The 144179-nt window shown below is 43.3% G+C and overlaps 2 long non-coding RNA genes across 4 annotated transcripts; both read right to left on the bottom strand.

Annotated features, from left to right (window-relative positions):
• Nucleotides 1-4998: 4998 nt before the first annotated feature.
• Nucleotides 4999-9337, bottom strand: LOC127685381 (uncharacterized). The gene is made up of 3 exons (XR_007977857.1): nucleotides 9240-9337; nucleotides 8981-9058; nucleotides 4999-5301 (listed from the first exon to the last, which is right to left on the bottom strand). It is a non-coding gene; the product is annotated as an uncharacterized LOC127685381 (long non-coding RNA).
• A 27018-nt stretch (nucleotides 9338-36355) lies between these two features.
• On the bottom strand, nucleotides 36356-141289 carry LOC127685382 (uncharacterized). Of its 3 annotated transcripts, XR_007977858.1 has the most exons (5): nucleotides 141084-141289; nucleotides 90274-90327; nucleotides 89280-89330; nucleotides 88009-88114; nucleotides 87245-87480 (listed from the first exon to the last, which is right to left on the bottom strand). It is a non-coding gene; the product is annotated as an uncharacterized LOC127685382 (long non-coding RNA). The 3 variants fall into 3 exon arrangements; XR_007977859.1 differs by lacking the exons at nucleotides 87245-87480; nucleotides 88009-88114 and adding an exon at nucleotides 36356-40616; XR_007977860.1 differs by lacking the exons at nucleotides 87245-87480; nucleotides 88009-88114 and adding an exon at nucleotides 80342-80417.
• Between the last annotated feature and the right edge of the window lie 2890 nt (nucleotides 141290-144179).

The raw sequence follows: 144179 nt of genomic DNA, 5'->3' as shown, positions 1-144179 counted from the left end.
TTATCTGTTGGTGACTGCTAGACTAGATAATACTGCTATCACTGTATTATCACACGATGATAAATATGAATGCGAAATATCCCTTTTATATGTTGATTTGGAGTCTTTCAGTTTTAGACTCAGAAATGGTATAGCTGGATCATAGGTTACATCAATTTTTAATTTCTGAAAAATTTGGATTCTGATTTTCATGGTAGCTGTACCACTTTACATCCCCACCCACAAGATAAAGGTTCCTTTTTTCCTACACCCTCACCAAATGTTATCATTTATTATTTTTGATGATAATCACTCTGACAAGTGTTGATGGGAGCTCCGATGTGGTTTTAATTTGCATTTCTTTGATAGCTGAGAATGTTGGCTATTTTTTTCGGATAATCATTGACATTTTTATTCCTTGTGTTGAGAACCATCCGTTCAATTCATCACTATACTTATTGATTAGATAATATGTGGGTTTGCTGTTTAATTTCTTTTGAGTTCTTTATAGAATTCAGATATCAATCATGAGTAGCAGAGTTTCTCCCATTTTGAAGGCTTTCTCTTCTTGCAGTTGTTTCCTTTGTTGTGTAGAAGTTTTTCATTTTGTGTGATTCCATTTTTCAAATCTTTCTGAAGCTGCTGGGTTCCTTTTCAAAAAGCCCTGCCCATGCCTGTTACTTGAAGTGTTCTGCCTGTGTTTCCTCTTCACGGCCTGAGTTTCAGTTCTTACATTTTATGACCCACTGGGTTTTCCACAGAGTGAGTGCACTTGGTTTCACGCTGCTGCTTTTCACGGGACCAATTTTTACAGTCTTTTCCCCAATGTATGTGTTGACAGCTTTGTCAGAGATTAAGGTTACTATGGTTGTGTGGGTCTATTTCTGGGTCCTCTACACTAATTCATTGGTGGACAAGTCTGGCTTTCTGCCAACCAGGCTTACTTTGTGGCACTATGGCTCTGTAGTATAACTAAAGATTGGTGATTGTAATACTTCCAGTATTGCTCTATTTAGAGATGCTTTGATTATTCAAGAACTTTCGCATTTCCATACAAATTATAGGGTTTTTGTTTTTCTACTTTGGGGAAGAGGGCCATCCAAATTTTGGTAATAAGTGCATTGAATTTGTAGATTGCCATCCTCACAATATTAATTCTGCTGATCTGTGAGCATGGGAACCTTGCCAGCTCCTGGTGTCTTCATTTCTTTCCTGGTATTTTAAAGTTTCCATTGTAGAGCGCCTTTACCTATTTGGTTAGGATTATTCTTAGAATTTGTTTGTTTTTTATGCTAATGTGAATGGATATTTTTCCTTTTTTAAATTAAATCTATATTCTTTTCTCATTCAGTTTACTGATTATAGTTTCCTCTTCCTCTGCTCCTCCCAATTCTTCTCCACCTCCACTCCCCTCTAGATTCACTCCCGTCTAGATCCACTGCCCTCTAGATCCACTCCCTCCTATCTCTCAACAGAAAAGAACAAGCTTCTAAGAGAAAACAACCAACATGACAAAATAAAGTATAATAAGAGCAAAGCTGAACATGGCAACCCAACAGGAGAAAAAGAGTCCCAAGTGCGGGCACAAAAGTCAGAGAAAAGTGCACCTAGTAGTTCTCACAGATAGTCATCCCATAAAAATACTAAACTAATAGCTGTCGTATATAAACACAGAGAACCCTGGTGTAGACCCGTGTAGACCCCAAGCTGGCTGCTTCAGCCTCTGTGAGCTCCTATGCACCTTGCTTAGTTGATTCAGAGGCCTTGTTCTCCAGCATCCTCTATCCCCTCTGATGCTTACAGTCTTTCAACTTTCCCTTCTGCAGGATTCCCTGAGCTCTGGTGGGGAGGGATTTGATGGAAACACACAAGCATGCCAACTATCCTGTACATACAGAAGAGAAGTAGGGAGCATTTGGGAGCTGGAGAACAAACTAGACCAATGGAACGGTCTTGGAGCTGTAGACCATGGATCTACAGGAACCACAGATGCAAAGCCTGCACAGCCAGGAGAGAAATGAGGAATATCAGGCGGGGGGAGGGGAAGGCTGGAGATGGTGAGAGGGCTCAGTGGTAAAAATACAACACAAGCAGGGAGCAAGTGGGACCAGAACACAGGGAACACAAGCATGAAAACACCATAACAAAACCATTGCTGTGTAATTATGTCCAAATAATATATGCCAATAAAAATAAATAGCCGAGAAGTGAAGGCTATGCTGTTTAAAAGGAGGGCCTGGTTTTACTGGTTGGACTCTTAAAGATTTTTAAATTATTTCACATCCGATTAAACTCAGATTTCTAAGGATCCCATTTCTAATTTTTGATATCCCACTCCCACCCTCCAAAAGCCAACAGATTTCAAACACCTGTTACTGTTCCTACGGGGGGGGGGGGGATTCTGCACTTTCCTATTTTCAGTGAAACCTGTCAAACCCATGTCATACTTTTGAGTAAAGAGCATGACTGAGGTTTAAAGTGAACGCCATCACCAAATCCATGCAACAAAGTGTTTCTCTTGCCACCAGCATGCATGTGAGAAAAGGCAGGTTTAAACTCATGCTGTGTTAGAAAAATGAACAAGTCAAGAGCTGCCTCTGGAATACACTCCAAGGTCAGGGGCTTTGGGCTGGCTTGTAGAAATAGGCATTGCCTGTTGGTTCTTAGTAAGAGAACCTCAACATCCCTGCATATGATTGTATGGAAGATGACTCTAAGGTGGGAAGATAAAACAGTTGCTTTTGGATGGTATGCAGTTCAGAATAAGTGGGTCAACATAAACCAATCTATGCCACCAACCAGAACTCTCAGGAGTGCATGAAACATTAACCATTGACTTACATACTTACCACCCAGACAGACCACAGAGACAGTGCCTCCTGAGTTTTCAGAGGAGAACAATACTTTTCATGGCTGTGTTTTAATACATATTGAAATTTCTTGGGACAACAAAGTCTACTTGTTCATAATACACAATGGCAAAGTTTTGTGAACTTTAGTGAAATCGTGATTAAGAAAAAGTGACACATCCTGATTCCTCATACTCTGCATTCCAGGTGGCAGGGAAAACAAATTACAATTTAAGAGCCCTGTTAGGGAGGCTCTAGGTGAAAACTGGGTCAAAAGAGAATACTTTCATTTACAAGGAAGGAACTTTTCCTAGCTCTCTTTCTGCTGTGACTTCAAACATAAAACTAGTAAAGAATTGACTTCCTAGCAATGTACACACCTTAGACTCCTTCCTAAAAACTCCTTTGTATAGAACTCCATTCCACTATAAAGTCCAATTCCAAATCTAAACAACACAGGAAAAAACAAAACAAAAACCATCAGGGCAGTGAGTCTCTGTGGTGTCTCTGATGGGGAGACAAGCTTCCCAAGTGTAAGTCAGAGGTTTAGCTGCCTGAAATGAAGTTGTGGGTGGAGTTTCCAAAAACAGTCGGAAAGTTGGCTGGGAAGTGCTGGATCCTTGCCAAGGGTGGCTATTAGGGAGTGGAAACTCTGAGCAAGCTCACACTGTGACAGTAGAGTAAGGAAAGTCGTTAAAATGTAATTCCAGCACTCAGAGAAATATAGACACTTCATTTGAGTGACAGTTACTCTTTGATCTCTATCCTGTCCACCCAGTAACAAAAGAAACAACATAAAACAGAATACCAGGCCCGTTCTTAGTTTGAAGCAATAATTTTGACATTCTTTGGGATATGGTTATTTGTACTTTAGACTTTTTTAGTTACAATGTAGCCTCTGAGACTTTGGAGGCAGATGGAACTGGTGTGTCCTTGTGTTTTGATGGGGGAGTAGCCTCGAAATGAAACAGTATCCTTTGTCTCCTCTACTCTCTGCAACCATGTGTCCTTGAAATCCAGGTCACAGCTGGCCCATGGACACAGCTGCTACTGGCAGCTGGTATCACTTGATCTGGCCATTGGCAGCTTGCACGGGAGCTGGTGGCTCTCCTTGATTCATGCAGCCCCATGCCATTTGTCTGACTGAACAGATTTCCCCCAAAGGTCTGTGACACTCATTTTTCTCAGCATCAAAATTCCCATGCTCACCAAACTTCAGGGGTCTTTCATTCTGAACACTCATCACTGGGGGGCCAAAAGCAGAACGGAAGAGCGGAGACAGTGGGAGGTCTATCTTATCTCTGCATAGCACCAGGCTACTTTGATGAAGACAACTGCATAGAACAAGATGAGAAATGATGATTCTCCTGAGTCCTCCCTGTAGAACCATCACTGTGCACCTTACATATCCAAGCTGCCTGAGTGTTACTAAAGCTACCCACTGCCCTTGAAGTTTGGCCTTGGGGTGGCGTAGGACGACAAAGTGTGTCTTCCTTTACTGCCTCTCTTTTACAGATCATACTGAACAAAAAAGGGGTGGGGCACTCCTTCCTTTCTCCTGATATATATCTATGAGTAAACCTTCTGATTTTACTATGCCGGATATGTCATCTCTGCACTCCAGGAGGCGCTCTGTCATCTGACCCCATCCATGTTAGTGTCTGCAAATCTAAAATGGATTTAGAAATCTCTCCCACTTGAGCCTTTTTCCATGTTCATTATCTCTCATAGGACAGGGTGTAACACGCCCCTACACCTTCATAGGGCCCTAGTCCTTAGCAAAACTGGGGCCAGGAGAGAAAGACCATTCAGCCCTTGGAACCTAGTCCATGGGCAGCTATACCTGCCACATTATGGGCAAATCCTTAAATGTACTAACCTTGCTGTCTTGGCTTCTATAGTTCTGATTCTGACTAACTGTTCTCACCAACTGAGGTGTGTGAAGCCAGGATGTGGCTTTTATGCTTAACTGCTGACCCTAAGAAAGGCTCAACACTGCACCGGGGTCAGGGACATCCAGTGTGGTCACTGGCAGATCACCGTCAGAACTTTCTATTGGCTTGAACCAGGTCTGAGTAGTCTCGTCTGGTGGATTCCTCACGCAAAGATATTTCATGGCTTAGGCTCAGAAGTAAAGGCTACAAAGAATATTCTTTGACAGGGAGACAAGACAGATTGGTTTAATATTTGCAAAATAGCCTCATTACAGTATAGAAAACAGAAAGTATATTTACAACAGGGAGGAGCTTGTCAGGAGAGGACAAGATACTAATCTATGTTGCGTGGTGTGGGCTGTGATTGACAGAGCACAAAATGCAACGCACATCCAGCCTGCTACAGCCATTTGACCGCAGGAGAGTGTCGCCAAGGCCTCCTCTTGGTGGTTTCTTTGACTTGTCCTCCATTGCCAGGCTTGTGTGTGTTCTTTCATTACTGGATTATCTTAAGTGCATTTCTTTTTCTTAAAGCCAAACTGTGAAAAGAAATGGAAACACTCAGCTCAGACTTACATTCCGTAATGGGCCCTTTGTGCACATGCACATAACTAATGCTTACTTCTTGTTCCTGTAATCCCACTCCAAACAATCTTTCACTCTACTGCAGTTCCCAGCTGCCACACCCCGAGGTTACTGCAGTGCCTTTAATCTTCCCCTCAAACCCGCCTCCACCACCGCATTCCTCTCCTGCTCCGATGCTCATTTCTCCTCCCCTAGCCTGTTCTTTGGGATTTCTGTCAATGAATACTCTGAGTAGGCCCTTTCTTAGAAATCTAACTTCTCTGCTTCTCTCAGCAGGCTTCAGCTCCAGGTAGGCTGACATCCGAGCTGACCTTTAAGCAGTGACCACAGTCCATGCCTTCACTTATGTTTCTGCTTGTGCTGAGATGGTTTGTACTGTGTCCACATTCTGATACTAGATCCAACTCACTCTTCCAAGTGTACCTCAAATCCTACACACTTTATGGTTCTCTAAATCACTCGTCACTCAAGGCCACCCCACACTACTTTAGAACTTACGGACACTCCAACTTTGAATCAAAGACAGCGTCAATGACTGATAGTTTTTGAAACCATCCCAGGGCCCAAGTGCTTGGCTGTGGTCACTAATTTGATCTTCATTTTATCTCTGCAAAGTGGGCTCCCCAAAGTACACTCTGGACATGAAGAATTTGAACTTCCAAAAGGTGTGTTTGTTTGGAATTTGAAAGATAGTTGATCATGGCAGGGAAAACAAAGCATCAGGTCAAATTGAAACCACTGGTCACATCACATCCATAGTCAGGAAGTAGAGAAGGATGAACGCTTGCCTTAGCCTTTTTCCTTTCTTTGTAGCTTAGAATTCCACCGTAGGGAATGGTGCCTCCCACAGTGGAAAGTTCTTCATGCCCCAGTCACAGATCCTGAGCAACAAAGGTTGCTGGGCTGTACATTTCAGATGGCACCAACTTCCCATGACTGCCAAAGCGCATGCTCTTTCAGAATGCACTAATGTTCACTTTCTTTATTACTATTATAATTATTAAAGATTTATTTGTTTATTTCAAAAAAAGAAAGAATTTGAACTTCCAAGTACTGACAACTTTGCTCAGAATTCATGGCGAGAAGCGAAATGCCCAGGAAATGTGGTACACTGTACCTTTCTACTATATTGGTTCTCAAACTTCCTAATAATGCAACCCTTTAAAACAGTTCCTCATGTTGCAGTGATAATACCCCAACCACACCAACTGTTTTTGTTGCTACTTCATAACTGTAATTTTGCAACTTGCTACTTCAACGAATCGTAATGTAATTATTTTTGAAGCTAGAGATTTGCCACAGGTTGAGAACTGCTGTTCTAGTGTCAAAGGTCTTCCCTTTACCTCCCGCCTGCATGGCAAAGCCATGCAGGGTGGGAGTTGGGACCTTTGTAGTTTCTGCATGCTCTTCTAGGAAAGCACACAGTCCTTGAATGATGCTCTCCTGCTCTAAATGGTCTTTTCTCACGGAATCATTCTGTGGTGGATTGAATGCACTTGGCCCGGGGGAAGTGACACTATTAGAACGAGTGGTCTTGTTAGAGTATGTTGCAAGATTTTCCATGTCCAATCACATTAGGACAGTGGAAAGCCTGTGATTGGACAGGAAAAGGGATGCAGGGTTAGGGAGGAGAACCAGGAGACTAGAGATGCCTTTGTGTGTGGACCTGTGTGGCATTTACTAGTCACAAATAGCTATGCTTTTATAAGGTTAGAAATATTGGAATAAAGCTTTTATCATTATCAATTGGGTCTAAAATTATTGTATTGACATCTTGTAAATTATGATATTATTTATACATAAATCTGATTGGTTAAGTAAGCATTAAGAGTCTTGATTCTCCAGGGTAATTAGGTGGTGAGGAGGCAGATAGTGAGGTGTGTGGGGCATAGCATGGTATGAGAAGAACTCGGGGTCCCCTGCCGGAGAGATGGTGGGCAGAGGGACCACCGAGTGAGGTGACCCAGTGGAGGTCCTATGGCCCTGTAGGGCCGGAGAGTTTGCAGTCCTAGAGACTGATGGCAGGAGTGCAGTTGAGTGGTCAGAACAAGCAGATAGTTGGCAGGTCGACTTTTTTAATATTTCCCGCAGCAGAGTAGGTGTGGCCTTATTGTAGGAAGTACATCACCATGGGGGTAGGCTTTAAAGCTCTGCTCAGTGTGGAAGAGACCCTCCTCCTAGTTGCCTGGAAGGCAGTCTTCTCCTGGCTGCCTTTTGTCAAGATGTCTCCTTTAGTCTCCTCCAGGCCCACATCTGCCTGGATGCTGCCATGCTTCCTGCCCGGACAATAATGCACTAAACCTCTAAAACTGTAAGCCAGCCCCAATGAAATGTCGTTCATTGTAAGAGCTGCATTGGTCATGGTGTCTGTTCACATCAATGGAAACCGTAACTAAGATATAATCTTAGGTCAGCTGTCCAGCACTGCAGGTCTGGCGGTTAAGTTTGCTTACTCAACAGCATTGGTGGCTGCCCTTGTCTTTCCTCCCAGGAATCTTCAGTAACTCTTGGGTGGCTAAGATGCCACCAGCCTGAGGCAGGAGGCATGAGAAGGCCTTCAGGGAAACCTGACATCTCACTCACTCTGCCCACCTGCAGCATTTGATTCTGATGTCCCACCTCACGACACCCTTTTCAAGGCTAGAGGTGCACAATGTTCCTAAATTCTCAGTCAAGACAGGATGTGGCCTGCTGGAGGCATTCTTGGGGCCAGCTATGGGAGAGCTAGGCTCTAGGGCAGTGTGGAAAAGAGAACCCCTAGATGCTCACTGAATGCACCTAGGCCCTGTGATTTATTCTGAGAGAAAACAGCTGTCCCCAACTAGAACAGAGGAAAGTGTAGAATGATAAATACTAGAGCTTATGGCTTCAAAGAGGATCTGCCCAAGGGGATTCCTCTCCTGGTTCCTAAATGACAAGCAATGAGCATTTATCCCGGCCATAAGAAATGGTGAGTTTGGGGAGGATGTCTGGGAGCTTCGCAGGCCTGTCAGGGAAGGTTCTGTAGGGCTTCTCTGCTATGAGGGACTTCTGGAAACCACTCCAGTGTGTCCACCTCCTCTCTTTTTCCCTTCCTTTCTGCTTTACCCTATTTTTCTAGGTAAGAAGAAAAGGACAGAGAACCTTCAAAATGGCCCCTGCATTGCTCACAGCTCAAACTTCCTGACATACCAAGGTCAGCTTGCAGAACCTGGAAGCCCCTTGGTCACTGTTGACATGACAGAGTCATTTAAGGATCCCCTGAAAAGCCCTGTGGATTCCTTGCCTCTTTGTGTACCTCTGCTGGTTCAGGAAACCTAACGAAAACACTGGGGAATCCCGTCTGATCTCCTTCACTGCTAAGTGGAGATCTTTCAAGATGGGGGAAGGTGGCTTTTGAGGTGGGGACAAATACCAGATATTTTCCATGCAAGACATGTCAAGGCGTACAACAGGTTATAATTAGCTCTCACGGAAAAATAAAGAAAGGCCATTCTGCCCTAGCTTGCTATGTCTTTACACTGCTCATGAGCCTCTCCTGCCTGGGTTCAGTGAGAAGATCTGTGCATGTCTATAGCTGTCATCAGGACAGGGCATTCCACAACCAGCAGTCAACTCTTCTTGCAAAGAGGGGAACCTATTCCCATGACTCACCCCCAGGACCAACTTCAAAGTGATCCCGGTCCTGGTGCCTTGTCTGACTGCTTCACGTTCCTCTAAGAAAGTTTGGTCCTGGAAATTCAGATATAAAGTGAGATTAAATCAAGGATTAGGTTGGCTTTTCATCTTTACTTGAGAAAAACACAAAGGATGCCTTAAAATAGAATCTCCTCTCCAAGGGCAGCTGAGAAGTAGCCTGATTCATAAGACTTTCACCCCCCAATCAATTTCTTGAGAGTCAGATCACACTCACCTTCAGTGGAGATGGCCGAGGGGCCCTTTTGCACATTTATGCGGTTCCAGGATGCTCCACTGGGCATGTAGTCATTCTCAGGACAGAAAAAGATTCACTAAGTGACTGACCATTCATATAATTAGTTCCCATTCAATCATAACTTCTCAAATATTGGCAAGAAGATCTTTGCTGGATCCTCCCGTTAGGTGATTAATACAATGCAAATCAGATGCAGATTGACTGAAACCAAGTGAAATTGCCTACCCTGCAATAGAGATGGGTTTTTATCTGAAAGGGGTATGGATATAATTTGACCTTCATAACAGAGTGCCTTAAATATCAAAGAATGAAAAGAGATCAGTAGAAAAATGAGGAGCAGAATTTTTTTTATATAACTTTTTCCTCCTGATGTCGATAGATCAAAGGTTAAAGGGTCTTTGCTAAAGTTGTTTGTGCCCTGTTCTAAGTTACTCCACTCCGTGTAAAATGGTGGCTCTCTAAGCAGTGTCTTATCACAAGACACTCCATTTGAGAAGCATCTTTGGCTCCATTTTGAGTGCAGACCTAGAGGCAGGATGACTGTGCCCCTTGGTGGGTGTATTAATAACAGCGTCTGTCCAGCACCGCCTGCAAGAACTGGGCTGGCATATAAACTATTCCTAAGAGTTAAAAGCAATAATGCCTTATAGAGAGCAGATAAAGTCCTGAGTAAATGTGTATTGTTGGTAGGAGCACAGCATGTCAAAGGCACACACACACACACACACACACACACACACACCACACTCATTCCTCAGACCCATGGAAATAGCAAGACCCATGCTAGGTTAGGCTTGGAAGAATACAAACGCCTTCCCTCTTGGGTAAACAGATCACTTTTAACTAAAACAAGTGTGTGCTGAAAATATCAGCTGCAGCTTTCTCCTTCAGGGTGACTGCAACCCAGTACTGCCTGCCTATAGAGACTTCCTACCTAGATTAGCTAAATTGCTTCCTCTTCCTCCTCCTCCTTCTCTTCCTCCTGCTCCTCATTTTCCTTATTTGTGTTGTATACAGCAAACTTGCTTTGTTTCTAGGTTGCTGCTAGTATATCTCTATCAGACTGCATGGCTTCTTCTGTCTGTCTGTCTGTCGTTTCTTGTTCTCATTCCTCATCCCCCCAGTTAAGCCACAAAGCACCACCCTATAAATTTAACAAAATAAACTGCAACTGTAGCAACATACGGCATATTAAAATCATACTGCAATAACCAGACCTGAGGACTTATTGACCATATCAGCTTAAAGTAAGGATACAGCACTCTCACCTCACAAAGAGAAAAACACCTAACACTGTGACAATGCCTGTCCCTTGCATCTGCTGTCTGAGCCGCTAACCCTTAGGGTCTTCAGTGCAGCCGGCTCAAGCGGTCATCTATTCATCCACCTGTTCCTCTGACAGGATTCAGGTCTGCTGTGCACCTCTCTGGACTTCACAGTCCCAGGCCCCAGGTTCTGCAGATCAACTGGAGCCTGAGACTTGATTCTCCAGGACCTCCATATCTTCCTGATCTTATTTCCACACAGACTCTTTTGCATCCAACCAGTATTCCTTCCTGCCTCTCCAGCCCCATTCTGTAGCAGGCACACACACACACACACACACACACCATTTGCCCATACATACACACACATACACAGGTTTACTTTGTGGTGTATAGTATATAGTCTGAGTGTTAATAATAGTAATTAGGATTGGAACCAAAGAAGCTGTGTCTGCCTCAACCAACTATCAGAACAAATTACTGCCAATGAAGCTGACATAGCTCGTGAATTTGTTGTCTCTCGATCAATTCTGACTGTGTGGAAAGACACATACATGTTCATATGTTTCTGACATATTTTTCTTGAAGACAGAATTTTGTTTCATTGCCCAGGATTACTTCAAAGTAAAGATCCTCCTGTCTCAGCCTTCGGAGTGAGAGACTTTCAGGCATGCGCAAGCACACCCAGCTCAACATTTTGCTTCTCGCTTTAAATGATTTCCTTTTTAGTTTTTAAGAGTGATTGCCCTTGGATAATGAGATCCACTTACAGCTCTCTCTCATTGTGGGCATACCTTATTAGCTCATTTGGTACTTAGGACCTGTGGGACTGGGTGGCTGGGTGGGGCACCACAAAGCAGGTAAGAGAACTGAGACCCTGGGAGGTGACTGAAGCACACTATCAAGTTAGTAACCGTTATTTAGTAAGCAAGTTAGTAAGTTAGCTTCAGTAGCATAGCCAACACAGACGCTCTCGTTTTATAAATAAGAAATTTAGTTGCTAAGTAATGTAGTGACTAACCCTTGGCCATATGTCTAAGTATATTAATTATACTTCAATACAGACTTTCTGATCCCCCTACATACACACACACACACACACACACACACACACACACACACACGCTAAGGTTTATACTACTGTATAGGCTGCTTCTTTACAGATAAAAATAGTAAATCATGATAAAGCCAATGTTCCCAGCACTAAAAATGTCTAAGGGAATTTCAAGAGTCAGGTTCTGTCGCAGCTTCCTTGGGAGGAGGGAGGGATAATGCCTGCTGAATGAAAGAATATTTTTGATTCGTTCTTGACTGGGTGGCATTGACCCATGAGTCCAGTAGGGTATGTATCTGTCTTCAGTGACCCCCGCTACCACAGTGTTCCACAGTGAGTAAGTGTACAGAGCCATATTGGGGTATCATGCCACTTGGTAGGAACTCGACATTGATCAAGGTGAACTTCCTCTCCCAGACTCTGTTGAGCAGGGATTCCTGTGATATTCAGGATCCTGCTTCACCTAGGGTGGAGTGCTCAGAGTGAAGGTAAAATTCTTCGTTCCTCCAGGTCTACGAATTCCTGAATTAAGCAGGCGACCCACCCAGCTGCCTGGGCAGTGGAGCCAACCACTTCCCTGGAGCTCACCCTGCGGGGAGGGGCTCGCCCAACTCTTAAATTGTCAGACTTCCATTAAACTGGGGCCTTGATCAGCAATTGGGTTGCCCTGGCCTCCGTCCTTTTCACACACACACCCCCCCCTATCCGGAGCTTCTCTCCAGGGACCCAGTTCACAGGAGCTGCTGGCAGCTACAATTAAGCAAATACAGACACAGGTAAGACCTGGTGGCAGTCAGATGTGGGAAGCCTCCACATCCCTAACAGCACAGTGAGGCCACTGCCCAGAGCGCCCGGCCGTGTACACTGTCTATTTTTATCAGTGTGTTTCTATTTCTGCCTTCTTTTTCCCCTCCTTGCCTTTGTATGGCGTATGCCTGGCAAGGTGTAGGCAGAAAAATTTAGATATTTATCCAGAAATTGGTTTTTTACTACTGACGAGCTGATACAAACAATATAACTAGGACCATTATAATGTTAAGTGAGTTTTGAACAAATAGAGTTAGAAATCCAATTATCTTTCCATAGGAAGCTTTTGTGTGTGGCTATTGTTAACTAAAGAAGGGAAGCCAGAGGAAGAGTTAGAACAGCAATTTCTCCTGCCTGTAAAGGAACATTGGAAAAATTTGCCCCGCACATACATTAATCCGCTCATAATGGCCACCCCTTGCTGTCAGCCAACAAAGACCATTTTTATCCTGCTATACGTTGGTAACTGGATGTTTCATTTGGGAGAGGAGCCGAAAGCCAGGAGCATACAACATGAAACATGAACATGAGACCAACACAGGCACTACATACAAAACTAACTTCCAGAACCAAGCTCCAGCAGCCCTCCCCTGGGACCCCAGGTTGGGACCCGCAGGGTTTACTAGAGATGAGAAAAGGCAGGAACTGATGCACTGGTCCCAGGTTGACTGACCTTGGACTGGCCTTAGATGGGTGTCTCTCAAAGTTTTAGAGGTGTCAAATTACTTCAGAATCTGGCTTAGAACTTCAAATTCCCATGCATGGATTTGCAGTGGGATCTGAGAGTCTACCTTTCTTAAAAGATAAGAAGAGGCAACCAAACTGTTAGTGCATGCGTGTGGAGTAGCAAGAGTCTCAACCTGTGCCTTGCTTGGTTTACCAAGTCCTCTACTTGGTTTTCAAGAACAGCCATTACCATTCCAGTCAGGAGGAAGAATAGAAATGTCCTGCCCTTTGAATAGCAAGCACTAGCAGTGTGACCTCTGTGGGGAAGGAACTTCCTTTCAAAGCTGGTCGTGAGGACTAAATGAAATCATGTTTACCTTGGTGCTGTGTCTTCATCATTTGCTGCATCAACGCTGAGTACAACTGTCTGGCTTCCTGCTTTCATTTAACAAACACGAAGTCACTGTGGGGTGAAGACTCCAACTCAGTGTGGTACAGTTCAGCTATAGTCCATGTTTAACCAGAAATCTGATCTCCTGAGAACCTGTAGGCCACTTACTTAGTTACACCATAGCCTGTTACTAACTGGGAAGCTGACCCTGGCATTCACCCAACCTCCTTTTCTGATCTAGCCTCTGAAACCCACAGGACACCAGTGGCTTAAACCATACAGCAAAATATTTTTGCTGCAGCTGGTTCTGACAGGTCAAGCCTTCTTCCATTAATTATGAAGATTACCCAGATAATTGATGTAATTGGGGAACACAGAGTATCTGAGTGAAACCAGCCAGAATGGATTAAATCTCCCTGGTACAGCCTGAGATTCTTGCAGTTCTCAAGGGGAAAACATTTCCTCCCCTGTGGAAAATTATGGATGGTCCAGTGGGACCTTCGATTTGGTTCACAAATAACACTAGGCATGATGACCTAGTCCCTAAGGACAAAGCTCCAGTCAAAATGTTACACACACAGCCATCCCTCCTTTTCTGTCATATTTTATAGAAACCCTCAATAGAGATTTTAATGTCCACATTTGACTGTGATATCTTTTGGGAGGTCAAGAGGCAGATTGAAAAAACAAAAAACAAAAAAACGCTCTCCCAAGATGCTTTTCAAATGGGCATTAGCCACAGGCTGTTCCAGCTCAAGGGTGAAAGAGAAAAACCAAACCCTTTCCTTTCTCTGCAGAATGAAATGACTTTTTTCTACAGCAGGCTAAGATATGAATAACTGAAGTGGAAAAAATATTAGCTGTCTGTCTACTGCTGTGCATAACACAGAATATATCATTCCAACATCTGCCCTGTGGAAACCTACACCAACGCTAGCAATGGCTGGCAGAGCATCTCTGCACTGGTACAGGCAGTCCTTAGTGATGCCATCAAAGTGGGGCTGTCCACGTAGCCCATCAAAATTGCTAGTGTTAGTGTGTACTCATTCTAAAGACACAAACCTTCTTAACAAGGCAGCCCCACATCCTTGTAGTAAAAATGGGGTATTTCTACACATACTGGGGCCATTTTGACAATCTGGTGGGTGAAAAGGCCCAGGAAGTGGGGCTGCCTGAGAAAAGCACAGAGAGCATGCACTAACAGTTTGGATGCCTCTGCTTGGGAATCTGAAAATAAGACGAGTCTGGAGACTGGAGATGGAACACAAGATGGAACACAAGATGGAACACAAGGCTGGAGATGGAACACAAGATGGAGATGGAACACAAGATGGAACACAAGATGGAACACAAGGCTGGAGATGGAACACAAGATGGAACACAAGATGGAACACAAGGCTGGCGATGGAACACAAGATGGAGATGGAACATAAGACTGGAGATGGAACACAAGATGGAGATGGAACACAAAACTGGAGATGGAACACAAGATGGAGATGGAACACAAGATGGAACACAAGATGGAACACAAGGCTGGAGATGGAACACAAGATGGAACACAAGGCTGGCGATGGAACACAAGATGGAACACAAGGCTGGCGATGGAACACAAGATAGAACACAAGGCTGGAGATGGAACACAAGGCTGGAGATGGAACACAAGACTGGAGATGGAACACAAGATGGAACACAAGACTGGAGATGGAACACAAGACTGGAGATGGAACACAAGACTGGAGATGGAACACAAGACTGGAGATGGAACACAAGACTGGAGATAGAACACAAGGCTGGAGATGGAACACAAGACTGGAGATGGAACACAAGGCTGGAGATGGAACACAGGACTGGAGATGGAACACAAGATGGAGATGGAACACAAGACTGGAGATGGAACACAAGATGGAGATGGAACACAAGATGGAGATGGAACACAAGATGGAGATGGAACACAAGATGGAACACAAGGCATTTTCCTTTTAAAGTAGCTGCTGACATTCTAATCTGAGTGGAGGCAAAAAAGGATCAAAGCAAGAGCATGTTTCTCCATGTGTGGGTGTGTTCCTGGACGCTTTAGCTTCATGTGGACTTTCAGCCATGTGAACCTGCAGTCCCAAGTCACAGCCACCTGAGAAGTTACTGGAACATGTTTTCAGTGCCCTCAACATGTGTTGGGATCCGGTATTTTCTAGTCTGTTGTTATAGATTCAATTATATCCCCAGCTCTCTGCCCCAATTGAAAGTGTAAAAGTCCTAGACCCCAAGTACCTCAGAATGTGACCTTGTTTGAAAACAGGACCACCAAATGGTAGCTACCTATCACATGTATGATCAACAGAGTGACACTGACGGATGGTGCTCTCTGCTTTTAATACAACTGAAGTCCTTATTGAAGGATGGACTTAGGAAGAGTGACATGCATGTGCAGAGGCCATCATGTAAACACAGGGATTAGGGACTGAAATGATGAGACTGTAAGCCAAGGGATTGCTGGTTATCACAGGAGCTAGGAGAGAAACGAGGAGCCTGGCTAGCTGGAGAGGAGGCTGCACTCCTACTATCTGGACTCCTCACCTTCACAACGGTGAGAGTGCACACTTAAGGGTTTTGATGCTACCCTGCTTGTGGTACATTTTTTAAAAAATAATATCCCTAGGGATGCTACGTCCACTTTATAAGGACCAACACATTTCTATTCTTTATGTCAGGTTGAAGCTGTCAGATATGAAAATGAATATGCCCAAATCACACAGGCCTCTTCTCCATGGAGAACAGACTTGCATCCCTGGCCAAGTTCAAAGACAAAGGCCCTCAAAGTTCAGGCTAAAGACTGAGTGCTTATGTTAAAGAAAATAAAGGAGCTTGAAAATGGGAAACATTCCCAGCCTTGGATAGACTTTAGACAGAGCCAATATTTTGCTGGAGATGTGCCACAGTTTTTACAGAACATACAGAAGACCTTGGGGTCTCCTTGACTGCCTATCTGGTACCTGTCAAGCATAAAGAAAAAAAAGTGTGAAATTCTGCCTGGGCCCTCTTAAACTATTCACTCTTCTTTCTTTCATTCTATGAATATTTATCTTCTGCCCAGGGACAGGACACTGGCATGTTGAGAACTCAAAAATAACTGGTCTTATCTTCCTTTGCCTTTCCCCAAGCATTTATATTCACAGTATCAGTGTCAAAAATCTATAGTTGATTGATTTTGAAGTTGTGCACTTCTCTGTGCCTTCCTTATACCCACACTTAAGAACAGAAAAGCTGGCAACACTTCTGCTCAGCCTTTACTTAAGATGCTACCTTGGCAATAGCTTATGCTGGAATGTAGCCTTTACCTGGCATGGCACATTTGAACAACTGCTTTTAGTGTCAAATAAGAACACCTCAGGGCACACCCATCTCATTCCTAGAGTGCTAAATCGTGGGGTGGAAATGTTTGGCATATATCATCAGTCAATGGATCAGTTACACTCCTCTGGTTTTAAGACACCCATAATACCCCTTACTTTTGTCCAGGTAGCTTCTAATGGGCCAGGCCAGAGCATAGGCTGTGCCCACTGATGTCTGAGGGATGACCCATCATGAGCCTATGGCCTGGGGAAGAGTCCTCTGATTGGAACCAGCACAACAGAGAAGGCTTGGATGCTGGTCAACAGCGAAAAATCAGAGTGACATCAAGGTCTTGATCTCCCTAAATTCAGGCCTTTAGTTTTACTATATCTCTATGTGTCTTCTATGTGCTGTCTCTGCAAATAGCAGTCTTCTGATAAATATTGACCAGACAGAGACATCACTAGGCAAACAGCCTTTCTCTGTATCTTCCCGTCACGTGTTCCTGATCACATATCAATACAGGGCCAGAAGAAGGGCCCCTGTGAAAGCCCTGGTGACTCCAGGCTTCCAATGGGCACAGTGTTAACTGGAGGTCTACCTCTGTGCAGAATGGAGTTTCCCAGGAGGAACAGAACAGTGCAGGGCTCTCTCCAGTGATCGCAATTTGAGATGTCCATCAGGAGGAGGGAAAAATCCTAAGTCTGGTTTGAACAGCTTTTCCTTAGAGAAAGCCAGAATTAGACAGTGCTCTGTGGCACAGGAACAGACAGGAGCCACTATCAGGTGTCCCAACTCTCATCCGTCACTGTGAACTTTTCCACTGGGTTTAGAAGCATTAGCCTTGTGATAAACCTCAGTTCTCTCTAGGAAGAAGAGGTCGTTTTCAATTCAGCTTCCAAATCTCTTCTTTGGGAGCCTTTGCCATTCAAAGCTTCTCCCGACTCTCAGGCCCTGGGCTTGTTTACACAATGCTGGTTTGGGAAGTACACACAGGCTCTCGCAGCAGCCAGCCGGGCTTCTTTGGATGCACTGACCCCTGTTGGACACTTTCCTTCTCTCTTGAAACAGCTGAGCTGAATGAAACCAGGATGTCCCTTGAGGTTGATGGAGAGGATGCTGGTTTCTGTGCTGGGACAACCTGCCCAAATCACACAGGCCTCTTCTCCATGGAGAACAGACTTGCATCCCTGGCCAAGTTCAAAGACAAAGGCCCTCAGAGTTCAGGCTAAAGACTGGAATGGGAGACCCTGGTCAAGCTTCTGCATTGCTATGTTGTATTTTCATCTTCCTTCTCGAAGGCACAGTGCAAGGATAGACTTGAAAACCATCCATTTCAACATCTTAACCTTATCCCAGTCACTGGGTCCCCTGGGCCAGGAACTGCTGCATGACAGGCTCTGTATTGGCTTGGGGCAAATCCTGGAGGAAGGAGAGGCAGCCCTTGTATTCTCCGCCTTTTCTACTTAAGTCACTGGCTACCCTTGGCTGCCTTCTGCAGCTCCTCCCGCGCTGCTATTCACAGGTTGGGGTAAAGCAAGAGATGGAATTGATTGGATCCTGGAGAAACTACATTTTGAAAGACAACCTCAGGGTGAGATTTATGCTAACATCCAGCGACTTCTCCTGAGTAGTGGCGTTTTATTCCCTTGAGCAGACTCAGGAGGAAGCAATTCCAGAAAGGGTGCTTCTGGGACCTCTTAGCTGGTACTGGATATACAGGGAAGCTGTCTGCAGGCAGCTTTTGTATGGAGCAAGTCTGCTCTTAACCAGGAAATTGCCCTTCGTGGGGGACATCGGCCAGACAGCCCACATCCACATGTCTCTCTTCCTCTCCCTATCTTCAGAAAAGAGGTGCTGTGCGACCGACGGGCTGCTTATTGAAGATCCATATACGGAATCTATAGCTCAGCATACCACATCTATCCCACCCATCCCATTGGGAGTCACATCAAAGGGCTGTGATTCATCCCAGCTTCCCCCCCCCCAGCCCCCGCCCCTGCCCCCGCCACGGGAAACCCTGCTAAGGGTAAGGAGAACAACGAGTGCTCTGGGGGGAAACAGCTGCAAATGTCAGAACATACTTGTCCTCACTGTGGCCAGGGATGAGAAGAGAGGCCTGGTTGGAATGGATAAGCTCTCCTCCTCCATACAGGTCAGGCCACCCTCGGAGGGTGAGCACCGTCACTTCCAGCAAGAAATACCAGTCTCACAGCGCCGCCCACCATCCTGGTATCCCCTTCCCTTCTCCACAATGCTTCAGGCCCGACTTTATGGAGAGCACTGAAATTTAAGTTCTAATCACCAGATGTTGCTTCGCCTTGCTGTTCTAAATGACCTCTGGCTTGCTGGAGGTAATTACAAAGCAGGCTACGTGAACGGAGGAATGGGAAGCTGGTGCGGGAAACACCGAAAAGCCTGTTAGGATAGGAGCTTGAAGTAGTAAGAACGGTCAGGAACCTACTACGGAATACTCACCCCCTGCTCGAACCCAGAGTCTCTCTGTGGCTCTTCATAAAGCAATGTGTGTTGTCTGTCCGATATAAAAGGCACTGATATCTGTAACTCAAAACTGGATGAGAATTTTCTCCACCAACCCAGCCTTCAAGGATTCTCAAATCCTGCTTTCCTGTGCTCGGTAAGCCACTTCTACATATAGCCACGTCTCTTCTGGGCATGCGCATCTTAGCACAGTCCCATGTTCCCTGGGATCTCACAGCCCCACCCGCAGCCCGTGAGTCACACCGTCTGCCACGCTTAGCCTCATCCTTGCATGACTCCTGCCGTGTCCCCCCTGCTAAAAAGAGGAAATCTCCCTCTTTCTCCAAGGACTGCTCTCAGTACCTGTCCTGTTCTGTGTCATGTAGTTCCTTAAACCATTGCTTATATTTTCACATCCTTTCTTTAAATGGAAGCATTTCCATCAACCACGGAACTCTAAGTTTAAGGAAGTTTAACTTTAGTGGTGGGCATTTGCTAGACTGCTCAAGATTCTCGGCTTGATTCCCACTACAGTGAAACTTCACCATAAGAACAGAGCCAGAGAGTCTTGGAGTGTCTGGGTGTCAGAAGTCATTGTTCTTACCATGGGGCTGTAAACCCCTTCAGCATCTCCGGATCACCCTCCAGATCCTCTGTTGGGGACCCCAAGCCCAGTCCAATAGTTGGTTGCTAGTTTCTGCCTCTGTATTTGTAGGGCTCTGGCCAGGCCCCTCTGGAGACAGCCATGGCATGCTCCTTTTGGTACACACTTCTTGTTATAGTGTCGGGGTTTGCTGACTATTTATAGGATGAATCCCCAGGTAGGACAGTCGCTGGGAGGCCTTTACTTCAGACACTGCTCCACACATTGCCTCCCTTATTGCTCCTGTGAGTATTATGTTCCCTTTCTCAGAGGAACCATAGCACCCTCACTTAAGTCCTCCTTCTTCTTGAGCTTCCTGTGCTGGGTGAATTGTAACTTGTTTATTTTGAGCTTTTGGACTCACATCCGCTTATTAGTGAGTGCATACCATGTGCATTCTTTTGTGATTGGGTTACCTCCCTCAGGATGACACTTTCTAGTTCCATCCATTTGCCTAAGAATTTCATGAATTCGTGGTTTTTAATAGCTGAATAGTACTCCATTGTGTGTGTGTGTGTGTGTGTATCACAGTTTCTGATATATATATATATATATATATATATATATATATATATATATATATATATTCACAGTTTCTGTATCCATTCCTCTGTTGAGGGACATCTGGTTTCTTTCCAGCTTCTGGTTATTATAAATAAGGCAGCTATGAACATAGTGGAACATGTGTCCTTATTACATGTAGGGGCATCATCTGGGTATATGCCCAGGAGTGGTATAGCTGGGCCCACAGGTAGTGCTATGTCTAATTTTCTGAGGAATCGCCAAACTGATTTCCAGGGTGGTTTTACCAGCTTGCAATCCCACCAACAATAGAGAAGTGTTCCTCTTTCCCCACATCCTCTCCAGCATTTGCTGTCCCCTGAGTTTTTCATCTTAGCCATTCTGACCAGTGTAAGGTGGAATCTCAGTGTTGTTTTGATTTGCATTTCCCTGATAACTAAGGATCCTGAACATTTCTTTAGGTGCTTTAGAGCCATTTGAGATTCCTCAGTTGAGAATTCCCTGTTTAGCTCTGTACCCCAATTTTTTTAATAGGGTTATTTGATTCTCTGGAGTCTAACTTCTTGAGTTCTTTGTATACATTGGATATTAGCCCTCTATCGGATGTAAGGTTAGTAAAGATCTTTTCCCAATTTGTTGGTTGCCATTTTGTCCTATTGACTATGTCCTTTGCCTTTCAGAAGCTTTGCAGTTTTATGAGGTCCCATTTGTCGATTCTTGTTCTTAGAGCATAAGCCATTGGTGTTCTATTCAGAAACTTTTCCCCTGTGCCCATGTGTTCAAGGTTTGTCCCCACTTCCTCCTCTATAAGCTTCAGTGTATCTGATTTTATGTGTAGATCTTTGATCCACTTGGACTTGAGCTTTGTACAAGGAGATAAGAATGGGTTGATTTGCATTTTTCTGCATGTAGACCTCCAGTTGATCCAGCACTATTTGTTAAAAATGCTGTCTTTTTTCCACTGGATGTTTTTAGCTCCTTTGTCAAATATCAAGTGGCCGAACATGTGTGGGTTCTTTTCTGGGTCTTCAATTCTATTCCATTGATCTCCCTGCCTCTCTGCATGCCAATACCAAACAGTTTTTATCACTATCGCTCTATAATAGAGCTTGAGGTCAGGGATGGTGATTCCCCCAGAATATCTTTTGTTGTGGAGAATAGTTTTTGCTATCCTGGGTTTTTTGTTCTTCCAGATGAATTGAAGACTCCCAGGGACTAAACCATTAACCAAGGGGTACACATGGTTCCATCCAATAATGTGGCAGAGGAATGCCTTGTTGGTCATCAGTGGGAGGAGTGGTCTTTGGTCAGGTAAAGTCTCAATGGAGGCCCCAACAAAGGGAAACGGACAGGGGTTTGGGTTGGGGGGAGGTTGGAGTGTGTCCGGTAGAGAGGCATATACATGGAGGCAGGGAGGAGGGGTAGGGAATATTTGGGGAGGGGGCTTTTGGGAGGGGGAAAATTAGGAAAGGTTTTACCATTGGCAATGTAAATGAAGAAGATACTCAATTAAAAAGAAAAAATAAGTTTATAAACTTCTAATATATATATATATATATATATATATATATATATATATATATATATATATATATGAGTAAAATTTAAAAAAAAAAAAGAACAGAGCCAGAGAGATAGCTCGGCAGGGAACAGCATCTCCCACCAAGTCTACTACACTGTGGAAGGAGAGAAACTACTCTGACCTCCACACTTCACACCATCACACCTGTACACACACACACACACACACACACACACACACACACACGAAGACAACAAAATGACCCAATCTCATGCCTCTTTTCTTCTGGGGGAAGGTAGGCCTGCGAAAGGTCAGCGCTTTGTCATGTGCCTATGAGTTTCAAAGCCACAGCTGTGTGAGCTGGCAGGGACCCCAGATGAGTTTCCTGAGTGTGGCTCACTCAGACCTTCCACAGACACCCCCACCACGCCATCCCCGCCAGCTCCAGGGCTGGCTGACTCAGTATTTCGTTTGTTCCTTTCTCGTTTCTCTACTCAGCCAAACAGTCAGCTTCTAGCTCTTACGTTACAAATTAGCATTGCCTTCCCCAAGCTAATGATTCTGTTGCCCTGTCCTATTTTACCATAGGTTCTATATAAGTCACCTTGCCGCCAGGGCTTCCCTGGCCACCATGTGGCTTCCAGTGTCTTTCTTAAGAAGTGCTGGAAGAGCCAGGCACTCGCCTCTAACTCCAGCACTTGAGAGGCAGAGGCAGAGGCAGGTGGGTCTCTGTGAGGCAAAAGCCACCAGCCTGGTCTGTGTAGAGAGCTCCAGAACTGCACACAACATGAACTGCTAGCGTGTGTGCCAGCGAAGGCGGCACCTTTGGCTGGTACAGCTGGAATTTGAGCATCTTCTACAAATTAGAGCCCATGTAAATGATCACTCCATTTAAAATGGTACCCACCAGAAAGATCAGGGGCCAAACTGAAGGGCTAAGTGTGTCAAAGCCACAGCCTTGCATCCGCACTGCATGCCTCTGCAGGACCTCCTACGGAAGAGCTCACTCAGCCAAGGTACTCCAGACACCCCGGCCGCCTCCCACATCTCTGGCCTGCTCCTAGGGCCTCATCACCTCCGAGGTTTTTTTGTTTTAATGGGCAAACTAAGAGGACAGAGTCCTCATGGCAAAGAGAAAAGCTACCAAGAAGTGATGTCTCCTCCCTGTACCCCTCCCTCCACGGGTCTCGAAATGCCTGGCACTGGAGACCAGGCTCCTTTGGTTCCTGACACTTCTCCTGCAGCCCCGTGCTTCTCAACCTAATAATGCTGAGACCCTAATAATGTAGCGACCACCAACCATATTATTTTCATTGATACTTCAGAACTGTAGTTTTGCTACTGTTAAGAATTGTAATGTTACTATCAGATCTGTGACCTTTGAAGGGGTAGAAGCCCACAGGTTACGAAGCTCTGCTGTAGCTGAATGAGCTGATTTCTCTCCCTTGCCCTCAGTTGACTTCTAACTCCCACATCTATAAACCTATTGTCTACAGCTAAGGCCGGGCAATGGCCTGGTTTCCCCTCTAAGTCTAAGAAAGTGGGCTCCCCATCCGGCCACGCTGCAGCAACCTTTTGTTTCTTTTTATTTGTGAATAAAATAACACTTTTCTGTATCGTTTATTTCATTTTATGATTTTACCATCCTTTTACTTTAGTACTGATAGACAGAAGACAGTCATCTCTGCAAGGAAACTCAAGGAACTCCTTCCGAAGGCTGGAGACCTCCTGCAAAGGCGTGGGGCTGGTTAGCACACAGGCGTTCTTATCTACCTCAGGAGTGGTGGAGTTCCTGAGAGGCCAGCACAGCCTTCTGTCCAGATTGCTAATGACTTTTTTTTAATGTTTTTAATGAATACTCTGCCTTGGCTAATTTACTGTCAATTTGACACAAGTTAGAGTCATTTGGGAGGAAGAACTCTCAGTTGAGAAAATGCTTCATAAGACTGCCTGTAAACAAGTCTGCAATGCATTTTCTTAATTAGCAATTGATGTAGGAGGACTCAGCTCACCGTGGCTGGAGCCACCCTGGCCTGAGGGTGCTGAGAAGACAGGTTGAGCAAGCCATGAGGAGCAAGCGGGTAAGCAGAACCCCTCCATGGCCTCTGCATCTGTTCCTGCCTCCAGTTCCCACACTGAATTCCTGCCTTAACTTCTCTGGATGACAGACTGTAAGCTGTAAGATGAAATAACTCCTTCCTGGGTTACTTTTGGTCATAGTATTATTATACCATAACAATGGAAAGTACCTAAAACATCCTTTTAGAACACCTCAGCCCCAGGCAAGACCAGGCTCTGGGCCTCTACTGAAGGCTTCATGGAGGCAAATGGAAAGGCATTGGTCCATTATTGCCATAATAGAACTGCTCTTCCCACACACGGGGAAAATTTATATGGGACCACACCTGGGCTTTCAATAAGGAAATCCTGATGCCTAAGGGTTCTCAGTCACCTCTACTGCCTGGAATCCTAATTGACTTATATGCTCAGACAGGAAGTTAGACGAATTCCTTCACTCCAGGAATCTGCCTGGATAAGCCGACCCTACAGAGTAATAACAACATTTTCTCAGCATCTTGGTTTGGATATTTTGTCTCCATAAAAGTTAAGGTCAATCAGACAGAGGGCTAATATCCAATATATACAAAGAACTCAAGAAGTTAGACCCCAGAAAACCAAGTAACCCTATTAAAAAAATGGGGTACAGAGTTAAAGAATTCTCACCTGAAGAACTTCGGATGGTGGAGAAACATCTTAAAAAATGCTCAACTTCACTAGTCATCAGGGAAATGCAAATCAAAACAACCCTGAGATTTCACTTTACACCAGTCAGAATGGCTAAGATTAACTCAGGAGACAGCAGGTGTTGGCAAGGATGTGGAGAAAGAGGAACACTCCTCCACTGCTGGTGGGGTTGCAAATTGGTACAACCACTCTGGAAATCAGTCTGGCGGTTCCTCAGAAAGCTGGGCACGTCACTTCTGAAAGATCCTGCTATACCACTCCTGGGCATATACCCAGAGGATTCCCCAGCATGTAATAAGTATATATGTTCCACTATGTTCATAGCAGCCCTATTTATAATAGCCAGAAGCTGGAAAGAACCCAGGTATCCCTCAACAGAAGAATGGATGCAAAAAATGTGGTATATATATACACAATGGAGTACTATTCAGTCATTAGAAACAATGAATTCATGAAATTCTTAGGCAAATGGATGGAGCTGAAGAACATCATACTAAGTGAGGTAACCCAGACTCAAAAGATCAATCATGGTATGCACTCACTAATAAGTAGATATTAGCCTAGAAAATTGGAATACCCAAAACATAATCCACACATCAAATGAGGTACAAGAAGAATGGAGGAGTGGCCCCTTGTTCTGGAAAGACTCAGTGTAGCAGTATAGGGCAAAACCAGAACAGGGGAGTGGAAAGGGATGGGTGGGAGAACAGGGGGAGGGAAGGGGGCTTATGTGACTTTCGGGGAGTGGGGGGCCAGAAAAGGGGAAATCATTTGAAATGTAAATAAAAAATATATCGAATAAAAAAAAAAGTTAAGGTCAAAACTTCATGCCAGATGGAAGATGTGGAATCCAGAGAGCTGCCTGCATCAATGATAGCCTTGGGAAATGACTTGATAGGAGATATTTGTCCTTTTGGTCCTTCTTGCTCATATCCTCCGGAGGACACAGCATTCAAGCAACTGCTAGGACTAGGACTTTCCTGGACAACCAAACACACTGACATACACAGCTTGGACTCTGAGTCTCCAAAAAAGGAAGAACCAAACTCCTCCTCTTTGTAAATGACCACCCTTCGGCATTCTGTTGTGGTAATATAGATGGACTAAACTTCCTAAATATGAGTGATTCCCAGTCAATAAATACAAAGGAAAGTTTTGATCACCTAAGCATATAAGCTGTAAGAAGTGTGGAAAGTATATACTCATAGTATTTAATTAATTGGTTAATTAATTATGCATTACATAACAATGTTTAATTAAGAATATTTTCTAGAATAATTTTATTTCTCTCAAAACATTATGTTGGCTTGGCTGGCTGTTGACTCATAGATCTGCCTGCCTCTGCCTTATGAATACCTCCAATGCCCCATCAAGCCCAGAATGATTTTGTTCGACCCTTAATTTCATTGTCTCATTATCTGGTAGTACACACACAAACAGGCAAAAGCACCTATACACATGTAAAATAAACACATATAAATTAAAATCTCAGTTCTATTAGTTACTTTCTGTAATAATTTGAAATTGTGCAATAATGTGTGAATAATTGCAGGGTAATAATAAACAAATATTAAATATATCATCCTCAAAGAGTATTTTGTGGGTCAGTAGTTTGTTTTGTGTTGCCGAATGCTTTTTTGGTATGGGAGGCTCATAAAACACAGGCTTGCCTCCAACTCCACACCTTGCCAAGTAACCTTGAACTTCTGGTGCCCCTGCTCCCACCTCTCAAGTACTGAGATGACAGGTATGCACCACCATACATGGTTTAGTTAAAAACAAACAAGCAAAACAAACTTGGGATGACCTAGAACTCTGAATAAGGTAACCGGTGGTTTGAATACACTTGGTCCAGGGAGTGGCACTATTAGGAGGTATGGCCTTGTTGGAGAAAGTGTCACTGTGGGGGTGGGCGTTAAAAGACCTTCCTTCTAGCTGTCTGGAAGCCAGTCTTCTCCTGTTTGCCTTCAGAACAAGATGTAGAACTCTCAGCACCTTCTCCAGCACCTTGCCTGCCTGGATGCTGCCATGCTTCCTGCCTTGATGATAATGGACTGAACCTCTGAACCTGTAAGCCAGCCCCAGTTCAATGTTCTTCATAAGAGTTGCCTTGATCATGGTGTCTTTTCACAGCAATGGAAACCCTAACTGAGACAGTTTTTTCATATCCAAAAACCCAAATACTGCATTTTCCCCTCTCTCTTTTTTATTGACTATTTGGGAATCTCACATCATGCACCTCAATGGCACTCACAACCCAGTCCTCCCCTGTCACCATCTATCCTCTACCCTCCCCTCCCCCATCTCAAAAGAAGAAGAAATTGGGAAAAAAGAAACAAAGGAATGCAAGTCCATTTTGTGTTCCCCATATACTCACTGGAGCACAGTCATATTTCTAGTGGCCAGGCCCCCACCTAGGGAGGATGAGTCTTTCTCCACCCGCACCCTTACCATAGTCTGAGGAAAGCCATGGGACCGCCATCTCCTGTGAGGGGTGGGGCCAGCTCCTCCACGTCGATGGACATCAACATGGCTTCTGGTGGCAACCAAGACCATGCACATCTGCTTGGGCTGCAATGGTAACATGGGCCACATACATCAGCATGGCCCTTGTCTTTATCAGGACCAGGAACACAGTCATGGCCCTCAGAGGCCACGTATACCACTCACATACGCCTCAAAACCCAAGGATATCACAGACTGCGTACATCCACTGTTGCTGAAGATGATGCTTTACTTGTAACATTGAAAATGGCGGAGCTGAGCTGGTGCCCACATAGAAGCTTCACCCCTACTGACAAGAATTCCTGAAGCTCAAAGCTATAGGACACAAAGGCTGTAGAAGTCATTGATGATGGATAACTCCATGCTCACAAGATTGACACACCTAGGAACTTACATAGACTGTGGCAGCACACACACATGACTTCACAGGTTCAAGACACATGTCGTCTCAGTACTGAGAGGAGTCTGAGTCCCACTCCTAATCAAAAAGTTACTGCGACTTATACCCACTGGCAAAGAGAAATCAGTTCACTCCAGTGGAGTTTTACTGGATAAATCTATCACATTCCAGGGCAGGGCCCTTCCCTAGGAGGAAAGAAAGAAAGAAAGAGAGGGAGAGAGAGAGAGAGAGAGAGAGAGAGAGAGAGAGAGAGAGAACAAAAGAAAGAAAGAAAGAAAGAAAGAAAGAAAGAAAGAAAGAGAGAGAGAGAACAAAAGAAAAAAAGAAAGAAAGAAAGAAAGAAAGAAAGAAAGAAAGAAAGAGAGAGAGAGAGAGAGAGAGGGAGGGAGGGAGGGAGGGAGGGAGGGAGGAAGGAAGGAAGGAAGGAAGGAAGGAAGGAAGGAAGGAAGGAAGGAAGGAAGGAAGGAAGAAAGAAAAGAACTGATGTTAGATGTTATCTCTATGAACTTTTTCCTTGTTTTGCATTTTTTGACTTATTGGTCTTTTGCTGATTTGTTTTAATTTTCATTTCTGTGTTATCTGTGTAATGGAAAATTTTTGCTTTTTGTTTTGTGTTTTTATTTGAAGACACGCACACACACACACACACAGAGAGAGAGAGAGAGAGAGAGAGAGAGAGAACATATAACATTGGGTAGCTAGGGAAGAAGGGAGGATCTAGAAGGAGTTGGGGGAGGGAAAATGATCACAATATATTATATGAAAATATTTTAACAAAATATTTTTTAAATCTTGGAATGACTTAGACTATACCAAACTTCCTGAACATTCACATACTATCTAATTATGACAATGTCTACCATCTATGTTGCCTTCTCTTCTGTGAAAAGCCTGGCCCGGTGTGTAAGTAGGTCCTAGCTTCCTGAAGTAGCTGTCATCTGCGGCCCTTCCTCTCACTCAGCGCTGTTAACGGTTGGACAGTAAATGTCATCGTCACTCTCAATGTACTTTGAGTCTCTGGCTATCTCAGAGGATGCTCACCAGGCCATCTTGTGAGTGTGATATTTAGTGTTGAAGGTGGGCTTGAGCGACGGTTCCGTGGTTGAGAGGACTGGCTGCCTCTCCGGAGGACTTGGGTTTAATTCCGAGCACCCACATGGGGGCTCACACCAGTTACAATGGATTCTGTGACCTCCATGGATAGTGCATACTATATAGTATGCATACTAGATATATATAGTGCACATATATACATGAGGCAGAACACTCACACACACAAAATAAATAAATACTAAAATAAAATGACAGTCTGAAAATTACATTACCAGTCAAGACAGCTTCTGCTTCAAAGGAAAGATTACTGTAAAATAATTCACTGCCGCTCTAGCATCTAAATACAAGAAAATTAATTGTGTTTGATCTTAAAATGGCATACTTAGCTTAAATTAAGCATGCAATTTAATGTTACTAAACATTAGTTATTACTTGTTTTAGGTTTGAACTCCTCTTCTTTAAGGCAGAATCTCCTCAGATGTCTCAGGATAGGATTTCTGGCTACAGAAAAAGGGAGTTTCCCGAGGTGGGGTGAGAATGCACATTCATGCGAAGAAATGAAAATAACAATAACTGTGGTGCTTTGAATAGGAATGGTCCCCATCTACTCATGTATTTGGATGCTTGTCCTACAGGGAGTGGCACTATTAGGAGGTGTGGTCTTGTTAGAGTACATAGGGCCTTGTTGACGGAATGCGTCACTGCCGGGGTGGGCTTTGAGGTCTCAGATGCTTCAGTCCTGGCTCGGTGGCACGCAGCGCTACCCTCAGATCGAGACTAGAGCTTTCAGCTCCTTCTCCAGGACCATGTGGGCCTACTGAGCTGGGAAGCATGATTTGATGCAAGTCAGGGAGACAGGTCCACGAAGACAAGACTTCTGCCTCGTGTGCGTGAGATATGGTTTTAATTTAGAAGCCATTAAATTAACCTCTTGCTTTTCGGTGACCTGATGTATTTTATATTGAGCATGCTCAGTGGTGGCATGGCAGTTGGCAAGAGGTGACGCCCCTGCGCAACCAGTTCTACGAAACTCACATCCCTGGAGCTGTGGATACAACAATGGAAAACGGTCATGCTCGTGGGCTTCCACGACATCACAGAGAAAGTGCTCACAGGCAGGGCCTAGAGCCATATCCTGTTGCCTAAGGAGCCCCAGCCCATTCAGGTTCAGCGCAAGGCAACTTAGCACATTAGCATCCTAACAGTGCCTCGTTCCCATCTCCCAGGGGAAGATGCTAGAATCCTAGTATGTCAAGAGGCAGGCGGATTTCTATTTGAGGCCAGCCTGGTCTACAGAGTGAGTTCCAAGACAGTCAGGGCTACACAGAGAATCCCTGTCTCGAAAAACCAAAAAAAAAAAAAAAAAAAAAAAAAAAAAAAAAAAAAAAGGATCCTAGTATGTCAGACGGGTTGGACCCTGAACAGTTGCCCTCTGGACCCTGGAAGAGTCCAAGCTGACAAAGCCATTCTCAAAGCCCACTCAGAGATGCCCTGGTGACCCTGTGGTCATTCGGAGCTTCGACCCCCTCTTTTCCTTCTTCATTTCCTGGCCCTGACTACAGACCAAAAGAAAAGGAAATTTCACCAGATGTTACTGCCTTATGTTTTAATAACCAGATTACACCTGCTGGTTCTCCAAAGAGTCAAACTTCTGGGATGCTTTTAAGATGCTTCCTTTGAGTGACAACTTTCATCTTACCTTTTCTCAATTTTTTTTATCTTTTCTCTGAATCTACTGTGGATGTCTTGCTAAATTCCTCCATCTAGACTATGACATTTGATGAAAATTTAAGTTTGAAGTCCCTCCCAGTAGATAACTTCCTTTCCCGTCCTTTAAAGTTAATGCATACCTTTAAAACTAATGACATTTATGAGTAGCTAAACTGATGGTTATCTGCATAGCTCTTCAATTTTGTGCAGAAGGCTGCCACCTCGTGGCCGTTGTGAAAACTGCTACTAAGACACCCACCCCTCCCACCCATTGTTTTTGGGACTCCAGCCTATTAAATTAATAAATTTCAGTATCTTTTTTTTTAAAATGTATTTTACATCCTCTCCTTCCTTTCCACGGGTAAACTTACATAGATTTCCTCAAGTTTCAGTAAAGAGACCCTACTCCATGTAGGCCCAGTAGTTAGTCACAGCTAAGAGCTCAGTTGTCTTTTATTCATTCCTACAATTTTCCCTTATATTTTAAAACATGGACTGCATAGACTGTCTGTCTTAGTCAAGGTTTCTATCCTTGCACAAACATCATGACTAAGAAGCAAGTTGAGGAGGAAAGAGTTTATTCAGCTTACACTTCCCACATTGCTGTTGATCCCCAAAGGAAGTCAGCACTACCAAAGTGCCTCCCAGTAGAAAATGCCTTACAGCTGGATCTCATGGAGGCATTTCCTCACCTGAAGCTCCTTTCTCTGTGATAACTCCAGCTTGTGTCAAGTTGACACAAACCAGCCAGTACGCTGCCTTTATCGGAATCCCTGGGGAAGATATTAAAATTGAAGATTTCTAGGGTTCTCCCCAAGACTTGAGAAATGGAATCTCTGAAGAAAGGCCCTGGGGTTGGCATTTAAAACAACCTCCCAGGTGATTCATCAATCACGTTAGCATTCCAACAGCGATGCGCTCCCGTATACCAGGGGAAGACATTAGAGTCCTGACATGTTCAGTGGGTTGGACTGTGAGTGGTTGCCCGCTGGACCCTGGAAGGGAGAGTCCGAGCTGGAGAAGGCATTCTCGAAGACTACTGCAAACCCACACATATGCTGCTTCAACAGGGGGACACCATGACAGACCATGGCGACCTACTGCCTCTGGCCAAACCCTCTAAACAATAAGTCACCCTCTACCAAGGGAATGGCCACCAGAGAGGGACATCTTGTCCTACACAGGAAGCAGAAGGCAAGCAGAGCCAGAAGAACAGACAATCCCTCCTCCCATCCATCCAGGCCACCTCTCACCTCCTATCTGACTCTCTGCCTTAGAAACTGCAGTCCTCTAGTAATCGTCACAGGCTAGTGCCTAGGACCAAAGGAAGAGGTCAATGGGATAGGGGGAGGCCGGCTTCCAGTCTGCCCCACTGCTGACCAGCTATGTGGACGTGCCCAGAATGTCAGTGAAGTATACACTTAGCTTTTCCCCAAGTCTAAAGTTCTGCAATTTCAACTTGAGCTTTAGCTAGAGAAAAGGTCATAACCTCACTAATCCTGTGTTCTAAACTTAAGACTCTGTCTTGCAGTTTGTCAGTAATTCCTGGATGTCACAACAAGAAAGGAGATCTTTTGCCTCCTATTTGGGCAAAGGAAACCCCATTAGGTTGAAGGACCTCCATTCCCATCCTCCACAGTTCCATGACCTCTCCCCACCCTCCCCATCCAGCTCCACAGTTCTCCAAAGACTCTAGTTCACTGGTTATCACAGACTCCATCCCCATCCTAAGCACACCCTGGATTCTAGACCTTTTCCTATTTGAGTACCCATTCTGGAGTACCTAGGTGGTTGTGAGAGAGTGCCTAGACTGAGTCTTTACCCAGAACATTCTTCTTGTTCCTCTAAGGTCACTGATCCAAAGTGTGGCTCCGCTGTGATTCCATCAACCCTGTGTGCTGCTCTCAGTTCTTAACAAGTGACATTAGAACTATCTTGTTTTGTCCGTGTGACCGTAGATACAACACCTGTGTCTGCCACCTAATGAATATTTAGGATGTGGTTCCTTGACTGAACAACACTGATGCTAGCAATGAAATAGCCTGGCTTTTCCAGAACAGGACTTTAGTAAAAGCAAGTACTATGTCATAAAACATTTATATATACAGCTGTAATATAAAATATAGTTCAATTATACACATACACACACCAACCACACACACACAGTTCTTTACTGCACATAGTAGGCCAGCCATTTCGAAGCCACTCATCTAAGAAAAGCCATCCCTGGATACTTCATTGATACCATTCAAAGCATTAACTGTCATTCTGGTATGACTTCCATTTATTGGTATGTGGAGAACAGGCCATTTGTCGGCATATAGTGTGGCAGTTTCTCGAGATCAGTATGTTTTCTAAGTTATTTGAAATGCTAAGTATTGGATCTTGTCTGCTTTAATTATGTTTGAAACAGGCAAATATCCTTCACGGAGATTGATAACTAAAGAAATGTTTATTCACAAATGAGCAGTGGTGGTGCATGCCTTTAATCCCAGCACTTGGGAGACAGAGGCAGAGGCCGGCAGATTTCTGAGTTCGAGGCCAGCCTGGTCTATAGAGTCCTGCTCCAGAACAGCCAGTGTTATATAGAGAAACCCTGTCTCAGGGAGAGGGGGAAGAAAGAAAGAAAGAAAGAAACAAACAAACAAACAAAGAGAGAAAGAAACAAAGAAACAAAGAAAGAAACAAAGAAAAGAAAAGAAAAAAGGAAGGAAATGTTTATTCATGATGGACATCTGTCTGTTTGACTACGCGGTCATCCTTTCTTTTTTCTATTTACTTTACATCCTGATCACTGCCTTGCTTATGGTCACTCCCTCCCACAATCCTTCTCTCATTCTCCCTCCTCTCCTCCCCTTCTCCTCTGTGTGGGTGGTACCCACCCTGGGCATGCCCCCACCCTGGGCATGCCCCCACCCTGGCACATCAAATCTCTTCGGGGCTAGGCACTTCTCCCACTGAGCCAGACAAGGCAGCCCAGCTAGAAGGACATTTCCCACATCGAGGCACAGCTTTTGGGACAGCCCCTGCTCCAGGTGTTAAGGACCCACATGAAGACCAAGCTGCACATCTGCTACACCTGTGAGGAGAGGTGGGGTGGAGAAGACCAGCCTAATAACCACATCCTTTTACATCTTTCCTTCTCTCTCTATGAGGCTAAAGAAGACATTGTGTTAAGAGTTAATGGGAAATGTATGATGAAGTGCTAGAGTTTCTAAAGGCAAAAGGTAACAGATGTATTAAAAATTTCTCTGTGGAAATCACAGGCAGAGTGGGAAGGTATCCCTCAACACAAAAAGAAGGAAAATGACTCTAGGACTCTAAGCACATGGGACACGTGGGCACATGTGTTTTTTGTTTGTTTGTTTGTTTTGTCCTTTTGTCTTTCTCCTCCTCTGCTCGAATGAAAGCCGGACTTTAGACTCCCTGGCTTAGCCATGGTAGTGGTCCCAGTCTGTCTGTCTGTCTGTCTGTCTGTTTTCTCTTTGACAAGGATCCTCTTCAGTCTATAATCCTGGATTTCTGTGTTAGACCTGCAGTCAAATCCAGCCAGCAGCTGCTCAGCCTGGATCAGTGTTTACCATAAATGATGTTGATACTTAAGAATTAGGAAACTTATTCCTTAAATAAGAATTGCTGCATTTTCTTGGAAAATCATGATATTCAACAGTACAAACCCCAAGTTGTTGCATAAAGACATTGTTCTCACCTAGACCTCTGGGTGCCTGCATTTTTACATAAGTAGCTTCCTTTATAGACCCATTCACTGAAATCAATCTACGGAGAAGAGATTCAAAGGTTTGACTAGACTGCCAAAAATATCTGTAGCTCTTCCTAGTTAAAAATGCTTTTGTCCAGTCACCAAACCCATACACTACTATGAACGACAAAAGGAGCATGCCATGGTTGTCTCTGGAGGGGCCCTGCCACAGCCTTACAAATACAGAGGCAGATGCTAGCAGCCAACCATTGGACTGGGCGTGGGATCCCCAATGGAGGAGCTGGAGGGTGGTCCAGAGGAGCTGAAGGGGTTTACAGCCCCATGGGAAGAACAATGATTTCGGCCACCCAGATGCTCCAGGACTCCCAGGACCTGAACCATCAACCAAGGGTTACACACAGTTCCAGCCAAAAATGTGGCAGAAGAAGGCCTTGTTGGGCATTAGTGGGAGGAATGGTCCCTGGTCAGGTAAAGGCTCAACAGAGGCCCCAACAAAGGGAAACCGAGGGGGGGGAGGTGGGAATGGGTCGGGTGAAGGGGCATATATGTGGAGGCAGAGGGTGGAAGGAGGGGTTGGGGGTCTTTGGGGAGGGGGAAATCGGGAAAGGGCTTACCATTGGCAATGTAAATGAAGATGATATTCAATAAATTAAATAAATAAATAAAAGAATGCTTTTGTCATATTTTTTATACTTAACATTCTTAAGGTTTTTTTTTTTTCATGTAGCCCAAACTGTCCTTGAACTTGCTATGTAGCTAGGCCTAATCTTGAACTTCTGACCAGACCTCCACTTCCAGAATGCAGGATCACAGGTGTATCCCAGCATGCCAGCTACGCTTTATCTCTCAGAAGCAATACATACACTTCCATTTTCCGTTTTGCTTCTGACTTTCCCGGACTTAAGAATTATTTACCTATAATCACATATCTATCAAAAATGAGGAAAATATGAATAGAGTAATAGCTTAGTCATGGAGAACTCCTCTCATATGTTCAAAGCTCCAGAGTTAACATAGATTGCATAGAAAGTATATGTGTAAAAGGGAAAACCAAAGCCAAAGAGCCTTGGAATCCTCTGACAGCAGGCACACTTACCTGCACTCTATTGCCAGTGTCTAACCCACCAGGGACTGTCCAGCTTCCTGACCATGGACCGGCTCAAGCGATTGCCTACTGTAACTATTCCTGGTCCTTGTGCATGGCTGTCTGAACCTGGAACCCACCATTCCAGCTCCAATAGACCTCTCCAGTTCTCCATGTCCTCCCCTGTAGCAGAGAGAGCAGAGGTTGCTAGTGCGAGACTCTTCAGAGTCTTCGAAACTCTTGGCTCTTAAAGCATCCTGAGGAAGCGGGACATGGTGACTCATGCTTTTAATTCCAGCACTTGGGAGACAGACGCAGGCAAATTTCTGTGAGAACAAGGTCAGCCTCATCTACATAGCGAGTCCCAGGCCAGTCAGAGTTCCATAGTGATGCGATGTATGAAAACTACATCCTCAGGAACTAGAGAGGATCATTATCTCCACTTCAGATCTTCCTCTTCAGCAGGGAAGCCAGGGTGCAAGTACACGTCACTGTCTAGAATGTGAGCATGAGGGCACACTGGCAGAGTTGGCTGTGACAGGGAGTGGTACTCTTCACAGAGCCTCCTCCCCCAACCCTGCCCACAGGCTCTCAGAGCAGCCCTTCTAAGAAAAGAGCAAGGATGAGCCTCACTCTGCAAAAGAAGCAGGTGGAGACCTGACTTGAGTTTCATCCCTTCAACAGAGGGAAATTTCTGGGAGTTCTCCAGCAAGTCCTTAACTAGTTTGACCTAACAAGTGTTAGCTGTTGCATCAGCGTGTTAACAGAACATGTCCAGGCCTTTGAAGTAAGTAGGATTCCTCATCAACAGTCTCACCAGCCTTCATGCTAACAGGCAGGAGCGAGTTCATGCATGCACTTATATATTATAAGGAAGCTGGGCATTTTTGTGGCAGCCGATGCTTTAATTTATTTAAGTCATTTTTTTAAAAAAAATTATAATGCTATAAAAATTAACTTCTTTTTTTTGGTACGTAGTTCTATGAATTTTAACACATGTATGATTTGTATAACTGCCTTTAGGAATCAGCTCCATCCCTCCAAAAAGCTCCTCCATGCCCTTTGAAACCGTCTCAGAAAATAATTAGAGTGGTGTACACATAAATCGAAAGCCACAGGGGTATTTACAAAATGAATTATGCATTTTATTTCCAGGGCATTAGGATGCAATTCCTCTGTGCGTGTTCTGTTCCACTTTGGAGGATATAAATTGTCACGAAATAGCGTTCCAGTTCAGCCCCACGTACCGCGTGTGGTAAGCTGAAGGCTAATCTTTCTGTTCTTATTTTTATTTATTTAAGACATGCACATTGAATTCAAATATTTTCAAAGTATGTAAGCTTAGGAAGAAGAAACAAAACAAAGCAGATGGTGACTTATTTGTGTTTCCTTGAGAGATGTCCAGGAATTTGACAGAATCAGAGAATCTCCAGCATCAGAGAATCACCAGTCTGGGATGAAATTTGGTAAGAAGTCACGAGTACCTCCCTATCTTAGTTTCTTTTCATGGGCGTTTAGTTCTCCACCTGTGGGAATGATTCATACCACAGGCCCAGGTCACCTTGCACAGTCCTATGCCCCAAGTAGCTTGGTACCGTTGGGATACGCTCATTGTGATCTTCACCTGAGGATGGATCTATGGAGGTCCTACATTTCTCTGTGTGATAGATGGCGTTCCCATTCAAATCCTTGTTTCAATTTAAGTGTGCTTACCTGAAATTAAGTTTTGTTAGTTCTTGAGTCAGAAACTATTAAATTTTGGAGAAACATCCAAGTCAGAGTCTTCTTCATCCCCACTTCCATGAAGGAGAGATATAAGTATCAGGAAGGCTTAAATACTGTCCAAAGAGGCAAATTTAATAGCCTCTTTAATAGATATGTTATCCCTATCATCCACAAGGTAGTTCTGAGTCACCTTTGCCATAAAGATGGAGCATATTTTTACAGTAAAGTTAGGGCACACTCCATAAAAGTTTTATGACTCATTTACTGGGGAAGAACCATATATTTCAGGATGAAGAGGTAAGCCCTAGTTATGTATCATGAGAGGCAGGGATCCCTGTGTCAACTGATACTCTGTTCTATATTTCATTTCTGTCTTTATGCCTTTTAAAAAAAAAATCCTGAGAGATTAAAGTTTATTTAAAATGTCATACTTTGCAAGCCTCACATTACCTACAGAGAACACCCTAAGAGCACCATCATTACTCTCATTTATTGCTGTAGATTAGCTATCGAGCCTCTATCACAAAAATCTGCACTCCTTAACATACTGAAGGGCACGAGAGAGCGCCACTCAATAGGCGTTTACAGAGTTGTCTAGCCATTCACTCCTCCTAGGCTCTGCTCCGTGTTCAGGTGGAAGAGTTTAAGAGGATGGACGGGACTTGGGTCTTAGCATTTGGTCCTCAGAAATCCTCCAATGCCTGAGGGAATCCTGGGTTCAGGACTGCCAAGTAGAGGGTGAAAGCAAGTCAACCTACACCTCGGCCCACGAATTTGTTTTTTATTTGTTTGTTTGTTCTTGAATTTGGGTTTTTAAAACATAATAGCAAAAGCACACCGATTAGTTAAAGTTTGCAAGCATGTTCTCACCAGCGTGAATCACCTATACACTTCTGTACACGATGGAACATTTGAAAGACAACTAAATCCCTGAAGAATGGTCCATAAAAATAGAAGGTACTATCAGAGGGCTTTAGTGGAAGGGTTGCTCGAGTGCATGTGCATGTTAAGTAGTATTCAGTCTTGAAAATCAAGGAACTTCTACCACATTCTGCAGCGCCAATGAGTCTTGAAGATGCTATGTTAAGTGAAATAAACCCACCATGAAAAGACAAGCATTATATGGTTAGTTATATACATGCCTAAAGAGGTCAAATTCATAGAAACAATAACAATTTTAGTAATGTAGAATAATTTTTACCAAGAACTGGGGATTGTTCGGGGAGAGGCTAGTAGAGAATTGTTTAATGGATAGAGAGTTGTAATTTTGTAAACTGAAAATGTTATGGAGAACTTGCACAGCAACATAAATGCACAAAACTGTACATTTTAAAGAGGGATTTTAAAAAATAATTAATGTGTGTGAGTGCTTCTGTCTGTCTGTATGTGTGTACCATGTGCACTCACTGTCTTTGTCTGTCAGAAGAGGGTATCAAGTCTCAGGCCTCTGAGGCCCCTGTGGGAACAGAACCTGGGTCTTCTGTAAGAGCGGCAAGTATTCTTAACTGCTGAGCCATCTCTCCAGCCCCAAGATGGCGAATTTTATACTTTATTTTTCTTCAATCAAATTTTAAAAATCTGTTAGTTTTTAGTGACTATAATGAGAATTAATTAAACCATGCTCAGATGATTTCTAAAGGGTATCCATGCAGTCAATTTTACCAACCACAGTGTTGCTGGGTCATGCTTTCTACCCCTACAAGTCATTGAGGTTGAGCATTCAAAGATAAGGTACCGCCAGAGAACCCAGGAATAGTAAACATCATTCTAAAAGCAATTTGTGACCCAAAGATCACCTGGATCCAGATCTTCCTGGGAAACTTAACAGTTTGCATGTGTGGGGTTGAGGTATACGATAGAAATTGGTGAGCTCTTTGTGTGTAGGGGGAGAGACGGTCTGCGTTTGCAGTGATGGAGAATACTGGTATCGCTCAGTGGCAAATTACAGAGGATTCCTGTCTTATGTCTCATTGCCTGGCTCTATGATATGCAGTTAGCAATTTGCTCACCATAAGCTTGACGAAACGTAACTATGTGGCAAAGAGGAACATTATTATCGAAAACACATTTCTTCACTGTCACGCAAAGTTTCAGATTTAACTCTAGTTTCTAATAAGTGGGGGAAGAGCTTGGAAAGCAGTAAGGAAACTGTTGGCTTCAGCTTGAATTCCAGAAAGCCCCTAACAAATGTACCAGCAATGTAACAACCCCTTCCAGGCTGCTCCCGCAGCAAGGCCCCTTCTGCAGACAAGTGACTTAGAGGATTCTGTGGGGCAATGATACGTGCCAATACAGTAGGGATGCAGACATAGCCTCTCCATAGGCTCCCCTGCCTACTTTTCCACCAGCCCCACCTTAACTTGCTCTAGTCTGGCTATAGAAGGCGAAGAGTCTTCAGAGACCACTTACCATCCCGGAACCGGGTCTTGGAGCTGTCGCCTAGGCCTGTGAGGCAGATGTGTGGTAAATAACACTGTCACCACAGCCAAGTGCACAGCACATTTTCCAGTGGAAATACCATGCTGGAGACAGAACATTACTTAGCAGTGGGTGGGCAGCTCATTCCTAACAGCTCAGTTCCTCCCTGTCAGGGACCCTGTGGAAGCTGGCTTCTGCAGCAGCTGTGGGAGGGAGCGGCCCTCCAGTAGCTGCTGGGAGCAGACAGTGAAGGATGCAAAGAGAGTCTCTTGGGGGAGCCACTGTTTGTGACTTGACAGTGTAAACAACAGAAAACAAAACCCCTGGGTCTATGAGCACAGAAAAGCTGTATAAGGTTTGCAGAAGGCTTTCTCGTCTGCATGGGTTAGCTTACTCACTTCTGGGTTTGCTAACCACTTAAAGAGGCTTTTGTCTGTAGATGTAATGACATCAAGACTTCTCCATCTTAAGAAACGATTATCAAGTATGTGCCTGTAACCATCTTCGAGCCTTCTATTTCTTCCTAGTGGGCTGTTCAAATGGCACCTGAAAATGACCCAATCTGGAGCTGCGCTTTTTATTTTTCCACAAGTGAGTGCCCGTGAGAGGAAGCCCTAATGACATGCACTGTCTTCTTGCCCCGCTGTCCCTTTTCAGCCTGGCCCATCCTTGTTCACACCTGTCATAAAACACAGCATCTGCATTTCCTTCCCCCAGACAAGGCCTGGGATGACAGGGGACTCAGACAAAGGTTTGACTACATGCTACACATCCTATGCCAAAACGTATAAAGATGAGAACACGCCTGAAACACGTGCTTTGTCCATCGGATCCCAGCACCATGCTTTTGTGCGTAAGAACCCATTAAAATGATCATATTGGCATGTTTGCAGATTTGACTGTACTTTAAAGCAGTCTTCATGGCTAAAGGTAGTGATGTAAATGAGAACTGTCTACCGTGGCTCACGTCTTTTGAGCATCCCCAGTTGATGGAGCTGCTTGGGTTGTGACACTTGAAGACAGGAGCCCTGCGAGGAGTCGTACATCCATGATTTCAGGTTTTAAAAATGTATTGCTTTGCCCTACTTCCAACCTCACCGGTTTATGGCCTTCTGTGAGCAAGCGCATTCTTTGCTCCTGCTTAATTCCGTCCTGCCTATGAGGACAATTAGAAGAGGGAGTTCTGTTTGTGCCTAGAACTGTGGGAAGTTGACAAGCAACCACAAGATGGAGCTGCTACGCAGGAGAAGTCCAAGTTAGTGATGGCTGGAAGACGCTGTGTTCCAACATCCAGGGCAGAAAACTGACATCTCACTGAAAGATAAAGACAGTATTTTAGGAAGATATATGCTCCAAACTTTTCATAAAGTCAAAGAGTTGTTCATAACAGATTCCAAATTTACTCTTTAACGATCTAGCGATTCCCTTCTGGGAAAATAACGCAAAGCTATGACATGAGAAATATCTTCCTCAGAGACTCTGCCCGTACCGAAGTAGCTTCCTTGTCTTTTTTCTTTAGCTTTAAAAATGTTCATTTTTCCATATTTTCAGTGGCAGGGCCATGCTATAAAAGAGAAATGCATTTATTTACTTATCTACAGACTTCTATGCCCTCTGTCCTTCATGTTAAAAACAAACCAATGGCCTTTGGTACTTCCCATCAGGGCGCCTTTGCTGTTGGGACTCTTACCTCTCAGTCTAAACTAAACCACTCTCCTAGCCTTGTTAGACTCCACTGGGGTGCACCTGCAAGATTTTGGCAATGCATGATTAATAGATAACGTAAGGTGTGTGGCGCTCTTAGGAAATCCAGAAGAGGCCACTAGAAGATGAATCAAAATGTGGCTCTACCTTTCCCAAGACCACAATATAGGCTATGGCCAGGTGAGCATGGATCCTGGGGTGTGGGGAGTGCGCAGAGCAGGCCGTCTGCTCCTTCCACACAGTGTGCAGCCTGCGTGTCACTAACGCAAAACCAAGAGCATCCTGTCGAGAAATAGAAACCTAAAAATAGACCTGCAAAGAGTACAGTACTGTGCCCTTGGCTTGAAAAATCTGCCCAGCACTGTGACAAAAAAGAAAAAAGGCCTTTTCTATGGAGACTGTGTTCACAAAAGCCATATTTCATCTTCATACTGACTCCAAGGAAAAGCATGCTCAGAAAATGTGCATCTTGGCTGTCCTTCAACTGTAAGATTATTGCGTTTGTCTCTGGATGTTCTGGACATTAGATATCTGTGTAAGGTTTCTGAAATCCCTCAAACAAAATGTTAAAGGTTACAGATTAGATTAATAGTGGCATTTAAGCAAATCAGCTATCACAGTATGTATCTGATGTTTGATGATATTTGGCAAGAATTCAAGGACAATATTTCCTACAGACTGTACATGCTTTAGAACTCCTATAATAAATGATGGTGTTTCTAAAGAAATTTGGCTCAGAGAGCCCACAGAATATATGTGTTTAATTTGTAGCAGTTAAATCCAAATTTAATTGTCTATAATTGTATGAATTCCTAGTTATAATAGTATTTGCAATAGCAAAGAATGTCAAAGGAAATTCATAGTATGTATTTTGTATGTATTTCAAGGCTAGATCTTAACTGTATTTTTTTTAAAACAAGCTATTTTAAAAACTTTATAGACTTGTGTAACTTTTAAAGAACAGCTGCCTCCAATTAAATAACAAATACTTCCCAAAGACTCTTTCAGGTTCAATGTTCCTTCAGTGGGCTGCAAAGTCTGGAGAAATGGGCTTCGTTAAGAAGCCCAGAATCCCAGAAAGGATGATTGAAATGGTATTTAATACCTGCGAGGAGAGGAACAATCATTGGTTTAAAGTTTTACCGTGAACACTGGTAAACAACAATGATTACAGGTCTCGTTCAAACCGGAAATAATGAACACGGGATGGAGGGGGAATAATGCTCCAAATTGTTCTTGAACTCAGAATTGTGCTTATTAATCAGCCTGGAAATAACAGCGCTAATCGTAGGTAAGAAATCCAAATGCTTAAGCAAGTCATTAGCCCTGTGAGCCCAGGATACCCATTCTTTGTACTCGTACAGTATTTTATTGAGGAAAGCCTTCAAACAACTGGGTATTTAATACAAATTCTAGGGTTGACCCAGGTCAGATAAGATTCCCTTTCAACTCTTCTTGCTAACTCATAAAGAACCATTTATGTGCTCCTTCTAATTCAGCAAGCGTGTTCTGAACACTTACTCTAGGCCTGACACACAAAGAGAAACAAGTAGCACTCAGTCTTCTGTGAGGTAATTATTAACCTCACATTGGCTTTTTCTAATAAGCTCAAAAGTAAAAGACTCCTTGTAAAATAGTAAATTTGCACTTTAGATTGACTTTTTCAGACCAGTCTGGCAAAGTTTCAAGAATAAAGTCATAAGAAAGAAATGCATTTAAAAAAGAAGAAGAAGAAGAAAAAGAATGCAAAGTCACTCCGAAAATCACAAGAACTTAAAGCAGGTGTTAAATTGTGGACGCATTCACTTTCCATTAACGTCCACTGAGACCCAATGTACCCCATCACAAGGAGAGCTTTCATTCTTTTAAATTCACTTGTACGCTGTAAGTACTTCCTTAGACGTTGATCACTCCTCTCTTAATTTAAACAGCAGCACATAAGCATCTTACTCATGAAAATTAGAGTGGAAAACTCTTACAAATGTTTGGGGCCAAAAAAACGAGTCAATGCTAGAGTTTGCCAGGTGGGGGCAGCAGAGAGTACTGGCTGTGACAGCTGAGGACCTCAAGACCAGGTGGTTGCCAGGAAACCTTCAGGGCACCTGAGAACTGAGGATGCTCCATCTGTCAAGGCAAAGTGAGCTGAATGGAAAGGCTGGCAGTAGGAAGCACACGCCAGGAGAAACAAGCAAAGGAGACAAGAAAAATGACTGCAAAGCGGAAAGAAGCCACAAACCCTGACTGTAAATAGGTCACCGCAAAGAAAGGACTTAATTGCTCACACTTTGTAGTTTTCAAGGGTAAAGCAAATATAGTGATGCTAGCACTTCACAGAATGATTATTCGCACAAGGCTCTGCCACCATGAATGTAAAGTGCTCCGTGCATGGCCCATCGGGGTCGCAGAGAGGAGGGAACAAACCCAAGGAGCTGTTATTGCTTCCCGCTGCAGTTGCTGAGAGGCTGACCACGCGGAGTTGAAGGCCACCATCGAAGAAGAAAGCCAACAGAACCCCCTGGCCGCCAAAGACTCCCATTCGTGGAGACAGCAATGGGTCAACGGGAGCTGCACTGGAGAGCAGCCTCCTGATGGCTCTCTATAGCTCGAAGTCTGTCTCCCAGGAAGGTCCATCAACCTCTCCGCTGCCTAATAAAGAACCTGCCATGAATCCCATCACTTAATTGAGGTGGAAAGCAACTCTTGTGTTCTTTCAAAATAAGACCAGTTGTCTGGCCCTCTTGGCTTCAGAGCAAGAGTGGGAATTCCGGAGCTGGGGAGGGGGAGCTCCACCGTAGGGTAGGGCGCCCCCTTGAGGTTGTTATCTTGTTTGCCAAACCAGTTCTTAAGAGTCGTTTTTTGTTTATTTGTTTGTTTGTATCAATACTAATGACCCTTTTGTTTGTAAAACTGCAGAGTAAATATCTCCTGTTCTTGGAGAAGATGGTAATGTTCCCGTAGATCTAAACAGAGGCTGCATTCTGCAAGGGGTTAAGTGCTCTGCCTCACAGTGGGAACTTGAGACTTAAACTAAGCTCTTGAATTCAAGGTGATGGTGGTGGGAAATTGGGGGGAGTGTAAACTGTTGTTTGTAAACTGAATACACACACACACACACACACACTGTATCACTTAAGAGTCTAGACACTGGGTTGAATTCTTTTTGGAGCGCGGGGCTAACATCTTGTTCCCCAATGGAGTCTTCCTGAGGTAGAAGAGTCCACTTTAGAAGCTGGGAGGTAAGAGGCTTGTTTGCATGGAGAAGACTCATGGATTGCATGGGACCGAGGCTTGCACAGGCCTAGGAGTCTGTCGTAGAATCTGAGTGCATCTGGACCTGCAGAGGCGTTCAAGGGTCACACTACAAACCCCTCCACTATCACTGTAGCATTAAGCATGCAACATGCTCTTAGTAGGGTTTTTATTAAGTATCACGCTTACCCGATTCTAATAAGTGCTGCAGTCACAGAAATTTACAGGAATATTCACCCTCAAGGGCCACCCATTCATTTTAGTCCTCCGCTGACCCCGTCAAGTGCTACCTACTGATTCTGCTTCCTAACAGGCTAGCCCAGCTGCTCCAAACCACTTCACCCAATGTGTGCTGTTCCAGTCTGAGAGACAGTTGGGTCTGCTTCTCAGTCTTGACCCTGATACTCACTCCTTACAGAGAAGCTTGAGAAACCTTCTTAAAATATCAATTAAGCCTATTGATTTCCCTGCCTGTATCTCAGTGATCTCAAGATGAAGACTGGAGTGGAACTGACCAGGCACGGTGGCTCATAGCTCTAATTCCCAGAGGCAGAAAGATTGCAAGCCTGATCTACATAATAGGCTCAAAGTATTCTGAAGGAAAAGACTGAAGGGGCCTACAGAATGAACTGGAAGCTAAAGATGCGTGTTGCCAAGCAAGAAGACTCAGGTCAGATCCCTGGGACCCACACGATGGAAGGAATTCCCAATTTTGCACATATGCCCTGGTGTCCCTCTCTTCAGTGAATACATAAATATAATAAAAAGTCTTACTGAAATATTCAACAGCACCCACAGCCAAAACTGTACTTAGTGGGCTGTGGAGAACTCAGTGAGAGCCTGGCCCCTGGAAAGATCCATCTAGAAAACCCCATGAGACAGCTGAGCGTCCATTCATGTCATGAGCTTCTGTGTAGGAGAAAAAAAAAAAAACATGGTAAATTGGGCCTAGAACACACACCCGCAATCCCATCCCTCCAGATGCTGAGGATTAAAAGCTAATCTGAGCTGTCTAGCAAGATACTAGCATCATGAAGGAAGAGGGAGAAGGAGAGTATGTGACAGATTTGGGGAAGGGGTTGTTCTAAGGAAATCCGGTAGAAGAGTGGACTTCCCGTTCCTACTGGCGATATGGCAATAAAGGACATGCCATGTGGGTACCAGAGTCCAGTGATAAGGCATCACAACTGAATAGCAACCTCAACCCATCGAATGAAGCAGCTTCGTTATAAACCAAAGGAACCCCAGTTATCTTACATCAAAAAAAAAAAAAATAAGAAGAACTGAGACCTGTGCTGTTTACATGCAAGAATAGCTTGTCTTTCTCAAGCCCCTGCTAAGCAGGCAGCTACACACCAGTCATCTCAATGCTTAATGACGGTCATGTTATAATTATGATCTTTACTTTAGATATGCGAAAATCAAGGTTCAAAAGGTTGCTGAAAGTCAAATAACTAACAAGCTGTGGGGGAACGGGATACATATGGTACACGGTTTAGGGTCAGGCAGCATGTAAAGCTAGCAGAGCATTTGTCTACTATCCATCCCCCACCATGCCGATCACAGAGTTCCCTACAGGGGGTGGGGGGAGGGGCTGTTTTGTTCACCACAGCCTCAGCAGCATATCAAGTAGTGTCTGACCATGGCAGACTTTAAGTGGGGATTTTTTTTTAACACATAAATGGAAGAAATAAAGGTTGACAGCTGTTTTTATTACTCAGTATTTTGATTCAGAGATTTACAAAAAGTTGGAAAGATCAGTGCGGATACCCTTATGTCCATGGTGTTGGATAGATTTCGTCTTCTATCCACTTCCAAGTGCTGCTACTAAAATACAACTCTGCCTTATTCAACCAGAGGTTTCCATTAGCAACAAGAATTAATTAAATTATGAGTCATCGGCAGATGACACTAATGCAGATTATCCCCCCCCACGATTCTTTCTTTCCTAATTATAAAAAAGTAATACGGCAAAAGACACATGCTAGATCTATTAATTTTATAAAGCAAAGCATGTGCCATTGTGAAAAGACTTGTTTTTTTGGCGAAAACAAGAGGCAGAGTAGAACTTGATGTGTTTTTCTCCCAGGAGATGATAATAATACTATGCAGAGTTTATATGTACCTTATACCTGCCATGTGTATTGTCTCATTTAATTATTTTAACAGTGCCATATGGTTCTATTATGTCCTCAATTAATTGGTATTATTTCTCCCATATTCTGTTTTGAGACAATCTGGAACTCAGAGAAATGTTACAACATGCAAATGTGTTCACGCATGTATCCCTCAGATACATGTGCGGTGTGTGTGTGTGTCTGTGTGTGTGTGTGTGTGTGTCTGTGTGTTCTACATTTTCTTCTGTATCTGTGTGTATTGAGAGCCTTGAGGTTGCATTAATACTACAATGTCATTCCTAAGTCATTGCGTTTCAGCTATCTTTTTACTTGTACAATCTCCTTACTAGTTCCTAGCTCCAAGCATCCTCAATATTTTTGCTTATGGGTGGCCTCTGTAGTAACAAATCTCCCTCCAGTTGCCTCTACTGTTCTCCTGCCAGTAGGGATATTCTATTTCCCTCTCTAATCCTAACAGATCCCATCCTTCTGTCTCCCTGGTAAGCTCTGATGCCCAGTGTCAGCATGGAGACCCTGTTTCCATTGCCCCAAGACTTCTCCAAACACCACAGGATGAGACCCCACCTTCATCAACACAAACCAACACCTTCCCAGGACTACCCCACCTCATCGTTCAGTAATGGCCATCAGAAGCAGGTCACAGCTGGGCCTGGTGGCATGGGCGTGTGAGTCCAGCAAATGTTAAGCTCAAGGTCCACTTGGGCTGGAGCCTGAGTTCAAAGCCAGCCTGAGCATCTTCACGAGAGCATGACTCAAAAAAAAAAAAAAGTAAAAAGAAGACTGGGGATATAACTCAGCAGCGGGATGCCCGTCGAGCATGCGGGAGGTCCTGAGTTGACCCCTTAGTACAGAACAGGAGGAACACGGGGCAGCAGAGTCTGGGACTGCAGAGTTTAAACCCACACCAAGGCCAGCAAGTTATCATCTTCGGATATCCATGAAAAAGGACCCACCAGTTAGATCAAAGGCACTGATGGCCTTGTAGCCTGCCATTGGTCTGAGAATGAGGAATAATAGATGAAAGAAAAAAAAGGACTGGTTGAGCTGCAGTGTGTGTGTGTGTGTGTGTGTGTGTGTGTGTGTGTGTGTTTTCAAGGGGGTAGGGGGAAAGTAGGCACGGAATAACAAACTTGGAGTCGCAGGACTTGAGTTCTATCCCCAGGACTCACACTGTGGAAAGAGAAAGTCAACTCTTGAAAGTTGTCTTCTGACCTTGCACTGTCTCTCTCTCTCTCTCTCTCTCTCTCTCTCTCTCTCTCTCTCTCTCTCTCTCACACACACACACACACACACACACACATACACGCACACACACGCAATATAGTAAGAACGTAAAGGAAAGGGACCAGGGAGGAAGCTTTTTCTGAACTGAGCAGCGGGCAGAGAAGTCGCCACTATGTTACAACACTGTTGCCAGCTAATACCCAGCTGCCCCATAGCTGCCGGGAAATGCAAAGAGCTCAGCGTTCAACTGCTTCTATTTTTTCCATGTCTCAAAGCAACAAAGCAGAGAGTGTTGTTCTCCAAAGACAAAGGCTGTTGAGAAACACTTACAGCGGCCCAGGCTTGGGGGGGGGGGGGGTTTAGGAGGGGAGGGATGGGGTGGGGGAGGACTCAGCACATGCTTCGGTTTTGATTTTCCTTTTGTGATGTTAGCAAATAGATCCAAAATACCCAAGCCTCTATGCCCATCACTTGTGAAATCCTGCACCAGAGCCCAGCTCAGCAGATCCTACCGTCTCTCTTTTCTGAATTTACCTTGACTGTGTGGCTTCCAAATGAAAACAAAAGGCGACTTTAAAAAGAACTGACACCTGCTTTCCTCCAAAAGTGTTGTCACTCAGCTCCCTGGTCCTGGTTCATTCACACTGCTGAAGGAGAACCAGCTCCTCCTCTCTCCCTCTGCAGCAGGCTTACCTAAGATTCCCAAGCTTGAAGTTTATGTAGAGCTCCTATTGTTCCCCTTTCTGATGACTCTTCCTTTATCCCGTCTTTTCTATTTTCCTTTAACTGACTTTTACTTCACCGCCTTTCTCTTGTGTGACTTACCGACATCCTCTGAATCCTCACTATGCCTCTTGGCTTTCCTCCTAAGTGCTTTGTCAAATGAGGTGCATTTTAGTTTCTATGGCTCTTGCTGAAAGGTCTCTCCCTTCTACAGGAGATAACAGCTCCCCTTTCTTACTGCAGGTCTCTTCTATCAGGCAATAGTTAAACAGTCTCCCTTAGAATCCCACCAGATTTAGGATCCACTCAAGGGACACTAAGAAAAACCCAACCCACTATAATAAGGATGAAAATGTCTAGGCGCAGCCAGAACTTTCTTTCTTAAATGCAACACTGGAAAAACCACCTTTCTGCCCATTTCAGGCTTATATATAAGCCTATATAAGATGCTTAATTAACAGATAAGACAGAAGGATGTAGATTTGAGAAAGTGCAATGGTGACTGGTCAAGAACTCACTTAACTACAGACTGAAGCCCATGGACTCTTAACTCTGGGCACAGAAAGATGGATGAGAAACTTGTCTATTGAGAGCTGATGATACAAAAGAGTCAGTGGCCTTCCTGGCCACCAGAGGTGCTGTGCTCCGACACTTGCCACTATCATGACATTTACTGTACTCTTAGTACGGTCCAGACACCTAACAAAAATGTAATCACCTATTACTTTGCCTACTTTCCAGATGGAGAAACCAGGTGAATTGATTATTGGCTTTTTAAACTACCCAAACCCCCCTCAAAATGGTCCTTTCCTGAAAGGACCCCATCTGACCCCATCTGGCAGACTCCTACTTCCCCCCCTCCCCCCCCCCCCCATCTACAATGTTTGATCCTAGGATGGACACATCACTCTAAGAGGCAGTAAGTCTTTCATGAGCCTTGACATGTGGACCTAGGGAACACTCTAGAAGGACGATGACCTAAAATCTAAGGCTTCCTTTCATTCTGCTTAGAGAACACCATTTCCAGTAAGAAATTACACTGCCCCAATCAAAGAGTACTAAAGCCTCAAGAGATGTGGGCAAAGGTGGGGGGTGGGCAAGCAAAATCATTCATTCAGGCAACTTTTAAATCAGTTCTGATCCTAGGACTTACAGTCGTAGGAGGTACTATGCCCTTATCTTTGTTTAATCTAAATTGAGATTCTGTCCATTTGTAATTTTTAGGAGTCTTGTAGATTGGGGCTTACTTACAGAAATTCTTTACCTGAGCAGCAATCAGCACACGCATGTAGAAAACTACCCAAGTTTTGGGACAGAGCCACTGTGAACAAGTATGCATTTGCTTTATCTCCATCCCTTCCTCATTCAACTCCTAAAACCCTGGGAACCTTGGGGATTGGCTAAGTGGCTGACAGCCCTAGGTAACTTTAGATTGGGACCTGGTCTCCGGAAGACTAAGGCAGGATTAGGAGGTTGGGACTTTCAGCTCTCCCCCCAGCCTCTGGAGAAGAAGAGAGGCTGAGGCTTACATAGATTCCCAATGCCAATGACTTCATCAATGTGCCCATGTAATAAAGTTTCCAATAAGGTACAAACGGACAGATTTCGGAGGCTGAGCTCTCGGAGCCTTCTACGGGGTGAGCATCCAGATAAACTAGATGTGCCATGATTCTAGCTGACATTTTGTGATGGTGATTCCCAGTTGTCGACTGACTATATCTGGAATGGACTACAATCCAGAAATCAACCTGTATGCTTATGAAACTTTAAAAAAAAAAAAAAGATGGATTTACTTATTTTATATATGAGCATTCTATCTGCATGTACACCTGTGTGCCAGAAGAGGGCATCAGATCCCATTACAGATGGTTGTGATCGACCATGTGGTTGCAGAGGATCGAACTCAGGACCTCTGGAAGAGCAGCCACTGGTCTTAACTGCTGAGCCATCTCTCCAGCCCCAAAACTTGTTTTGTTACAGTTTTATTTATTTTTATTGTACAAATACGAGTTATTGCTTGCATGTTTGGGAGTGTATGCAGTGACCCAGGTGGCCAAAAGAGGGCAGTCAGTCTCTGGAGTTAGAGTTATAGCTTGTTGTGAGCTATCACGCGGTTGCTGAGAACTGAACTTTGAGTCTCTTCAAAATAAATGTGTTCTGTTGAGTTTTAGCAATCACCCTAGCAAATTAATTGCCCTGAAATGGGACCCCTGTAAAAATCCTAAATTTAGGGAGCAGTGTGAAGGGTCAGAGTGTTCAATCTGTGGCATCTGATATTAGGAAGATATTATGGGAATTAACTTGAACTGTAGTGAATCCAGCTGATATCCACCGCAAAACTGCTTGCATGCTTGCTTGCTATGTAAGAGAGAAACCCCTCACATTTGTTGGTATAACTGATGCGGGTTGTAAGAATATGTTACTTGTAGAAAATCAGTTGGTTTTTTGTTTGTTTGGTTTTTTTTTTTTATTATTTAATCACTGGAAAACAGAAGATAAGATCTCTTCCAAGTTCACAGAGGTCCATAAATTGTTGGTAATCCCTCTATGAAGTTGAAAACATCTTGTAATGCATAACATGTTGAAAACAGTACTTAGAAACATTTTAGTTTAGTAGCAGGGGAGTGTGTATAGGGGGAAACCAGTCCTATGCTTTGTACCCCTGAATATTTAAAACACATTTAAAAAGCCACCTTGAAATAATCAAAATGTTTCCAAGGAAATTAGCTACATAACAAGAACAAAGTTCATGTATATGTATAGAAATACAAAAATACGCAGCACCTAACAATGCAAAGTTCAGAATTGTTGACATTTAATGGAAAATTACTAAGCATGCATGAGGTAAGAAAATATGTCCTATAGTTGTATAGAAAATTACATTAACACTGACCTAGACTTGTATAATAATGGAACTGGTGGGCACGCTGAGTAAAACATATGTTCAAAGGCCAGGGAGAAAGCTCAGTCAACACAATGCCTACCACACAAGCACTCTGTCTGGCAACAAGTACAAACTTTTAATTAGAGGCCATTACATGGCATCATCCGTTCTATTACCAAAATATACGAATGAAGGGATGGAAAGAAAAACTATCTTGAAAAGTAAGTTCAGAGCCAGCTATATGGCTCAGAGGGTGAAGGTGTTTGCCGCCAAGCCTGACAACCTGAGTTCAGTCCCCAGGATCCACACTGTTGAAGGAGAGTCACAACGTGAGCAAATTGTCCTCTGTCTTCCACAGGTGTGCTGTAATACACCCCCCAAAGAAACCTGATAAGTAAGTGTAATAAAAAGATCCATTATGTATCTGAAGACAGGGACAGTGTACTCACATATATAGAAATCTAAGAAAACACATAAATCTGAGAAAACAATACAAAAAAAGAACCGTTATGTAAATTGAAACTTTTACCTAGAAAAAGGAGGATTTTCTTACAGTTTAGAAATAGCCATTTCCAGTCTTGTTCTTATTTTCTCGTCGTGTTAGGCAGTAAGGCAGGAAAGACTTTGAAATTCACTTTTAGCTACCTAAAAGTGGTAGCGCCTTTACACATGTTCTACAACACCGTATAACCTTGTGATATGCTAACCTTATGATAAAAGACTCGGGCAAAGGCTGCCCAGATGGGCATCAAAGTTTCTGCTAGCAAGACATTTGCACACATAAACACAAGCCCACACACATAAAAATATATAAATAAACGTAAAAATAAATAAAATGAAGAGTGCTGGAGAGGTGGTGCAGTTAGGAGACCTTGCTGCTTTTCCAGAGGACCCACGTTCCATTCCAGTACCAGTGTCAGGTGGCTCACAAACCAACCTGTGATTCACTTTCCAGAGGAGCCACGCGGAATCCAGGGTTACCTACCCATGCATGGCATATATTCACGCAGACAAAATAGTGTGTGTGTGTGTGTGTGTGTGTGTGTGTGTGTGTGTGTGTGTGTATGTGTGTGTCCTTAAGAATACTTCAGTTTAGCTTAAGAAAATAATCAGAGTTTTAAGTAATAGTATAGCTGAAAGAAAAAAATAGCTAAAAGGGGAACTGCTAAACTTTTTTTTCAAAACTACTAACACTCAGTTTAAGCAGAGAGTTTCCAAACTAAAGATCAACGTGCCCGTCATCTTGCTGTTTCCACTGGTAACATGTTTGCATGTACTGTATGGAAAGAGGGAAATAATTTAGGGATCTCTCTTTTTGTATTCTTGGTTGTCTTCCCTCTAAGTTTTAACTTCTTTCTTCTTTTCTGAGAGGATCTTACACTGTAGCTCAGGCTGGTCTCCAGCTAGAGACCCCCGTCCCAAAAGTTGGAACTGTGGGTCTGCATTACCATACCCAAACACACACACACATATACACACATATACACACATACACACAATACACACACAATGCACACACATACACATATACACACATATACACACATACATACATACATATACACACATACACACATATACACACAATACACACACATACACATATATACACACAATACACACACATACACACATATACACACACATACATACATACACACATATACATACAATACACACACATATACACACAGACACACACAGACAGACACACAGACAGATACACACAGACACACACACAGACACACACACACACATTCACACATACATGCACACACACAGACACACACATTCACACATACATGCACACACACAGACACACACACACACACACACACACACACACACAGGTCTTTCTTAGAGGAATAATCACAACTACCTTTAGAACATTACAGATTCCTGGTTAAGTAAGGTGACTGACAGGTCCCTCGTAGGCTGCACATGTGGTATTCTGTACATTGCAGTCCTCCGTGGTCTGGAGGAGCTACTGGTCTGTCCGAGGATCTATGGCTGCAAAGAGTTGGGAAATTGAACCAATGCGTTTTCCATTATCCCTTACTTATGTGTGGCAACGGATGGGAGTTGAAATATGGAAATCATCAGCAGGCTAATACCAGATTAATTTATGCTTGGACTTGGAATAAAACCAGACACGTGTGCTTACATGCAAATGCACCCATGCCCATAAGACTCCAGGCTTTATGCCTAGCACTTGGCTCCGATCCTATATGCAGCCTGGGGGCCGTCGAGGCAGTACTGGAGACGTCCCTAGAAACCAAAGACCATCTGAAGCAAGAGTGTTTGATGACGGAGATTTGGGGCTGAATCGTGGCTATATATGCATACAAACACAGAACCACCGGTAACTAATTAGCCGTGCACGAGTATTCTACTACCAGAGAAGTTAATTTTCCATGGCTCTTTGACTGGGGGGTGGGGCGCAGGGGAGGGGGCGGGCGCGGTTTCTTTGTGGCATCCTTCAACTTTGGTGAAAACAGCGACTGAGATCATAGAAAGAAAACATGCCTCGCTCAGTTGGCTACACGCTCTAAAGAACGTGGGGCAAACTGGAACTTCAGGACTTAATTATTGTTGATGTGGTAGCGCGTGCTTGTGATCTCGGCCCTTGAAGGAGGAAGGATGGTGGAGCAGGAGCGCAGTGTCTGTCATTCTCTGCTACGCAGCAAGTTCAGGGCCAGCCTGGGTTTGATGAGAGCCCCCCCCCCATAAAAGCAAGATGAAACAACACCAACAAAGAATTTATTTCTGGGTAGCGACAACAGAATATGTCGCAGACCCATCCAAGGTCGGGGCTCTGTAAATGCTGGCACGTGAAGCAGGCCTTGGCGTAAGGTTCGCACAGGACCACACACACCTTGCATTTCATTTACAAGGCCGACATGTTGGAGAAGCTACTTTCATTCCAAGTTTTGTTTTGTTAATCCACAAACCAAAGGTCTGTGTGGCAGCACATGCTTGTCATCCTAACCCCTGAAAGGCTGAGGCAGGAGGATCACTGCAAGTTCAGTGCTGACCTGTGTGTGCTACAGAACTGTCCTTAAGACTAGCGTGGGACGCACAGTAAAACAATGTGAGTAAAGAAGCAGGCAAATAGGCTTACAATGTGGTAGTAATATGGTCATAGTAAACCTCTCATAAGGCCACAGAGTGCTTACACGCCCCAGGAAGTACCCACATAGGAGCCGGCTCTTAAGACCACCGTGTGTCTTGTCTATGCTACATATTATAGTTAGAGTTCATATCCAAAAATTCAAACTAGAAGGTCTTTCCCTAACACGAACAGTGTTTCTCCAAAAAAAAAAAAGTTAAAACATGAATTTTGACATATAAGGATCTTTGGTATCTAGGTTTCTATCTGCCTATTTAGACCTGCCACCTCTCTCTCTCTCCTGTCCATCAAAATCCAAAAGATGCTTTGTGATTTTTTTCACTTTTCTTTAAAAACTTATTATATACATTTTATATTTATATATTATGTTATCTATATAATAAATATATGTATTATAGTTATATATTATATTTATAACTTTAGAGATTATATTAGGCACAGGTGACACATAGCAAATGCCCCTTTGTGCCAGGCACAGTGCTAAACAGCCCATTGGAGGGACCACGCATCCACTCCTAATGTTCCATGCCCTGACAGGGAGGTTGTGAGACTACTAGATATTCCCTAACCCTGCTAGATATCTCTCCCTCCTTCTCTTCCTTCCCCAGGGAGGAGTGATATCTCTCATTGGCAAGTTTGGAAGCAACAGTGTTTGCAAGGTAGGCTCTGTCTAAAGTAAGTCTTCTTCTAAGACGTTAGGCACGTTGTTGTAAGCTTAGAAGCAAGCACTTGTGGCTGGGAGGATGCACATCACCCAGGGCTATCTACGGTTTTGGTATTCAGCTGAAGACATCCAATGTTCACTTCCTGAATGCCAATAGTCTCCTGTCGGCCTTACCCTTGTCTGCTTCTTAATTGGTTCAGAGCTTGGGTGGGGAGAGATGGTATTACTACTACTAGGCTACCCAAGGGTCCCTGTCCCGTCCCCACAGTCAGTTTTTTTTTTTGAAAGAGTGTAACTGTAATGTGACCTAAGCATTTTTATCATCCTGCTTGCACAGCTAAGGACATGGCAGGGTCCCCACCCTTGCGGTTCTGTGCTGCCAAAGAAGCCGCCGCCCTGAAAGGTACCCATCTTGCTTCCACACGCAAGCTTAATAGTAAATGGGTAAGAACATTCAAAATCTGGGTTGATGTTGAAAAGAAAGTTAGCACAGTATTATATCCACTATACTTACATTCCGTTTGGCAGAGGAGTAAGCCAGGCTAAACTTAAATTCAACACATGCTGAATTTTTATTTTAGGGAGAACAGGCTGCAACCACAATAAAGAACTGTATTTGCAGCTGACAGAGATGGCCACGTGACTCCATGGAACTCGCGCTGCGATCTGAAGAGTACATTTTATGATCTGCAAGATCTGGAGATGCAAGCAAAGGAAAAGGATGTTGCTAGAGGTTTCCAATCAACAGCCACAGACGCAGCAAATTTTGTTGTCCTTCTGATAGGCTGTTGCTCTGCAGCCTTGGCTGGCCTGAAACTCACTGTGTAGCACAGGCTGACCTCAAGCTTGTGGGAATCCTTCTGCCTCACCCTCCTGCATGCTGGGACTATAGGCATGAGCTACTACACAGACTCACAGTTTTGAAAGTTGGTTTCTCATCTTCTCCCAGCATGTATAAGAGATCTCATTCAAATTAAGCTTATTCTGATTTGAGCCCCTGGATATTTTTAGTGATCTGTGATTTCTTCTATTCTCTCTCTCTCTCTGTCTCTGTGTGTGTGTGTCTGTCTGTCTTTCTGTCTCTCTCTGTGTCTGTCTGTCTGTCTGTCTCTCTGTGTGTGTGTGTGTGTGTGTGTGTGTCTGTCGCTGTCTCTGTCTCTGTCTCTCTCTCTTTCTCTCTGTCTGTCTGTCTCTCTCTCGGGAGGATCTGAATTCCCCATCCCCTTGTAAGAAGAGAAGAACTTAGACATATAAGAAAGAGGACTGCTTTTTCATGTCTACATGAAGGATGAATTCCACCTAGGCTTGTGCCTTCATGTGAGTGTGTGAATGAGTCAACAAAATTTCAAAAATAGTGGCCAAACGTGTAATCTCGGCATTCAGGAGACTGAATAAAAAGGATCGTGAGTTTTAAGCCAGCCCTGGCAATGTAGCAAGACTGTATAAAAAAAAAAAATTTGAGCGCATTGGCTGCTCTTGCAGAGGGCCCACATTTGATTCCCAGCACACACACACACACACACAGACCCTCAAAGCTGCCTGTAGCTCCTACTCCAGGGTGTTCAGTGCCCTCTTTCAGCTTCTGTAGGCTGGTGCACCAGGTACACAAATGGTGTATAGATATTCATACAGACAAAGCATCCATATATGCATAAAGTAAATTTCTTTAAGTTGCTAAATCTCACATCCATGACTCATATACTTCCCCCTAAAACCCCAAAACTATCATTCTTACCTTCTATAAAAACTTCCCCCACATCTTAATTCAAGTGTGCCACTCTCCTGGTCACAATAATGTCAACATTACATGATATCCTCTCTGTCATATCTAGATCCCTTCCATACTTTGAATGAGAGATGTCTGACATATTTGCCTAAACCTGGTTCAATGTACCATGACTCCTTAAAGAAAAATTCACACAGAATCATCACAAGCATAAAGCTACTGTTTATAACAGACTTACCATCTTTTCCAGCCACGGTGCCTGATTTGTTTCAATATGATGCTAAACATTACTAATTAATTTACTTTTGAATGTCCTACCCAAAATTCCAATTGGAACCCCAGAACAACGGGATGATAATATGATTTGTACTTCCTGTCACTTTTTTTTTTCAAATATATGTTCTTAAAATCACCTTAGTAGAAGTTCAGGACATGTCTAGTAGCAGCTGTTAGCTCCTTTGTAAACTTGCTGAATGACGGAAAAAGCACATGCCAGCTTAGTGTGGAAGACGCCATCGATGTGGTTATTTTGACATCACTGTCCTTCAGAGGGATTGCATTTTCTTCTACTGATGGAAACCCACAAGAAGTTCTAGAAAGTGGTTATAAATTCTAACCATGAAGTTTAGTCTTGGTTGTTAGATTAGCTGCATCTGGAATTAACTAAAAAACGCAAGCGGCTAGGCATTCCTGCGAGGGATTCTCTCCATCCTATTATTTGAAGCAGGAAGATCCACACTAAATGTGGGTGGCGCCTTCTGGTGGCAGCCCAGATTCAAGGCATAGACTAAGGACTTGTCTTTCTGTCTGCTTGCCCTGGCTCTTGCTAGCATATCCATATCTATCCTATTGCTGTGACAGTCCTTCCCCAATATTAGAACCAACTTCATTGGGATTCCAATAAAGACTGAAGACCAGCAGCTCTCCAGGAATTCTACAGGGTTCAGCACCAGACTGGTGAGACAAACAGCCTCATGGAGTAAACAACTATCAGGTTCTTGCCCTCTCCAGTGGAAGCCACTGTTAGATTACACAGATTACATCTGCAAGACACCCCAATAACTCCCTCTAACACACATTTATGCCATCAGTTCTGTTCTGTTGGAGAAGTCTGACCAATATCATCACGGGTACAGAAAATGCAGTTTCTATATAACCTGGTGACGGAGGATATTTGTCCCCCCCCCTTTTTTTGCCCATTCTAAAACTACAGAAAATCAACTTGAGTTTCAGAAATGCCAGTGATTTCTTCAAGATCATGTCAAGTGTAAGAGTCAGTTCTGAGGTATAAGTTTGAACCCAAATTCCTCTTAGCAATTTGACAGTAAAAAGTACTTAATTTCTAAATTTTCTGCAACTGTGATATCTAGAGAGAATCCAGATGCGTGACCCCAACTTGCTTGCTTTTGTTCAAAGACTTGCATCTGGCTCCAGGCTGCCCACCACAGCACAATCCAGGATGGGTGCCCTGTCCCGAGAACTTCTTTATATAATTTTTTTTTCTATATTCTTTGTTTACATTCCAAATGATTTTCTCTTTCCTGGTTCCCCCCTCCCCATAAGTTCCCTAAGCCCTCTTCCCTCCATCCATTCTCCTATCAACCCCCTTCTACTTCTCTGTCCTGGTACTCCCCTACAATGCTGGAACAAGCCTTTTCAGGATCTAGGACCTCTCCTTCCTTCTTCTTGGGAGTCATTTGATATGTGAATTGTGTCTTGGGTATTCAAAGTTTCTGAGCTAATATCTACTTATCAGTGATTGTATTCCATGTGTGTTCTTTTGTGATTGGGTTACCTCACTTAGGATGATATTTTCCAGATCCAACCATTTGCCTAAGAATTTCATGAATTCATTGTTTTTAATTGCTGAGTAGTATTCCATTGTGTAAATATACCACATTTTTTATATTCATTCCTCCATTGAGGGACATCTGGGTTCTTTCCAGTTTCTGGCTATTATAAATAGGGCTGCTATAAACATAGTGGAACATGTGTCCTTATTGCATGCTGGGGAATCCTCTGGGTATATGCCCAGGAGTGGTATAGCAGGGTCCTCCAGAAGTGTTATGTCCAGTTTTCTGAGGAACCGCCAGACTGATTTCCAGAGTGGTTGTACCAACTTGCATTCCCACCAGCAGTGGAGGAGGGTTCCTCTTTCTCCACATCCTCGCCAACACCTACTGTCTCCTGAGTTTTTAATCTTAGCATTCTGACTGGTGTAAGGTGAAATCTCAGGGTTGTTTTGATTTGCATTTCCCTAATGACTAATGATGTTGAACATTTTTTAAGGTGCTTCTCAGCCATTCGAAGTTCTTCATGAGAACCAGAGGACTTCTTACTTTCAGACTTACACACACCAGTGGCACCCTTCACCTGCAGTTAGCAGTAGGCAGTGATGGCTATGGGGATGACAGACATGTCTAACTCAGCTTCAAATGCCTTTTTAAATAGCACAATCTCAAGCGTACTTGTGATAAATGGCCACATCCCAGAGTTCAGTGTGGAGACCTTTGTTTTAGAAAAAATGTGTTTTAAAGAGAGTGAACAAACTGAGCAGCCAGTACAGTTGGAGAAATGAGGCCAGATTTGGAGGCGCAAATGGACAGGGAACTGGGGTTGACCGCACACTAGAAATCGAATCAGAACCAATCCAAACCAGAGCTCTTGCGTTCCCCACAGAAGGAGCGATGGGAGGTGTTTACAGTAAGTGGTGAGTACATCCGGAGAAGACTTAACAAAGAGCTTGTGATTCTTCCTTTATCTCCAGGTTACATGTCTGCAGTGTTCTCTCTCACGTCTCCATCTCCCCACTTGTGAAATTAACTCAGAGAGAACACAATGAACTAACTGCCATGAGGAATTTGTCACAACTGGATTCCGTGACCACCTCAGTTATCAACATATTCCAACAATGCACAGTGCAGATGTCTCAGTTAGGCTGCAGGGTTCTGTCAATAATCTCCAACTTGTGTCAGCCATTAAAATTTTTCACTGGAGGATAAATGGAATTAAATATACGGCTAAAGTAATACATGGAAAGAAACACCTCATATTTCTGTAAAGGAAAACGCATCAGCCATTCTTAAGTCTTAGTATAACAGCATGCCTCCTCTCCGGGATAGCTAGGGTTTACTGTCAGTTGAAGGCAAGAACGGACAGCTAAGAGCTTCCATGTAACTCGTAGGTGTCCTGCCAGGTTCCTCCAGGCCTACGGAACTTCTCCCTGGTGCTCATGGAAAGCACCAGGGAACAGATGCATTCCAGTTTGTGACAGGAGAACAGCCTGCAGATTCCGCCTACTCCCTCCAGTCCATCTGGGAGGTGGGTGAGACCCAGAGCCCACAGAGAGGGGGCTCTCCTGGGAATCCCTTGGGGTACAATGGCTATTGGTGCTCTATTTTCAGTAGATGGCACTGTGTCTATGGAGATAAGCCTGGGGGAGCCGAGATGGGAAATCTGGTTGTTTCTAGAGAAGCCCATTCCGTGTGAGAATGCATGGTGTTTTTTTCCTCGGCTACGTGGTAACACAAATTCTATTCAGCATTCACGCAAGCATCCCCTTCGAAGCGCGAGGAACTCTGTGATTTATTATGCTGGCTCAGACTCGGGGCTGTGGTGGTGCCCAGGGCCATCCTATGAGGAATGGGGATGGGATAAGAATAAATCATTCTGAATGTTCATGTACTTTATCACCAGGACATACATCAGCATCTGCACTCCATCTGTGCCCTGGATCCCCACCTGGAGCAATGGCGTTCCCTCTCAATGCCAGGCAGGAAGGCTCGGCACCCAGCAGTCCAGACTCTAGTCACGTGACAGACAGAGCATCCCCTGCATAGTACTGGTTCTCGGTTCTGTACAGCAGCTCCTGTCCGCTGCCTGACATTGTTTTGTCTTACCTTACTGATCCTTTCTTTTCTGAGTATTTGCAGAAAAATAAACTCCAGTTACAAGAAGTTTGGACCAAGGTAACTTTATAATTGGGATGAGAGTTCCATCTTGCTATTCAGAAAATGACTTGTAAACCCGGACTAGAGACTTGAGTAGGTATGAACCAAGCAGAAGGCTGTGGAACACATACTCTTTTCTATATAATCTCACAATGAAGATCATGTTCCCACTTTACAGATGAGGAAAATAAGACAGAAGAAATCTACCTAATATTATCTTATCCATCTGCTAGGCATATGATACTTTTCTGTTTTGCTGTTGGGTTGGTTGGTTTGGTTTGGTTTCTTTGATAAAGGGTTCCTCTATGTAGTCCTGCAGCTTGTTATGTAGACCAGTTGGTCACGAACTCCAAGAGCTGTATCTGTCCCTGTCTATGGAGTGCTGGGATTTAAATGCGTTCACCACGGCATCTGGGTTTGTACGATGGTATTCTAACTGAGAAAGCTGCCGTAGATGTCTGGGAAAGGGACACCCATATGCACTTTGCTCGGAAATTCTCAATTTCTGTCCCTAGACATCACTTTCTGGATATGCCACCAGAAAAGTCATCCCATGACAATTACAGAGGAGCCAGCTGAGAAGCACGAGACAAAAATCTGAGGAAGACACAGCAAAATGGTGGGAGGGGCATCTTCATTCGTTAACCTTTGAACCTCAGGTATGTGTTCTAAACTCGCTGAAATATGCCTTCTGTTATCTGTAGCCAAAAATTGCCCAGATAATCCAACTAACTTTCCCTAGCCATGGATGACTAGAAGAAAGATGAGACTCTTAGCAAGAAGCAGCCATCCATAGGGAGAATGCCATTAAGATCCATAACTACCACCACCACCTCATGGCACCTATATGAGGTCACGCTATAAAGCCAGATCCTTCCTGGTTGAGGCCTTCTGCCCCCATTTTCTCAGAAACCACAACTGCAACATTTCTCTTCAGTTTCTTCAATGCTTTCTGTGTGAACTAGCACCAGTTCAATACTACATTTTTACTACTAAAAAGCTAACAAAGCATCCTTTGTTAGCTGCCATCTACTTTGGCTTGGATGTTATTCCATTGTTTGTGTAGCAGGATTGTGGGAGGTCCTTGGGTCAACAGAAGGGGATTCTTCAGATAGAAAGTGGAAAAGTTGGAGGAGTTGAATATCTTGACCCAACATAGTAAACTACCAGTTCAGTGCTGATGTATACAAGACAACTTTCTACTCAGCTTCAGGACAGATAGGCAGACAGACAGACCGACTGATACATGGATGCATACATACATAAAAACATACATACATACATACATACATACATACATACATACATACACATATACACACACATATATGGGGACCCCTTCATTTGCCCCCTTTCAAATACCACACAAAATATCTGTTATGGACAACACTCACTTGCAAAACTATTACAGTGTCTCTGGTTTGGTTCATGAACAAAGACAAAAAGCAATAAAAAAGTTCCTCAGGCACACTTATATGGGAAATAATTAAGACACTAGAAGAAAGATAGCTATAACCATTGAAATAAAATTGGATGTTTTTAGAACCTAACAAGAAAGACGGACACCAGGTAGATTCAAGAACAAAACTAACATTTATAACCATGAACTAATAAACTATAATTGATATTTTTATGATGTAAGCATGAGAATGATTGTTTATATAGGTCTTCAGAAGCACAAGCTATAACCAAAAATGATAAAAGACAGGTCAGTTTCATTCTATGTAAACTGAGGCTTTTCACTGAGTACAGCATGCTTTGAAAAAGTTAAGAGCTAGATAGATATGGTGGTTCAAGTGAGAATGGCTTCCATAGGCTCATATCTAAATACCTGGTCCCTGGTTGGTGGAACTCTTTGAGAAGGATTAGAAGGTGTGGCCTCATTGAAAAGCATATGGCTTTGGGCTTCTAAAGCCCATCCCATTCCCTGTTAGCTCTCTGTCCCTTGCTTGTGGGATTAGATGTAGGCTCACTGCTCTAGCACCATGCCTACCTGCCAGCTGCCATGATCCCTACCAGATGGTCATGGACTCACCCTGTGAAATGACAAACACCCCCAAAAATCATTCTCCTATAAGTTGCCTTGGTCATAAGTTATCTCTTCAAACAACTGACAAATGAAAAAGTCACCTGCTATTCTTGTTTTCATGACTTTCCTCCTGCTGTGACAAAGCACCACTCTCGTTATCCCGTTTCATAGCATGCCTCTCTATTTCTCTATCAGCTCCATCATTAAATTTTCTGGTGCTCCTTTTCTCCTGAAACTGTACATTTTCTATTTATTTTTGGCCTACTTATCTTATTTTCATTGCGGATCTGCATAAGAGTGTTTACTAATAACCAAATGACAGAGTCAATATTAGTCAATATGTTTTAAAATCTCCTCTGCCAACAAAATTAGTCCCAAATTTTTCAATTTAGTCTCAAGGAAGATTCTTGGGATAAGGACATAAAAGCAACCACATTCTTTGCCAATTTGTCTCTGGCTTAGTTGCTAGTGTTGCTCCCTTTTGAAACCTCTCAATCTGGGCCTCCATAGTTCTTCTTGCTTTCAGCGGTACTGTCTTAAGCAACTAGTAGGATAGCATATTAATCTCCACTTTTAGTGTTCAACCACATTCCTAGTCTACAGTCCCTAAGTCACATTTGTTCGAATAACAGCATGGTTAGGCCAGTCACAACAATAGCCCAGGTATCAGCTTTTGTCTGTGAAGAGACACCATAACAAGGCAACTTATAGAAAAAGAGTTTATCGGAACTTACAGTTTCACAGGGTGAGTCCATGATCCTCATGGTGGTAACTACAGCAGGAGGCAAGCAGGCATAGTGCTGAAGCTGTAGCTAAGAGCTTATATCTGATCTATAAGCAAGACATGGGCTTTAGAAGCCCCACTCCAACAAAGCTATATCCCCAATCCTTCTCAAAGAGTATCCCCAACTAAGGACCAAGTATTGAAACTTATGAGACGTATGGGGGCTATTCTTGTTGAAACCACCAGAATGGATGACCAAAGATATTAACATCCATTGCAGATAACAATTATGTACAAAGTTTAAAAGCAGGACAAGGAGCTATAGCTCATCAGTTAAGAACACTTATTGCTCTTCCAAAGGACCCACATTTTGTTCCCAGCACCTATGTCAGGTGTTTTATAACCCTCTGTAAGCTCTGGGTCTTCTCAGATACCCAAACACATGTAGGAAACACTCACACAAAAATAAAAATAAGTATCTTTAAAGTGCAAAGACAGCAGGCTAAACGGAAATATGGACAACAGATATGGCCACAGCAGGTGGACTGTGAGACCAGGGGAAGAAAGCATCCGTGTATTAGATGACCAGTGGACCCAATGGCCTCAGGTCCACAGTGTTATTGGACACAGTGTTATTCAAAACTCTTTCTCACAGTAAAACAGGACATAAGTCCCTGGATAGTAATGGTACTGAGGCCATGCAGACAGGAGAAACAAAGTTGCTCCAGAATAAGTGTTCATTCTCACTAAATGCCTCTGAATTTTCCAGGTAGGAAATGGCTCAAGGTCATCATCTGCCACTAAATCATTTACTTGAGGATGGTACAATAACAGGTCCTTGTCTCTGTGTCAGTTGCTGGCTGGTTGGGTATTTGATGACAGCAACATCTAAATCAACCTCAATGAGTAGAGCTCATGCTCTTTGGGCCAGTGTACAGTACCATCTCCTCCACTGTGGCCATCCATTCATTTACCCACAGAACAGGGCTGAGTTTGCTTATGACACTAGCTTGGTAGGGGAGAGAGAGGGAGTCAGAATCTTAAGGGCTCCTTGTTATTCATGTGCTATGTCTTATCATGAGGTCTAGTGCCACATTGCATTTTCTTGTCACGGATACTCTAGCAGCACAGGACTGCAGTCTGCCTAGCTCCATGCACTGCCTCTTACAATGAGGGCTTCCTCTGCAGTTGGTGCTATATGCCTCCGTGCCAGGTATCCACCCATAAGAATTTGCTTACTTCCTTTCCATTCTTTTTTGTTTAGCTGCCTTCTTATTTCATCCTTCCAGTTTTCCTCTTTCATGAACCTTTGCCCCTGATTGATTCTAATATCAAGCTACCTATCTTTCTATACAAAGTGCACAGCTTTGCCTTTCTGGTAATAAACTCCCGTAAGTCTGAAGAACCTGAGAAAGTAGGCTCTACATGAACTCAGCCCATAGTGGCAGTTCTAAAAGCACAGTCAATTGGTATCAGGTAGTCAGAACTTTCATGTCTACCATTGGTCAGATGGATGCCAACAATGTAGGGCTGTCCTTCGGAGTCTGATGAGTCTGTCTTCTCAGTGTGTCTTCTCATGTGAGCCATTGCCACATTGCACCTTCCTGTCATTAATATCTCTAGTGGCCTAGGACTTCAGGGTGTCATGACCCAAGCAGCGAAGCTGTGTACACTGTAGTCAGAGTTTGCTGAGAGCTGTCTGTGTTCAGGACCTTACTGATGTCAAAAACATGTCTTGGCACCTGGTACATGGGCTATAGAATATTCCCAACCCAGACTATGATGTACATAGAATTAATGCCAGACATAGAGCTTCCTATGCTAGAAGAAAAGGTAGAGATAGTAACTTCTCTTATACTTTTGAGGTACCCTGGCACACTGTGGCTGCCGAAATCTTAAAACAGCAAGGGAGTGGTTGAAACTCTAGCATCTCTAGTCCTTTAGAATCTTGCTTCATCTCATCTGGCACATATGTATCTCCGTAAGCTCTCTAGTGCACTAGTCACTTCTTATTCATTAGCCCAATTACAGGATATCATTGATGTAATTGATCATTGTGAAGTCCTGTGGGATGTGCAGATGGTTCAGAACTCTTTGGATTATACCATCTCAGGGTAGGCACGAGACTTAGCATAGCTTTGGGACAAAAGTGTGTTTCATCTCCTGTTCATGCGAACTCTTCCTAATCATATTGTATGGTCAGACCATGACTGCTTTTGCCAAATTAGTAGCATGGATAACATACTTGAGACCATGTTAATTTAGTGAAAACATTAATCATATCTAGCACTGTGGCTATAGGTTAGACCCCTGACTGCTGTTGGTCTTCTGTTATTCATTAGAATATCTAAGTGGCTTCTGGCAATTCTATGCCATGACCTAGCTGATATTGAGTCCCAACATCCCTACTAAGACTATGACTATAATGGTCTTGCTTACCATTAACCTTTTCTTACATAGGAAACCTGATCCTAAACTTTGAAGTATACTTTTTGCCAAAGCTTTACTATAATCTTAGTAACAACACATTTACATGTCCTTCCCAATATGTCCTGGAACATAATTATCTGGTGACTCTTCACATGTTACACAGGTATCCACTTCTAATCTGCACTACCAAAATTATGGCATCTGGACATTATTTAGTTTGCGACATTATGTATGTATGTATGTATGTATGTATTATGTATTCATTTATTTACAATCCTCTCAGATCTACACTATTTATGCATTCTTACCACCTCACTGGATTTTTGAGAGGATGTTAAATTTATATTTTAAAAATGTATGACCCCTCTGTACACAGGTCCTTCCAGGAGAGAGCTGGTCTCCCAGGAGTGCTCTCACTTCTGGGCTTAGAGGTGAGATCTCCACTTTCTCTCCAATAACTGTCCAAAGCAGGAGGGCACAGGAACAGTGGAACAGCTGGGACAGGATCCTTCTAGTTGCCACCTGCACCTGGGAGCTGGGGCTAATCCACAGCCCTCTGTACACAAATCCTGACAGAAGGGAGCTGGTCTCCCAGGAGTGCTGACACAGGCTTACCAGCCAAAGGAGGCACAAGCTCCAGCCAGAGACAGTAAGGCCAACTAACATCAGAGATAACCAAACAGGAAAAAGCAAGCTCAAGAACCTTACCAACAGAAACCAAGGTTACTTGGCATCACAAGAACCTAGTTCTCCCACCACAGCAAGTCCTGGATACCCCAACATACTGGAAAAGCAAAATTTGGATTTAAAATCACATCTCATGATGCTGATAGAGGATTTTAAGAAGGACATAAATAACTCCTTTAAAGAAATACAGGAGACCATAGGTTAAACAGGTAGAAGACCTTAAATAGGAAACACAAAAACTCTTAAAGGATTACAGGAAAACACAACCAAAGTGGTGAAAGAACTGAGCAAAACCATCCAGGATCTAAAAATAGAAGTAGAAAAAATAAAGAAATCACAAAGGGAGACAACTCTGGAGATAGAAAACCTAAGAAAGAGATCAAGAGTCATAGATGCAAGCATCACCAACAGAATACAAGAGATAGAAGAGAGAATCTCAGGTACAGAACATACCAAAGAAAACATTGACAAAACAGTCAAAGGAAATGCAAAATGCAAAAAGCTCATAACCCAAAATATACAGGAAATCCATGACACAATGAGAAGACCAAAACTAAGGATAATAGGTATAGAAGAGAGCTAAGATTCCCAACTTAAAGGGTCAATAAGCCGGGTGGTGGTGGCGCACACCTGTAATCCCAGAACTCTGGGAGGCAGGGGCAGGCGAATTTCTGAGTTCGAGGCCAACTTGGTCTACAGAGTGAGTTCCAGTACAGCCAGGGCTACAGAGAGAAACCCTGTCTTGAAAAAACCAAATCCAAAAACAAAAAACAAAAAAAGGGGGGGGGCAGTAAATATCTTCAACAAAATTATAGAAGAAAACTTCCCTAACTTAAAGAAAGAGATGCCCATGAACATACAAGAAGCCTACAGAATTCCAAATAGATTGGACTAGAAAAGAAATTCCTCCTGTCACATAATAAAACACCAAATGCACAAAAGTAAGAAAGAATATTAAAAGCAGTTAGGGAAAAAGGTCAAGTAACATATAGAGGCAGAACTATCAGAATTACATCAGATTTTTTGTCAGAGACTATAAAAGGCAGAAGATCCTGGGCAGATATTATACAGATCCTAAGAAAATACAAATGCCATACCAGACTATTACATCCAGTAAAACTATTACCATAGATGGAGAAACCAAGATATTTCATGACAAAACCAAGTTAATGCAATATCTTTCCACAAATGCTGCCCTTCAAAGAATAATAAATGGAAAACTCCAATACAAGGAGGGAAACTATACTCTAGAAAAAGCAAGAAAATAATCTTCTTTTAACAAACCAAAAAGAAGATAGCCACATAAGCAAAATTCCACCTCTAACAACAAAAATAACAGGAAGCAACAATCACTTTTCCTTAATATTGCTCAATATCAATGGACTCAATTCCCCAATAAAAAGACATAGACCAATAGACTGGATACATAAACAGGACTCAACATTTTGCTGCATACAGGAAACCCACCTCAGTGACAAAGACAGACACTACCTCAGGGTGAAAAGCTATAAAACAATTTTCCAAGCAAACAGTTCCAAGAAACAAGCTGGAGTAGCCTTCTAATATCGAATAAAATCAACTTTCAACCCAAAGTTATCAAAAAAAGATAAGGAAGGACACTTCATACTCATCAAAGGAAAAATCTACCAAGAACAACTCTCAATTCTGAACATCTATGCTCCAAATGCAAGGGCACCCACATTCATAAAAGAAACTTTACTAAAACTCAAAGCACACATTGTACCTCATACAATAATAGTGGAAGACTTTAACACTATACTCCCATCAATGGATAAATAAAGGAAACAGAAACAGATTGAAATAATTCCATGTATCCTATCAGATCACCACAGACTAAGGCTGCTTCAATAGCAACAAAATAATAGAAAGCACACAGGCACATGGAAGCTGAACAACATTCTACTCAATGATAACTTGGTCAAGGAAGAAATAAAGAAAGATATTGAAGACTTTTTAGAATTTAATGAAAATGAAGCACAACATATCCAAACTTATGACACAATGAAAGCAGTGCTAAGAAGAAAACTCATAGCCCTGAGTTCCTCCAAAAAGAAACTGGAGAGAGCATAAACAACCAGCTTGACAGCCCACCTGAAAGCTCTAGAACAAAAAGAAGCAAATACACCCAAGAGCAGTAGATGTCAGGAAATAATCAAACTCTGGGCTGAAATTAACCAAGTAGAAACAACAAAAATCAACAAGAATCAACAAAAACAGGAACTGGTGCTTTGAGAAAATCAACAAGATAAGTAAACCCTTAACCACACTAATGAGAGGGCACAGAGACAGTATCCAAATCAACAAAATCAGAAATGAAAAGGGAGATACAACAACAGAAACCGAGAAAATCCCACAAATTATCAGATTCTACTACAAAAGCCTATACTCAACAAAACTGGAAAATCTGGATGAAATGGACCATTTTCTAGACAGATACCAGGTACCAAAGTTAAATCAGGATCAGACAATCTAAACAGTCCCATAACCCCTAAAGAAATAGAAACAGTCATTAACAGTGTCCCAACCAAAAAAAGCCCAGGACCAGAGATAGGTTTAGTGCAGCATTCTATCAGACCTTAGAGAAGACCTAACACCAATACTCTTCAAACTATTTCACAAAACAGAAACAGAATGAACACTACCCAATTTATTCTATGAAGGCACAATTACTCTGATACCTAAACCACACAAAGACCCAACAAAGAGAGCTTCAGACCAATTTCCCTTATGAATATCGATGAAAAATACTCATGAAAATTCTTGCAAACTGAATCCAAGAACACATCAAAACAGTGATCCAGGGCTGGAGAGATGGCTCAGCGGGTTAAGAGCACCGACTGCTCTTCCAAAGGTCATGAGTTCAAATCCCAGCACCCACATGGTGGCTCACAACCATCCGTAAAGAGATCTGACGTCCTCTTCTGGTGTCTGAAGACAGCTACAGTGTACTTACATATGATAAATAAATAAATATCTTAAAAAAAAACAGTGATCCATCATGATCAAGTAGAAGTCATTCCAGTGATGCAGGGATGGTTCAATATATGGAAATCCATCAACATAATCCACTATATAAATAAACTCAAAGAAAAAAAACACATGATCATTTCATTAGATGCCAAGCATTTGACAGAATCCAACACCCTTCATGATAAAAGTATTGGAAAGATCAGGAATTCAAGACCCATACCTAAACATACTAAAAGCAATATACAGCAAACCAGTAGCCAACATCAAACTAAATGGAGAGAAACTTGAAGCAATACCATTAAAATCAGGAACAAGACAAGGCTGCCCACTTTCTCCCTATCTATTCAATATTGTATTTGAAGTCCTAACCAGAGCAATTAGACAACAAAAGGAAATCGAAGGGATACAAATTGGAAAGGAAGAAATCAAACTATCACTATTTGCAGATGATATGTTAGTATACTTAAGTGACCCCAAAAATTCCACCAGAGAACTCCTAAACCTAATAAACAACTTCTGGAAAGTGGCTGGATATAAAACTAACTCAAACAAATCAGTGGCCTTCCTCTACTCAAAGGATAAACAGTCCGAGAAAGAAATTAGAGAACACCAACCTTCACAATAGTCACAAATAATATTACATACCTTGGTATGACTCTAACTAAGCAAGTGAAAGATCTATATGACAAGAACTTCAAGTCTCTAAAGAAAGAAATCAAAGAAGACCTCTGAAAATGGAAAGATTTCCCATGCTCACGGATTGGCAGGATTAATAGAGTAAAAATGGCCATCTTGCCAAAAGCAATCTACAGATTCAATGAAATCCCCATCCAAATTCCAACTCAATTCTTTATAGAGTTAGAAAGATCAATTTGCAAATTCATCTGAAATAACAAAAAACCCAGGATATCAAAAAACTATTCTTAACAATAAAAGAACTACTGGTGGAATCACTATCCTGGACTTCAAGCTGTACTACCAAGCAATCGTGATAAAACCTGCATGGTATTGGTACAGTGACAGGCAGATAGATCAATGGAACACGATTGAAGACCCAGAAATGAACCCACACACCTATGGTCATTTGATTTTTGACAAAGAGCTGAAACCATCCAGTGGAAAAAAGGCAGCATTTTCAACAAATGGTGCTGGTTCAACTGGTGGTTAGCATGTAGAAGAATGCAAATCAATCCATTCTTATTTCCTTGTACTAAGCTCAAATCCAAGTGGATCAAGGACATCCACATAAAACCAGATACACTGAAACTAATAGAAAAAATACTGGGGAAGAATCTTGAGCCCATGGGCACAGGGGAAAATTTCTTGAACAGAACACCAATAGCTTATGCTGTAAGAACAAGAATCAACAAATGGGACTTTATAAAACTGCAAAGCTTCTGTAAATCAAAGGACACTGTCAATAGGACAAAACGGCAACCAATAGATTGGGGAAAGATCTTTACCAATCCTACAACTGATAGAGGGTTAATACCCAATATATACAAAGAACTCAAGAAATTAGACTCCAGAGAACTAAATAACCATATTAAAATTGGGGTACAGACCCAAACAGGGAATTCTTAACTCAGGAATACCGAATGGCTGAGAAGCACCTAAAGAAATGTTCAACATTCTTAGTCATCAGGGAAATGCAAATCAAAACAACCCTGAGATTCTACCTCACACTGATCAGAACCGCTAAGGTCAAAAACTCAGGTGACAGTAGATGCTGGTAAGTATGTGGAGAAAGTGGAACACTCTACCTTTGTTGGTGGAGTTGAATGCTGGTATAACCACTCTGGAAATCAGTTTGGTGGTTCCTCAGAAAACTGGACATAGGAACTCCTGGGCATATACCCAGAAGATTCTCCAATGTGTAATAAGGACATATTCTCCATTATGTTCATAGCAGCCTTATTTATAATAGCCAGAAGCTGGAAAGAACCCAGATGCCTCTCAATAGAAGAATGAATACAGAAAATGTGGTACATTTACACAATGCAGTACTACTCAGCTATTAAAAAAACAATGAATCCATGAAATTCATAGGCAAATGGATGGAACTAGAAAATATTATCCTGAGTGAGGTAACCAAATCACAAAACAACACACATGGTATGCACTCACTGTTAAGTGGATATTAGCCCAGAAGCTTGGAATACCCGATACATTTCACAGACCACATGAAGCTCAAGAAGAAGGAAGACCAAAGTGTGAATACTTTAGTTCTTCTTAGAAGGGGAGTCAAAATACCCATGGCAAGAGATTCAGAGACAAAGCTTTCCTTCAAAATATGAAGGAAAACTCATCCAGAGACAGCCCCATTTGGGAATCCATCCCATATACAGTCACTAAACCCAGACACTATTGTGGATACCAACTAGTGCTTGCTGACAGGAGCCTGATATAGCTGTCTCCTGAGAGGCCCTGCCAGTGCCTGACAAATACAGAGGTGGATGCTCTCAGCCAACTATTGAACTGAGCACAGGGTCACCAATGGAGGATATAGAGAAAGGACCAAGGGGCTGAAGTGCTTTGCAGCCCCATACGAGGAACAACAATTATGAACCAACCAGTACCCCCAGAGCTCCCAGGGACTAAACCACCAACCAAAGAGTACACATGGAAGGACCCACGGCTGCTCCAGCCACATAGGTAGCAGAGGATGGCCTTGTTGGACATTAATGAGAGGAGAGGCCCTTGGTCCTGTGAAGGTTCAACGCCCCAGTATAGGGGAATGCCAGGACAGGGAAGCAGGAGTGGGTTGGGTTACTGAGCAGAGGGAGGGGGAGGAAATAGGGGGTTTTCGGAGGGGAAACGAGGAAAGGGGATAACATTTGAAATGTAAATAAAGAAAATATATAATAAAAAGGATATATGCCAATCCAGTAACTTTCCTATGCAATATCTTTCTAGCCTGCTTAGCACACCCACAAACACCAGTCTTAAATACTGCTCTATAGCTCCTGCTAAAACAATATGTTAAGTATGACAACTTATTTGGGTCCAGAATGTCATTCCTTTCTTAGCACAGCTTTACAATGTTCCCAGCCGTGTTATATTGGAAGTATCATATAGCTATAAGCTTAGTAGTTGAGAAAAGGAATGAAAATAAATATTGCTTTATGAAGAAAATTCTCTCCAGTGTCTTCAGGTGAGAAGGTGAGAATATGCATTTATTATTGATTTTGAGAAAGGATTTCATATGTTCAGGCTGAGCTTAAACTTGCTAAATGGATGAAGATGAGCTTGAACTTCTGATGTTCCTACCTGTATATCCCAGGTGCTGAGATTATAGGTGTGTGTAACTGGAGTTGGGTGATGTGGTACTAGGGGTTGAATGCGTGGCCTTTAGCATACTAAAAGCATCACTCTGCCAGCTGAGCTCAAAAAATACACACAGAAATCTGAAAGGGCAATGATGTGCAGCTAAAGGGTTTCTAGGGACAAAATTGTCAGACTTTTAACACTGTCTAGGAAAGGAAGAGAAATAGAAGAGTATCCCAAAAATAACTGTACCCAAAGCGGAGTGAGGAACTTGCCTAAAATCTATCTGCAAATACCTTTCTACTACTTAAAAGTATTAGAGAAAGGAAAAATGGTTGCTGGGTCAAGGGCATGAACTATAAAGAGGAAAAGGGCATCAGCATTGTCCTTCCTTCTCTTGGACTCTGATTTTACTTAGCCCATTTCAAAGAGAAGAAGAAAACCATGAAGACCACCAAGTGCTTATACTGCTAGGCTCTATGAGGAGAGGCCGGGAGGGAAGGCTTTAGTATTGGGGTCAACCTCAGTAGCCCCTTTACAGCTTAGAGAACTGCAGCTCTGAAAGATGTGTGGCTTCAGGAACTTGTCCCCAAAGGCTTACAGTGGCAGTCTGATGACACCAGGAGCAGGTGACAATACACGATGACAGCCTTTCTTCATTTTAGCAAAGTAGGAAATTGTTGAATACTTTCTACAATTCAAATTAAGTTTCTCCTCACTCTAGCGGTTGGTTGTCTGGGGTCTCAATACATTTGACAAAATTATTCAGGATCATGTATGTATCTGTTTCCTGTGGCTACTATAATAAGTCATGAACTTCATGGCTTCAAACAGTAGAAAGTTATTCAGTAGGAGTTCTGAAGATCAGAGATCTAGAAACCTACTTGTGAGTAAGAGACTGGCCTCTGGGTATTTCAGGGAACAATAGTCCTTGACTCTGCCACTGGCTAGGAGCCGTCACTTCTTAAATGATGGTCACATAACACTAACTGTATTGTTGTCTTTCCATTGTCTTCTCCTTTGCCTCATATCTATATGTATATACATATAGTATATATTGTAGCCCAGGCTGTCCTGCAGCTCACAACCCTCTTTCCCTGCTTTCTGTAAAGACACTTCTCAACCAGGCACGGTATAAGTAAGCATCATGCAATCCCAACAGTCCAGAGGCTGAGAGAGAAGAATTGCAAGTTCAAGTACAACAGGGTTATGTAGTAATACATGATCTTAAGAAAGATAGACAGACAGATAGCTGTCCTCACCATCTGATTTGTCTCTGAAGACATGAGTAAGCCATGGGCTGTTCCATGCAGTTGATTTCTCAGCACAAAACAGGAATGTGCTTAACTGAGTAGGACTCAGGCCACCAGTCAGACTGCAGTAATGAAAGGGAGTAACCCTAATTGATGATGTATTAATTTTCCGGGACTGCGCTCCTTACTTCACGTGTAGCATCTTGTCCGATTCCCGGTACAAGCTTTCGAGGTGGATTTATTCATTAGGGCTCCTTGGTTGCATTGTACACAAACAAACCAAAGAGATTTATTGGAAGGCATCTGGACTGACTCACCAATCAGAAGAGCTGTGCAGACAGTGCCAGGGACAGCGAGAGGAGGTCAGCCTCTGAGGAGCAGGGCAGCAGCCCTAGGTGCTTTTCTAGGTCTATGGCACAGGGCGCCATCTGGGTAACTATGGAAACTAGCCTTCCACAGATGTGAGGGGTCTTTCATTGTTTTAAGCACTGGATTTTCTCCAGATGGATACCTACCCTGCACCCGGGTGATGGGTGCAAATTATTTAAAGAAATGAGGAAGGAAAATGGAGTGAGGAAGATGAGGATTACTTTCTAAATGATAATGATAACTGTCCTCATTTTATAGATAGAACAATTGGGCTTTGAAGAATTTACAACTCAGCCAGCTCTCAGCTTTTTATCTGAGCCCAGTCTTGCCCACCCTGGAGCCTGTATACTTTACCCAGGCTCTCATCTCTCTGTCTGCTTCGACCACAGAAAAGGTTACGAAGCAGTTCTAGCAGAAACTAGAGAAAGACCAGAGATACTGCGGCGAGCCGCGAGACCGGCATATTTATTTGTTCAGTGGCAATGGCTCGTTCTGAGCAGAGCTGAGCGCTGAGCCCTGGACATGTAAGGTTCAACAAGAGCTACAACCTGCACGGCCTCCATGACATCCCAAGAAGTAAACTGGAAACAAGCTTATACCAGTCTTTACTAAATCAAGGGAACCAACTGAGAGGCGAGCTTCCCCAAAAGTAGGCCTACAGCATCCGGACTTCTGTCTCGTTTTGATCTCTGCACTCTGTGTCCCTCTGTGTTAGCTCCGTTTTGGGGCACACAACTTCTGCCCCGGCTTGTACCATGCTGACTCAAAGACAGCATCTCGTTTCCTCTCATCTGTGGCAATTCTTTAAACGGAACCTGGCCGCTTCTTCTTGGCCAGTCGCCGTGTCCAGGGAAGTGTTCTCACGCTCTGCATGTGTCTCCTGGTTCCTGTGTTCAGTGGGGCCACATGATTGACAGGCACACTAATGTCACAGAGTGGGCTAAGAATATCTCCCCTAAATAAAAGTGCTGTTCCCGACAAAGATGGGGGAAGCCTGACAGGCAGGTAAACTTTTAGATGACACACCACAGCACCGGTTTCTGATTGCATGACATAGAGAATTGCATGACTTAGAGAATTGATCCTCTTCTAAGTCTTTCCTCTCTCTGCCAGCCAGAAGTGCAAGCTGAGGTTCAGTCTAGAGGAGAAAGTAAGAAAGCACAGGAAAACACTTTCTATAAGTCGGTGTACCAAAAAGTCTGAGACTTCATTTCCTAATCTCCCTACCACCCAGCTCACCGAAGCTTATTTGCAGTTCAAAATAAAATCCTGAACCTTGGCGAATAAAAATCTTTCTGCCTGATTCTTATACACATCAATACTAGGGTCTATAGGATGAAAGCAATTTCAGAACACCGATGCAAATAGGTTTTGAAGTGGCAGAAAGCAACCAGCCTTGTGACCTATAATTGACGATAAGATACCCACTAACCCCAGCATGTTTTTTTTTTTTTCTGGAGCTTAAAGGGAATCATAGAAGTGAAATCCGTAGCGAGTAATTGCTAGTTGCACTTGCCTGATGTTTCACTTTTCCTCTAACCATATCTGTGGAATTCGGATGACGAGCTAGAACTTAGGATGAGATAGCTTTGGGCTTCTGTGAAGACTTTTCTAAGGAATTAAGACCCTTCACAGTTCCCTGGGTTCTCCCTGCCAGGACCAAATACTTGAGCAGCTCCAGAACCTCTATGATGGAGACAGGAATGTCATGGAGGCATAAAGATCACACAGGGGAACCCCTGAGGACTGGGGTCCTTGAAGGAAGAGGCAAAGGCTTGCTCTCTCAGTGGGAGGACACAGACACAGCAGGCAGCTGCAAAGCGGCAGGAAGAGCTTCACGGGTTGCTTACCCGTGGGAACCCTGCTCTTAAACTTCTCAGACTCCACAAGAGAAAGCATTTCTGTCACTGATGCTCCCCAGACCATGCTATTAGTTAATGGTGGCTTCTGCAGAAAGAGCTCCTCCTCTCACGGTAGCCATTAAAACAGTCTCTCTTAAATGCAGACTTTCCATAGGAGGATAAAGAAAACTACCTCCAAATCGGGACATCCCAAACTTCAGATCACATGAGGTGTTTACAAGCATGAATGCCAAAACAAAATAATGATCCTATGCCTAAACTCCCTCTTAGAGCAATTGATCTGGTTCCCCTTGTGCTCTTTACAAAAGTTGTATACCAGGTTAAAATCACGGCCAAGGCAAAGTTGAGAGTCATTTCCTTAGAAGACCTGAAGCCCCTCTATTGCTCTGTTATTATGAATTTATGTGAATTTCTATCTGTTGACATAAGAAGGGAGCATGCCTAGCTAATCTTGGTTGTCAGTTTATTAGATTGAGATTGAGAGACACCTACAGATTTGGTGAAGCCTCCTTCTGTGTGTGTCTGCAAGGATGTTTCCAGAAACAATTAGCAAATGGGTGAGCGTTAATTGTTAATCTGAGGGGAACTCTGTCTTGAGTGTGAGCAGCCCCCCGACTAATAGTCTGGTGGCCAGGATGGGACAAAAAGTATAAAGGGAGCAAATTCACAAACAAGCTTGGCTTTGACTAGGTTAGCTGTGGTTTTTGCTGCCATCTCCAAAGAATGTCAAAGTCTAAATTCTTTGACCGTGGACTCACAGCAGCGACGCTCCAGAGAGCTTCCAGGCTTTCAGTTAATTTCAGCTTGTATAATTAGCTCCTGTGGTTCTGGGGCTTCTAGCACTCTGGACTGAGTGGCTACTGGTTTCCCCAGGTCTATTGTCTACTGATGACCATTGAGAGACTACTCAGCCTCTGGTTGTGAAAGACAACCTAATAAATCCTCTCTTATAATTATATGTGCTTTATTGTTTTTTGTGCCTCTGGAGAACTCTGACTAAGACAGGAAGTGTATATCATGAGCCCACTCTTGAAAGTATGAAAGAGAGGGTATGTATCATGTAGAGTCAAGTTCCCACGATTAGTTAAGCTAGCTAATCACATCGCTCTAACATCCCTTTTGATGTGTGACCTTTGGGATTCTAGAACAATGGCAAACCACATTTAGCTGTGTTGTGGACATCTGTTATAGCTGCTGACCCATTGACCCACTGCCATGGCTTAAAACCCTAACCTTCAAGGAGATGGTATTTAGAAATGGGACCTTTGGGAGATAATTAGATTTAGAGGTTGTCATCAGGATAGGGATGTTCTTCACAGGATTATGCCCTTATAAAAATTAGAAGCACCAGAGCTCTCTCAGCCTTGAGGATACAACACCACGATAGCTGTTTGTAAGCCAGAAGAGAGTATTCAGCAGAACTCAGCTGAACTGATATTTTTTAAACTCTGAAGATGCACAACCATGAGGAAAGCCTTTAAGTCACTCTGTCTGTGGAATATTGTTGTGGTAGCTCTCAAGTCAACAAAATCAGTCAGCAAAGTTCCCCCTTGTTTTAGAAGGGCCTTTCTTCTGGGAGACTTCCCTTTCGGATTCTAGGTAGTGGCAATAGGGCTGTCAATTACATCCACCTTCACCTCATATCACCTAAACTAAGCCAATCAAACCAGTTTTCCTAGAGAGAAGGACACTACGAGCTGGAGGGGGTTATTTCATGATACGACCAAAGAAAGAGATTGTACATTTTTAAGATCCTACAGCCTCTACTTTCTTTTGCTCAAGATCTGGCTTCTGTGTTTTGTCTAATTCTGTGAGCTCTATAGTTTCCTTCCAATAGATTCCCCTTTCTGCCCAGCTGAGTCAGAGCGTTTTTGAGCTGCTTGCATAACTTGTTCAGAAATTGGTACCTGGGAGCGGGCATTGCAAGCTGAGGACGTAGCAGAAATAGACAGGTGCAAGGCAACAAGAAATTTATGTTTCAGCCGAGAAGCCTGAAGCCAGCTGCTTTTCTAGGGAGTCTGAGATTTTTACTGTAATTTCCTTTTTTGTTCAACATAGTCCTGATTAATATAAACTACTTATGCAAATGCAAGACTGCACACAGGTAAGCTGTTCTTTTTCCTAGGACTCATTATTAAATTGATGGGCTGAGGTTCCCGTTGGGTCCATGCCCTGGAGCATTTTTTTAACCCATTAGAGTAACCTCAGTGAAAAAGAAACAAAGCTTTTGTTTGTCCAGCCTTCACACCAGTAAATGAGAATTGGAAATTTAGGGTAGAGAAAAGTACCCAAGCCAACCCCTCCTCTTTGCAAGACCATTGTGCCAGAGTCTATAGAACTTAAAAAGAGAGAGTGCAGAAGGTAAGAATAATAATAGTAATGATTACCACTTATTAAGCCCTTACTATGTGCCAGACATTGGGCTATTATGTCATTGAATCCTAGAAAAGCAATCGTATTATGTTTGGTTTTGCTTTATTTTGTTTCTAAGGTTGAACTGCAGGCACAGAACTGAATCGATTCAATCAGTCATTCTTCTCTGTTACTGGCATGGTATAATCATCTGTCTAGACGTGACCCCTATTTTTTTTTTAATCTTTATCTATTATTCCCAGCGTAGCTGCTGTGTCCTTCTGGTCTATTTTCCATAGACGTCCAGATAAAAATATGTAGTGCAGGGTCTGCTTTGAAAGCGTGTGTAATGGATCCTACTGCACTTCTCACTGTACAACGTGCCTTTTTTTCTTTCATCAGATGTATCTTCTGAGGTCCATCCATAATGATCTACAGAGAGACAGTTTCTTCAGTTTAAGCTACTCTCTTGCACACTGAATGCCAGTTATTATACTCACTTGCATATTGTCTTCTGATAGACATTTACACTACCTCTAGTTTTCTCTTATTGAAAATGCGTTTCCGTGAATGATTGGATGCAGACTCTCAGTGAGCCATTCAAGGGGCTCTCCGAGATTATACCTGGGATTCTCGAGTCTTAGACAATGTGTATTTTCAATTTTAATAAATTCTGCCAGATTGCTCTTCAAGGCAGTTTTCCCAACTCCTGCTTCCATCCCCAGTCAACAAGGGCTTTTAAAATGGACACTATTACTACCGTTTTGCAAATAAACTGACTCAGGAAATACACACAGACTTGAAGGTAAACAACTCTGCTACAAGTAAGTAACTTCAGAGCTACAGAGTTGCACATGCAGTAGCAGCAAGCGAATCAGCTGCATGTAGCTTCTACCATATAAGCCTTCCCCATTTTATTAGCCAGGAGGAGGAGGAGGAGGCTTCCTAGAGCAGGCCAGCAGCTCAACTGTGTCACCCACAAAGTTGAACATCTTTGCTTTCCCCCCAGGCACCCAAGGCAGAGATCTGCAAGGTAAAAGAATGCTTTCATCCTCTTCCCATAGAATAGCCCTTGAATGTGTCTGCTTTTCTACAGTTCCACCACCAGTTCATCTATGGGCACCTGGGACTGTGCTCCAATGCAGATTCTGAGGCTCTATCCAAAGCTCTGCTACATAGAATCTGCATTAATGTCCCCAGCAATTCATAGGATTTGAGAACTTCTTGCTTTGACTTTGGACAGAGCTTAATCAACTGGTTTCCCTGTGTCTGTCCCTGGTACTTCAGAGGACAACTTGCCTGGATTGGTTGGATCCAGGAATTAACTTCAGGTCATCAGGCCTGTGTGTGAGTACCATCTCAAAGGGCCAGCCCATTAACTCTTTTCTTCTAAATAACTGTGTGTGTGTGTGTGTGTGTGAGAGAGAGAGAGAGAGAGAGGAGAGGGGAGAGGGGGGGAGAGAGAGATCAACTTATGCCAGTTGATTCTCTCCTTCTACCATGAGGGGTTTGGGGATTTAATTCCAGTCCTCAGGACTGGAGGCAGAACACTTACCCCTTGAGCCATCCTCTATCTCTCTGGCCCTGAAATTCTTTAGGTTACAAACCTCTGAAGTGACTTCTCTCATTAAAGGCCCCAGAAGCAAAGGCTTACAGACAGCAATCCATACCTTCCCCAGCTTCCGGGGCTCAGACCCATTCTAATTCCTGGGCCAGGCTAGGTTTCCTCAGGGCCTTTTTGCTTGTTTGTTTCTTCTTCCTGTGTAGCATTAGGGAATGAGATCAGACACTCTCTTGTTAAGCTTTTCAAATAGCAAACACTGTGCACTTCTTAATGTTTCTCACACCTAACTTTCAACAATGACATGTATCTCCTTATTCAATAACAGTCTTACCTGTGAATCCAAAGGGTTCAGATGCTACATGTGGGCTGGGCTGTTACCTCCTCCCGCATCTAACACAGTGATGGATACACAGTAACGTTCTGTGTTACTGAGTATCTGCTGATTTGATGACTATGAATGTTGCCCTGGCTTAGAGTTCAAGTGCAACTGAAACCAAGAATCTAAAAACATTGCCCAGCTGTATACCAAGAATAATGTGGCCACCAGCAGATGAATCCCGACAGAAATGTCCAGTGTTGACAGCTGTAACCTTTGTCCATGGCCACCCTCCCTGGGTGACAGTGCCCTTCTGAATAAGTACACCCAAACTGTCCTCTGGAAGGACTCTTTTTACCTGGAGGTCTCTGTTAGCCCTTAGGGAGTCAGGAGAGAGAGAGAGAGAGAGAGAGAGAGAGAGAGAGAGAGAGAGAGAGAGAGAGAGAGAGAGTGTCTTTTTTTTTCTTTGTGTTCTTTGTTTTCTGGACGGGAAAACTCTGGAGGCGGAAGAGTGAGCCTCCTTGATACAATTGCCTTCCCTTTCAAATGCTAAAAAGGGCTTTGCTCCTGGGTCAGCTTAATCAGAGAAGTTGTAGCAGTCTGGAAGCAATCCACTCCAGTTCCTTTTATGCATCCCATCTCCTACAGGCTAAGGGGTCACTTTGCAAAGGATAGAAAAGCCAGAGCTGTGTAGCCAGTAAGTCAACACTGCCCACTAAGCCGCTCCCCAAATTTGGGGGAGGGGGTACCTCCCAAGTGAAACAGAGTTGGATATAACAAATTTCATAGTCCTAAAGCTGGGCAGGGACTCTAGCATTTTGGAATTGGCTACACGGGGGAGACTGATGAATCCTAGAGGTTCCTGGAGAAGGCATGGTATCTTTGATTCTATTCTGGAGGATCTGAGTTCGGATAGGGGTGGATGGCTCTCCAAGTCAAAGAACAGCTAAAGCTATAAATAATGTCTGGCATTGGGATTCGGAAAGTTCTAGTGAAACTGAGGGTGTACCTTAGCTGTGTGATATCCATTTTGTGAACTCTTAACCAAAGGCACTGGAAAAGCAGAGACTTCACAATCCTCGAACATGTGACCTGTCACCTAAAGCTTTAACTGAGCAATTTATAAAATGGGATATTTAAACCCCCCCACCCCACCCCACCCCCACACACATAAAGTCAAATGCTTGAGGCAATGGCAGAGACAGGAATACTCAGACACAGGAGGAGGTCAGTGGAAATGCTCTGCACATCTGTCCTAGGAGTTAACAGAGCAGCTCTGGGCTAGCTCCCTTTAGTGGCTACCTTTGCTGTTCTGCACTTCTTGCAGATGCTTCTGCAATCCTTCTGGAATGTTTATTATTGCTTGGAAACTTAAAGAAGAGTACTCCACATGGGTACTGGAGCATGCGAGTGCAATGCCAGCTACCCCATCTGGAGGCTGAAGGATCTGTTTCACTACAAGTTCAAGGTCAGCCTGGGGGAAAAGAGAAAAACCATTGCAAAAGAAAAGGAAGGAAGGAAGGAAGGAAGGAAGGAAGGAAGGAAGGAAGGAAGGAAGGAAGGAAGGAAGAAACTGTAAGTGGCTACTTACATCTGAATTTTAAGACAAGCTTAATACATTAATGTTTTTTGTTTTATTCATTTTTGGGGGGTTTACACCCCTCCATTTTCCCCTTTTCGTTAAACATAGATGTTTTTCTCATACAATATAATCAATACAGTTTCCCTCTCCTCTATTCCTCCCAGTTGCCCTCACTTGCTCTCCCATCTGGATCTACTCTCTTTCTGTCTCCGATTAGAAAAGAATAGGCTTCTAGGAGATAACAACAAAATATAAGAAAATAAAATATAAGAAAATAAACCAAAACCATCACATCAAAGTTGGACAAAGCAAGCCAACAGAAGAATAAGAGAGCCCCAAGAGAAGGCATAAGAATCAGAGACTGACTTGTTTCCGCATTCAAGAGTTCCATCAAAGTACTAAACTGAAACTGTAATACATAGGCAAAGGAGTTGTCACAGACCTGTTCTCCTGGTGACCTCTGTTTCCCTAACTTCTTCATTCTGTTTCAAGATCTCTCTCTCTACATAATGTCTTGCTGTGGTCTCTGTATTTGTTCTTATTTGCTGCAGAAAGAAGTCTCTCTGACAATAGCCAAGCAAGGTCCTGAATTATAAGTATAGCAGAATAACGTTAGGGGTCATTTTATTGTGACTTTTTTTTTTAAGATCAGTAGTATTTCCTAGGTCTCTAGGCTATATAGACTCTGGTTCTTGGTCACTTCTACTGGCTGGTTTTGTGTGTCAAGTTGACACAGGCTGGGATTATCACAGAGAAAGGAGTTTCAGTTGGGGAAGTGCCTCCATGAGATCCAGTTGTGGGGCATTTTCTCAATTAGTGATCAAAGGGAGAAAGCCCCTTGTGGGTGGTACCACCTCTAGGCTGGTATTCTTAAGTTCTATAAGATAGTAGGCTGAGCAAGCCAGGGGAAGCAAGCCAGTAAAAAACATCCCTCCATGGCCTCTGCATCAGCTCCTACTTCCTGACTTGCTTGAGTTCCAGTCCTGACTTCCTTTGGTGATCAACAGCAATGTGGAAGATGTAAGCTGAATAAACCCTTTCCTCCCCAAATTGCTTCTTGGTCATGATGTTTGTGCAGGAATAGAAACCCTGACTAAGACAGTCACCCAAGCAGTATCAGGTATGGCTTTCATTTCGTGAAGTAGGCCTTAAATCAAATCAGACGTCAGTTGGTTACTTCCACAAGGTTTGTGCCACCCTTATGCCCTGGCATATTATCGTAGGCAGAACAGATCATAGGTCAGAGGTTTGATGGTTGGGCTGGTGTTTACGTTTCTCTTTTGGTGACCCACCGAGTACTTTTCTGTGTCAGAGACACTAGAACATGGGGGTGAAAATTCCATGTAGGCACGAGCCTGAGCTCTCCACATCCAATGAGTTATGTGGGTATTGTCTTCACCAATGGGGGCTGTCAGTTTGTGGAGAGCAACTTGGCAACAGCCTGGATTGTTTGGGGATGAGTTGATCTTACAGACTGGAGGAGAAAGACCACCAACCCAACTTATGGACAAATTAATTAAAGCAAGTTTTTTTATTCCTGTCTCTCCCTAAGGTGGGGCTCAAGAGATCAGCATTGGACATAGATAAGGGTTTCTGTGGTAGTTCAGGAGTAGGAGGTTTCTAAATGGGGGACTTGGTAAGCAAATGGGCAGGATTATAGAGGCAGAAAAGAAGCATAAGCAGTTAGTCATAACGACCCCTTGAAACAAAGACATGATTGCAAGGTCGTCACAACAAGGTAGTCATAAAGATGTTTTGAAACAAATGCTTGCTTGTCATTTTCTGAAACAGGCAGTGTAGAATCATTTGTTGTTAAGGTTACAGGAGGGAAATAACCCCATACTTGAAACAGATTTATTTATAAATAGGAATGAATTCTTACTATAAGAGAGCCCAAGATGGAGGCAGACTGGCTCATCATTGTTCATGGGCTCCCTTTGACCCACAACTGGATGGAACCCAGTCCCAGCTCTAGAAGCCTCATTTGGTGATAATGAACATGCCAGTAGGAGTTCTATCTTCCTTGTTATTTGGAGACTTCATTACCATCACCTTTGTATATGATAGGAAGTTTTCACTGCTTCCTATAATATAGGTAGCTTTCCATACCATCCCTCAAATGCTTTTTAACTCTAGCTGTCTCTCTCCTCATTCCCTCCCTAGATCCATCTCCTCTCCCCCTCCCCATCTGACCCTCTGATTATTGTCTTTCGCCTCCATTCCACTCATAAAATCTATTATATTTCCATCTCCCAGGGAGATCCATGTGCCCCCATCCACCCTACCCCTTCCTTTATGCTTAACCTCTCTATGTCTACAGAGTGTAGCATGGTTATCATTTATTTAATGTCTAATATTCAGATATTAGCAAATACATACCGTATTTATCTTTCTGGGTCTATTGCATTCTTCTACATTCAGACATCCAGTTGATTTACTTTTTAAACCTGTCTAAAAAGACTGCTTTTTATTCTCCTCATTTGGTCCATTTAATTTGATTTGATGTTGAATTTTTCCTCCAAAGGAAGTAGAGGGATCAGTTTGTGAGGTGTGGGGTATGCCCTGAGCTAACAGTAAATCAGAATCCCACCCAGGATGAGTGGGAAAGGAAAGAAGAACAGGGTATAAGGGTGTGTAGCTCTCGTCTGGGGAGTGCTGGGCTTAGTCGGGGGACATCTGTCTGTGGAATGCTGAGCCCTCCTTCCAGGTTTGAGAGCAGCAGTGTCTAACCCATAGCTACAGTCACTTGAACTTCCTGCATCTCAACTTGGCTCATCTATAAAACTGGGATATTTATAGGAATTTTCTGAGTTTCACTGTGAGCATTAAATGAGAAACACCTCACAGAGCACTAAGGGCAGGGTAAACCCCTCAATCAATGTTAGTTATTACTAAGAGCCCCCTATGTGAAGTTCACAGTGAGTTTTATGTGTGGCATCCCTTGTTCACGGGACTTTAAATGACCTAAGATGAAGAGCATCTTCATCACAAATGAGGGCAGCAAAGAAGCTAGTTTTATTGAGTCTCCATATATGGCTTTTACTAAACCAGTGATCCAAAGACTTACAAGATAAGTGCGCATATCTAGGGAATCAACCATGAGGGGGGAAAAAGTGTCTCAAACACTAAATGCAATAGTAATCTTTTCAATATAATAGAGCTTACATATGCCCCCCCTTCCTGGTTTTTACTAGTGTATCATCCAGTAGTGAATGTACCCATGTTATCTTTGCATGCTTATAGTGATAAGGACGCGTGCCTTTTAGATACATGCTCTATCACTGAACCCCCTCACCCCCAAGTCCACTAGCACTACAATATTAGCTGGACCACATGGAGATCTCAGCTATGAAGGTTTTGTTGGAGTTTCCATTTTCATCACTTACGATGTGATTTAGATATTTATCACATCAAGCTGAGACAGCCACACTGCTCCCCACTAAAGAAAACTACCTGGCAACTGCATCGTGGTATTCAATTGTATCTAACCTGAGTTTTGAGCAGATATACTTTGTAATACACCTTACAGAGAGGCTAGGGGGACCTGCTTGTGGGCATCTCCTTGTCTGAGATACATTGAAAGTGGAGAAGGCAACACCCCATCATCTGGTGTGAAGGACCCCAGTGCAGATACAGCTTCAGTACCTATGAGTCATCCTGGTGACTCCTCTGTGATAAAGTGATGTCATTACCAACACCACCAACAACAATCATGGTGCTAATTGTTGATGCTAGCGTTTTTAAGATTTGTTTTGTTTTAAATTATGTGTTTATAAGGGAGGTGGGGTGTGTGTGTACAGGAGTCCAGGTGCTTGTGGAGGCCAGAGACATCTGATTCCCCTGGAGCTGGGGTGGGTGACAGGTAACTGAGTCACATAGTGGGTGCTGGGAACCAAACTCATCTGCAAAAGCATGTGCTCCTAACCAGTGAGCCAGGTCTCCAGCCCCTTTTTATTTTGATGGGAAATAGGAGATAGGATAAACTGGGCAAATCACAGAAAGGATATGTATGTGTGCATGCATGTGTGTGTGTTTTGAAAGTCTAGAAGGTGACTGAGATCTGTTTACAAATGGTATGTCATAGGGATTTTGCATTTGCTACACATTCATGAGTTTTGAAAATTATTTTTAATGAAATGTATTTGTTTGTGTGGGAGAGATACACAAACATGTCATGGTGTGTGGATCAGAGAAGAACTTCCTGATGTTGGTTCTCTCCTATCATGTGCGTGCCAAACATTGAACTCCTGTTATCAGGATTGGCATCAAGCCTTTATCCACTGAAGCTTCTTTCTAGCCCTTTGATATATCTTCATAATAAACATATATGTTAGATGATTTTATTTTGGTAAGTTTCAGTAAAAATAACAAGGAATCCCTGGGCTAGAGAGGTTTTTGTTTTTCTTTTCAAAAATTGTAGCTTTGCCAAGTTGTATTCATTTTAAACACATCCTATTCTTGTCCCAGAACTCATCATCTCTAATACACTGCAAGGTCATTCGGAAACCCAGACGATACACTACTTTAAAAGTCTATGAGTTGGGCTGGAAAGATGGCTCAGAGGTTAAGAGCACTGACTACTCTTCCGAAGGTCCTGAGTCCAAATCCCAGCAACCACATGGTAGCTCACAACCATCTGTAATGGGATCCGATGTCCTCTTCTGATGTGTCTGAAGACAGCTGCAGTGTACTCACATACATAAATTAAGTAAATAATTCTTACTAAAAAGGGGAAAGAAATGCTTGATTTAATGGAAAAGTAACCAATTTCACACCACTAATTAGCAAGATGTGTAATCAAAAGGAACCAATATGCACAGAGAACCAATGGGTTCCTCAAGTCAAAATAAAAACTCAGTAATTAGCTGTTCCTCATGAAAGGTTAAGGGAACTGTCACTTCACCAGGGTCTCCCTCGATCCTTCGGTACCCAGCCTGTCCTCTCATCTCTGAGATTGATGGCGTGTACACCTTCACCTTTAGACCACATCTTCTCTTGTGGTCTTGGAGCAGAGATACAGTGAAAGTAGAGAAGGCAACACCCCATCGTCTCTTCTCTTCCTTGGAACACTCTATTCTTCCAGTTCTCTCACTTCTGTTATCCCCCCTGCGCAGAGTTTCTTCCTGCTTCCCCTTGACCCCCCCCTGCTCATTGCAGTGATGGTTAGTTCAATCGTTCAATCTTCCCTTTGTTTTATTTCTGTAAGATATAATTCTTCAGAGTCTAGAGAGATGGCTCAGCAGTTAAGAGCACCAACCGCTCTTCCAAAGGTGCTGAGTTCAATTCCCAGCTCATGGCCATCTATAATGTGATCTGATGCCTTCTTCTGGCATGCAAGTGTACATGCAGATAGAATATTCCTATACACAAAATAAAGAAATAAATCATATATATGAATATATTGGTTTCTTTCCAGACAACCTGTCATTTTTTAAACATCTCCCTTCTCTGAGCCCAATAGTCATGTGCTTAGGTTTCTGTTGTCTGCTCTCCTTAATTTCTCTTTTCCGAGACAGGGTTGCATGAATCACAGCTGAGATTCAAATTCAAGGATAACCCTGTCGCCACAGATAACCTTGAACTTCTGATCTTCCTGTCTCTACCTCCTGAGTGCTGGGATTATAGGCTTATGCTAGCATGCCTGATTTATATAGTGCTGGAGAGGAATCCAGGGCTTCCTGCATTTCTCATAAACACAGTAACAACTGAGTTACATCTCCAGCCCAATCCTTTCTTTCCTTTTTTTTTTAAGGTTTATTTATTTTATGTGTATGTGTGAGGGCCTGCATGGATATATGTGTACTACAAATGTGCTTGGTGCCAATAGAGGCCAGACGGAGGTACTGGGACTGAAGTTCCAAACTTCTCAAGAGTTCTGGGAAACAAACCTGGATCTGTATTCTTATGTGCTGAGCCATCTCTTCAGCCACGTTCTTTTCTTCCTTTCCAGGCTGCTCTGCCCTTCCTGGCTCAGGGTATTGCTTTTCGAAACAGCTAATCCAAGGAAGGGAGATAAAAGGAATTCAAAGAGACACCCATGCAACCTGGAACTAAAAAGATACTATTTTCGGTGGAAAAGCTTCTCTCTCCAAAGCAACAGGGCAACATCCCTGGATAGAGATACCTAAAACTCAACGCTGTGTGTGTGTGTGTGTGTGTGTGTGTGTGTTGTATGAAAACTCCAACTGGACTGGCAAGATTTGACAAAGGGTGAGGGGACTTGCTATAAAGCCTGGTGACCTGAGCATCACTCCGGAAACCCACACAGTGGAAGTAGTGACAACAGGATCCACTAGGGCATGGGTGCCAAAGCAGCGGTCCTGAGAATCCTTGTCAGAGGCCAGGAACTGCAGAAGAGAGTTCTGTCTCTTGATTCTTCCTTCCCTCAGAAACCCTAAACACTACCTGTGACCATGTGAAGGAAAGTGACAAGAGGCCCCTGTACACTTGCTTGAGCCCACTGGCCTAACCAATTTACTCTCCCTGTGCCTCGCCACATATTCTAGTATAAGTCCTTTGAGGGCCCAAGCTAGCAGCACACTGGTCCCCTGTTTTCTGGGACCCCCTCCTGATGCACTGGGGCTCTTCCCCTGGGAGCTACAAATTTATAATAAAGTCAGACTCATCCTCTGTGGTCCACAAATTTTATTCTTTAAATTTGAGCAACAAGAACCCAAAGCCGGGAACTTAGGGAGACTTTGGGGGTTCCAGGGCTCCCCATTCCCCAAGAAAGACTCTGAGTGACTGTCACAAGCTGTCCTCCGACCTCCCTGTGCACCATAAGTAAATGCCCCACCCCCAGGATCATTTTCATGGGTCTGTTCATCCTAGGTTGACTTTGAATTCTGTTCTCTATGCTGAGCCAGCTTTATATAGAAAGTATCTCAACCCCATTGTGAGGACCAAGAGAACAAATCAAGGAAATGTTGGTTATGACTGTAGGAATCTGTGACTTTGGAGCTCACTGTTTTGGTAGCCAGTTGTCAGCGGGAGGAGAGGAGAGTGGCATGAACTGCTAGAGTTTTGTAGCCCTGGTATTTGGAAGCGTGGAGAATCATAAAGGGAACTGGGAGTTCATATGTATTCATGAATGACAGCACACTGAGGCGTGGGGAGTGTTGTGTCGGTGGGATGCATGGGTAGAGAGTTGAAAACACACCTTTACTTCCGGGAGGAGACTCTTCATGGAACGTATTTTTCAAGCGCCATCCTGGAAACACGGAAACACGTGGCTTTTATCTACCAATCACAGAACAGCATGAAATCAATCTGCCTATCATGCTGCCTCTGCCTCGATCTACTGTCACCCTGTCACTGCCACATTCAATCTGATAATATTTTTATTTCCTAAGATCTATGTCTTGGATCTACTGGTTGCTTCCACTTACTCCTCCTCTTGCATTACTAGTCATGTTAGGTGCCAAATCCAGCCAGTGCGGTCTTTACATCTCTGACTTCTATGCATCTTCTGTGATGGCTTCTTTCTTCTCCCACTAGGGTCAGTAGATTAGTAGCAACTGTCTCTCAGAGGACCCTTGTCTCTAGTCTATCTTGTGTCAACCCATTCTGTCTACCAAAAGCAAGCTACCCTTCTCCAAACCCGAAATTCACCGTTCACTCCTTTTCTCATAAAGCAGCACTGACCCACTGCACGAGGGTCCTGCAAGACCCACCCTCTCTTAACAAGAGAGTTCAAGTCCTTTCCTATCAGCCAAAATAAGCCAGCCAGCACTGGGGGCCCATTCTCCTCTAAGTCTTGCTTATTTCCTATACTCTTAAAAGAACATCTGGATAGCAGAGCACAGGTGCCACAAAAAGAAGAATGGGAAAATGAGGACAGCTCTATCTGAGGAAGGGGAATGGAAGGTAACAAACATATCTGTAATATATTATATAATATATTTCTATGTAATAATATATAAAACAATTTAAAGTTATGCCACTCAGGATGATACTACTTCCCCCAAACCCATAGTAGCAGGCATGGGAAATCTCCATTCCCGTTGTTGATCAGGGAAATCCAAGAGATTCCCAAAACAAACAGGCTATTGTCTTGTCCTTGGTTGCCTTTGGAACTTGAAGGTTAAGACCCTATTACTGAAGATACCATACGCTTCAGACACAGGACTTGGAGGAATAGAGCTGGCACTGACCTGGAAGTTTTGTCTCTGAAATAGCTCTGATTGTATCTGAATGTGCTATGCAAGCTGCCAAGAGAAAAAAAAACAATCAATATTTCTACCCAATATCATATTGATTGAGCCACATCAATAACCAACTTGGTAAGGTATTCTCAGGGATGCAATAGTGACACTTAATATCTTGGTGGTACCCAAAAGCCACCTGATTGGGCTTATAGCCTGCTCAACAGGAGAGAAACTATACAGTGTCTGTAAAGCCAGCCAAATACACACAGGTGGTGAAGTCATGAACACTAGAGGGGAACCTACTACTACTATTTTCCCAAACCAGTATTAATTGCATTCTAAATACTAATGCTTGTATCCAGAGAAGTGTGGTTCTTGCCTTTCATCAAAGAAGCTTCTTTTTGCAGTAGACAGAGACAGAAATCTAAAACGGGTCATAATGAGATTATGCATATCATTATACATAATGACCATCGGTCAGCCTCATTTGATATATATACAACACGATACCTATAGTTAAGGCTAAGGCTAGACTGCAGAAGAGGAGCAGAGAGGTCATAAGAGCCAGAAGTGCATAGCGTTGACTGTGAGATACTATCTTCTACATAGACAGGGAGCAGTGCCCATGAAGTCTTAATAGTATAGTCACCTAAGCAAGGACCACATGATGACAGCGCCAGTTGACATCACAATATGAATGAGGTGTATTTCTTAAGGACCCACGCCTAGATAAGGAGCTAGAGGCAATTCATGGCTGTTGAGAGAGGGAGAATCCAGGGCCAAATCCCCTATAGGTTATCCAATCCCAAGAGGTCCACCTTAAGTCAATAGACATTTAAGCGACACTAAATGGAGTTGGCACATTGCATTTATATACACATGTATGCATGCATATAATGATGATGATGATGATGATAATGATGATGATGATGATGATGATGATGATGAGAAAAATAAAAGTCATAAATTTAGTAGAAGTCGGGAGGACAATGGGAGGAGTTGGAAGGGGGAGAAGGTGGGGGAAAATTATATAAATATAATACTTAAGTATTGTATGGAATTCTCAAAAATAACAATTTTTAAACAAAGCCATAAGAGTATCTGGAGTGTAAAAGATAATTTTACAGAAATTTCTTGAAATAAAAGAGGAGAGGTACTGGGTATTCTGCCAGCGCCTCAGGTGGGAGGGACTTCATAGAACTACTTGTCCTACCTTGCGAGTGGGATATAAACGCAGACCCAAAGACTCCATAGATGAGATGGAAAAGAACAAGAGACAGTGGGAAGGAAAGGAAAAGAAATTAAAGTGAGGTGCATGGAGTTAGCTGATATGATGTAATTTCAGGGACCCAGCCTTTCTTGCTTGCTTGTTTGCTTCTTTGTTTGTTTGTTTTTCTAGAGAGGGTTTCTGTGTGTAGCTCTGGCTGTTTTAGAACCTACTTTGTAGACTAGGCTGGCCTAAAGCTCAGCTATGATTGCCTCTGCTTCCTGCATGCTGGCATTAAAGGAGTGTACCACCACTATCTGGCTAGGGACCCAGCCTTTACACATGTTCGTTGTCTCCGAGCTCAGGGCACAAAACTTGTCTTGGTCCTTTTGGTCTCCAAGTGCCCAGTACAAAGGCTAGCACATAAACAGGGCTCAGCAAATGATTTCTAAATGAATTGTTGGCAATCTACTGTTTTGTTTTGTTCTTTTTAAAACAGAGTCTCACACTGTAGCTCAGACTGGCTTGAACTTAACTTTGTCATTCTGTGGTCAGTCCAGGCTGGCCTTAAACTCATGGCAGTCCTCCTGCCTCAACTTCCCAAATCGTGGGATTAAGGAAGGGCAGCCCCTCCCTCTCCCATTGCCTAATACCTTGCAGCCACAAAGACTCCTGCTTCCTCTGTGCCTTTATAATGGGGGAAAATCGAGTGCATCCAACACAGTCCTATCTGTCAGAACATTTTCAGAATTCCACTTGACTTTCTGTCTCTTTTCCAATTATGAGCTACTCCCAGCATGGACTCTCAAGCCAGAATCCTTCACTGGAGGCCATGGCCATGGCCACACCAGGGAGATCATCTTATTGGCCCTCACTAGAAGCTATTTCTCTGTGCTAGTTGCTAATGAAGTTCATTCTCTCTGCCTCCACCTCTTCTCCATCTTGCCAGACCATTTGGAATTCTAATCCTGTCCTGGATGCTCGCCTTCCGAGCTGACGATGGGTGTCATCTGCTAGCAGTGTGCTATCATCTGTCAGTTCTAGCAGCTTATTTTCTGTTCTACCCATGTAAATCATTGATGAAATATCAAAGAATCTGCCCCAGAATGGCATCCAGAGGGCAGTCTCTAACAATCCCCACTTTGACATGGGTGTCATTGATAACTCATAAAACCACCTGCTCCACAGCCACCTTTCCCCAGCGTGCTGCTAGAGAATTTCGAGGAATACAATCATAAGTCTTTCTAGGGCCAAATGGCAATGGAAAAGCTTAAGGGGAAACTAATTTTCCAATTGCCCATTTTTCTGCCAGGCATTTCTGAATGTGTTAAGTAATGGACCCTCCCACGCCTATCAAAGGCAGCATGGTACAGACCAAGGTTGACCAGAAGTCCTGAGGTTGGTCCCACTTATGTGTAACTTCTAGTCCATCACTTTCTAATTATGAACTTGGCAAGAGATTGTCTGTGCTTTAGTCTTAGAACAAGTTTCACGTCAGAGGACTGTTTGGAAGATTCCACTGCATTCAAAGTCCTTACCCTAGGCCTGACACACACTGAGGTTTCTCCAGAACTGCCTGTTAGTACATATAAAGGAAGCTGGGGCTAGGTGGAGGATTAAGAGTTAAGACCAGAGTTCTGTTCCTAGCACCCACATCTTGTTCCAGAGGATTCCATGCTCTCTTCACACCCCCAAGGACACACACACACACACACACACACACACACACAATATTTTTATTAGTTTTATGGGTTTGGATGTTTTGCCTACATATATCTGTGCACCAAGTACATGCAATGCCAATAGAGGTTAGAAGAGGGTGTTGGATCCCCTGGAACTAGAGTTACAGACAACTGTGAGCTTCCATGTGGGTCCTCTGACAGAGTAGCCAAGTTTTCTTATCTGCTGAGCTATTTCTTCAGTCCCCAAATAAATAAAATTAAAATGGAGGTAGGTAGATCTGGTATGGCAGAATCTAAACTACAGACCCATGATATCTGACTCAGACTTTTAATCTCTTTCCTATTTATTAGGCAGTCTTTGTGTGCACTCTTGTTCATACAGGACACCCACAGCATGCATAAGCACAAGTCTCAAGGATATCAAACACGCATTTGATGCCCAGGAACTATAGCACAGACTTCAAATGAAAATGACCTCTGAATCAGAAACTCATTCTATTGAAAGTAAACATAATTGCAGGCAATATTTCTCTGTTGAGGGATATTTATAATTTACAAGCAAAAAAGAAGCCGACCTATGTTTCAAATAAAAATCATAAACTATTAGGTTTTAAAGGCCTCCAGGACTGATAATGAACGACTTTTTAGATTTGATTCTGGTTTGTGGAATTCTCATGGTTGGTTTGTTTTGGGGGAAGGTTTTTTGTTTGTTCCTGGTATTTTGAGATAGGCCTGGGAGAACTCAATAAGTAGAGTAGGTTAAACTGAAAGTCACAGGGATCTGCCCGTCTCTGCCTACTGAGAATAAAGATTAAAGGCCTGAGCCACCAAGCCTGGCTGTTCCTGCTTTTCTCAACTTTATTTCTCTTGATGAAGTTAAGTCTTAAGAGCCTAAAGAAGAAGATATAGAGAGCGCTGTAAAATGTAAAGGAGACCTGACCTGTCAGTGAGGGCCAGTATGGTCACTATGAATGAGCACTGTGCCCTTGGTGGGGTCTTTCCATGTCTCTATGTGTGCTTTCTCCACAGCCTGATTTTCTTGGGACCAGTAGATCATCAGCTTCTCCCAATTCATTGTTTAGTACGTTTTTATTATATGGAAAACCTGTAAGAAAAACCCATGAACACTTGCCATAAATAGCAAATCCCCCATGGTTGGACATTTAGGTTGATGTTATCTGTTCTGTGACTATTATAAATAAAACTGTCATGAAGAGCCTGTATCTCACTGTTGCATAATGTTCTCGCTCTGCACAAATCCTTCTTATCCCTGACAGATGGCCGGCCAGCCTCTGTTTGATCACTTCCAGTAACAGGGGGCTCACTTCTTTGCCAGACAGCTCATTCCATTTATGGACAACTCTAATTGTTAGAAAGTTCTTTATTTTTAACCTAAATCTGTTCCTCTTAACTTACACTCATTGATTCTAGTTCTGCGATCTGGAATTACCCAGAGCAGTCTTTTCCTTTTTGCACTTGGCATCCCATCAAATACTTGAAGAAAACCATAATGAAACTCCCTAAATAGTCTCTTCTTGAAGATAAATACCCATGCTTATGAGCCTTAAGATTAAAAAAAAAAAAGTTGAAGAATTGGTAATGGGAGGTGGTCTTTAGCCAAGAAGTATTTTTTTTATATATTTCCCTTTTTGCTTTGGCCTCCTGGAAGCTCAGTCTAATAGGCTGCCCATTATTATAGCTGTAGAATTCTTTCCTTACATGTGTGTATTTTATCTTCTTGCTTAGACCTCCTAAGTGAGGGGCCAAGTGACCTTAACTGCTGAGCCATTTCTTTAGTTTCCAAATTAATAAAGTGGAAGAAGGTAGGGCTGGTGTGGTAGAATCTAAACTAGAGACAAGTGATACCTGACTTGGACTTTTAATCTCTTTCCTATTTATTCTGCAATCTTTGTATGCACTCTTGTTCATGCAAGACACCCAGAAGCACACACAATGTGAATAAGCACAAGTCTGAGGATTGAACTATGGCCCCCAGCATATTAAATATACATAATGTATATAATATATACATTATGGTATATAATATATACACATACAGATACATTATATATACATACATATATAACATTAGCCTATATTTTCCCAGGCTATGTATATATATATATATAATATGTATATATACATATTAAAGCTGAGTTATATACTGAGTTACATTGTAGGCTCCCACAAGCTATTGGTGGTACAATGTGTATTTAAGTCATATAAATTTCTCCATTTCTTTCAGACACTCTGCATGAAAACTATTGGCCAGTTTGTCAATCTCTCTCTCCTACTAGCATGCACACTTGGTTTTTGCACTCCAAAGCTGTTTTCAGGCCCTGTCCCTGTTCCTGGGTAGAGAAGCTAAAGGGACGGGTGATGCTGGAACATGTCTTAGCCATGCGATGGGCAGCTGAGGCAGGAGCATGCATATTTTGAGGGCAGCCTGGGCTCATATCAAAACCCTGTCTCAACAAAACAAAACCAAAGAAAATGTAGCCTAGTCCTCTTGAGTCATTTAGAGCTTCTATCAATGTTTAGTGTCTTCTCTGTTACCCAGAGACCTGGTCTTCTGTCCTTTGAAGACATTGGAGCTTACATCTCCATGATAGTACCAACCCTTCTTCTCCCTGTAAAAGGTGAGTAATTCCCCCCACAGAACCCATGGCTGACCTAGACGACTGGCATTCTCCCCTCAAGACAGGAGGAGGTCAAGAGGGGAGAGACTCAAACCACACACTGAGGCTGTAGGATAGAGGTCTCAAAGAAGAAGCTGGCCAAGGCTGCTTGCTCCTAGAACAGAGGCTTGAAGAAGTTTCTGAGCCATTGGCCATCCAACACACCCGTTGGGTGGGTAGTTCTCCAGGACAGCACTAGTACATAGCCTGGATCTGAGACTGCAATTTGATTCATACATGAAGGGGCAAAAAGCACTGGAGAACGGCTTAACCTGTGACTCCCAGGGCTGCCAGCTTTGCACAGCCTGGCCTGGGATAGAAGAGCAGCAGCCACAACTGCTCTGGTCTTGAGTAGACTGAGAAAAGCCAGAAGCCTTCAACTTCGATCTTTTCCAGATGGATACCTGTGCCTCTGGTACATCAGGTACACCAGTTCACTGAACTGGTGGGGGATTCGATCTCAGCTATTACCAGTGTTAGGATTCTAAGCTCCACCCCACAGTTACCTGGCAACAGCCAGGTAGGCCTGGCCTACTATAAATGGGTCTGCTCAGCCCCTCCCCTCTCTCTTACAGCTCTTATTCTCTCACTCTCAGCCTCTCTCTTGCCCCCTCTTGGGTTCCCCTCTCTTCCTCCCTCTCTCCAAGTGGTCATGGCCGGCCTCTGCTTCTCTACTCTCTCCCTCTCTCTGCCTTTCTCTGCCTCCACTACCCCTTTAACTCTCCTCCCCATGCCCTGAATAAACTCTATTCTATGTTATACTGTTGTGTGTGTGGTCCCTCAGGGGGAAGGATGCCTAGACCCACTGAGGCACTCCCTTCCCCCACACCACCATAGAACATATTCTCATGTCTATTTCTCTTTTTATGATCACAACAACCAGGATGTCCTCCATTTTCCCAGGAGCATTTAGGAGTGAAATCAATCAGCCAAACAAACAAACAAAACCTGGAATTTGCATTATATTAGGACCAGAAGTATATGCTTATCTCAGAAACAGGCCACTTTGAGGCTACTGGTCAGAAGGTCATCTCAGAGTCAGCTTTGCTCCGGGCAGGCAGTCACTCAGGGCATCTGGCCAATTTCCTCACAGAGTTCTGCTTCATCTGAGAAATCCTTGTCTTCTTTCACTGGGATTGGAGGTGCAACCCTGAGGTTCTCTTTAAGAGGTAGACCTCAAAATAATCAGTAGGCATGACTTCAGTTATAGTTAGTGATTCAGACTCAGTTTTATTCTTGTGGATTCTCACAGAGGAAGCAAATGGAAGAGGAGGAGGAAAACGCCCATGATGAAGTTTAGCAATCTTTGTCCAATCTTTGTGGTCTTAGGCCACATTTTTCCTCTTCTCTTTGTTGACCACATAGTCAACAGGAGCATAGATAGAATCCACTGTATCCAAAGAGGACCATGGCCTCTGAGGTCTTGCTTATTCTCTAGAAACACATAGTTGGCACATCAAACTCTTAACTCTCTCTCAGGGGAAATTACCCCCTGAAAGGGGGAAAGAACCCCCTTTCTTTCTTCTGCTTAGGCTCACAGACTAAGTTTGTGAACAGACTCATTCTGTCACAGATGATAAGACAGATTATCTCAAATGGCTTCAGGTTCAGGCAAAGCAAAGAAGGAAGAAACTGTTTTGTTTAGGGTTACTATTGCTATGATGAAACACAGTCTTAGGTTTTTACTGCTGTGAAAAGACACCATGACCAAGGCAACTCTTATAAGAACAACATTTAATTGGTGCTGTCTAACAGGTTCAGAGGTTCAGTCCATTATCATCAAGGTGGGAGCATGGCAGTGTTCAGGCAGGCATGATGCAGAACGAGCTGAAAGTTCTACATCTTTATCTAGAGGCTGCTAGGAAAAGACTGACTTCCAGGCAGCTAGGACTAGGGTATTAAAGCCCATTCTCAGAGTGTCAAACCTATTCAATAAGGCTACACCGAATACTGCCACTCCCTGGGTCAAATATACCAAACAACACAAATGCCATGACCCAAAACAACTTGGGGAAGAAAGGGTTTATATGGTTTATACTTCTAAATCTCTGTTCATTTTTGAAGGAAATCAGAGCATGATCTCAAACAGGACAGGAACCTGGAGGCAGAAACTGATGCAGAGGCTATGAAGGGGTGCTGCTTACTGGCTTGCTTACCATGGCTTACTCAGACTGCTTTCTTATAGAACACACAAACCCAAGAGTGGCCCCACCCACAGTGGGCTGGACCCTTTCATGTTAATTACTAATTAAGAAAATGCCCTGCAGGCCTGCCTTCAGCTCAATCTTAAGGAGGCATTTTCTCAATTAAGGCCCCTCCTTTTCAGTGGCTCTAGTTGACATAAAATTAGCCAGCACACAATTAATATATACAATAAAAACAGTTTATTCACACGTGTACACACACACACACACACACACACACACACACACACACACACACACACACACACAAGGCCTGCAGTGTAGATCAACAAATCATGTTGACCAAGCCCATGGAAATTATGAGCATTTGACTCAAGAATGTCACAAATTAAAAGATATGAAAATGGCATGACGTTATTTTAGAGTTTTTAAAGTGCCTGCGAACTCCACTTGCTGTGATTACAGGTATGTGCCACCGTGCTCAACTTTTTCCAACTTGTTTTTGTTTTCATTGCATTAGGAGGTAACCTTTTCACCATCATTTTCATCAAGAGAGAGAGAGCATCCCTGCTCTGATGAGATCAGTGGAAACCACACAAAGCCCAGAGCTGAGGTGGGCTGTTAGGCAGCCAGGCTGGGATCAGTCATCATCGTACTTGAAGTAACAGTGGTTCAGAATCAAAGGCCTCGGAATAATGGTAAATTATTTCCTACCACACATCTCTGAATCTTTCCCAGATAGTTGAAGAGTTTAAGCTCTCAATGCCCATGGTTTGTTTTAGTTATGCAGTGTTGGACAGATTTAGTAAGCATTCACCTGATGGTTTTTATGAGTTCAAGTGTTCGAACTTCAAGAGTCACGTGATTTAAGGCTGAAGGAAATTCAAGTTCTATTTTGCCACCACAGGAAGCAAGCTAGTGTTCTGGTTAGTTAGACCACCATCACTGAGGCAAAATCTTCTGAGAAGTATTTACACAAAAGCTGTGGTCCAGAGAAGGACAAGGCTGTATATCAAACTATAAGCTGAACTTGGTAATGTGTAAGATGTCTACTATGTGGTACTGGCTTGGGAGCATGAAAGCTATACAACTGAAAAGCTCATGGAGAGCAGCTAAGCCACTGGTGAAAGTACAAGCTCTGTTGTTGTAGAAATCCCAGCATATTGGAGATGCCAGGACCATGGGCCGACCACCGAGCATAGCATGCTATGGAGCAGAGCTGGCACAGCCTACCAGTTAAGTGTGCTGTGGATGGCAGAGCCAGAGGAATGATCTGCCAAAGATCCTTGGAGCTCAGAAGATCATGACTCTTAGATGATAGACACTGAGCTACAGGATTTGTTTTCCATCTATAGATATTGGTTTTACTTTGATTTTTTTTTTTATTGTAACTGAGCGCCCTGATTCTTCCTTCTTGGAATGAGAAAGTATACAACTTTCTTATTGTATAGAAGCACACAGTTAAGAGACTTTGTACTTTTTAAAAGATCTGGAACTTTTAAGTGTTAAAATTTTAGACTGTGGAACTTTGAAAGTTATAGTATATTCAATAGTGTGGTACTAGCATAAGGAATAAGCAAGAAAAGAAAGGCTATAGTTTAATAGTGATATTTTTGTGTTTCAAATTAACAAGTTATAAGTTGGATTGTTTAGTTTTTGTCAGTTTAATACAAACTAGAGTCATCTGTGGACCTCATTTGAGAAATTGTCTCTATTAATTGTCCTATATGCATGACTATGGGACAATTTATTAATTAGTGATTGATATAAGAGGGTCAAGTCCACTATGGGTGGTATCATCCTGGGCAGGTAGTCTTGGGTTGTATTTACAAACAAACAAACAAACAAACAAGATGAGCAAGCCATGGAGAGTAATCTAGTAAATAGCATTCTGCCCTGGTCTGTGCTTAATTTCCTACCTTGACTTCCATTTGCAGTAGACTGTAACCTGTGAGACAAATAAATCCTTTCCTCTCCGAGTTGCTCCTCGGTAATGGTGTTTTATCACAGCAACAGAATGCAAAGTAGGACTTTAAGAGAAAAGAATGGAGCTCCGGAAAAAAAAAATAATAAAAAGAATGCAGCTCTGAGGATTGGCTTCAAAAGAGTCGGGAGAGGTCGAGTAACCCTCAATCAACAAGAAAGCCAGATTGGTCTGGTCTGTCTTGTACTCCTGCAGGGCAATGGGAAGCAGAGATAGGTGAATGGGCTGGAATGATGCATACATAGCACCCTTGCAGAAATATTGCTTCAGAAACAAAGCGGAAGTGAACCAACTCCCCCCTCCTCTTGACCTCCACACACTTGCAATGGTACAAGTACACACACACACACTTCATTCTTATTTAAAAAAAAAAAAAAACGGAACAGAATGAGATTTACAAAGAAGATAGGAAGTAAGTGGGAATAGTGGAAATTATAAATCTGTAACTCTGATGTCAATTCTTTTCAGTACTCATCTAGATTTTTCTAATCAACAGATAATTCAGAACTTTTTAAGAAGAACATAATAACCAATTCATAACATGAGGAATTTGCTCATGCTTTTGAGCCAAATGAGTCAGGCTCATTTCCTTTCTTTCTTTGCTTGGACTGTGAAACTGGCATATGAGGGAACTGTCATAGACCTGTTTTATCTGGGATACATTGACGATCTCAATAATAACATATTTTGATGGAGCCGAAGCTGTTGAACAATCATACTTAGCGTGCTGATGAAGACGGGGCTTTGGGAAGTGTCAGTGACAAATGGCTCCTCACTGTCTAACTTCTGATGAGATGGATAAATAAACACGGTGTCTGCTCAATGGAGAAAAAAATTCTCCCTCTTTGTTCTGATAAGACTGATGGGACACTTTAGCTTGTTCTGTGCCCACAGACTGGCTCCTAGTATTTGTTAATATTCTAACCCTCATGTCACCGGGCTCTATCTCCAGTCACAGGCACAAATGGGACCCCACTAACCGCAGTCTCCGGGGCAGCTGGTGCCTGGTAGAAGAGAGGATCACACAGAGAAAATTGCAGAGAAGAATGCTCTAAGAACTTGCTTGGGCAGTTTTAGTTCCTCCTCCAAAATTCAGTAACCACCAAGCATACTTTTAAGTGGAAGGCATGTATTAGAAGGGGCAGAAGTTATGATCCTGACATTTTTGGAAAGGTAGAAGTTGTTTTGGGGTCAAATTTGAAATGCACAGGGACAGATGCAGGCATTGCTTTTAGCAGTGACATAACCTGGAGCCTTCTATTCTTGCTGCTCTTTAGTCAAATGTTGCCATTTGGAGCACAGAAAAGATGGAAGAAAGCCGTGTGTGTGTGTGTGTGTGTGTGTGTGTGTGTGTGTATCTGTGTGTGTCTGTGTGTGTGTGTGTCTGTGTCTGTGTATGTGTGTCTGTGTCTGTTTATATATGTGTCTGTGTGTGTCTTTGTAGTCTGTGTGTGTGCCTGTATATGTATATATGTCCATATATGTGTGTGTGTTTGTGTGTCTTTGTCTATGTCTGTGTATGTGCCTTTATGTGAGTCTGAGTATATGTGTCTTTGTGTCAATCAATGCCTCTGTGTGTGCCTGTATGTCTGTGTGTGTGTGTGTGTATTCTTTTGAAGTTGCTAATAAAATGAGAATGCCAATTGATACGTTAAATGATGGAACCAAAATCCTAAGATTCCAGTTCAGCTGTGTGTAGAGATACATGCCTGTACTTTCAACACTTGAGTTATGGAGGCAGGATGGTTAGGAGTTCAAAGTTATCCTCACCTACATGGAAAATTAGAGGCCTACATGGGCTACATGACACCCTATCTTAAAAAAAATAAAGGCGAGGGTTGGGATACAGCTCACTGGCAGACTGTTTGCCTGGTTTATGCCTGAGTTCAGTCATTAGTACCACAAAGAAGAAAAAAAAAAAAACCAAGAAAACAAAATATTTAAACTCAGTGCAACCTAAGGCTGGTACCATCTTCTACATACAAATGGGGAAAATTAGATATCACCTTATTTAGGTTAAAAAAATTAAAAAGAGAAACTCTAGATGCTACACACTAATATAGGGTGGAGAAAAACAGCTTTGGCACCAATGTATATAAAAGCATTCCAGAGGTTTTAATTGCCAGAACTTGGTGGAAGACAATTGTTTCAGACGTGCCAAGTAATGCAGTGCCCAGATTGTCTGAAGCCTAAATTGAGAGACCAGTCACTCACAAGATTGTCATTACTGTGATTGTAGAGAGTTGAGGACTTGGTTGGCTTCCTGAGGTATTTGGGCAGCGGAAGAGTAGAGACCCATTGCCAATAACACTTGAGTTGTGTTTGAAGGTAAGGAAACAGCAGAGATGGGTGCTGAGTAGACAACTCTGAGGGAACAAAGGAACACTTTTGTAGGTGACTAGGAGGGAAGAGACACTGGGCATATTTTCTTTTTATGTCTCTCAGTGGAGTGCCTCTCTTTGTGAAGCAACAGATAAAATTCATACCCTCAAACCAAGTGCAGTGGTAAAGAGTCAGTTGTCTTGCTTGTCCATTTGTAACCACATCACACATATTCTGTTAGGCTGAGACAATAGGAAGGCTTAGCGTGGTCAAGGTCCAAACTGCTTTGCAGCCTATGTTTGCTGGAAGCAGATCTGACAGTTAGGCTTTCCTCTATTGGGTTTCTGTGCCTATATCTAATTGATCTGTACCCGGGATAGACAAAGCTAGCATCATTAAAAACTTCAACAAGAATACCCTGCCTTTGAAAGTCTTCACCGCCAGGCAAGACTGGCTTTCTTAAATATGCTTTCAAATGTAATTCTGGCTGGGTATGGTGGTGCAGGCCTGCAGTCTCAGCTACTGGGAAGGCTGAAGCATGATTGCCTAATCCCAGGGGCTTGAATCCAGCCTCAGAAAGATAGTGAGATCCCACCTCATCAACAAAACAAAGAAAGGAATCCCATACACTTGGGAAACTGAACAGACATCTCTTTAGCAAAATACAACTTTTGCATTTCAATGAGCCTGATTTTAAGATGAGAGTATTGTAGAATATGCAAATGTATTGGAGGTCAAAGCAGGAGGATCAAGAGTTTAAGGCTATCTTTGGCTACATTGGGAGACACACACACCCTCCACCCCCACCCCACCCCACCCCTGCCAATAAAACAACAACAGTGACACCTATTACAACCAACAACAAAATTCCACTCATATAGATAGCTGTTGTTTTCTTTTCTTTTTTTTTTAATTTTTTTTCTAGATTTATTTATTATTATATGTAAGTACACTGTAGCTGTCTTTAGACACACCAGAAGAGGGCGTCAGATCTCATTACGGATGGTTGTAAGCCACCATGTGGTTGCTGGGATTTGAACTCAGGACCTTCAGGAGGGCAGTCAGTCTCTTAACCACTGAGCCATCTCACCAGCCCTAGTTGTTGTTTTCTGTTTGTGGTACTAGGAACTGAACCTTGAAACTTGTGCATGCTCAGTAAGAGATCTACTACTGATCTATAGCCTAACTCTCTTTTTACTTTTTATGTTAATAACAGGGTCTCACTAAGTCTCTGATCTAATTAGGGTTACTGTTGTTGGGATGAAGCACCATGCCAAAGCAACTTGGGAAGGAAAGGGTTTATGTCATTCCCAGTTCCATATAACATTTCATCATCCAAAGCAGAGAAGGCAGGTACTCAAGCAGTGCAGAAGCAGAGAATATGGAGGCAGGGGCTGATGCAGAGGCCATGAAGGGGTGCTGCTTACTGGTTTGCTCCTCATAGTTTTCTCAGCCTGCCTTCTGATAGAACCCTGGACCACCAGCCCAGGGTGGTACCCCCAATAATGTATTGGGCCCATCGATCACTAATTACGAAATTCTCTACAGGCCTGCCTATAGCTAGATTTTATGGAGGCGTTTTCTTAATTGAAGCTCCCCCCTCTTAGGACAACTTGACCTTGCATCAAGTTGTCCTAAGACAATCAAGCATTGCTCCCCAGGCTGGCTTTGAATTCACCCTGTAGGCAACCGAGTGCGTCAACCTCCAGAGCATCTAGGAATTGTCAGCCTGTGCATTAAGCCTAGCTTGTCTAGATAGTGTCACCTGGCGTTTTAAGTGTAGTCGATGGAGAAGCAGTTGGGAACTTGCTAGAAATGCCTATTATCAAGTCTTATTCTAGCTTTCCCGTTCTAGGTTGAATGGTGACAACATAAAAGATAGACAGAATCCTAATTACTCCAGAACTTTAAATGTAGCCTCATTTGGAAACAGTGCGGCTAAGCTGAGGTCAGAAATAGAGTAGAGCAGAGTGGACTCTGAATCCAAAGCCTTCGTGATCAAGTGGAAGAAGAGGCAGAGACATAAGGGAAGACCATCGTGAAATGATGAAGGCAGAGACCAGAGCTACAGAGCCACAAAGCAAGGAACACAAGATTATCAGTCACCAACCAAAAGTTGTGAAGATGTGGAAAAGAGTTCTTTTCCACGTCTGAGAAGGAGTACGCGACCCACTGATGTCTTGACTACTGACTTTTAGCCTCCCAAAAAGGAGAGAACAGATTTTTATTTTAAGATGTATTTATTTATTTTATGTATATGAGCGCATTGTTACTCTCTTCCAAGACACAAGAGGGCGTCAGATCCCATTACAGATGGTTGTGAACCACCATGTGGTTGCTGGGAATTGAACTCAGGACCTCTGGAAGAGCAGTCAGTGCTCTTAACCCCTGAGCCATTTCTCCATTCCACATCTCCTGTTTTAAACCATGAACTTTGTGGTGATATGTTAAGGCTGCCCTAGGAAACTAACACAGCTACCAACGCAGAAAGTCTGGTATGCAGTAGTCCGTGTTTAACAGGTCTCTATGGCCAGGCATGCGGCTTGGTTGGTAAACTCTAGCACATATGAGACCTGGTTTGGATGCCCAGAACCACATAAAACTAGGCATGGTAGTACACGCCTGTACTCCACCATTTGGGAGATGGAGTCAAGTGGATCAGAAGTTCAAGGTCATCATTGACTGGGACACACTAGACCTTGTTTTATCACAAAACAAAACAGAACAAAAGGTGCATTTCTGAAAGTCTCAATGGATGCTAACATTCGAGCACTGCTGGTTCTATTCTAGGTGTAGACACTGTCTCTCACAGATATACAGGAGAACATGTGTTTGTGTGTATGTTGGGGGCAGGTCTTAAGATCTGCATTCAAAGGATCTGGGCTAGGGCTGTGCTTCTGTGTGTCCTGAGTGCCCTAAAACCATACATCTTGTGTTAAATTCAGACCTTGAGGATCAAGAGACCAGATCAACGGGTCCAATAGGCCTGCCATTATTGTGCACGCATTTGTCTGTCTCGACACCTAATAAAGACATCGCTAGCCATATGTAGCTATTGGACATTTGAGACATGGCTTGTCTGTCTGAAGAGTGATTGATTTGAATATTTTTTTATACAACATGAAATCATTTTCAAGCAAGAATAAAATAGGTATGTGTAGTGCACCCTGGACCTCAACACTGTGCTTTGAAAAGCTTTCAGGCTTGCTACTTTGGTGTATCCGAATGCTTAATAACGTTGTAGCCAAGCCTGGTGGGGTACCCTGGGCAAGGCTATGTGTTCTTGTAGCACTTTAGGAGCTTCTGGGGGAACATAAAATAAATAGATTGCAGGGTCTTTGCCCTTAAGGAACTTCCTGTGTAGTAACCAGCTTTACTGTGTTTTTTCCCAGTTTCTGCCAAGCCTGAAAGTGTTAGTTCCATGTTAAAGGGGGGAAATTAAGCAATAATTAGGAGAGATGATGCTTGGCAGGGGCTGTTTTATCTCAAGGCTACCAGATTTTGTTCATGGAATTTGAGAACATGAGTGATTTGCATATGTTGCATAAATTTGCATCTTGTATTCAAGAGACCTGACTCCAAGTCTATGAAGTACAATTTAATTAATTAGTGGAACCTACTATAGTTGTATTCAGGGCAGGATTCAGGGTTCACACACAGGAAATAGCCAACAGTTTAGGAAATTCCAAGATCAAGGCAGTACACACACACACACACACACACACACACACATACACATGAACAGACACACACTATGCACAAAAGAGGAGGAGGAGGAAGAGGATGATCATAGATGATGGGGAAGGACATGCACCAAGGGCTTGGGTCACCCCTGCCCTCTGTTTCCTGTATCTCAAACCTTTGAGTATTGGGCGTGTTATTTCCCACAAACACTGGGTAAAGCACATAGCATTCATTCACTTGTGCTTTTTTTCTTTTCTTTTCTTTTTTTGGGGTTTTTTTTGTTTGTTTGTTTGTTTGTTTTTTGGTTTTTTGGATTTGATTTTTTCGAAACAGGGTTTCTCTGTATAGCCCTGGCTGTCCTGTAACTCATTCTGTAGACCAGGCTGGCCTCGAACTCAGAAATCTGCCTGCGTGGTTTTTTTTTCTATTGTCTGTCAGTCCTTGCTGCTTTCCATGTAACTGAACCTGCACAAGTGTTGGCAGATTGAAAGTGGAGAGTAAAAGAGGATGCGGAGTAAGAAAGAAAGGTCTACTTCCGCCCCCGCCTCGCCCCTCGTCTCACTGTTCTCTACCAAACAGCTTCTTAAGGGTTATCCCGACCTCTTTGCAGGGCTCTGACGAAATGCTCAAGAACGCAGACCCTTGTCTTCCAGGAGCACAGCATTGGAGCTGGTCAACTGAGGATGCTGGGTGTGAAGGAAATGAAGGCTTGTCTGAGAAGATGGGTGTGCTCTGCTCCCCTGGAGGGATGGACGACTTCACAGTGGATGGGGCAGTATGCAGCAGACGAGAACAGGGCAGGCAGGAAGTGGTCTCTTGGACAGCATACTGAAAGTAGTAACTGGTGTGTTGTGTGTTGAGGGGTGGGAATGGTAGCGTCAATAATTGAGACCAGCCCATAGATGTCTTAAGTTGCCTGAAGAGGAAAGGTTAAGTAAATGAAACCATGTATTTTCTATCATTTCACCCAGAAATGAAAACATGACAGAAAGCCCTGCAGAAGGACAGGTTGCTTTTTCTGTTACAACAAAGGTCCCTCTTCCAGCATCTGCTGACCACGGTTAGCTCTGGGCCTGCTCCTAGCACGTTCCGCTTTCTAGAACATGGGTTATTTTTTAATTTTGGTGTGGTTTTTGAGACAGGGTTTTGCTGTGTAGCTCTAGAAGTCTGGGAACTGGCTCTGTACACCAGGCTGGCTTCAAACTCAAAGAAATCCATCTGCCTCTGCTGGAATTGAAGGTGCCATGTCTAGCTTAGAACATGGGTGCTTTATGGCTTTGAGTAGACACCTGTACCACATCTGCCTTGTTTGCAGGCTCTAACCAAACACAGTGCCTGCTCTCAGGGCAGCCCAAAGAGCTGAAATTGAGTTGGAAACTTTTCCCAAATGACGGAACTAGGCAAGATAACGTTTTCTTGCAGATACTCTTGAGTCTTTGCTGTATCTCTAATAACTCACTGGAGAACCGCAGAACCAAATATGGCCACTATTTCCACAGATGCTGGGCATTCATCTGGAAGTCCCAGTATGGCATATATATAAGCCAGGCTACATGGCACAGGCCAGCATTCCAAGCTACACTCCCGATTGAGGCAGGAGCATCACAAGATTGACTCCTTGTCTGCAGAGTGAGTTCAAGGCCCGCCTGGGGGAATTAGTAAGATCCCCATTTAAAAATAAAAAGAAGGAAAAGAGAGATAGGCATAAAGATTGGTGGTAGAGCCGGGTAGTGGTAGAGCACGCCTTTAATCCCAGCACTTGGGAGGCAGAGGCAGGCAGATTTCTGGGTTCGAGGCCAGCAAGATCAGTGGTAGAGCAGTTACCTGGTGCAGACAAGGTTCAATTCCTAGCGCCAGAAACAGACAAACCACAATTATCTTATATGGAATCTATGGTATAGTTTTAAAATATTTTCATGCCAGGCGGTGGTGGCGCACCTTCCTTCTGGGAAGCAGAAGCAGGTGGATTTCTGAGTTCGAGGCCAGCCTGGTCTACAGAGTGAGTTCCAGGACAGCCAGGGCTACATAGAGAAACCCTGTCTCTAAAAAACCAAATCCAAATATATATATTATTTTCATGTTCATTAAAATGTTATCAAGTGATGCCCTAGTAAAGTGCTAACGATTTCTCCAGGGAAGAGAAAGGACTTAATTTAAAGCAACTGCTAGTTTCCATGGTGTAAGTACTGCTATCGGGGCCACTTGCAGCTGCCATGCAATAGCAATGAATCAGAGCTGGGAAAGTGTGCCAGTCAGGTATGAACAAGCTGGGGAGCAGAGCCTTTTCAGGCTCTGTCTGCTTCTCATCCGTTTTACTTTACTTCCCTCCCTCAGCATTATGGTCTTTGAGACTCCTTCATGGTGATACACACATTTCTGGATTTTTACTTTTACTTCCATAGTTGCCTCTGACTGATTATATAAAGGTACTACCATTTTTTCTTTTATTTATTTATTTTGATGGCTATTTTGATGCTTTCAGCTGGTTTACTCTTTTAAATCATGTGCTGGGGTGGAGAGATGGATCAGCAGTTACGAATGCTTCCAGAGAACCTTTGGTTCAATTTATATTATCCACATGTTGGCTCACAACCATTAGTAACTCCAGTACTAGGGGATCTGACACCCTCTTCGGTGCTTTGAGATCACCGTGCTCACATGCAAGCAGTCAAAACATCCAGGCCTATAAAATTAAATTGAAAAAAAAAAGTTTAAAACCATAATGTGGGCTGGGGATGCAGCTCAGTTGGTAGAATTTATACCCAGTGTGTAGGAAGCCCCGGGCCATTGCCTAGCCCCACACAAAGCAGGTATGGTAGCCCATGCTATGCCTGTAATTCCCAGCACAGCAGAGGTGCAGACAACGGAATTAAAAAAAATCACGCTTGGGAATTAAAAAGTCAAATTCACACAGAGAATTTGAAGACAGTTTGGGCTACTTCAGACCTGTCCCTACCCCCATCCCCACAAAAGAAAACAAAAGGAAACAAAAGAAGGAAGGAAGGAAGGAAGGAAGGAAGGAAGGAAGGAAGGAAGGAAGGAAAGGAGGGAGGGAGGGAGGGAGGGAGGGAGGGAGGGAGGGAGGGAGGGAGAGAGGGAGGGAAAAAGGCAGTAACTATCATTTTTTGGTGTTTCATGGTGCTTAGGTAGAAAAGACATTTCAATTTAGCTGCATTTTCTTGGTCTTGGATATGAAAGTTTCACTTTGCTTTATTCTCCTAAGCAGCCATGCTGTTCACATGGTCAGGACTTACATATGTGTTTTACCCTTACTGATCACTCTTTGTTTTTAAAATTGTACTTTTATTTATTCCTTGAATGGTCCATCCGATGTACTTTGATCATACATCTCCCACCACCTTCCTCAAGGGTTTGCCCCTCTCTCACCCTCCTGACATCAAGTTCTTCGCTTTTCATTATTAACTTCTTGAACTCAGTCAGTGCTTCCTATGTATGTCTGGGTGTGGGATACATCTACATTGGCATGGGAAACCATTAGCCACTGTGTCCCCAAAGGGAAATGACTCTCCCTCCTTCACCTGTCAATAGTTCCTTGCAAAGGGTAGTACACAGGGCTCCCCTTCCCATCCATGCTGGAATTTTGACTGGCTCGATTCCTGTGTGGGTCACCAGCACCGCTTGGAAGTGATGTGTGTAACAGCCACATCATGTGCAGCGGTCAGCATGTCCCAGCTCTCCTCTCCGACTGCCAGCTTTTACATTCTTCCTGATCATCAGCCATGATGGCCCCTGAGCTCAGCATGGGAGAATGTTCCTATAGAATTCCCATTACCAAAGAAGCACTCAGAGCTACTTACTTACATTCAGCAATGTTTACTAATTATGAGTCTACATTAACTACCATCCACTGCCAAGTGACGCTTCTTTGAGCAAAGCTGACAGTAGTACAAATCTATAGGTATAGCCATACAAATCAGAAAGTGTTGCAGGATTTTCCCTGTCCAATCACATTAGGGCAGTGGGAGGCCTGTGATTGGACAGGGAAAAGGGAGGTGGAACTAAGAATTGCAGCGACAGAGAGTCTCTCAGAGTAAGACGGACTAGAAGAGGATCCTGATCCCACGTGGTTTTAACAGCCACAAGTAGCTATGATTTCACAAGGTTAGAAATATTGAGATAAAGCTTTTACATTATCAGTTGGCTCCGATATTGTTGTATTGGCATCTTATAGATTGTGATAGTATTGATACATAAATCTGATTGGTCAATTAAGCTTTCAGAGTCATGATTCTATTGGGTTACTGGTTATTGTATTATGCAACAGCGAGGCTGGCGGTTCCATTTAGTTTCTAGAATGTGGGGTCGCCAACTGCGTGGGTTTATGGGAAGAACTAGTGGCTCCAGGGACAAGCGAACGAGAGCTGGAAATGCAGCGATCGGGCACGGGGGCGGAGGTGGTGGTGGGGAGGGCGCTAGCTGGGGAGAGTAGCTTAGAGAGAACACGCCAGTGCTGGCAGGAGTACTGGAGCCTAGTCCTGCACCTTGGAGAGTATGTTTTTTTATTTTTTAATATTTCCCGCAACAAGAAAGGAGTTTGATAGCATGATCCTTTAGCAAAACAACAGTAGGCTCCTCTTTAGAGCCAAAGGTACCAGGTATAAAATTCCTCTTGTGGAGCAGGCTTCATCTCCAAATAGAAAGCAGTTGGTTACTCGGTTAACTGCTGTGCCACTGTTATATCAATGAACACAGCTTGTTAGGCAAAGGTCCAACATTGGATGAGATCATTTGTCTATTTTCTCCCCCACTAGCCTGCATAATACCTTCTGGCACTTTGTAAGCTGGCACCTGAGGTTGATTTCTCTATGCCTTGTTTGTTTTGTTGTTTGTTTGGTTTGATTTTTTGTTTTTGTTTCGGTTTGTTTTTTGTTTTGACATAGTGTTTTTCTGTCTGCCCTGGAACTCTCTGGTGGTCCTGGAATGAACTCTTTCTGTAGACCAGGCTGGCCTTGAACTCAGAGGTCCACCTGTCTTTGCCTCCTGAATGCTGGGATTAAAGGTTTGTGGCACCACTACCAGGTTCTCTGCCTTCTTTTTCACTGTGACTGACACTGTGACAATGGGCAATGGGACTGTATTTAGAGAGGTCCTAATGATGGCACTTGGTTGGTATCCTCATAAAAAGGAGAAACACCAGTGTGCTTTCCCCATGTGCATAAAGGCAAGACTGTGGGCAACGACACTGAGACTGTTATCTGAAACAGGGCAATGGTCCTTACCAGAACCTGTTTAGAAATTAAATTTTCTAGCATCATGTCTTCAGACTTATGACAGAATAGATATTTATTAAAAATCACCTCATCTATGAGAATGTGGTAACCAGACAAACATAACAGACATTACAGTGTTGACATTAAATAGATGGGCTTGCTTTCTTCTATTTTTAGAGGCATTGTTGCCTTCTAACCAAGCCTAGGCTCTTCCCTATATCTGAGAAGCTTCTATACTGGTCTTCTGCTCAAGTATCCATCTTCTTAAGTGTAGTAGCATCTTATTCCTTTCACAGTTGCTCTCTTCAGGCTGCTTTTTCAGTTTCCCCTAAACTCATGAGGCTCCTGAAGACTTTGATTCAAAGAGTTTTACTTGCTCAGAATAATCTGCCCTCTTCCATGGAGATGCCACAATCCTACTCACTTTAAAAATATATTCTATATTCTATATTCCATATTATATATTATATGTCATATATCATATGCCATGTGTCATATATTATATATCATATATTAAATATTATTCTCTATTCTCTATTATCTATATAAAGTCTTATAGATTAGAATCATATATATATATATATTTATATTTACATAAAATTATAATACACACACACACACACACACAAGACTACTAGTTCAAATCAAAGGAAACCCAAACCAGTCTTTGTAGACACAGCAAAAACACTTGCTGCACATGTACCACAGATCAAAGCCATACCACTAGGTCCCCTTCTCATGGCTGGCGTCACTGCCCTGCCAGTTCAGTTTTGTGCCTTCCTACAGACATCCTTCCTTTCACCCAAAGAGCTTGCCATAATGCCACAGAAAACCCTGTCCTTAGATAACAATAATAATAAAGCCTGCTCTGGTGTGCTCCTTTCCCCTGCTCACTTCAGTGTCTCACAGGAGAACTTCACTTGGACTGATTTGAATAAGTACCTCCCTTTGTTCAGCCATTCTAGCTAAAAGCATGGTGTCCTGTCATAGCCAAGCTCAGAGGACCAGCTTACAGCAGTGCAAGAAGGGCTGAGTCTTAGGACTAGATCATCCATTAAAATAAAGGGAGCACAGAAGTTAAATTCCCCTCACTGTGGTCTGGACTTAGTCACTTCTCCATAAATCATACATTGAATCCTAGCAATGATAGTGAGCCGTGGGTACTTTGAGAGGAGATTTAGTCATGAGGGCTTTACTCTTAATGATGGAATTAGTTCCTGTTACCAAAGAAGGCAGAGGGTGCTCTCCTGCCTCCTCAGTCATATGAGGATAGAACTAGAGGGCACCATCTTAGGAATCAGACAGGAAGCTCAGCCGAAGCATCAAAATTGCTGGGGTCTTGACCCTAGAATTCCCAGCCCCTAAAAACTATAAGACATATCTGTATGCTGCTTATAAATTTCCCAGGCTGAAGCATTTTGCTAACGCACCCTGAACAAACTTAAACACCCTAAAAGAAAGTATAGACAGACAGCAGAATGTCTCATGTGCCTGTGCATGAAGTTACCCTTTCTCTAGCCTTCAGTGTTTCTCTCCACAACTGGACTGTAGCTAGAAGGTCTACCTACCTCTCAGTCCCTTTCCAAGGACCTGGTGATTGGTGCTGTTCTCCTGAAAGCTGGCAATTCTGTCTTCGTTTATTGTATATCTTTCACAGTTTCCAGACTGTAAGCTTACATCAGGAATCTAATAAAGGCTTCCTAATTCCTGAGACCTCTGCCCTGATGTTTCTAATGAATTTTTTCGGTTGACGTGCTTGTAGGGTTTTGTTTGTTTGTTTGTTTGTCTGTCTGATTGCTTGTTGCTGGTTTTGTTTATGAGTAACAGTCCATATCCATTACTATTTCTATCGCTGTGGCAAATCACCATGACCATTCCAGGTTATAGAGAGAATAGTTTACTTGGGCTCAGAGTTCCAAAGGGCTAAGAGTCCATCACAGCAGAGAAGCACAGCAGGAAGTAGCAGTTATGGCAGCTAGAGCAGAAGCTGAGATAGCACATCTTTAACTGCAAGAGTAAAGGGGCGGGGGGAGGAGCAGAGCCAGGCAATGCATTCTCCAAGCCCTCCCCTACCAAGGAACTTCCTACAGCAAGGCTGCACCTTTCCACGCAGTATCCCCAACTGGGCACCAAGTGTTCAAATGCCTGAGTCTATTCAGAGCATTTCTCATTGGAACAACCACAGGCTCTCACTGTGTAACCTCTGGCTGTCCCAGAACTCACTATGCCAGCCCAGGCTAGCCTGGAAGAACCTCAAAGAGTTTTGTCTGTCTCTGCCTCCTCAGTACTGGGATTAAACGAATACATCACCACGCCCAGTTTGACTGTGGTCTTACCTCAGATGACAGTTTATGTTCTGGTGATATATCTTGGAGACAAAACCATGGTTCATACATGATCATAGTACATTGCAATTTAATGTTTTCACATCGTGTGGTTTTTATATGTAGAAAAGAGAAGGGTACTGTTTCTATTGCGTAGATACGAAACTGGAGATTTGGTGTGGTTCCTTGGCTTAACCAAGGCTGGCTGCAAAGTGGCACGGGTTAGCCCTAACCTCTGCCTTTCCAGCCTAGCTCAATGAGAGGGGCTAAGTATTGCGGATGGGATGGTGGGACGTGTTTCTGGAAACAGTGTCCAGGGAGCTGCCTCCAGGAAGCAGTGGTATCTCTCCACCACAGGAGAGAATGCCACGAGTAGGCCTGCTTGTAGAATCTCTACCTAAATGTGTGTACTCACGGCCCGGAACACATGGTTGAAACCTGGACCCAAAACATCCCCGTGGCCCCGAATGTTACTAAGGAGAGATTCAGCCCGCATTGAAGAGCCAGATGACAGAAGTGAGTGGCCAACAGTGCGGGAACCCTTGCCAAGCTGGAATGGGAGCAAGTGACTAAGCCAACAGGACGAGAGGTGGCAAACAATTCGTGTCTGCTTGGAATCAGGCACTCTGTTGGCAACAACACTTCCAGAACAAGCAAGGGTGACCACAAGCCCTTGTTCCAAGGAGCCCCCGTAAAGGAATGAGCTGCCCATTTTGTTGTTACTTCATAGGAATCCGCCAGCGGGACCCTCTGCTGAACTGCCACTGGCACCGCAATGACGGCAGTGTCGTGGCCGGGTCTCCCCAGCCTGCTGCTGGCTCTGCAGAAGTTTGTAAAGACTGAACTTCAGGGCCCAGACGTCTTGTTTCTGTTGCCTTTGCCAGAGCTTTGCTCCAGAGGAGGCTTGCATTGTGTTATAATCACACGGTTTGCAAAGTGATAGTTAGGAGTCTGTTAGCATTTCCACCCCAAACCTCGCATTTTCAGCTGCTCACAGTGACTCAAATATAAGAATTCTCTTTAGGCTGAAATTTGGCACACAGGGTCTCAGGCCCAGCTGGGGAGCAATTTCAACCTTTTTTGGGACCGGATTTCAATAACATCCATTTGGCTGTTTTTGAATAACAGCAAAAGTACAACAGAAGAGAAGTTAGCATTTTTTTTTAGAGCAAAATGTTGCCATTATGTGCCTGCAAAAATGGTATGGGGTGGAGAGCCACCCTATCAACTCCCAGAAACCTAGCAAGTGATTAGCCTTTGAGTGGCCTGAGTATGTATACTATTTTCTTAAATATACATTTAAAAAAAAAAAACCCTTTAGTCTGTTATTCAGAACAGAGGAGAGATTTTGTTTAATAACATATTGTGTTTTTGAAAAGCAAAGTTGACTTGGGAACAATGACATATACTAAGGGGATATTGAATGCCTCCTACACCCACCACACAGTGCCACCCAGGCAATCACAAACTGTAGGATGCAACTGAGCTCCCAAATGGAAAATCGGAACTGACAAAGAGTAAGAGAACAGGGGAGAGAGAAGAAAGACACCCTCAGGTCTGCAAAGATGACACACGCCCAGGGCTCTTGTGCGTTCTCCTTAGCAGGAAGAAGGTAGATCCTTCCAGAACCCAGATCCTTTCTCTACATCTCCACTCACTCACAACAACGAATCGAGTTACAAAGAATGGATTCTTGAAAGACATAATGGTAGGAATCTTGGTTGTGAATTTTTTATTTTTTTAAATGAAATCTTTCAGGCTCACGGCGGGGCATAGGAAACTGGGTATGTATATGGAATCCCAGACCTCAGGAGGCTGAGGCAGAAGGATCAAGAGTTTGAGCCCTTGCCTCCTGAGACAAAACGACAATGAGCCATAGAAAACAATACCACACTTGTGTATCCATTGCTCAGAACACTAAACAAAACACTCCAAACACAATTGAAGTCCTCTTTTTATAGCAACTTCGTCGATAATTCCATGTCTTTTTAGGTAAAGATTTATGACTGTTTTCTCAGCGTAGGCTATTACTCTCATTTTATTTCATGGAACTTATGATTTCTCCTCTTCCTCCCATATTATTAATGCTTATCTAAAATCTGTTTATATTTATGCCTCTTCTTGCCAGAAGCTCCCAGTTTCCACTCTGAAGTAATTACCTACACCACAGCTGCAGCCCAAGCCTGAAAATGCACATTTCCTGTCTGAAGGCAAACGAAGACAATTTTCTCCAACCCCTGTCAAAATGATATTCCAAACTGCCTGACGAATGTCTGTCTATTACATTATAGGGATTGGAACCAAGAGTTTCTACCATCCAGCTTGTGTATGCTGCCAGCCACATCAAGCTGTCTCTGAAGCTTAGGAAGTCACCCACTGCTCCATCACCATTACATGATCTCCGAGTCCCTTTGAAAATAGAAGGCAAGACACAAGACTTACAATCCCCTTATCTCCGTGTGAGCCACCGTCAGTCTGTTCTGGTCTCCAAGGAATGATCTCAGGGCCGCTTCTAACTAGACTACAGATAAGGAGGTTTGGAGGCTGCAGAGATAGCTCGGTGCTTGTTATACAAGCGATGAGGACTGAAATTCAAATCCCTGTGTCAGCGCTGGGTGGGCATGAAGGCCCATCTGTAATTCTAGCATTCCAGTACTCAGAACGGGGAGACAGGCAATCCTTGGGACAAGCTGCCTAGTTCATCTGTATTTGTCAGCTCTGGGTTCAACTGAGAGACCCTGGCTCAGTGAATACAATGGAGAGTGATCGAGGAAGACTCTCAGTATCAACTCAGGGCCACACATGCGCACACACATGCATGTGTACCTGCATGTACACATGCACCTATACATGTATACACACGCATACATGTGCATACACACCATACACGAATACACAGGGAAGGAAAGGCTTTGACAGTCTTGTTGCTGTAGATTTTGTTTAAAAAAACAATGTCATCAATTGCAATATTTGGAGATATGTCTGACTGACAAAGCAAGCCATCTTCGCCTCTTCCTGGATCACAGGCCTTTCATTTATTTTATTCTATTTTTTAAAGACCCACGTGCTTTAGGAAATCTGGGCCTCTTTCTTAGCCCCAGGGCTACAAAGCAGTACTTGAAAGTAATTAAAAGCCCTCATTCAAATGCCAGATGCAGCAGCTCAAACCTGTAATCTCAGGACTTGAGAAGAGTTCAAGGCCAGTCTGAGCTATACGATGAGTCTAGATGGAAGATTGCTTTATTTTAGCCAGTGTGGTCGTGCAGGGCTGTAGTGCCAGTACTTAAGCGGTGGAGGCAGGAAGATCAGCAGCTCAAGGCCATCCTCAGCTATTTAGGCATTTAGAAAGTTTGAGGGCAGTCTGTGCTGCATACAAACAGGTCTTAACCCCCATCCTGCCCCCACTTCCCACTGCCAAGGGCTGATGTGATGCCTCTGGTAAGGGGGAAAAGCACAGAGGACCCGAGTTCAGTTCCCAATACACATACATCAGGTGGCTCACAACTGCTTGTATGTCTAGTCCCAGGGAACCCAGTGTCCTCTTCTGGCCTCTGCAGGCACCTGAATCTACACGGTGCACACAAACGCATTCAGACACATAATCATCCACAATTTTAAAAACATTTAAAATATTTTTTGTTTTTTTAAAAAGCTTCCTTTGTTTAGTGATTGTGTGACCTTTGATAAATTACTAGAACAGTCTTCATCAGTTTCATAGTTATAGCTAAATGATGTAACAGATGTCCTGGAGCTAGAATTATAGCCAGTTGTGAGCCACCTAAATGGGAAGAGCATCAAGTGTTCTTTATAGTGTCGAGCCTCCCTTCTAGCTCCAGGGAATTATTTTAATGTTGCTGAGTTCCTGAATCCACCAGTACAGAATATAAACCTCCTGAAGGCAATGAGTATCATCCCATTCACACAAACATTCCCAGCATGCCACAGGGCTCTTGGCATGGCCAGTGCGGTCAATATGTGTTTAGTTAAATTGCCTGAATTTCAGAATCATCAAATTTTAAGCAGACCTGTGTGTGTGTGTGTGTGTGTGTGCGCGCACGTGCGCTCATGTTTGTGCATGTATGTGCATATGTGTATGTCTCTGTGTATGATTGTGCATGTATATGTAAGTGTGTGTGTGAGAGACAGAGACAGAGGGAGACACAGAGAGAGAGAGAAATAACATATACCCTGCTACTTGCAGATGAAATCATCTTTGTAGACAGAACTTCTTAAACTGTCCCCCACCCTACCCACATAAATAAACATGCTTGTGACAGGGGTTAACACATGGGCTCTGCGGCTCCAATAAATTCTTTTAGAGGTAGCTTCCTGGCACAAGCCAAATCTAGTATTTGCAGACTTGGGACTGGGTTTAAGATTGGTTAGATGTGAACTCAAGGTTGCAGCTCTGTTAGGTGCTGGTGTGAGCCACACCCACAGCAGGTTAACAAAGCAAACCAAAGACAAGCACCAATGGCACTGGAGTGTGAGCCTTCCAGTTCTCCACAACGGGAAAACATAGATTTCTTGTGACAAAGCCTCTTTCTTACATCATCTTAAGCAAGGCAAAAATAAAATAAAATAAAATAAAAATTTAGAGGCCTCTTGTTTGTGTGCTGGTTTTAATTATAGCCATGTATTCCAAGCAGACCATACCTTGCTTGCTATAAGTACAGTATGTATCCATACAAAATGGAGTACTTTGAATACAGTGAAAATACTGAGGGACAAATACAACCGGAATCACAACTAGAATAGCTTTGAGCGCTTCCATGAGGGACAGACCAAGCGGGCCTGGGGCCTCCAGTCTACCTTTACTCTGATCTTGGCCGCTCTCCAACCCCATCCCCGGACACTATCCATTCACAGCTCTTCAAGTCTTCTTTTCCCAATCAGCTTCGAATGGCTTCCCAGTTTGCTTTTTATTTTTTCTTTGAGGTTTGCGTGAAGAATTAGTTATATATATCAACCTAAAACTGGCTGGATTCCATGTCTAAAGCGTTTCAGTAGCACTCAGGGGCCAGCTGGTTTCAGGCCATGACTGGCGGCCATTGTACAGCTGCTGCACATCTGCAGGTCCCCGTATGCCCTTTTATTACTGTCTGCCTTCAATTGCATGCTGTCAAAGGTCTGGTGTCTGCATCTGTTTGAGTCTTGTCTCTATCTATATGTGGCTTGGAACAAGAAGGGTATAGTTACTTCCAACGAAGTGTATACATGACGTACTAATGAATGGAAATGTTGGAAGAAATGTGTACTCAGGAAAAGGACTGCTTCCATACTTAGCTAAGAAGGGTTATTTGAAATGTTGCCACACCCAACTGCCTTATCTGTGCTTTGAGCAGAGACCTGCTCATAATGGTAAATTCCTTGTTCCTGTCATTCAGTTGAGTTAGCTGTTTCCATATTAATAGGATATTGGGCTTGCTATTAAGAATTGCTCACTGTGGATTTCCACTCTTAGATGTTTTCCCCTATTCTTCAAGTCTCTCTTACTCTCCACACCCACCCACATACATATACACTCTCACACCATACACACACATACGCTATACACACATACCATACACACACTATACACATACACAGATATACACATACACGCCATCCATACACACATACACTTACACATATAACATACACACACATAATACACACACTATGTGCACACCATACATACACACACCTCATACACACTCACCACACCCACACATATTCCATACACCTCACACATACACCATACACATACCATACACAAATACCACACACACACACATACCCCACATACCATAATCACACATACTCCACACACTATACATACACCATACACACATACCATATGCATACATAGCATTTACACATATCATACACACATATACCATACACACATACCATATGCACACACACATACCTCACACATCATACACACACACTATACATACACCATACATCACACACACACACACACACACTCATTTGAAAAATTGAGCCTCGGGGCTTCTGTATACTTGGCCAGCATCTTCAAGGTCACTGATGTTACCTCTCATCTCTGCTGTGTGGCAGCCAGAGGGTGAGTCATCAGGGTGAGTGCTGCCTCTGTAATACTACCAGATTGTGTTTGTCTCCACTTCAAAGCTCTTCACTTTAACAGAATAGTATTTCTTCATCCCGCCCACCCAAACAGCAGTCTGGATGCTGAGAGGCAGCAGTTACATGAACAGCACTGTTCTTTCTTTAAGACTTTCCTTCCCCCACCTCAGAACACTGGCAAGAACTTTAGGGAAGCTACCGGGCCTCAAACTAGACAGGTTTCTACTAGAGAGCACAGCTTGGCCTCCTATTTAACACACACACACACACACACACACACACACACCTCCTTGCTCTCCCTGCCCTCCCTTCCTCTTTCAGTTTTATCATCTCAGACTGTGATTCTGTCTTTCCTGATCAGTCCTAACCATTCCTTGTCTATTTAGGTCCTCTATTTTCTTTTTCCATTTACAAAACAGTTTATGATTTTTGCGTTTTCTGAGTACAGGAGACAGACAGGAGAGGGGCCTTTAGACACGGAATCTAGAGAGAAAGCAGGAGTTGGTGGGGAAAGAACCCTTTCTTTTCCTCAGTTTCCTCATGTGCTCCTCTGTTTCAAACTCATTTGACCTTGGCAGCACAGTGGCAGCCATGGACAGACACGTCAAGGGTACCATTACTAAGCTGAGCACCCAGCCACACTGCTAAGTTCTTCATATTCATAAGTCAACTCCCTATGACTAAAAGAAGCAGCTCTACTTTGTTTTGGAGACAAGGTTTCATCATTGGATGGAATATAACACAAGCTTGCCTGAAACCCGGGATATTTCTGCCTCAATCTTTGGATTGTGGAGGTTACAGCTGGGAGCTATCACATAGTCTTTCTTACTCACCCATGAGTAAGGCGGGATTCAAAGGTTCTGAATAGCTTGCTTAAGATGACAGCCAGTACCAGACAGAAGGAAGACGGTCACGTAGGTGCCAGGACCATGCCTTTTGCTGCTGTCATTGTTGTCATGAGAGAACGGACATTAATCAGTCCTTATTTCCCAGGGTTTCCATGCCCTGGATCCTTGATTTTAATTTATGAAAGAGTATAATTGTCTCCGGTCATTCCTATGTCACTTTAGCCCAGAGCAACTTCTGGTTGTTGCCAGTTATCTTCCCTGTAGAGAACAGCACATCTTATAAGTTCTGCCAATCCTTGGTCATGTCCTGTGAGTGCTTGTCAAGTGTCCTCTAGGTCTAGCATAAGGATGTAATTTACCATTCGTACTAGCATACTTGGGGGTGGAGGTGGGGGGAGAAAGGAACATCATTAATAACCATGCTGGGCATACCAGGATGCTTGGCCATCTTCCTCAGACAAACTGTAATGAAGCTAATGTCTCCTGTGAACTAGGAGGCTGCTTATAATACATCCTAACTAAGCACTCCACAAAGCGAGAGCACAGGGGTTGTAGGGAACAGAACAGCCGCCTGTCAGACCCCAGCCTCTTTGTCTCTATATTCTCAGGCCTGGTTGTTTGCAGTAAAAGAAGGAAGGTAGGAAGAACTGGAATCATTAGAGTGCTCATTGTCCCATTCCTCGAGAAAGTGGCACTTAACACATCAGTGGCTTAATACTCCCACATCAAGCTATACGTCACTGTGTAATCCCAACAACGTTCCTCCAGCAGGAGCAAGAGGGTCACCAGCTTGAGGCTAGCCTGGGCTATCACGAGACCATTGATGACCCCCACCCTTCAAAATAAAGAATCATTGGTCCTTTTTTTTTTAGGTAATAACTTTTAATTTTATTTATCATTAATGGGGTGGGCGTGTGTCATGGAATGGGTGTGGAGGTCAAAGGGCAGCTTATGAACTTGGAGTTGGTTCTCTCCTTCCACCTATACATGGCTCTGGGGGGGGGGCAGGGGGCTAAACACCGATCACACATCAGGCTTGTAAAGCAGACGACTTTATCTGTCGAGCCATTTAGGCAGACTTCGTCAGTCATTCCTTCTGTTTATTTACGTTCATTTGTTTATTGGGAGCATGTGTGTACGTGTCTAGAGGTCAGAGAACAAGCAGCAGAAGACAGCTCTCCCCTTCCACCCAGTAGGTCCCAATGATTGGACTCCGGTTTGCAGGCCATCAAACTTGGCTTCCCAGCCAAGTCATTTTTATCTTAACTGTGGATCCCAGCTCTACTCTAGATATGCTGAAAATATGCTCTGAAGCAGGCTTGGGTAGCTAACTGCATTTTAAAAGCTCTTGTAAAAAAAAAAAAAAGAATTCATCTCTCTATCAAAGTGGCACCAAATATTTGCACACTCGCTCTACTCTGAGAGGTACAATTTCAGGGGAGGTCCCTGCGGGAGTCAATTGCCCAACTGTTTGCAACATTACATGCCATCTCTATGGTTTTAATCACTCACTATTCAAATCAAATAATTTAAACCACATGCACCATTTCTCCTTCTCTGGAGGGATTGCTGTGGATTGAGGCCGAGGTGATGTATGCTAAATATGTGTTTCACCCTTGAGAGACACTCTAGTCCCTTAAATGTGTTAACCTTATAATTGCTCCTAGCATAAATTCTTAGATTCTTAGCCATTTATATATACGTCTATGCATATACATATATGCATATACATATATGTATATATACACATATGGCTAAGACTATATTCTTAGCAACTTACATTGGATTAAGAAAAGAGAACATGTCAATGCTATCTGATCATCACAGGAATAACATTTGCCACGAACTGAGCAACATACATGCCAGTTATTTGCATACAATGTCCCAAATATCTGTAGCCTGTAAGAAGGCATGCGACCTCTGCTTTCTATGCAGGGGAACCCTAGCTAAGAGAAGTTGGCTGACCTGCTTGGGCCCTCCCAGCCTGTGACCCACAGAGCTTGAAATATGCTTATGTGGGAAACACCTAAGCACTCTGAGAATACAGAAAACTACTGGAAGGACACATCATGCATGTGAACCAGTGTGACCTTTTGAGAATGAGTCTTAGCCTTGGAGAGACCGGAACGGCAACACAGAGACACAGAGGCATGCCTTCGATAGAGAAAAGCTGCTAGCACCAGTTGCCGGTTCACGTTTGGGATAGCTTGGAGTGCAGCGGCCTTGGGACTCAGCTCCCTTTTGTTGGTGGAGCTGCTGCACTGCTCTCTATTCAGATTTTCAAGGCAACACAGGCGCAGCGAGCGCTCCCTAATTGCACGCCCTTCCTGCCGTACGCCTGCTCCTTCTGAGCCCCATGGGCTGGTTCCATACGCGGCTCGTGTGGGGAAGGGCTGGCGGCAGCTGCAAGTTGGTGTGTGACACATTGAGTCGTCATATTTCTCTTCTCTGTGGCCCTCCAAAGCCCTTTCCAACATAACTTTTCCCCATCTGTTCTCGTTTGCACTGCATAATAGGGGACAGGTTTTGGAACTTAGGATTCAAAAAAAAAAAAAAAAAAAAAAAAAAAGAAACACATTAAGAGAAAATAAAAAATGAGATGGAATTTGAGTAGAAAGAAACTCACTGGCTTCCCGCCCCCCTCCTCAATCACTGGGATCATTACCAGAGTATTAAAATGATCAAGTTTTTAGTCTCATTGATATTGATTCCCTATATATGTGGTAGTGAAGAGAGAGAGAGAGAGAGAGAGAGAGAGAGAGAGAGAGAGAGAGAGAGAGAGAGTTCTCAAATTGCTTTCAATTGTCTGCATAGCAATAAGGCAGTCAAGCAAGGCTGAGCGGGGACACACTCAGCCTTGCCCACAACCTGGCTTAACTTTCCTCATATTTGTTCAACTTCTTTAATAAGTGTATCAGTTGCCTCATGCCCTGGGTTCCTCCTCGGCACACTGGATGCCAGATGGGAAGCTTAGAATATCTAGAATCATTTTCAGAAGCACCACAAGCACACCTCTGTGCTCTGCAGTACACTTTCCTTCTGTACATTGAGGGGAGGTGGGGGGGGGGAGAGAGGGAGAGAGAGAGAGAGAGAGAGAGAGAGAGAGAGAGAGAGAGAGAGACTGACTGACTGCCAAGCACACAATATACTCCCAATTTCCCAGATATCTTTGCTTAGGCTGAAGCCTACGGTAGGCATTTAAGTTGGAAGAGTGAACACATTTAAGGGAGAATATTCAGTAAACAATAAACAGGAATCTGACAAAACAGAAAGAGTACAAGACAGTCTGCTTAGGAAGCAATTAGGGGGTGGGGGGGTGGGTAGCTCAGTTGGTAGGGCGTTCATCTCACATGTAAGAAGTTCATCTCCGGGACAACATAAAACCACAGGTGCTGGTGATGCCAATAATCCCTGATTGGGAGGTGGAGGTAGGGGGATCAGGAGTGAAAGATCATCCTGAATGGCATAAAAAGTTGGAGGCTAGCCTGGGGTACGTGAGCAGAGTGCCGTTCCATTCATCCTTTTCTTGTGGTCTTTAGGAAAGTTTTATTAATGCCTCAGCCATAAGTCCCCAGTGTGAGATTGCTCATAGACCGGAGGTCACTGGCTCGTCAGGGGTGTACAGTTCTTTGTGGAGGAGGGCAGCCCTCTCTGACAATCTGAGGAAAGGTTGTGGGTTTCCTTGGGAAATATATACATTCTTGTGCTCCTCCAGACTTGTATAGAAATTCTGGGTCTCCAGGATAATTTAGCATCCACCCACAGACTCCTGGAGGACTAGGGATCACGCAGGCATGGTAGAGTCGGCCCGCCTCTCTGTTTTCTTGGTTTCATAGGTCAGTAGTTGAGTCTTTAAGCCACATTTCCTGTATTTCTGTTAAGGACACCGTCTTCCCTCATTGCAGATACAGGGGAAAACAACCCAGCTTGCTGTCTGTGCTGACAGAGTACACACCAAGTTCACTTCCTAACTTCCCCCACCCCTACTTTCTTAAAACCCAGACATACTACAAAAATATCTGTAGCTGAGACCCGTCGTTACTTTTTTTTCCAGGTCAACTTGGGATGTCTAGCTCCCTACTCCGTTAATGTAGAAACTGTGAACACCACCATCTCTCCGTGTGCCTGTTGCTAATCCGTCCATTGGCTGGCACCTGCTATGGACAGACAAAGTAGCATCCCTGTTTTGCATGCCAGAACCCCAGAAGACAAGGACAAGGTGTGAGAGGCAGGGGAGTCTTCTCCTTTGTTAATTTTGTATGGAAGAGCCAGGCACACACAGGGTTTTACGATACAGGTTCCCCTCCCAGCAGCTTCTTGGGAGCTAAGTATTGATTTTATAATCTCTTCTGCATCCTCCCCTTCCTATTTCTCATAATTCTCAACCTCTTTTCTCCAAGTACTCTGCCATGAATGAGAGAATGGTGAAGATAGCCAGAATAATTTTCTCCTGTAACCTAAGGCCACACAGTTACTAAAAAAGGGCATGATTTATTATTATTATTATTTTTTTTTTGCTGGTGGTCACTGAGATAAGATCTCATGGAGCCTCGAACTTACGGTGTAGCCAAGAATAACCTTAAGCTTCCTCCCAAGGGTCAAGGGCTCAGCACCACACTCAGCTGTCTTTTGCTTCCTTGTGGGTTCTTTTTTCTCCCACCCTTCTCACTTTTCCCACCCTTTCAACCCCCTAACACTAGATAAAAGAGAAAAAAGGATAGAGAAGAAAGGAAAGAGATCCCTGAATAAAGTCAGGGATCTGAAAGGGGGCGATGTTTCTGTTAAACAACATTCTGCATATTAGGCATATCAAGTTTGCTCTCCATTGTCAGGATATCTAATTTTGTCTTGTTTCTTCTTTGCAAATGAGTACTTAACAAACTGTGCCCAACAGCAACCAACAACACACAAACAACACACAAACAGCACAAACAGCAAGTAACCCACCAACAACCCACCCTCCTCTGGGGGCACTAGCATTTATATACCCTCTGAAGAGTCCTCAGAATTCCAAACGTCACACAATCGCAGAAAGTATCTGCAGCTGGCTAAAGCAGGAGGCAAATCATAGTCAGCTGCTGTGGGCGATCTGAGGCAGCGCCATATCCCACACCTGGGATTAAAAGGAAAAACATTCCCATAATATTTCTGTGTTTTTCAGAGAAACCAAAACTCCAAAATTTGTCGCTACACTCAGGCCAGAAGAATAATTATAAGCAGACGCATTTACTAAAAATGTCCTGTACACTGTACTATGCTGCTGGGGGTTAAATGCACGCTCTCATTTCAAATCCCCATCTCCCTCTTGAGGTGCATAGAATTATCTACTCCATTGTACAGATGGCTTAGTGGTTAAAAGCACTTGCTGCTCTTGCAGGGAGAACTTCTACTTCCCTCTAACTCCAGTTCCAGGGAATCCAAGTCTTCTGGCCCCTGCTGGCACCTGAATCTACACAGGGTACAGAAACTCGTTCAGACCCAAACTTCAGTTCAAGGGAAGATGTTGCCCTCTTGTGACCTCTGCTGGCACTAGGCACACATGTGATGCACTTACATGCAGGGACAGCACTCTTACACATAAAACAATGGTCCTACTCTGTGGGTCTTTGTGCAGTTATAACAGCCAACATTGACGTATAGACTTCCTTCTGCTATTTTTTCTTTTAGTTGATATTTTGTGGCACAGTATATTTTGCCCTCCCTGGAATCTTTTTGTTTCATTTGCCATATTTGCAAGGTTCACCTTGTACAATACATGACAGACTTCCTTACTGCAGTTTTCAAATGCTCCAGAGTCCGCTGTGGGGATGCAGCACAGCATCCTAACAGCGTATGTCATGCTGCTGAACATTTAGGTCACTTCCACCTTTTTTTTCTTTCTCTTTAGTGCTGTAATAAGAACTTTGCACACGCACCATTTTACAATTAAATATAACAGGCATTAAGTATCTGCAGACTGAAAATACAAGGCTAAGTATAAGTGCGTTCATAATTTTGCAAGAACATTTAAGGTTGCTGTCCACAAACCTCGGACCACCTTCCACACTGAACTTAACACACGAGAGAGATGCAGTATTTGTTGTTACTTCAGGTTCTCTGACTCACATTTACAAGGTTTATCTTCTCAAAGGTGTCTCAAAGATGATTTATGAAAAAGAAATGTAGAATCTGGGGATTTAGCTCATGGATGGGACACTTGCCCAGTAAAACCCAAGGCTCTGAATGAGTTCAATTCCACACACACACACACACACACACACATGCATGCACAGAGGCACATATAACACACACACACACACACACACACGCAGGCTGACACTGCTTACTCTTATTCTTCCTCCCTCCCCACCTGCAAAGCAAGCATAGCATCATTTTGGTTTCTCTCTGTTGTATATTGTTTCCCTCCTTTTCTTAAAACTCCCCTACCTTCCAGAGGAAGTTGGGATTTATGAGCTTGGAATATTGGGCAAATATGCCCTGGTTAGGGGCTCCAGCAGGTGTCTGACCTCCAAGCCACACACACTAAGCCTTTCTAGATTTTTCCTCCTTATTTTCATGTATGTGAGTTCACTGTGGCTGTCTTCAGACACACCAGAAGAGAGCATCGGATCCCAATTACAGATGTTTATGAACCAACATGTGGTTGCTGGGAATTGAACTCAGGACCTTGGGAAGAACAGTCGGTGCTCTTAACCCCTGCACCAGCTCTCCAGCTCTCGATGGGGTTTCTAATAACACCTCATCTTCCTGTTCCACATAGCAGTAACCCACTGTGGACAGCTCTGCCACAAAGTTCCTAATAGTTCCCATTCCACCAACTGCACACTGCCCAACTCTTGCAGATCCCTCTCCTCTTTTCTTTCTTTCTTTCTTTCTTTCTTTCTTTCTTTCTTTCTTTCTTTCTTTCTTTCTCCCTTCCTTCCTTCCTTCCTTCCTTCCTCCTTCCTTCCTTCCTTCCTTTCTTTCTCCTTTCTTTCTTTCTTTCTTTCTTTCTTTCTTTCTTTCTTTCTTTCTTTCTTTCTTTCTTTCTTTCTTTCTTCTTTCTTTCTTTCTTTCTCCTTTCTTTCTTTCTTTTTCTTTTCTTTTCCTTGCTTTGCCTTTTCTTTTCGTTTCCTTTTTCTTTTCTTTTCTTTCTTTTTATTTTTTTTTAATTTGAGACAGGGTCTCTCCATGTACCTCTACTGGCTGTTCTGGAACTTGCTAGGTAGACCAGACTGGCCTGGAACTCAGAGATCCACCTGCTTTTCCCTCCCCAGTTCTGGGATTAAAAGTGTGCACTACAGCACCTGCTTTTTTCTTTTTTTTCTTTTTTCTTTTTTCTTTTTCCTTTTCAAGACCCTTTGTAGCCCTGGCTGTTCTGGAACTCCTTATGTAGACCAAAGTGGTCTTGAAGTCAAAGTGGCATGTGTGCTTCTGTGGGTCACCAGCTTGGCTCTTAGATTATTTAGGAGGCTAATAACTGTGGATCTGTAACACAGCCACTCTTCCACACATGGTAGAAGTCTCTTGGAACAACAGAAACAAGTCATGGTGAGCTCTTGTGTTCATGTGCACTTCAGATTTACAAAAGACTCAAAGGAACAACAATCTTCATTAAAAAAAAAAAAATCAGCATGGCTGGCCATATTGGTGGCACAAGCCTTTAATCTCAGCACTCAGAAGCCAATGGCAGGAGGATGTCTGTGAGTTCCAGGCCAGCGGAGAGGGTTCGGGTTTTTCATAATGAAACCTCATCTTGAAATGGTGGGCAGACAATAACATGGTTCCCGAAAAATTACACAGAGACAGTTCCAGATGTTATTAGCAGTGATCAAAATTGAATGAATACCGCCCTTTATGATCAATTCAAGGAGGAAAGGAGGGAACAGAGACCTCCTTCACTCCTTCATACCCTTCCCCTCTTGGTGATTTCAACGCCAATTGTCTCCTCAGGAAGCACTAGAGGCAGTCTCCTCTTTGTAGCAATAGAGCTTTGTCTTCCAGGCACCCTGAGTTCAGTTCAGAAACTTTCAAGGGTGGTTTTGCTGGCTGCTGTGAGTCAACTGTGACTGAGTCACACAAAGAGGGCCTTTATTAATAAGCATATTCTGTTCATTGCAGAGAAAATGAATGCCTCCAAATAATTTCACCAAATATTTAAAGAGAAAAGAAAAGAAAACAAAACAAAAAAACCAATTTGGTAAACATATCAGGATGTGATGAGCTGTCTAGGTAATTGGTTGTTTCTGTGCACCTGGTTCCAAAGACAATATTTAATGTGTAATCTGTTTCATCTACTCAGGGAAGTGAGTGTAACTCTACCCTCTGGATCACATCTGCATTAAAAGGAGGGGAGGCAGAGTCTCATTGCAGTGCGTGGAAATTTATGCACAAGAGTTGTCTTTTACATGGAGACAGCAATTATACCCCTAGAAATGCAGTCTGTGGGAGAAAATGACATATTCAAGGCTGGGGAACAAAAGCTTAATGCTAAGGGGACATTAACAAGGTTGGGAACCCCCTCTCAACAATTCACATGATCATTTACAAAATCTGCAGTCTAGAAAATTATTTTTAAAACATGTTTTTCAAAATAATGTGGGTTTTTTTTTACTTCCCTAAGAAAATTCATTAGCGATCATACAGAATCTGTTTAACTACTCCACAGTAACAGATATTTTAAACTCTTATCAGATATATCTAAGGACTGAAAGCCACCAGGAAGTGATAGAGGACCCTTGGCCTAACAGCCCTGAAAGGACCAGGAGAGTGGGGGTGGGGGGCAGGAGTGTGACCAAGATTTGTTCGCCTTCATGTCGGAAAGTTGTGTTTTAAAATAATCCTTAGGCAAGTTTGTACAGGAGGGAGGGAAAGGAAAGATGGAAAGAAGAAAGGAAGGAAGGAGAAAGGAAAGAAGGGGGAAACTATTAGTTAATTTAAAAAAGTTGTCTTTGGGTGATTCTATTAAAGTCAAGAAAGCCACTGAAGTGGGTTCAAGTCTTTGCTTCTTCTCTGGGGACTTTAAGGGATGGGGAGGCAGGTTGAACTGTCTGTCCTCACTGACTAACCTCAGCAGCGGCCGGCTGGATAGGGATATGGAGTAAGATGTCAGAATTAAGGTAGGAAAGAACCAAGTCAACAAAACCAGACTGGAAATCCTTCTTCACCTGTACTACCTGTAACAGACAGAGCATGTTTAAGCTAGGGCGGAGATAAATAGATGAGAAAGGAGGCGGATGTTGCGTGATGACGTAAAAGGGAGTAGCTTCCGCTCTTCCGGAGCTACTACGCCTTTTTCCAGCTCGCCCAGCTCACTTCATTCGCTTTTGCTTTTTTTGAATAAACTTTTTGTAGTATCTCATCCTGTACTGCTGTTCTCTGTCCTGGGACATCTCAGCAGGCGCCCCTCCCTGCTGTGACTGCATAGTCAACATCCCAAACATCCTGCTTTCTGGGCACATGGAAGAAACACCTTTCACACAGGACCTGTTTTCAGGAACATTTTGTATCACCAACAAACTATCTCCTGCTAATCCGACCTACAGATTGCTTCAGAAGTTTTCTGGCTTTTTAATACTTGATCTTAATTCATATTTAGTGCATTTGTATATACTAGTAATCTGTTTACTTTCATACGACGTTTATCATTATCACCAACTTAGGAAGGCTTGATTTAAGACCAGTATTGTTACATTTACATGTTTACAGTGTGTGTTTGAAACTTTTATTAAACAGAAACATTACCACTTTTTTTTCTTGTTCTTTTTTTCTTTCCTTTCTTCTTCTGAGGCAGGGTCTCATATGTGGCCCTGGGTAGAATACATTATGTAGATCAGGCTGGCCTAGAACTCAGGGGGATGTACCCAACTCGGCTGGCCTTAGATTTAAAACACTTTATCCAGCCTCTTCTTTTCTAGTCATCAATTTCTTGAGATGGAAAAAAAAGGTAGAGGTTATACTAAATTAGTCCTGAATCTTTCTTATTATTTTGTTTTTGTTCCAAAGGTTTCATGGCGGTGATGATGATGATGATGATGTCTTCCCCCCCCCCCTTTTATTCTGAAAATCAAATATCTAATTAGGACTGTTCTGAGTATTGTTTCCAATGCCCAACACCTAAGTAGATGAGGGCAACATGGAAGCAGATGATTCTTGGTGGAAAATACTCTTATTTTTTAATTGTTTCTGAGACAGAGTCTCACACAGCCCAGGGAGCTGCCAACTATCTCTGTAGCTCAGAAAGATGGCCTTGGGCTCTCCACCTCTCATGCTGGGATCTCAGGCACCTGTCACTAATCTAGGTTCTCTGGGAAACCGATAAACACCTGACTTGTCCTCAAAGCTACACTTCTTTTGTTAACAGGAACCACAAGCCCTTCTGAACACGGAGGCAGCTTCTCCCACGTATCTTACATTAGAGCATGTGAGTGGTGTGTGAGTGTGTGTGTGTGTGTGTGTGTGTGTGTGTGTGGCAATTTTTGGAGGGTAATTTTCTTAAATAAATTACATTTTCCTTTCCTTTTAAACCAAATATGCAGGACCAATCCCTGCTACTTCATGGGCATTCAATTTCTATTCCCAGCCTCTTCGCCACTATAAAGACAATTAGGTACTTTCAGAGTTCACATCTTGAAACTCTGTCTGTATACTGGTCAATAACACCTTCATTTATTAAACGAGTGAGACATTTGTTTGCTTCATTCCAGATTGGGTCCTTGTGTTAGATGCTAGACTACCTGTGCTGTTTGTGGTGTGCTAGGAGGAACTGAGTCAACACACACATTGGTCTAAAAACTCAGATTTGTCAAACAGAAAGGGGAATTAAGATAAGTGCATGTTCTATTTGGGCACTATTTGGTTCAAGACTAGGGTTACCTTCTATAGAGGTGGCTGAGTTCAATTAAACACAAATTACCTAGCTACTTAGGAAAACCAAACTTCATTTAATACAGTTTCCCTATTATTGGTAGCAGATATTATTTTTAGGAATTTGCAATGAAATAAGCATATAGTTGCTTTATCCAAATGTAAGGAACTTTGCAAATGGTGTTCCTTTCTCTGATGTTTCTTCAACATGATAGAAAATACTCCTCCAAAGGTGACCAGTCCCACTCCGAGGGTGGAGAACCAATGTAATATTCAGAAGTTATTGGTAGATTAGGATTTTTACTTTGTTCTTACTTAGCAAGCCAGGAGAGAAACAAAACCACCTCAACAGCCTCTATAGAAGCAACACCAATACCAAAACAGAATAAGCAAAGGACATTAATTGAAAGAAAATTAGAAAAGTAGAGAAGGATTAGTGCAAGTATGAACAAAGTACAGCAGCATTAATAATAATTAAATGAACTTAAAGTAAAACAAAATGTTTGGGAGGATGTTCCTGGTGCTAGGATTGCATCTCAGGGTTTACCTGCGGTGGGTCAGTACTACACAAACTCTTCTACAAACACCACTCAGCTCAAAATAGTTAACTTTAAAACTTCCTAGTTGGCAAGGATTGGATCAGGGTTGGGGACAGCAGTAAAGAGTATGGTAGATGTCTGTCTTTCCAGCATTTAGGAGTCAAAGACAGGAAGATGACTATAAGTTTGGGTTCAATCTCTTCTACATAGTGAGAAGCAAGCTATCCAGGGCTATATAGATACCCTGACTCAAAAATAAAATAAAAACAAAAACAAAAAACAACCAATCAAAAACCAAAAGAGCAAGTGCTGTGAGACTGAAATATTCATGGGAAGGAATCAGATACTTTTCAACTAGAAATATGATCAGGATTGGGATTCGGTAGCCTAAAGAAATTATGAGATGTGGCCAAAAGTTGTGTATAGCCACAGATCTTAGTTGCACTCTCAGAAACTACCTAATGACTTGGAGAAATGCTCAGAATACAAGCTAGAAACTAAGAGAAACTGTGTGTTCTTTTGCATACTTTCCTCAGCAGCTGGAGAGATAGCTCAGTAGTTGAGAACCCTGGCTCTTTTTCCAGAGAACCTAGGTTTGATCCCAGCACCCACAGGGTGGATTACAAATAACCCTATTGCCAGTCCCAGGGGGCAATCTGACATATTCTTTTGGCCTCTGCAGGCACTGAGGGCATGAGGTATACAGGCATGCATGTAGATGAAACACCTACACATACAAAGTAAAATAATTTTAAAAAGAAAGGAATATTTTTCTCTATATTTATTTTTAAAGTGGATATGAGATTTTTGTTTTTTATTTTTAAATGCATTTATCTATTCATATTACTATTAACTATTGTGAAAAAATTTAAAAATACAAGCCAAGAGCAAAAGTAGACTGTAAGAGACTGCTGGTATATACAGGGTTTCATTTTGAGGGAATAAAGATGGTTTAAAATTGATCCACTGTGATGACTGCTCAAGTGTTGGAAAGACGTATTTAAATTGTACCCTTGAAATGGGCAATGGGTATAACACAAAAAAGATGGCACAGTGGTTATGAGCATGTGTGACTCTCCTAGAGGACCAGAGTTCCATTCCCAGGTGTCATGTTAGGCAGTTTACAATGACTATAACTCTAGGTCTGGGATATCCAATGCCTCTGGCTACTGCGGGCATCTGCACATATGTACATATGCCGATACACAAACAGACATATACATGATTTAAAATAAATCTTAAAATGTTATTATAGCTCATAAAGTTTCTATTAATAAGAGGGGTTTGGGGTGGTGGTGGTGCAAGCCTTTAATCCCAGCACTAGAAGTCAGAGGCAGGAAGATCTCTGTGACTTTGGGACCAGCCTGGTCTACAGAGATAATTCCAGTATGATCAGGGCTACACAGAGAAACCTTGAAAAACAGAGGTCAGGGGAGGTTTGGGGCAGGGGGTAGAGGCACATACCTTTAATCCTGACACTTGGGAACCTGTGAGTTTGAGGCCAGCCTTGTGTACATAGTGAACTGTATGCCTGCCAAGACTATATGGCGAGTCCCTGTCCTAACAAACAAATGTAGGGGTTGGAAGGGTGTGGCTCTGTAGTTGAGAGATGCCCAGGATACCCCAAGGCCTCAGGTTCAATCTGTAGTACATGCATGTGTGTGCATATGCCTAAGTATGAGAACCCCTCCACATAACAAGGTACAAAAATTACTCTTACTGACATCATCTTTTTCTTTTCTTTTCTTCCCCCCCCCCCCCAGACATGGTTTCTCTGTATAGCCCTGGCTCTCCTGGAACTCACTCTGTAGACCAGGCTGGCCTCGAACTCAGAAATCTGCCTGCCTCTGCCTCCCAGAGTGCTGGGATTACAGGCGTGCACCACCACCGCCTGGCTCTGACATCATCTCAATATTATCACTGGTAGCATCTTCATGCACAGCTCTCTCTAAATTCATTTCTGTATAGCATGCATGCTAGTTCAAAAAGAAAACTAAAGAATTGAGTCATAGAATGCATACCACTCCAGAAAACATTTTTAATGACAACATGTATAATTTCATATAATCAGAGAGTAAAACGGGACTGAGGGGGTGGTTAGGAGAAACAAATTCTAGCTCCAGCCTTGCCTTAAATAGCTGTAAAACCTTGAAATGCTGTGTGTATTTGGGGGACTAACTTTTCCAAGAAGAAAAGGCAGGGTTGTGACCCCAGCGAGATCTCTGGAAGCTTCCAAGCCTCCTAACAGAGTGACACAGTAAAAATAATCTTTCTAGTAACAATTTAATTGTAACAGTAAAGACTGTTTATCAAAGGGTGATTGGTGAGCATCCAGATACATTGTGACATTAATTAAAATCAAAACAGCACAGAAGCACAACGTATACTACGTTGCCAGTTGTGACAAAGCAAAAGAAAACACATGTAATTGTTCCTATTTCTAGAACATTTCTGAAAGGATACACGGCAGCTGGCAAGGAGAGGAAACTGGTTCTTTGTGCTTGCTTCACTACAGTCTGTCCTTTTGTCCTTGTATACTTTGTATCTTTCATTTGTTCATATACTTTGTGGTTGGGTTTGAACCCAGGGCTTTGAAAATGCAAGACAAGCACCAGTGGTATGTCCCTGCCCCTTGAATCATGGTTTTAAACATTAAACACCAACAAAACCACATTAAGACAAATGTCTTGGTAACAAAGGAATGTGAATGTCTGTGTAGAGCTAAAGAACTTACTCTCTCCCGCTAAGCCATTTGATGCTAGTGAGACCCTGAGGCACACATGCTTTGGAAGTTAATGCCAGGCGACCTTAGTCTCCTCCCTTGGCCACGCACCTTCCTCCCACATGGTCCAAAAGGCCTTCTGTGAGTTCCTGGAAATCTTGAGCTCTTCACTCTTAGAAAGGTCAAATGCAGGAATTCCAAATAAGGTCTGGGATTTCAGAACTGACAGGTCTCCAAGAAGCAGCCCCGTCCTGGCTCCACACCAGACGAGAAGAAAGGAGGCTATGAAGTCTGAAGTTACTTGCATAAGGTCACATGGCTAGTTCTCCACTATATGTAATTAACCTTAGTAGCTGCTCTCTGGAGTTTCATTCAAAAAAAAGTAGGTTAATAAAAAGGAAGTGGCTGCATTTTAGATATGGGTAGAATTGGGGCCACATTAGGCCTTAGAAAATTAATTTGATTTCTTATCTATGACAATGTCCTTACAGAGCAAACACTCAGCGAGAAAGCAGGAAAGGGAATATTCTCCAAAAATGAAAAGCCACCTTGATTCAGATTCTACCACAGTGAAGTTTGAAATGCATTTGTTTAATTTGATGAGGAAATTGATTTGATCTTCCTAATAACATTTATCTGAGGGACTCAAGGGACTGGCCTTTGAAGCCCACATCTAGACAATGAAGAGACATTAACCATAGTTAAGTAAGTTACAAACTCCAGTAACTTCAGAAAAGCCTGAGGGAATCTAGCCCTTCATGGTTGCAGAGCAGTCAGTCAGGAGGAGTCCAAAAGGCAGGCAAAGGAGGCAGATCCTTGGGGGGGGGGATTTCTTCTCAAAGGAGATCTATGAGAAAAGCATACAAGTACACTTGCTTGTATGCACAATCTCTCTCTCTTAGACACACACACACACACACACACACACACACACACACACAACCCCACCAAAGCTGCACCTCCCACTTCACAAATACAAATCCATATGTACTCCTCACCAGTGAGATTCTGTTCCACGACTGTCAGATCCTTTGAAAATATGTGCATTTCTATTTTTATAATGTTTATTATTTCTTCTTATTAAAGGATTGCTATAGAATGATTGGAACACAGGGTCCCTGAAAGAAAAACCAGAGAGTACATTTCTAATGTGAGGAAGAAGGTGTTGTCTTCATATTGTGAGACAGGGATTCAGTAGTCTGGGCATGCCTGCAACTGAGAGAGAGAGAGAGAGAGAGAGAGAGATTAATTTCTTGAAGCATTTTTTTCTAGAACTATATAGGTTGACAGTGTTTTCTTCTGTTGCCCTCCACTGTAATAATATATAATAATTAATAATAAGTATATTATAATAATAATTAATAATAAGTAGACCATATGTAGACCAATATGTCACTATGTAGGCCAGGCTGGCCTGAAATTCACAGAGAAGCACTTGCTTCTGCCTCCCTAAGGCTGGGACTAAAGGTGTGTAGCATCACGAACAACAAACCTAACTTCTGAACTGGGATCTCCCTGAATCGGAAGTACCAGATTGGCTGGACTGGCTGGACAGCCTATGAGCTCCAGGGCATGTCCTGTCTTTGCTGGGCCAGCATTTGGGTCACAGGACCAGGATCTTGACACACTACTGGGATCTGAGCTTAGGTCTTTATGCTTGTTCAACAAACTACCCTTTGGGCCATCTCCCTCTTGCTTCATTGGGGCATTGAATCTCCCATGAGAGGGAGAGACAGTTATAGAGTTAAAATCCTATCTCTGTTCTATATTTTCAATGTGGAACTCATTATTGTCATTTCCAAAGTTAGAAGGTGATAGTTATCCTTTTATGCAAACCCTTTTGCATCTGATGCTTTTTATTTTCTTAGCATCCATTCCTGAGGTAGTTCAAAAGTGTCAAAGGATATAAATATTGTTAAGATGTTGATACATATCACCTAATTATCTTTTATAAATTGTTTTCCAGCGTGCAATCTCCTCGGCAACTGTGTCCTTTATTAAACCAAATTTACCAACAGAAACATGCTTAATTACTGACAAAGGCTGTGAAATAATTGCATGGAATATTTTATTTGTATTACCTTCTGTTCAGTATTTATATATTCAATTATTCATATATTTTATAATCATTTATCAATCTATTATCTATCTACCATCTATCTATCTATCTATCTATCTATCTATCTATCTATCTACCTATCTTTTTGAGTCAGGGTCTATGTAGTCCCGGCTGTTCTGAAACTTAGGTTGGCCTTGAACTAACAGAGATCCTATCTGTTTCCCAAGTGCTAGGATTAAAGGTTTGCATCACTAATGCCTGGCTTACCTTTTCTTCAGTTTTTAAAGAATAAACATTTCTAATTCTCACAAATGATCATTTAAATTTTCATCAAATTGGACCTTTAATTAGAGGGTCCATTTTGTTGATTTTAAGTTTCTTATACTTCAACATTCTGATCTTTTTGACTATATGTTGTGGATGAAGTTATTCTCTTTCCTCCTTATTTGTTTATTCTTTGAACATTTTTGGGAAAAGCTTTTCATAGGCAAGTCAACTCAATATTTATTTATTTTATGTTTTCTATTTAGGAAGTAATTTTCTTTCTAAAAATAAGAATTTATTTACTCTTGCTTTCAATTAATTCATGATTTAAAACAATTTAACTCTTGTCTTGAATGGCACTTATAGTCCAAGTGACTGGAAAAAAGGTTGAGGCAGTGGGTCCCTTGAGCTGAGAAATTTTAGATTAGTCCATTACAAACACACACACACACACACACACACACACAGATATATATAGTTATATAGACACAGACATACACATACTCACTCACACATACACACACACTCACTATTTATTCCTTGTATAAATAGCTCAGAACTGATGTGAGCAGACACTAACTAAATTTTTCCAAAGTGTCTCAACATAGTTTAATGAACAGTCCCCAAAGACTTTGCAACATGTTTTTACCACAGTTGGCTCCTAGTAGAACATCGGCATGTCAGGAGGAACTGTACTCATGTCTGACTTGAACAATGAATAGCTTCAGGGTGTCCTTTACGATATCCACACTTCACTGAGTAAAGTAACTGGCCAATAACCTCTCGTGTGAAATACACAACCAATGAGTCTCAGATACGCCTGGAAAATTAAGCTAAAAAACCCAAAGCTCTTGATCATTTTTTACCGTTTTGCTTTGGGAAGGAAGATGTGAAGGTTGCCATGTTCAGTGGTCTTTTAGCTTGCATTTCACTTCCATCTCTATTACAATCAAATCATCTCCATCTTTAGATCACAGTATTACTTTTGTGCCTTTTTCTTTTTTGTCACAAGATTAGGACTAAATTTCATATCTCAAGGCCTTTTAGTTTATCGCTCTCCAAAAATAGTTGCGATGAACTGGGTCAGATTTTTTTTTTCTCCCAGTTGAATTATGTTCCTTTAAAAGGCAAGAAAATGCCTATGGATTACTGATGAGAATATTACTTATTAAAATATCACTGCCACTAGACATATATAACAAAATAACTGTGATCTAGAATATGCATGATATTAATTTCTTTGATATGACTTTTCCCCCCTAATATTTAATTGCAACAAAGGCACAAGTCCTGGGTTGAGAGAACCTGGGGCTGGGGCAGAAGGACAGACAGATGCTCTTTTTCATGTCTGACCACAGAAGCCGGAGAATCACTGTTCCTCAAACTATACAGAATCCTCAAATCTGGGCTCTTCTCCTGGGCCCTGTGAATATTCTCCTAGACCTCAGTGCTTAACTTAAAGAGGAACAGGTCCCTTACCTAGATATCAGTTAATCTGCATATGTTTGGGACAATCATGTGCCTACAAAACTAAACATGAACACGATTATAAACCCAACATTCAAAATCACCATCTTTATTGAGACACATAATAACAATTTTTTGCTGAGCAGAAATGTCTATTCCTATCACGAACATGGAACCAGGGTCTGGAAGGAGGAGGGTTTTTTTTGTTTGTTTGTTTCCATTTTTTTTTCTTTTTAGTTGCCCCAGGATTTTATATGCCCCCCCCCCCCCCCCCCCCCGCACTGATTGAACAGTCTCAGAATCTGTTCATCCCTTCAACCACAAACCTTAACTTTTCTTCTAGAACCCTTTAAAAGCTGAGCTGCAGCACATCATACCATCGGGATCTTTACCAACAAAACCAGCTCCAGAACAGCTCACCAATGATACTGTTTGAGAGAATTTGTTTGGGGAAGTTGGTAAGTCTAACCAAACTGATGTCTGCTTGATACATTTAAATAAAACATGTTCCTTTATCCTTTCACAAAACATAAACTCTGGAACCAACAGGAAATGGCTTCAAAATACAAATGACTCAGTTCAGATATCTAAAGCATTTTAAATTAAAAAAAACATTATAATGTCTGGCATGTATTATTTACAACCTTGGTTTTTAAAAAAAAAGAATGGTTATCATTTGTAGGAATCAAAGCTTAACTCTAAAAGAGAAGCTGTCTGTGAGATTTTATGGGATAAATTCTCCACATTTTATAGAAAAATAGCATACAGGACTCTTAGGTTGCTCAAGGCCCAATTTCCTAATAGTTTTTTTTTTTTTTTTTTTGAAATCTGTTGACTTTTAGAAACGAACATGTTGATCTGGGCGTAAAGGAGGAGGATATGCAGAAAACAGAGAAGATGCCAATTCACAATGCAGCAGGCAGTTAATTAAGAGGAGTCAGGCTCCCTGAAACATATGACTGAGATTGGAGAAGCTTAGACTGACAGAACATGTATCTCCTCCAAGTTACTTTAAGGGTGTGATTTTTTTTTCCCCCACCAGGGTTAAATCAGTGGGTTGGCTCTTAGGGTGGAGGTAAGTGATTCTTAACCAGGGCGATTTTGTACTTGAGAGACATCTGGTTGTCACTATTGTGAGGGGAGGGTGGTCCTATTGGAATCTAGTGAACACAAGTTGAGGATGCTGCTAAATATATTTCAACACTTAGAACGGCAAAAGCAATTATCTGGTTCAAAGTACCAATAGTGCCAAGGTTGAGGAATCCTGGAAGAAGGTGCCCGTGCCTGAGGGCTGCACCCTGGTGCTTAGGGCTTGTATGAAAAGCAGTATCCTGGTCTGTCCTCTTATTTTACACATGTACATGCACACACAGAGCAGAGTTCAAGGCCACAGTGCTTCCAGAGTCCCTTGGAACATTGAGTAGTCACGGGATGGGGGTGGGTGGGAGGGAAGCAGAGGGGCGGGGATTGTTAGGTCTTGCAGTGAGCCAGCCATAGTAAGAACACACCTAAGGCAGTAGCAGTCCAAAGCAGCTCAAGCTTCCTCAAGCGGGAAGTCTTTATTAAACATTCACACATACAACTGGATATGATACATGACCAACGCAATCGAGCCTGGTGCCTGGCCTCAAGGAAGGGACAGTAAACGTTTGGAGGATTAAAAGCACACAGTAGCATGAAGAGGTAGCTGCATAGCCACGGGCTCCCATTTCCCTCTCTTAGGTCCAAAGTGTGCCCAAGGTCAAACCAGTGAGCCGCAAGGCTGACACTTCAGCCAAAGTGTCACTGAGGGCTCGGCTGTATTGTTTCAGCGAGCAGGGATACAGATTGGTGATCTTGCCTCGATCTGACTTGAACTTTCCTTGCCAGATTCCCACCAAACCTAATTACAAGGACCCTCTAATGAACAGTCCAAACACAAAAGAACCAACAACATTCTCTGCCTTTTTGCTTACACAACACCTGAAGGCTCTTTTCTAGCTGTTCCTTGTACATATACGCCTGTGTTGCTAGCTCGACTGCAGGCAGCTCTTGGAAAGGCCCGATCGTCCACTTCCTTCCTTTACAACCTTCTGCAGTGCTGCAGCCAGCGACCCAATAAATGCCCTCTACATGAAAGGACCTGTAGGGATAAAAAATACTTTACGGTTTCCCCATTTATTGGTGCCACGATTTTACTCTGCTTTGCGATAGGACTGTGCATTATAAGCTTCTAGAGGGTAGAGAAAATGACTTAGTGCCTCCAAACACTAAGAGAGCACCAAGCAAAATTTGATCCCTGCATGCCTTTTTGGATGCTCCAGATAATATTAGCACACTGGGGTGTTTTTGTGTTTCTAAGGACCAAAGTTGTCAGCCTCTCTGCGGCGGAGAATGTTCCTTCCTTCCTACTGTAAGCTCCCATGGCGCCTAGGACAGGGCGGGATTATTGTAGAAGCCCCCTCCCCCCCTAGACTTGCTTATTTTTATTACCAAGGAAGCCGACTGCGAAAATGGCAAACGCTTGCATAACCCTAGACCCTGCGAGGAAATGAGCAGAGTGAAAGGGGATCAGAAGACAAGGCAGCGATGGCCTGGCTGAGGCGGAGCATTGAACATCCACCCCTGTGCCTGACACGCAGGGCTGGAGATGAGCGCAGGAGCCCCCCGCAGTTCCCGGCTCGGCTGCTTGCCGCCCGCCCGCCCCGCGCCCCGGGAGCTGTCCAGACGGCCCCGCCCGCGCCTACCTGGCCGCTCCCCGCGCCGCGCCGCGCGCCTCCCCCGCGTCCCGCCAGCCCGGCTCGCAGCAGCCTGCAGCCGGGGCGGCCCGAGGGGTCGGGGGTCGGGGGGCGGCGGGCGAGCATGGCTAGGCGGGCGGGCTCCCTGGGGCTGGGCGCCTGCAGGGGGCGCGAAGAGCGCCCCGCCCCGCCGCCGGCCCTCTCCCTCCCGGCTCCCTGGATCCGCGCCGGGAGGAAATGATGTGTTGCTGCCTGGTTAATCACAGCTCCAGACACTCATTGGCCGAGCGCTCCGCAGCCACTTCCTCCTCCTCCTCCCGCTCCTCCCGCTCCAGCTCCCGGTCGCCGCCGCCGCCGCCGCCCCCAAGCGCTGGGGGAACTTTGCCGCCGCCGGCTCCCCGCCGCCCCCAGCCGAGCCCCGCGCCGCCGCAAGTTTCCTCCGCCCTCCTCCCCGCCCTCCGCCTCCCGCCCCGCGTCAGCCGTCTCCCCGGCTCCAGCCCGGTGCCTGCCGCCAGCCTGCGCCCCGGCCCCGTGGCCGCCAGCCTCCCGCCCCGCGCCGCGCCGCGCCGCGCTGCGCTCCGCCGCCGCCGCCGCCCGGGCCACCCGCCCGCGGCCCGCGGAGTTCCGGGCTCCACGCCGGCTGCAGCGCCCCGCCCCGCCCCGCGCCTCCCGCGCCGCCCTGCAGCTCCCAGCCGCCTCGCGCTCTCCGCCTCCCCGGGTTCAGCACCGAGCCGCCGCTGGACCAGAGGTGAGGGCAGGTCGCCGGCCGCGCCACCGGAGCCGAGGACTGAGGGAGGAGGGAGCCTTGCTGGAGGCGAGGCCGGGATCGGAGGTGGAGGGTGGGCGTCTCGGTGCCTCCCCCTCGCTTTCATTCTTTCTCCGGCAAGCTGCATGCCCTCTCGACGTGGGGGGAAGCCGCCGTGGAACGAACCCGACTTGCTTAGGGCCTCGGCTGCCGGTGGGATCCCGGGAGGGCAGAGGCTTGGAGTAGGGGGTTCGGTGTGCGTAGGGTGAACTCCTGCAGGGTGTGCGCCTCGGACTTATAAATCGATCTGGCCTCACGGCCCCGGGCTCACCTTCCAAGCTGAGGTTGGCAGACCAAAGAGATTGGCCAGTCACCCCCACCCACAAAATATCCATCTCTTCCAAGAGGAATTTTCTGCTGGAGAGACAGCCAATAAACTCTGTTCAACTCCCTCCCTCCCTCGGTCCTTCCTAGCTGCAGTTTCAAAAAGCTTCAAAGCCAGGAATGTGGGATTCATCTTCCGATCCCCAGAAGGCAGATGTGGTTACAGATGTTGCACAGTACTTTGCCAAGTTTAAAACCCTTCTTTCAACACTAACCAAAACAGCGAGGCTAGAACCTTGGGCGCGCTTGGGGAGAATTGTGGGCCTGTGGGGCCACTGCGTGCATGGACTTCTGTCTGGTTCAGAGACTGGCTTGGCTCTGTCCAGTTTGTGCCAGATATGTCCCCCACCCTTCCCTACCTCCCTCTTCCCCTGGAGATCTGAATGCCCCTTGCACAGCAGAGGAGCCATGAAGGAAACTACTTGGGAAAGAAAACACCCATTTTGTTGCAGTAGAAAAGTGTGTTGGTTAAAAAGTTGTCATTAATTTGGTGTTTGGAGAGAGACAGACAGTAATGCACTGGATTTGCTCTCTTTATTGGCTTTTCTTCTTTGCGGTTTGTGTGCTTGGTGTGAGATGATGGGAAACGTCTCTGGCCCCATACATGTTTAATGCGATTGAATATATATGTTTTTATGTTTGCATAGATATATAATTTCTGGGGAAAAAATCCCTCAAATAGAAACATAACCCAGTGATTTTAAAGAATCCTGTTGCTGAGAGGCAGACTGCTCTGACAGCCCAAAGGAAGGCGGTGGCAAAAAATAGACACCACCTCCCTTTTCCCCAAAAAATTCTTCCTGGAAAGGTGGTGTTAAGAAACTTCAGAGATGGGCTCATCCAAGTGGCAGGCCTTAAATGGAAACACTATAGTATGTCCTGGCACTAGTCTCTGGAGGTGGGTTGCTGGCCGGGGGCCCAGGCTCCGGCAGGCTGCAGACACTAGACTTGTGCTGACCTCAGACACTGCCTTGCCGCGCAGCTCTACAGCTGGCACAGTGCTTAAGTAGGAAGCCCAGGCCTCACCCATGTCACTCATGGGGACAGTGTGGTCACAGGGTTATTTTAAGTCTGCATGGGATCTGGGTTACCATCATTCTAAGATCAAATCCCTCCTTTTGTGATTTGGTTACTTTTGTTTTCTGTCTTGGCCAAGTGTTCTGAAGCTGAGCGGGGGTGCCTTGGGTTGCTGTCACTTTGTAATGGGCTGCAGCAGCGTCTCTGCCGCCACTGTACATGGGAGTCAGTCCTCAAAGGTGAGGAGTGATGGTGGGACTTGGCTAGATGGCCAGTGTGGGCATGGTCTCTCTTCATCTGTGTGGCTGAGTGGTTTTAGGTCGAACTTAATTGAGATAATATTCTTACAACTTTTGCACATTGGTCTAGAGCGATCACTTGAATCTGAATAAATTTCTTGTAATTGCTAAGTAATTACAGAGAATATTAAGGATGCAGAGTTTTAAAAAATGCCATATTCAGGAGGGTAATGTGTTTCAGGAGTGAGGAGGAACTTAATTTGATTAATAGCATTGTAATGAGTGCCCTCCCCTCCAGACCGATAGTTTACCAATTTTTCTTCCTACATTCATGTAACCGGTGACAGTGACTGAGTTGGAAACGGGGCATCTTACCCAAGCTTCTTGTCTTCCTAAGATTGGACTGTGTTAATTATGCGTAGGCAGCTGGGTGCTTCTTAAGGCTGGATGGAGTAGTCTGCAGAGCAGAGGGAAACATTGGGCAGGAAAGGATTTGAAAAATGATCTTGTTCTCCAAGGTCACAAGGTAATGAAGGAATCGATGCTGGGACCCGATCTCCCCTCTGTGGCTTGCTTGGCCATTTGGATCCTTCTATCATGATTTATTTTGTCTGATTAAATCTCATGTCCAGCTTATTAGGAGCATTATGGAGGAATGAGGCATCTGTGGGGGCCAAAGCCATTGATTGGTTCCGGTAGAGTTAGTGACAGGGTGATTAG

Source organism: Apodemus sylvaticus, chromosome 5 (assembly GCF_947179515.1).
Source record: "Apodemus sylvaticus chromosome 5, mApoSyl1.1, whole genome shotgun sequence".
Classification (NCBI taxonomy): domain Eukaryota; kingdom Metazoa; phylum Chordata; class Mammalia; order Rodentia; family Muridae; genus Apodemus; species Apodemus sylvaticus.
Note: the sequence above shows the minus strand (reverse complement) of the source record. Positions and strands in the feature narration are given on the sequence as shown.